Source organism: Mus caroli, unplaced genomic scaffold (assembly GCF_978045245.1).
Source record: "Mus caroli unplaced genomic scaffold, Mus_caroli_1 scaffold_3, whole genome shotgun sequence".
In the NCBI taxonomy this organism is placed as follows: Eukaryota; Metazoa; Chordata; class Mammalia; order Rodentia; family Muridae; genus Mus; species Mus caroli.
In genome coordinates, this window is record NW_028227258.1 from 146,950,622 (window position 1) to 147,094,800 (window position 144,179).

At 39.8% G+C, this 144,179-nt stretch overlaps 4 protein-coding genes, 1 long non-coding RNA gene and 1 pseudogene across 8 annotated transcripts in view; 3 read left to right on the forward strand and 3 right to left on the reverse strand.

The window, feature by feature from the left end:
- The window catches only part of Ca13 (carbonic anhydrase 13), a 20,794-nt gene extending 10,926 nt beyond the window's left edge, over positions 1–9,868 (reverse strand). Inside the window, exons 1-3 of the mRNA XM_021158314.2 lie at positions 9,765–9,868; positions 6,362–6,559; positions 858–976 (exon numbers count right to left, since the gene is read on the reverse strand). Coding sequence (XP_021013973.1) covers positions 858–976; positions 6,362–6,559; positions 9,765–9,801 — 354 coding nt within the window. The 5' untranslated portion in view covers positions 9,802–9,868. The remainder of the gene's footprint in view (positions 1–857; positions 977–6,361; positions 6,560–9,764) is intronic.
- Positions 9,869–16,907: 7,039 nt separating this feature from the next.
- LOC110291959 (peroxiredoxin-like 2A) lies at positions 16,908–20,436 on the forward strand (annotated as a pseudogene).
- Positions 20,437–36,931: 16,495 nt separating this feature from the next.
- Positions 36,932–41,917, forward strand: Rbis (ribosomal biogenesis factor). 2 transcript variants are annotated; one of them, XM_021157829.2, is made up of 4 exons: positions 36,932–36,992; positions 38,559–38,675; positions 40,920–41,036; positions 41,798–41,917. In XM_021157829.2, the coding sequence occupies exons 2-4, from the start codon at positions 38,562–38,564 to the stop codon at positions 41,858–41,860; spliced, it is 294 nt and encodes a 97-aa protein (XP_021013488.1). In that variant the 5' UTR covers positions 36,932–36,992; positions 38,559–38,561; the 3' UTR covers positions 41,861–41,917. The 2 variants fall into 2 exon arrangements, with proteins under 2 accessions (XP_021013488.1, XP_021013489.1); XM_021157830.3 differs by lacking the exon at positions 36,932–36,992 and adding an exon at positions 37,017–37,185.
- A 9-nt stretch (positions 41,918–41,926) lies between these two features.
- On the reverse strand, positions 41,927–65,001 carry E2f5 (E2F transcription factor 5). Of its 3 annotated transcripts, XM_085836021.1 has the most exons (9): positions 64,616–64,737; positions 62,471–62,541; positions 56,603–56,712; positions 55,712–55,875; positions 47,155–47,196; positions 45,487–45,551; positions 44,272–44,539; positions 43,029–43,073; positions 41,930–42,599 (listed from the first exon to the last, which is right to left on the reverse strand). In XM_085836021.1, the coding sequence occupies exons 4-9, from the start codon at positions 55,734–55,736 to the stop codon at positions 42,490–42,492; spliced, it is 555 nt and encodes a 184-aa protein (XP_085692147.1). In that variant the 5' UTR covers positions 55,737–55,875; positions 56,603–56,712; positions 62,471–62,541; positions 64,616–64,737; the 3' UTR covers positions 41,930–42,489. The 3 variants fall into 3 exon arrangements, with proteins under 3 accessions (XP_085692146.1, XP_085692145.1, XP_085692147.1); XM_085836020.1 differs by lacking the exon at positions 62,471–62,541 and having other exon boundaries at positions 41,927–42,339; positions 64,616–65,001; XM_085836019.1 differs by lacking the exon at positions 62,471–62,541 and having other exon boundaries at positions 41,929–42,599; positions 64,616–65,001.
- Positions 65,002–81,903: 16,902 nt separating this feature from the next.
- Positions 81,904–116,474, reverse strand: Lrrcc1 (leucine rich repeat and coiled-coil centrosomal protein 1). Its single transcript, XM_021158214.2, is given in 20 exon segments — positions 81,904–84,357; positions 84,359–84,475; positions 87,115–87,250; positions 87,648–87,785; positions 87,877–88,085; positions 90,876–91,039; positions 91,849–92,023; positions 92,900–93,085; positions 95,745–95,946; positions 98,680–98,819; positions 99,803–100,007; positions 101,992–102,140; positions 102,861–103,008; positions 104,581–104,777; positions 110,007–110,210; positions 110,311–110,486; positions 112,876–113,043; positions 113,718–113,783; positions 114,046–114,251; positions 116,277–116,474. Coding segments are annotated over 20 exon segments (3,105 nt in total). The 5' UTR covers positions 116,366–116,474; the 3' UTR covers positions 81,904–84,327.
- LOC115030617 (uncharacterized) lies at positions 82,326–86,252 on the forward strand. The gene is made up of 3 exons (XR_003836205.2): positions 82,326–82,414; positions 84,753–84,915; positions 85,700–86,252. It is a non-coding gene; the product is annotated as an uncharacterized LOC115030617 (long non-coding RNA).
- Positions 116,475–144,179: the final 27,705 nt, after the last annotated feature.

The window sequence follows — 144,179 nt, forward strand, 5'->3', positions numbered from 1 at the left end:
GTTTTCACTGAGATGTGGCTTTCATTTTTGGGTAAAGTTCGGCGCTACTTAATGGTATTAAAATGAGGTATATCACAGTCTGCTTTCACACAGAGGATTAGACTAAGCCGAGTACTCCTAATGAATGAAAGGGGTACCTTGTCAGCAAAGAGCAAGCATGACACTGACCATTGTTTGTGCTGCTTCTCAGTGTTGTGAATACTGCACAGAGTTGCCTTAGAAACCTGCAAATGAAATCTGGAGTTTGTGCCCTTACAGTTTATCCAAGTGCCACTGCTGTCATGTATAGAATGTGAGCTTTATTTATTTCTGATTATTTGTCTGGACCAAATACACACAAAGCTAACATAATGCAAATGTTTCTCTCCTCTCTGACCTTTCAGAAAATCCAACAGATAAAGGTTCACGTAACAAAATATGGGTTGTATAAACTCATCATAATGTTTCATAGCTGGATAAATAACGTAATGGTTTCCAGTCTCTGATTTCCATCCCACGCCCTCCAACAAGTACTTCTCATTATTTTTTGGTGTTAGTGTCATTTGACTTTATTTGATCAGGTAGAATCTTGTCATCTATCCTAGGCTGCTGGCCTGGGAGTCCTGATCCTCCTGTCTCTGCCTCCCAAATGCTGGGATCCCAGGCATCTTACAGCATGTTAAGCTCAGTCTACTCATCTTAAATATATAATACATACTAAGCTTTGGGGTTTGGTTTAAGGCTATGAAAGGCCCTGTTTGAAGCTTTCCTGCTGAGCTAATGAAGCTGTCCCTACAGTGGGATGCCTGAGTAGCTGAGGCTCTGCTGGGGCTATGGAAGGCATCCCGTATTGATTAGGCAGTGTATGCGTGGCTTACCTCTGCAGCATACCTCACTCCGTCTACCACATGCTCAGAGCCATGATCATCTGCTGACCCCCAGTGCAGATGGAACTGCCGCAACCTGTAGTTCCCAGTGAGAGGACCTCCACGCAGAACTAAATCCAACACATTTTAAAGAGTTATGAAATGAATAAATAAATCACATTATACATCCCATCAAAACCCAGAAATTCACCCTGAACCACTCAGGACATTCCTGTCCTTACAGATGTGCCATTCATTTTGCCAACAGGGACACAACTTCATATATACAAAGAGTAAAAAGGAACTAGAGACCGCCATTAAATACTTGGAAAATCACAACGCACCCTCAGATGGCAAAGAGAAAAGATTCGAATTCTACAAACTGAAAATCCACCCTGTTTAACTGGGGGCAAGCCAGAGTTTCTGAGTAAGAAATTGAAATAAAAAAAACAAAAACAAAAACAGTTCAGTGTTAGCATGGGAGAGCCAAAGAGATTGTATGGTCAGAAACAGGCTCTGCAGGGTGGTCTTAGACAAACTCTACCTTCTAAGCTGCCACTTGGACATCTAACCACAGGAGCGAGGGATGTGGCCTCCCTAAGACTGCTGTGAAAATAGAAGAAACAACAGCACTGGGCATGTGATACCCATTCCTACCATGGCATGATTGTTGCTATCACCATAAAAACTGGCACGACTTCTGTCCTTAGACTCTTTGTGAATTTATTTGTGAAGAAATTAAAGTATTTTTTTAAACTCCAAGATGTCTTTTTTACTTTGGTGAAGTATATTTCAGTGTTTTCCCTCAGCAAATATTATGTCTAAGTTTATAGTAATAAAATTATGTCACAAGTACATAAAAACACTTTAATATAAAATAGTCCTAAACTACGCATGGTAGCGCACACCTATAATCTTGGCACCCTGGCCAGTGACTTTGGGCTATCCTGTGCAAAAAAAAAAAAAAAAAAAATAAGAAAAAGAAAGGAAGGAAGGAAGGGAATGAGGGAGGAAAGAAAGGGAAAAGAATGAAGGTAAACTATTTCTGCCTAATTCCATTGTCTGCTGAAGAGGCAGGAATGGAAAGGAAACATTGTATGCTGGCTGAATATGCGTAATAGTAACTAAACTCCAGCATACCCCAGAATTGTGTAAGAAAAGGAGACACAGACTTAATAACAGATATTTAAATTACTCTTCAGAGTCTTAAATTTCAAGACGTATCCACCTTATATACGAAAGATTTCTTTATAATACATAAAGGTGGGGTAGGAGAGATGACTCAGCAGTTAAGCATGCTTGCAGCTCTTCCAGAGGACCAAGTTCAGTTCTCAGCACCCATATCAGACCCATATCAGATGGTACATACACACACACATACACACACAAATATTTTCAAAATCATGATAGCAAAGTCCGGCTATTTTCAAAGCTCTGTGAACAGTGAAAAAGAGGAGACCACCATTGAGGTCAGTCTGCAGGCTTCCTCTTGTATTACTGTGTGAAATAGACAGGGTACTGTTACTCCTTCTCCTTGTACTAGGATGCAAGTATGAAAACAGAGACTGTAATCCTGCTATCACCACCTCCTAGGGTAGTAACTGCCAGAGGAGATGCACAAATACCTGATGAATAAATGGATAAGATACTTGATTAGTCTTTAAACAGTTTCAGCACGATTCCCCTGAATGACGCCAGTAATGTGTTCATTACACAGCCGGCATTGACCCAGGATGGAATGGCGGCTAAAGGAAAGTAGTCAAGGGCTCTATTGTGCTTTTCTTCTTGCTGTTGCATAACAAAATCTGAGCTGGGCGAAAAGTCATTCCCTTGCAGATAGAAAGGAGATTAGAGAGCTTGAGTAATCAATGTGGAATTGACTTTGGGAGGAGACTCAGGCTTGTTGGCTCTGGAGAAAGAAAGTGATACAAAAATCACACATTGTTAGGGAGGCATCCAAGAATAATGGCAGTAGAGGTCACTCTTAAAGTTAGGTTAGCAGGCTTTGTCTGGCTAAGCAGCATGGATTATTTTACAGGTTACATATTCAGTCTGCACAGGTCAGTATTTCAGTGAGTTTAGAATAAGCAAATGCCTAATTGTGAAAAAGACTATTGAAGGATTCTCTCGAAAAATCAGGTCAGGAAAAAGTGAGCTTAAAAACATCTAGGTTTCTAAGGGTCTGCAATAAACAGCTAATCTGTGGATTTCTTTTTGGTTAGACGGACTGGCTCATGACTCTCCCTCTTCAGCCTCATTGTCAGGACTTGCCCATCAATGGAGTCATGTGAGAAGTCTGAGCACTTGTGAGAAAACTCCAAGAAAACAAGACAAGAGACTAGTGCCCTCAGTTTCCTCAAAAGCACAAAATTGTTCTTGAAATTTGTTTTTGTGCTTCTTGCAGATGTAGTGGATAGGAGCGAGTTTACTTTAGATTACTCGTTATTGCCAGCTGCTGTGATCCTCTCTGTGCCTGTATGGAAAAACATGCTTTTCCAAGGGAGGCTTGCACCCCACGTGTCGTGTGGCTTGCCCTTGTAATCACGTGCTTTACTCACCTGACTCTCCTCAGCGTCAGAGTAAGCATTCTATGACGCTCTGAATAAAGTTAGCTATTTCATGAGACTTTTGTCTGCCTCATTTATCCACTCCATTCTCCCAGGTCCTACTGCCTCTAGAGCGGTAAGTACCTCACAAGGGAAGGGACTGCAGATGTGCTCCACAGTAGTAGGCAACAATTCTTAATTTTAATGAAAGTGATTTTGTGTTTTCACATGACCAATTTTTACATTACTTTCCATCACAGATCAGTAAATAATTAATCATTGTGTCCATTTTATTCTTCAAAACAAGTAATGATCTCTCCAAACTCATACCTACTTTTATTTCCTTTCACTTAGAATTTCCAAAAAGTAAACTCTTTCAAATAAAACACTAAAGTAACACGTCAAGAGATGCCACCTTGCAGTGAAAATGCAGTGCCGGAAGTTCTGGGTGGAGCCATCCCAGACCACCAGGAACCAGGGTCAGGTGAAATTATGTGAGATGAGTCTAGAGTATCCCCATCTTGTCTCCCCTCAAGAGCCCCTTCTATATTTAGTGAATAGTCTTCCTAAAGGATTTTGTGCCTAGATGTCACCTTTCAATGTACTATTAACGTTCTGAAGAGTGAATGCCTCCATAATTAGCCAAGGTGCAGGTGTGCATTGGCCCAGCCATGCAAAACCCTCAAGGACCATGATGGCAATTTTGTGGTGTGTTCACTGATAAAATTCACAGTTAATTTTTGGTCAGGAATAGCTCCTTGGAGCTGGGGAGGTGGCTCAGTAAGAGCAGTGCTGTTAAAGCATGTGGGCTGGGAGTGGTGGCGCCCACCTTTAATCCAGCCAGCCTGGATTTCACAGGGTAACTGACTCAGAACAAACAAGCAACAAAAATAAAAACCATCTAGATGTGGCCTCGAGGCCAGTAGCCCCAGTGCTGTGGGCAGGGTGAGGAGAGGAGAATTTCTAGGGCTTCCAGGCTACCAGCCTGGATCCAGGTTCAGTGAGGAACTCTGTCTCGAAGGAGTTAAAGAGTGGAGGGAAGAGAAAGGGAGGGAGGGGAAGGGGCAGGAGATACAGGGAAATGAGGGCATAGGGAAAGAGGGAGGAAAAGAATGAGAGACCTAGATTACTACAGAACAAATTAAATTAGAGGTTTTTTCCCCCCAATAAAAATACTAACATTCATAAAGAAAATGTTTTTGAAGAATAATGTCAACACTTTAATATTTGATGTGAGTAGCATTAGACCTTTTATGTTTGAAATATTATAAAAGTATCCTGTAACAAATGTGAGTGCTAGCAACTTAATATTTAGAAGCTTTGGGCTGCTTTTCCAAACTATTTTGTACACTACATATACATCTACTAACAGACTCACAAAATTGAAAGCCTGAAGGAAATTAAGTTAAATACATCTAATAAGGCAGGTTTTCTCTCTGCTTCACAGAAAAAGAAACGTCATTGATTTCTCTTTATTTATTTTGCACAGGCCTAGAGAAATATTTCAGTGTGGTTATCTGACAAATGTGAAGAAGAGATCTATATACACTTACAATTTTTACTAACAACAATGCTTTTATAAAAGCAGGATCTTATGACATCAAATATAAGTTCATGAAGAAAATGATTAAATCATATAAATTCTTAATGGGGAGCCCATGACATGACTGGGGGCGGGGGGAGAGTATTGCCAGGCAGACCTAATAACCTGAGTCCCATCCCTAGAACCTACACTAAGCCCCATAAATTTACTGGCTAGATGCTTGCAAACACACAATGGACAAGAAAAGCTTTCACATATTTTCATTCAGCTACATTTTTTAAATTGGCAGCAGATAGGCTCAAAGAGTATTCCAGTATTCAAATATTTATTTTAAGTAAACAGTATTTTATTTTCCCTTTAGGTAATAGACTGAGAAAGTGAATTAAAATTTTAATTTGTGAGTCCACCTTTCCATTGTGAAAGATATGACCCATGAACAAGTTAAATTTATTTTTTATTACAACTAATGAAACATATAAATAAGGATAGATGTTTTAAATACTTCTTTTTTCAATTAAATATCTACTTTTCTTCCTTCTTAAGTGTCCATTATTATGATGATAATGTATACATTATGATAAAAGAGGGGCTGATATATTTCATTTATTAACAAGAGCCATGCATTTTAATGAAAAATATGCATGAAATATTTTGAATAGGAAAAATTTTTAGAGTAATATAGTATCAGCCTAAATATAACATAAGAGGAAAATGTAAAATAATATGGTGTGCATGTGTATATACGTGTGGCTTCAAATTTAAATCCTGAAAAAGAATGTATTGCTGCTAACATAATTATAATCTGTAGGGACAGCCTTAATTTTTAGCCTACATTTCTGTGTGTCTTGTTTTCTACACATACATATTATGACTGCACGCACAAAAAAAAAGATTTAAAAAGCAAATATCTTATCAACTTTACATTTACAATAATTAGCAATGTAGTTATGACTAAACAATTTCCAAAAACAGCACTAGAGAAATGGCTTAGCAGTTAAGATTAAGAGTATTTTGTGTTTTGTACAGCGGACCTAGGTTTGATTCCCAGTACCCACACTGGGCTTACAGCCACCATAACCTTAGACAGCCACACAGTACACATTCATACAGATAAAAGTAAACAAATCTAAAGAAACGTTAAAGTTTTCATGAAAAGACCAAAATTATTTATGAAAAACTATTAAACTTCAATATTTACATCATTAAGTAATAATAACCTAAAACCAATTTTAAAATATCACCCAGCATACTTTTTTCTACAAATTTTCTCTATTATTTCATGGTAATATTATCTTAAGTTTCAAATACATAACATTTGAATTCACATGATAAATATGGTTCAATTTTGAAATTTACAGAGTGAAAAACAGGAGAGTAAATCTAACCATCCAAAGTCTTACAACAACGAATAAACAAACAGAGCCAACCTGATTTGTCCTCCGTGTCGTCAAAGTCAACGTTGAAGGAATGGCCACTATTGCTGATGATTTTAGCTGAGGCAGGATCATACTTGATACTGAGAGGTCGGAGTGAGGAGTCGTATTTCACTTCTTTGGTTTTAATCTCAATTGGAGACTGCTGATCACCATCAGCAATAGGGAACAATTCATTCCAGTGAACAGGACCTGAAATTGAGAGGACCAAAAGGAGAGGACTAAGTAAGTTCTTCATTCAGCCAATTAAAACCGGTAACAGCAGGCTGGGGACTCGACTTCATGGATAAAGCAAGTGCAGCACGAATGTGAAGGTGAGAGCTTGGATCCTCATTATCCAGATGAATGCCAGGTGGGTGTGGCAGCTCACTTGAAGTCCAGCATTTAGGAGGAGACTCAAGGTGTTCAACGTTAGCTGGCTAGTTAGATTAAGCCTGAATCTCTGACCTCCAGGTTCAGAGAGAAACAATTAAGAAGGTGGTAGAGAACAGAGGGGGAAGACAACCAAGGTCCATCTGGCTTCCGCACACAATAAAACACCCATACCCACAACCACATCATCCACATCATGGGGAAAATTAAAAATTAGTAAAAGTACGATCCTCAGGACTCGGGTCCTGTTTTAACCATGACTAGTGTCTTGTGGTTATGGAAAGCACCGTATTTGCTTTAAATTGTTTTCAGAATTAAAATGTGCGTTATAGGTGAAAGAATATTTACATTTCATACAGTGCTTCTCAAAGTTACCCACCTACCAAACAAGAACAGAGGTACAATTCATTGTTGCAAACAAAGAAATTTCATCTCGAAACCAAGAATGTTCCTTGGCTGCTCTAGAGGCCAAGAAGTTTAAGCAGAGGAAGAGCTGTTAAGCATCGAAACGGGCAGTCATTCCACAGACGCTGCCTGCTATTTCTGCTAGTAGTTATAGCACTGACGGATAGCCTCTGATGCCCCTCAGCTCAGCTCAGCTAACCTGAGGTACCTGTTATATGCAACTCATCTACTCAACACACACACACACACACACACACAAATCTTACACAGAGACTAATTCAAACAAAATGGCTATGCCCTGTCAAAAAATATAACATTGTTGCTCACATTGGTTTCTGGAAAAAAGCCACACCATGAACAAATGACAATATACCCTGCTTCATAGGTATCCTGTGATACTATGGATCATGGCGATTTTGCATTTAAAATCCTCAGAAGACACTGTAGAATTATGAGATAATTTCTCTTGTCTTGCTGTGTGTACTCTTTCTGCTTATAATTTTGTCTTATTTAATATAGAAAATCTTTCTGTCATGACCACCACATATGAGTTATTCTATCTAATGAGCACCAGATTTCAACCATGCAGTGCAGGAGTCACAACATGCAAACAGTTTTGCAACAGGTAAGGGGCTGCTTTCTCTTCCTAAGCCCTTCCGTCATCAATCCCTAACACTTCTCAACCAGGCCTGTTCTTAGAGAAGTCAAATCTACCCAAAATAAAGCCACTTGGATGGATAGCCAATTTTATCTATTCGCTTGCAGTATTGGGCCTCTTAAATAGACCCGCCTTTGTATGCTTCCTAGCACACTGGACTTTAAATTCACTTAACCATGGTTCTTAAGTGAAAGGTACATGCCTCAGTGGCTTGAGGAATTTTTGAATATCCATAGTGTTATATGATGTTTGGTGATGTCACACGGCCTAAACCTATAAAATGATCAGAGGTTAGAGGAAGAAGAAACAAACTGCTTAGGAACAGGCACCCTGTCCAGTCCAGAGCTCCACTTCCCATTCCATTTTATCACTGCCAGGCTCAGCTTAAGTTCTTTCCAGCTGTTCAGTCACTGTACTTTCAATGACTAAACAAGAAAAAGAAAAAGAAAAAAAAATGCTTGGTCAGGACCCAGTACATCCCAACCGAATTCTTCCAACATAATCTCATAATCTAACTTCAAGGTGTGGTCCTCTGAAAACCACTGTTTCTGAGAGAGAAGAATGGTTCTACAACTCCTAGCTAGAATGTAAACTGGGGACTGGAGAGAAGGCTCAGCAGTTAAGAGCACTTGATACTCTTTCTGAGCACCTGGGTTCAATTTCCCCGCCCACATGGAGGCTAAAGCCAGCAGCAGTCCTTGGTGATCTAATGCCCTCTTCTAACTTCCACAACATACAAGTCAAAAACTCATAAACATATTTTTTTAAAAAAAGAATAAATCTTTTTTAAGATTTAAAAAATGAGCAAGATGTAAAACAACTCCTCATTATAATGCCCTTTCTAAGTTGAATTTTTAAATTTTCTGGCGAATTTTATTGTCTACCTATTAGGGTGCAATCAGTACCTAGGCTAACACAACCTTCTCCCTAACCACAGAGAGGGTACCACTACTGGCACCTAATAACTGCCAAATAACAACAATCAAAATGATTTCAGAGACAAAAATGAAATGTGTAAAGATTGTCTTTCAAACACACAAACTAGAAGGTAATGAAACGTAAGATTGCTATTTTGGCTTAAGAAATTCATCTAAACTATAAATGTCATTCATAAAAATCTAAACTTCATCTGATGTCATTTTAAAAATAACATTAATGTCATCACGACCTCAAATAAGCTGCAATAAGAAACGAGTTTTTTTCCATCCAAGGAAAGAGGATGACCACAAGTTCTGTCCAGGCTAAGCTACAGAGTAAGATTCGTCTCAAAACACAAAAAAGGGGAAAATAAAATAAAAGAAAGGAAAACTTTCCGTAAACTTTCATAAAATGTACTATAGAATATTATCCAATAATGTATATGCTAATTTAAGTTTTTGATATTATTATCCACAAACTACATTTTGAAGACTATCACTGCTTTCCCAGTTTTTCTTTGCAATTCTTTTGAGTAATTAATTGAAGCAATCAGTTCAAAAGATAAACAAGAAGAATGTCTTATCCCTAACACTCTTAGGCGATGAAGAAAAGTTGCCATGCTTATCAATAAATACATTTAACACCATATTATAATTTCTATAATCGTCTGCTAAACCTTGGTCTCTGAAAGGATGGGTATGGTAGGAAAGTAAGACTGAAGAACAAGCCCCAAGTAAACTTCAAGTCAGTATGCAAATTACAAGTTACCAAGATTGCTTCAACAGCGCCTGGAAGGCGTCCCGTGACTTAGTGATCAGCGCGCTCTCGCCGCTCAGTTGTCCTTGTTTCCTTACAAATGTGTCATCTGACTTCTGACCTCTTAAGCTTTCTCGGGACAGCGGTGAGCTTTTCCAGTGAAGGTGAAGGAATACCGCCGTCCACTCTGGAGAGAGTTGGCGGGGAGCAGGCCCTGACCCCCAACCCCGCACGGGGCTCAGAGCTCCCTCAAGCCCCCATCAGCCCCCTCTGGAAGCCCGCGCTCACCGTTGTGCTCGCCGTACCCCCAGCTCAGCCTCGCCATGGTCCTCGATGGAGAGCCTGTGGCAGGGACACTGTGGACCTGTGGCAGGACGCCCGCGCCAAGGAGCTGGGCGGGCCTGGGTGGAGGGCGGGGCCGCCCGCACCCCGAACCCGGGAACCCGAAACCCGAGGGCACGGTCGTCACCCGCAGGGGGCGCCCGAGTAGGGAAAGGGATCTGTGCTCAGCAGCCAGAAAGGTTTCCAATGGGGATTTCCTGCCTTCTGGGAAGTCCACCCCAGAAAAAGCCCTTCTGGAAATGACTCACCCAGGCAGGAGCTGCTGCTGGAGTTAGAGATCTTGTCTGGGAAATGCAGGGGACCTTGATGGAGGTGGCAGTGGTGATTACACATGCACACACATCAATGCCGATAGCGGTAATAACCACCACTTAAAATAAGAACTACTAGTTACGAAGTGCTCACCTCCCAGGGCCAGCCCTCCCTTCCCCGACAGCTCCAGCCTTTCCATCTGCGTTACTCACTTCTCTGATTCCTTTTTGCTTACGCCAGCATCTTGCAGACTTGGCCCTGCATAGAAGAAACCAAACTTACTGGATTCTTGGTTCTTAACTCTTACTGCCGTTCTGACTGTGCAAGAAGGAAGGTGTTGAGAAGAGAAGTGTGTGCGCTCCTACAGAACAGTAAAAACTGTCACCTTCGAAGATTGTTCTAGCTACCTGAGGGTTTGAGTTGTGAACAGTTTCTAGTCCTGATTCTGGACCAACTAGTGAACAGTCCTTCTTGATGGACAAGAGCCTGCCTTAAAATACGGTGAGTGATTTTTATATATGTATATATAATACCATCTCATTCTTTCCCTGTTATTGCTGCTGGAATGTGCACATTGCTGCTGCATGAAATAGGAGCCCAAGTCACTGGAGAACTGGCTGGTAATTGCTGCAAAATACATACCACTAAATAATAATCCATTTAACTGTGCATATTGATGCCACCCCCATTAAATATCCCATATTGTCTGTTCCTCAGAATAAAAAGCAACAAAACATATTTTTAACAGAGTTTAGTTTTGGCAATAATTCAGCATGACATTTTTAAGAATAAAATTTAACTCACATATAAATGTATATAAATAATGTATAAAAATACTCACTTTTATCACAGAGGAATACATGTAGTTTTGCAGGCCTATTAGATCAGCAGTTGCCCTTCAAGTCTGACCACCTGAGTTCAACTTCTGAATCCACTCAGAAGTGGATGGAGGAGAAAGTAGATTCCATGATATTGTTCTCTGACATCCAGATGTATATCCTGCCATGCAAGTACCAGCACACACACACACAATTAATAATAATAATAATAATAAATTCTTTTAAGGAATACATTAGGGCTGGAGAGATGACTCGATGGTTATGAGCACATTTGCTCTTTTGAGAACTGAGATTCATATCCTAGCATCCACATGGTGGCTCACAACGGCCCATAACAATTCCAGAGGATCTGACACCCTCTGGAACTTTGTGAGCACCAGGCACTTAAACAGAAGACATACATAGATGTAGGCAAAACATTCATACACATGAAACCAATAAGTCTAAAAAAGTTTAAAAGAACATACATACAATACTTCCTCAGTACAAATAGGACTTTTAATAGACAGCTGCATATTTTTATATAAACTACACACAACCTTTTATATACTTTTTTTTTTAAGATTTATTTATTTACTATATGTAGCTGTCTTCAGACACACCAGAAGAGGGCGTCAGATCTCATTACAGATGGTTGTGAGCCACCATGTGGTTGCTGGGATTTGAACTCTGGACCTTCGGAAGAACAGTCAGGTGCTCTTACCCACTGAGCCATCTCACCAGCCCCCCTTTTATATACTTTTAAAAAATACCTTATAAAACCTTTCCTGTTCTGTCCAGATACAATTAACTTTCATATATTTTTATTTTAAAGTAGTTTATATTCACACATCTCCCAGATAAAGTGAGTGGGCTATGTATTTTATATGCTCACATATACATTATGGGCGTGAATGCATTATGTGCCCTATATATATTTAAGATTGTCATCTCAAAAATGTAAATTTAGGTGTGAGATGGCTAATCTTGGTTGTCAACTTGACATATTTGGGATGATGTGACCTCAAATGAAGCATTGTCCCCATTAGACTGGTGATCTGACCATGTCTATGTTGGCATTTTCTTGATTGCTAACTGATGTAGGAGGGTCCAGCTCACTGTTGGCAGTACCATCTCTAGACAGCTGGGTTTGGGCTGTCAAAGAAAGTAGTCTGGGAAGAAGCCAGTAATTGCATTCCTACATAGTCTGCATCTAGCTTCTGCCTTGCCTACCTGCTTTGACTTTATTCCCTGGTGGGCAGCAACCTGTAAGCTGGAGGTTTTTTCTCTGTTTGTTTTCGGTCACAGTATTTATCACAGCAACAACAACAACAGGGAAAAAAAAAAAAAAAGAAAGGTAAATAGGGCACTAGGTTACTCAGCTAAATAAGTACCCCAGTTCTGCCTCAAACCTGTGGGCACAGACTTTAATTATTGGGGCCATAACTACTCATAATATCTGTCCTAGTTTGCTTTCAATTGCTGTAATAAGCACAACTAAAAACAACTTAGAGAGGCAAAGAGTTATTTAGATTATATATCCAGACCCATCTTGTCACTGAAGGCAACCAAGGCAAGATCTCAAGTCCAGAACCGGGAGTCAGGAACTGAAGCAGAGACCAGAGAAGAATGCCACTTACTGGCTTGTTCTCCATGGCGTGTTCAGCCTGCTTTCTTACACAACCTCCTGCCCAGGAGTAGCACTGCCCCACATAGACTGGGCCTTCCCACATCAATCACTAGTCAAGGAAGTGCTCCACTTGGCATACCCACCAATCTCGAGGAGGAATTTTCTCAATTGAGATTCTCTCTTCCTATAAGACCTAAGCTCGTGTCAAGCTGTCAAAAACTAACCAGCACAGTATCTGTGCAGTGTCAGAGATGATAAAAACTCACCCTTTCATGAAACATTTTCCCCAGTATCCTTACCTCATAACAAGGGCCCACACTTCAAACCAAACAACTTCTCTATGAAGTAATGGACATTCATTAATTCAAATTATTTTACACATCACAGTGACTTGTGTTCTAATATTAGTCTCTGATAATGAATAATAGTTGTCCAATGAATGGATAAAGGAGTAAACAAAGGTTTTTGAAGAAGTTGGAATTCAAACTCTTTTGAATTCTTCCTTAGGTAGGCTGTTCACTTTTCCAAAATTGCAGTATGTTTAATGGGGTGGGTGGGGGTCTCAAAGTACTACCCACAGGAGACTGGGTTAGATATTCCAAGGATCTCTGGATGGTAGTCAGTCATCCAGCTATGAGCAATATACATAGAGTCAAGCATCTCCTGAACAATAGGGAGTAAGTCCTGAGGCATAATAACTAAGAGGGGGAAAAGAAGAAGGCAAAAGAATGTATATAAAGTATTTGTTTGATGGAAAAAGAGAAATAAGGTAATATACATTAGCAATGTTTTGAAAAATGTGTGTGTGTGTGTGTGTGTGTGAGAGAGAGAGAGAGAGAGAGAGAGAGAGAGAGAGAGAGAGATGAACTCAGGTCTTCTGAAAGAGTAGTAAGTGCTCATAAATTCTGAGCTATTTCTTCAGTCCCCACTGTGAGGGAAGAAGCAAGGCCCACACCTCAGAACCTTTGCTGAGCAGGTGTCTGCAGAAAGACATTCCTTTCATGTGGAGATCGCAAAGAAGTATGCTGTAATATGCTGTAATAATAGTGAATCGTGCTCAAAGCCTAGAGTATGACCATACACTGCCTTTTTAGTTTACCTACTTTAAACCTGCCATTTTCTATGAATCTCACAAGCAATACAGGGAATTCGACTTACATAAAAGCTACGAACTAAAACATCTGGACAAGTGACCTAAAGTAAAAGGTCTTGATTTATAGAAATTTAATCTTTAATACCATTTTCCAGCTATAGTAGATTTATAAAACCAAAAATGATAGTATGTGTTCTGTGTATAGACTTGTATAGCTTAAAAGGAATAAAGCTCAACTTACATCAAGAATTTTATATTAGGAAATAAGACAGAAAGACAACAATGTGAAGGAAATGCAGCATACAGGTACAGTTATGATAAAAGAAAATACTTTTGGACTAGAAAATATTTTATGTAGTAAAATAGCATTTTCTTCTACAAATAAAATATTGCCCCAAACAAGAAAGAGAGGCAAGGACAAAAGCAGACGCCTAAAGTGTGTGAGTTTGTAAAAGGAATAAACGTTTGCTGGGCAGTGGTGGCGCATGCCTTTAATACCACCACTCAGGAGGCAGGCAGATTTCTGAGTTCGAGGCCAGCCTGGTCTACAGAGTGAGTTCTAGGAAAGCCACGACTACACAGAGAAACTCTGTCTCGAAAAACAAAGAAAACAAAAACATAAACAACAACAACAAAAAAGGTTTTTGTGAAGGGAAAAACTTAAAGATACCATAGATATGAATAATTATTAAAAATTTTAAGGTTAAAATTAAATACATATAAAATTAAAATCTAATTCTGTATAAAGAGCAATAAGATTTTCTTAAAATGCTAATATGTTCCTAATGACATTTATAAAAAGAAAACAACAACTACACCCACTACTTGGAAAACAAAGATTATGTATTTTACCAAGACAATTATTTAGGTTTTCTCCTAGTTTGTAAGATTATTAACTACTTAGGAGACAAAGTATTAACAAGGCCAAGATGTACTTAAAAGCCTTTGTTTTTTCTAAGCTTTAAGTATGCACTTTCAATAATTAAGATTAAAACTACTGTTTCTCCTTCAAGTCTAGTATAACTGACCTTACGTGCATTCAATTTTCATTCTTGGAGACTGAAGTCAATGAAGATAAGGAGACTAAGAGGAGGTCAATATTGTGACCCTTGATTCAAGTCTTCCAGTTCCCAGGAAATGATGGATTGCCTATAAAAGGCCTTTCAGCTCAGGCAATTCACTCCTCAGAGCAGTTGTAGAGACTAAGTTGGACTCTAGCCATTCTGCACAGAAAGATGACTGCAGAGGAAAATGTGCTTCCAGGAAAGTCATATGGTTATCAAGACACTATCCTCTCCCAGTAGAAGACATAACTGCAAGTGGAAAACTAAGGGAGCCAAGAGGCTCCTCCTAAGTCCTTAAAAGGAACCCCTAAGAAGGTGCAGCTCGACTTAATAGTAAAACCAAGAAAGGCAATTCTCGCCACCTGCTTAGTATAAATACATAGCAGGATAGCAAAATTCAGACTGGACTGATTAAAAGTGATACAAAGCAAAATAAGGTAGAATTTTAAAAGGGCTCTGGATAGTATTCTAACTGTTATGGTATCTAGTCATGGATGATCGTGTAGCATCCATTTTATTCTCTCTGTAGACCTATAAGGCTTCTTTTGCCATATTAAAACTCTTACTAAGTATTCTAAAAAGGCTTAATTTAAATGACACAGCCTAGGGAATATTACTTAAATCTGAAGAAAGAAACAAAACAAAACAAACAAACAAAAACAAACAAAATGGCACAATTTTGCAGAATTGAATACCCCTTTCACAGCAGGGGTTTTAAATAACCATACTTTGTAATATTACTAGGATGGAAAGCTGCATGTATAGTCTAGATAAATTCACTAATGTCTTATCTGCGTTAAACAATCTACAAAACTGGAGGGGAAGTTTCCCCTAATTAATTGGTTGGATAATAAAAACAAGAAGCCAATCCCTCGGTGAAAAAGAGGAGGTGGACCTTCCAGATCCTAGAGAGGAAAAGGGAACACAGGAGGAAGAAACAGCCTTTTGGCGAGGAGGGAGCAAGAAGAGGCAAGATGTAGACAGGCAACTGTTAGACCTCCTGGTGACTACCACCACCGGAAATTTTCCAACATAGAATAGTTGATGAGTTTAGGACAATAGATTCCGTGCCCAGCGGTTGTGTCATCTGTTGATTTTAAACTAAGATTGTCTGGTGGGACTGGTTAAACCTGGTTGACTCAGGTGGGCCAGAGGGAAAGAAAATAGCCCGGGCAGAATTTAGCCAGGCCTTGGATTGGGAAGATTGGGCAAAGGACTCAGCTTTAGGGGAGAGGTAGCCACAGCTGGCCTTGGGGACCAAAAGAGCAATCTTAGAGCTCTAGAAAAGCAGAGCCGGCGTTTGTGGGAGAGGCATTGGCTGGCTAGAAGAAACACATGGTCTCAGTCTCGGGCTATGCACTGGGCTAGGAACAGAGAATGACCATGTCAGCGCATAGCCACCCGTAGCGTGGATCACTTTTTAAAACTACACGTTACATAAAACCAGATTCAACCCTGTTGGGTTTAGATGGAGTGGGTGGGCTCAAAAGGACACTGAGACAGATTCCCACTGTCTAAGCAGTTTACTAGAAGAGTTAATAATGTGGACAGACAGAAGAGGAACAACAGCACAGAAGGGGCTCCAAGGAGAAGTCAGGTCCTTGCTCCAGAGAGGGGAAGTATGACAGAGTCACTGAAGAGAGTCAGAATGGATATGGCAGAGGAGGGAATATCTTTTCAGACCTTCTAAGGATGAGAGAGGTTCAGAGCAAGAGCCTACAGCCAGGCCTTTTCAATTTTCAGTTGAGATATACTAGTTCTGAGAAGTCAGCTGGGTCAGGACTGACACCATGCCTGTCAGCATCTATGAGAGTAGGTCTGAAGAGAAGCTGAATGCTAACAGTACATTCTTAAAATTCCCATCAGACACTACTATGTTTTTAGTGTCTTGTGCCTTACGTAGTCTTAGTAGTGATTCTATTAGTCTTCCAACATTGTGTGCTTAACTGCTGTTCTGATTTTATAGTCCATCTACATTCAATTTTACATACCTGGATCCCTTCACTTGTTCTCTGAGTTCTAAAAGTCATAAGAATTCAGAACAACCCAGGACCCATCTCAGAAATTATTTTAGAGACTCATCTCTTGAGGGAGGGTCGTTTAGTAGCATTAATCCTGCAATTCTCCAGGAAAAAAAAATCAACTCCATCATTTTGGGTCAAATTTAAAGCAAGCATTTATTAAATATTAAACACTGATCAAGGGAAAATTCCCTGAAAGTTCCCAAATGGAATGGTCTCAAGCCACATGTTGCAGGTGCTTATGAAGACAAGCCTATAGGCCACTGTATTTTCCCTGGAGGCTTTGTTATTTCCCAAGAACTACAATTCCCAGCATTCCAGGAAGTTACCTGGTTCCGGAGCAGGTGGGGCTTATAGGTTATTTTGGGAGGAATTACAGTACCAAATAAATTATTATCAGGCTGGGAGCTTAACTGGAACTAGAACCCTCCTTCATAATAAAGAGCTTATAAAGCTGAGGATAGGAATTGTAATTACTAATCAGAAGAATAGATCCTGAGTCTTAGCTCTGGCCCCAAGGTGGTTGGGGAACCCTCCTTTCTCTGACGATCATTATTAGATAACAACTATCCGAACCTGGCTGGAGGAGGACCTGTCTCATCCACATTATTTCCATGTAGTGGGTCATTTTCTGGTAATTTGATAGCATGACTCCTGGCTAAAGAATAAGCCTGCTTAAAATGAAGACTGGTAGAACAGTCCCTTTGATAATTGTCCACTCATTCTAGCTTGCTTTTTATTGCTGTGGTAGAACACCACAACCAAAATCAACTTAGGAAGGAAAGGGTTTATTTTGCCTTATACCTTTATAGTCCAGCATGAAGGAACATAGCTTTATAGTCCAGCAAGGACTCAAGGTCAGTACCTGGAGGCAAGAACTAAAGCAGAGATCATGGAGGAGTGCTGGTTACCACTTTGCTTTCCATGGCTAGCTCAGCTTGCTTTTGTGTACAACCGGGAACTGAACCACCACAGTGTTCTGGCCACTCCCACATCAGTCTTTAGTCAAGACAATTCCTCCACTGACTTGCCTACAGGCCAATCTAATGAAGCATTCTCTCAATTGAAGTTCTTTTTTTCCAGAAGACCATAGTTCATGCCAAGCTAGTCAAAAAACTAACATACAGCATTTACCCTTCTACAAATAATATTTTTCATACCAGGGATGAATAGTTATGAGTGACTCCAATACAAGTGTCTCTTTGGCCATTGTGATTTTCATCTCTTAAAAGTTCCCTAAATAAGGGGAAGAAGAGGTGCCTTGGTAGTTAAAAAGCACTTGCTGCTCTTTCAGAAGACTGGATTCAATTCCCAGACTCCAAATGGCTGCTAACAACTATCTGTAACTCCAGTTCCAGACAATCCAGTACGCTCTTCTGGGGGTTACACACATGCCCCTCTATGGATGCTGCATGCATGTAGTGCATAGACATACATTCAGGTAAAACATCCATACTTGTAACATAAAAACAAAGTTTTGTTTTAAAGAATCTCCTCCTTAAAGATTCATTCTTAATAAACTCTGTCTAGGGCTGGAGAGGTGGCTCAGCGGCTAAGAGCACTGACTGCCCTTCCAAAGGTCCTGAGTTTAATTCTCAGCAACCGCATGGTGACTCACAACCATCTGTAATGGGATCTGATGCCCTTTTCTGGTGTGTCTGAAGACAGCTACAGTGTACTCATCATATACACAAAATAAGTAAATAAAATCTTTAAAAAGAATAAAACATTAAAAAAATAAACTCTGCCTATCTTATACAGTATATCCTTGTGTTTCTCATTTGAGTTCTTTTAAGCAGATCACAAGAAACAAGGAACAGAGGGGAGTCTAGACCAAGACCCTGGCAACACAAGATAATCTTCAAACTATGCCTTGCTGTCTTCACCCAGTAAGTCCCATGATTTGTGCACTTGGGACTGCTTAACCTAAGAATTATCTTATCTTTGAGTTTATTTTACGGCATCTATATTGTGCAGAGTTCAATTTCTTTAATTTCCCATTTCTAAAATAGTCTAATGTTAGGGTTGCAAAATGTAAGTCTCCCAGGGGAATATTTAATTCTTCCAAAGTTGCTTGGTCCCACTGGCCCTCAATGCTGCAATGGAGAAGGCAGGCAGGAGGTACTTGAGGCTACTGAAGCAGCTCCGGGGGCCAGTGACGTCTACATAGACCCTGTCCTCGGGCTGCAGGACCCGAGTTTCTTCACCATGGGTATGTGGTCCATCCAAGAGGGAGCTGTGAGGGCCACTCCTTTGGCACTGCTCCTGGCCAACACAGACATGTTTCTGTGCCAGCCCCAGAAAGCAGCATTGGAGTACTTGGAAGACATAGCCCTGAAAACACTGGAGAAATAACCTGCCACAGACCCTCTGGGCCCCTTTGTCTGCGTGGAACGGGTCTCTAGTCGCAGGTGGGCAAAGCGTCGGATGGAATGACAGACAGATGCACACAGGAGAGGTTGTGTAGAATCTGAATGTAATTTGTCAAATTGAGCATCAAACTTTTTATACAGAAGAAAATAGGGAAGTTGGGTGACACACCAGCAAGGTACAAAGAGGTTACTGGATTCTTACACAAAACAGAGGAATACAAACACAGAAGGTCTAACAGGAACCACCTGGGATAGAATTCATTGTGAACAACTGGGATCAAAAAGAGCTCCACCTAAGATCCACTTAATCTTAGAAGCCAGGGTCAAGGGCTTCGTGCCCTTGCCATAGTTCCTATTTTAGTCTATTGTATAGTCCACCTTCCCCCTAGGCCATTGTAAATACGTGTGTATGGGTGTAAATCAGCTATCTATAGTTCTAAGTATCTACTCTGGTCCCTCCTTAGGTCTCAAACTTCCTTCTTCCTAGATGATGGTAAATTCCTGTGTAGGGCAGTGACTTAGCTTTTATTCAAAGTGATAGTGTAATACCAGAGGCAATTCTGAATGTCACTGAATAGGCAACATTCTTACTGAATTCCAAGCCCATGGTCTGCTCAAGGACTTTCTAGGACATTTGGAACACTGGTGAAGGCTTAGCTATGTCAGAATTCAATCTTAAAAGGCACTTATAATAAGATAATACTAAAAGAGAGCACGTGGATCCATACACTAGACTAATGCGGGAATAGAATATGAGTATATGGGTTAAAGAGAATGCCAGACTCCAGGAGGTGAGTATCCATGAAAGTCTCTGCCTCGTGAGTGGCTTCCAGGCCTCTCAGCCTGTCAATCTGACTCGACCGGAGTGCATGGCAGTAACCAAGGATATTTATTCAATGCAAAGGAGCTATGGGAAAAGAAAAGGGCTGTGATTATGGCTGTGCTGTCCAGGCTGCTTCCTCTATTGAGCAGAAGCAGCAGACCTGTCCTCCCTGAAGCTCAAGTCAGACGAGCTATGTGTTCCTCCCTGTGCTGTGATGAAGGTGCAGGTGAAGAGAGAAATGAAGGACTTCCAGCCTTATGCCAAAGGGGAAATATGGAGGAAAAGAAAAAAATCCTATGGTTCAGAAAGGCAGAATATGATGTTCATGGGCCTCATCTGTTTGGGTGTGTGGTACAATTCCTTCTGGGCTTGGATTGGAGGTGTCTCTGGTTTATACAAAAACCTCAGTTTTTGTATAAGATCTGGAAATCAGGGCATTCTTCTTCAGCACGGAGAAAAAGAATTTGGAGACAGAGTGGACCCACTCTGTTCTGGAAGCTGTAAAGAATATCAAGCCACAGAGTCCAGCCTCAGAGAAAAGGTGATCACATACAGCTGCTGGCTGAGGAAGAACGTGCCCTGAGCACTGTTCACCAAGTGAACTATGCTTTCACCATGGTCCCCAAGAGCCAGGACGCCACTGAACCATATTTACTAGGAATTGGCAATGCATTTTAACACTGTCTTCTGGTTAGGCCCAGTAGGGCAAATAGGTCCCAGACAGAACTGAGTAAAATCTAACAAGCCAGTGAGAGTTATTTGAGGAAAGATCTAGAAAATTCAAGTCTTAAGGTTTACTGCTATACTTTCTTTCAAAAGAATATGTCCTGAGTGCTGGTATATGAAGTAAATCATATTTTCTTGCCTAATTACAAAAAATCTGAAATCTGAGAAAAGTGGGGGAAGAAATAGCTCAGTGGTAGAACATTTCCCTAACATGCACAAGGCCCTGGGTGAGATACCCAATCACACACACACACACACCTAAGAAAACTGTGTGATTGACTTGATAATTAGAGAATATGTGCCTTTTGTTTGATGTGTTTTCTGTGAACAACTTGTTACCACATAAAACAATAGTTATGCTGTGTTCTTGGATAGTTTGGGGGAAAGCTCTAATAAAAATTAGAGCATGAGAAATAAAAATCAAAAGTCTCCCAAAGTTTAAAGGCTTGTTCAAGTGCCCTAGATGTCATGCCAAGATGGGGATTCTCATGCCAAAATTAAAAGGGCGCTTTCTTGTGAAATTTAAGTTTCAAAAGCTGGAGTCAAAAATTTCAGCTTATACCCTACATCAACAATTTATGTATTTCATCAAATCACACAAATTTCTAATAGAAACATACCCATATTCCGTTCTACAGTAAAAGTGGGTAAAATATAAATGAATAAAGATGAAGCTAAGAGTATCTTAAGTGGAAATTAATACATATAAACATCAAGTCAATGTTGAAAGGCAAAAGTAAATCATGAAAAAATAATTAGCATCAAAAAATAGATAATCGTTCCTTGAATTAAATCAGGTAAGTCAGTTTTAATCTGTTGCTATCAATTCTTTTAACTGTGACCAGAGAAGAAATAAAGGTTGCTCTGAGCATTCTCTCATCAATGCATATACTATTATCTACTTGTTTCTGCCTGCTAGGACAGGGCAAGCTGTCCTCTGGAGGAAGGGGATATTACCTTCATTCCAAGAAGCTTGCCTTCTGGATATGACCCTCCTAATCCTGAAGGCTGGCCCTAGACACCTAGCAAGGCTCCCCAGCTCACACCAATATATCTATAAATCTTGTGTAGCCTACATCATCAGCTCATACCCTATGCACAGCCATTCCCATTAGCTTATGGCATGTTCTATGCTTTTATCTTTAGGGGAGTAATCACTTTCTCAAAATAAATACATCTCTCACTTGCTAACCACCCATTTCCCATAGCTCTTCTGGGGTTAATAATATGATATTCATTTGTATTTGTTGAAGTTCTCTAAAGAAACATAGTGTGTGAGAGAAGGAGAAAAGAGAGGGGAGGGAGGAAAGACAGAATTGGAGGGAGAGAGGGGGAAATGTGGGAGAGGCTGTATCTAAGGTATTGGTTCATTGTATTACAGAGGCCTACATGTCCCAACATGTGCAGGATAAATGTGCAGGTTGCAGGCTTGATAAGGCTGACAGCCTTAAGATTTAGGCAGGAAGAATCAGCCCTTCAATTTGAATGCCAGGGTAGGAAAAGGACAATGCCCATCTTGAAAGCAACCTAGAGGAGGGAGTAACTCTTCTCAGGTTACTCTTGTTTGAACACTCATGCTTTCAACTGAGAAGTCCCAGGCACACTAAGGAGAACACCCTATTCACAACTCTACTGAATCAAACTCCAATTTTATCCCAAACACTCATACAAAGATCTCTATACCTCATGTCTCATCCAAATTGACAAATAAAATTAACCATCATACCAACTTTTGTGTTTAGGAAGTGAGAGCTGGGTCTCTGTTCTCACTGCATCTTCTTCAATGCTGCCAACAATTACTATGCACACAGTCTCCCTGGTGTTGACATTTGTTCCAGAAGCATCCAAAAGAAATAGTTTGAGTTATGAATTCAAGACATGTACATCTTTAAAGTACTAGCTACAATTGTGAAAGTAAAAAGAGAACCGAACTTATTCTAATGGTTTGTTATTTAATCCAATAGATCCAAAATATTATCACTCTAATATGAATCCATATTTTCAAACCATTGGCTGTGTCTGCCCTCAGCTCAGCTCTGACTTCCCCACATGTTAATGGCTCTGTGATAATAGAGATTTGAGAATTTTTCTTCAGAGTAAGCACTGTGCTGAGCTTTCTTCAGTAGAAGGGCATTGCATAAAAAATGAACAGCACTTCCTGGTTGCAGAATGCTGCCCTCATAGTTTCCTCTTATAACCAGAGGTTTTAGGATCAAAGTATGGATCTTCACATCCCAGCAAGACAGATGCAACTCCTCATCTTCAATATACCAATCAAAGAGACAAGTAGTAATGAAAGCAGAGAAAGGACTTTTACTAGGTGTCCAATGGCCTACACATCTGTCTTCAATATACTGGCATATGGTGTAGGTTTAGCTATCACAGAGATTATAATGCATGAGTAATTAAGTCTGAGTTACCATTAACCCATTGGCTTCACATTAAGGAAAGAAGAAAACTGCACTTCTCCTTGGAGCCATTTAAGTCCAGTTCTGAATTCTCTACCTCATGCTCTCTGTGTCTTCCATCCTTAGTCTGGTATGCCAGTTTGGATTTGTGACTACCTGAATGCTGTCTTATAAATTTGTTTGTCCCTGTGTCTGTGTGTGGATCCCTATGAATATCTGCCTTGTGTGTGAACACTGTGTGAGTGCTGTGTGGCTGTTGTATCTGAGGCTGTGACAAAGCACTTCACTCTGTATTTATTAAACAGCATGATGAGCATCACATGTGGAAGGGATACTTTACCGCAATCTTAACAGAGTTTTACAAGGGATTATGTCACTGACTCCAACTTATTCCAACTGAACCAGACAACAAACAGCATTGTTTATCAACCTATGTGGTAGATTTTAGGAAGTTAGTTTCAACTTCTATATTTGCTGTTTTCAGCAAATGACACACATGCATTATTCTGAGTCAGGGGCATGGGAGAGTACATGACTTAAGACTACAGCTATGTGTTAGCTTAGGTTGTAAAAACAGATTACCTAAGAAATCTACTTTGAGGCAAGCAAGGTTGGTTGTTACATTGTTCACTTAAAGGCAGGTTAAACAAACAGTTTGAGTACATAGCAGGCTAGTAGTCTTAAGTGATTCAAGGTGTATTATTAACTTTGAATTGAGACCCAGCAAAAGTTCATCTCTTAGAGTGTAAGAAACATTTTCAGAATATTGCATTGAGATAAAATATAGGGATAGAAAGAAGTATGCATGGCTAGACAGTCTCATCAAGTTTGGTCCTGTCCATGCCTGACACGCTTAACTTCACTATCTCCTGCAAGGTAGTCTGCTAAGTTGTCAGAACTCTGTGAAACCTCATCCTTGGAGTTACGTTTCTCCTCTAGCTGGCACCAGGTCTCATCTTTTCCCATCCTCTAGCAAGAGATTCTTGGAGGGTATCTTAGTGTTTCTATTGCTGTGAAGAGACATCATGGCCATGGCAACTCTTCTTAAGGACAAGCTTAATTGGCTTAAAGGTTCAGAGGGTCAGTCTGTTATTATCATACATTTTGAATGTTTCCTTTCTATGCTTGCTGTGCTTCATGAAATTGCTCTTTATGAGAGTAAACCAGAATATAAAGTCTATGCTGGACTTTCTGAGACTTCCTTTGTCAATGCAATTACCTGAAATATCTTTACCTAAGCCTAAGGCAGACTCTTAAGAGAAGTTCAAAAAGCAGCAATCTTCTTCACCAAAACATCTTAAGATGATGTTAAAATCACCATCAGCACCAATGTCTTCTATAATTCTATGAGGTTGGCCCATTAAGTCCCATTAAAGCATTCCATATCTTTCCAAATCTAAAGTCCCAAAAAATCCACATTCCTCCAAACAAAAACATGGTCAGGCTTATTACAGCAGTACACCAGTCCCTGGTACCAACTTCTGTTTAATTAGGGTTTCCATTGCTGTGAAAAGACACCATGGCCATGGCAACTTTTATAAAGAGTTGTCTTATAATGAGCAACCTTTAATTGGGGCTGGCTTACAGGTTCAGAGGTTGAGTCCAGGATCATCATGATGGAGAGCATGTCAGTGTCTAGGCATGCATGACACTGGAGGATCTGAGAGTTCTACAGCTTGTTCAGAAGGTGGGGACAGGACAGGACTGTCTTCTAGGCATCTGGGAGAAGGGTCGCCCAAGCCCACCCCCACAGTGACACACTTCCTCCAGTAAGGCCAAGCATACTCCAACACACACATACTCCAACAAGGCCACACTTCCTAATGTGCCACTCCCTGGACCAAGTGTATTCAAACCACCACAGGAGGAAATTCTGGGGACCATTATTTCAATAGTCTGCTCAGTCAATGGGAGAAGCTCAAGTGTCTTCTTTTGTTTGTTTGTTTGTTTGTTTTTGTTTTTGTTTTTCGAGACAGGGTTTCTCTATATAGCCCTGGCTGTCTTGGAACTCATTCTGTAGACCAGGCTGGCCTCGAACTCAGAAATCCACCTGCCTCTGTCTCCCAAGTGCTGGGATCAAGTGTCTGTCTTTAAGGAACCTGCTCTTGTGAGGACAGCTGTATGGCTCCTGCTGAGCTACTGTCAATCTGCAGTCACAGTATAACCTGTGTACCGTCTCTCAGCAGGTTCAGAGTCCTATCCCAAGCCTGGAAGCCAACTCCTTACCTCTCCCCAAACTCCATGCAATCCAGCCTCATGCCACTATCCTGACCAGGAGGTTCCTTGCCTCTTTCTACAGACTGCTCATCACCTGCCCATTTTGGCCATCCTGACAGGAAGCCTGTGCAGTCAGTGCCACATTTCATATAGCTTGTGCTTTATATCCTGCAGCACTCTTGTGAATCCTCACACCAGCCCTACCTTCCTAGTTCCTGCAGTGGCACTCTCTCATTGCTTGGCAACCATGGGCAAGCTCTTGATCAGGTGATTCTGCTACGGATTGGGCTATAATCACAGCTTCCTCAATGGTGAATCCAGCCTTACACTATAGGTTGACTTCCAAATGTGCTTCTCTTTAGAAACTCCCATAGCTGCTGAGTATTCCTTCCAACTATCCTTACATACTCACTCTAGGGTACAGAGAATAAAGTGTTACAGTGAACTACAGTGAACTGTCCCTGCACCATGTAACAGTTGCCTCCGCAGTAGTGTACAATCATACCTTTATATTCTTTTCTCATAGAATACATTTTAAATCTGGTGTTTACTTAATTGTGTATCTCAGTTCAGACCATCCACATGAGGTTACTGGTTCCTGGAAAGCACAGTTCTGAGATTTATTTTTATTTCTTGTGTGTATGTTTCACCTTCATGCAGGTACCTACAGAGGGCTGAAGAGGAAGTCATAGTCCCTGGAACTGGATTTACAGGCAGTTGGGAGCTGTCAGTGTGGCTGCTGGAAATCAAACCCAGGTCCTCGGCAAAAGCAGCACATGTCCATAGCTCCAGCACCACCAGCAGCAGCGCAGTTCTAGGTCCATTGAATCGTACTCAACCACTCCAATTTGGAGTTAAGGTATCCAAATGAAGTTGAATGTTTCCTTCACAACTCAACTTTCCTTTAGTTTTCTCTGTCTTTTTGAATGGCACTGAGGGAAAGAGCTTTGTGGAAATATATCAAAATAAGCTGAGTTGTAGGACCCACTCATTTGTTTAAAAGACTTGAGCTCCATTTATGTTCCAGGCACTGCTCAGGATAGTGAGCTAGAGGCTGCACTGGTCAGCCTCCTGCATCATTCACAAGGACCTCATCTTGGTTTCAGTTCTGTGTGAATCATCTTCCTCACTGAATGGAAGTTGGCATGTGTGACAAATGAAAGGAATAAAAGCGATTGTAGTGATATCAAGTTCCATTCATAAGAACTGTTAGCTTTCCCTGACTGTCTGGCAACACTAGGTCTTAGAGACACTAGCTGCCATGTCAGGAGGACATGGGATAGCTCTATGAAGAGGCACATTAGTAAGGATTTGGATCATCATGGGTCTAGTGGGGACCAGCTTTGCAGATGTTCATGAAGCTCCTTGGAAGCAGATGCTCTAGAGCAAGACTGTGGTCCTAGAAAATATCTAACTTAAACATTTCAAAAGACCCAGAATATTTAGTCTCCTATTATCAATATTCTATTTGCAGCATGAACCTGAGAGAATGGAAACTAAAAAATGAAGCAGACTAAAGTCTCATGCAGTAGTCGACTTTGTTCATGGATCAGACAATTTATACTCTGAGGGCATTCTGAAGGGTAAGCAAGGTCATGTTAGAAAGTTCACGAGTTCAAGTTGTATACAGGCACAAGGGCAAGCTCACATGAGTTTAGACTGTGTACAGTTAGGAAGACGACTCCTGCTTGGGAACATCATTCTGGATAACAATGGGTAAAATGATGGGTAATCTGAAACAAGCTCACTCCTGTTTACTGCATAAGGGAGGCGCACAAAAGCACCTCCCCAGAATAAATCCATGTTATGGGGGAACAGAGAGCACAAGACTGTTGTCTTTTTTACCTGGACTTTTCTCACAAGCTCTCAGACATCTCACACAGCTTCATTCATGGACTGTGTTCTGACACAGCTCTTGCCAAACTCTAGATCCAGAGATTGTAAAACATAAAATAATGATTGGTGTTTTGAGCTTCTGAAATGATGGGTGATTTGGTATGACTATGCAAAATTAGAAAATTAAAACAGTATCAAACAAAACAAGATGAATAGACCTGCTTGTATAAAATGTTCTAGCAGGAGAAATCAATACAAATCAGCCAGACATGGCAATGCATGTCTCTAACCCAACACTCAAGAAGCACAGACAGCAAAATCCCTCTAAGTATGAAGCTAGTTTGGTCTACATGGGGAGTCTCCCAGGTCATCCTGGATGATAGTGTGCTGGTGAGGTAGATTTTTACTGTTGTTTGCTTGTTTGTTTGGTCAACTTGATGCAATTAGGGTCATCTGGAAAGAGAAAATGTCTTTTGAGAAAACACTTCTGTAAAACTGGCCCGTAGGGAAGTCTGTTGAATGGTTTCTTGAGTCACAGCCTCCTGTGGGTTATGCCTGCAGGCAGTCCCCAGTGGTAAACCCAGCAAGCCAGTAAAGAACAAGTCAAAAAGCATCATTCCTTCAAGGCCTTCAGGTCTGGACCCTTTTATCCTTAGTTCCGTTCAGGATGGCCTGGAAACTTCAGCTAAAGTGAACTCTTTCATCTCTAATTTCCTTTGGTGTGGTGTGCAGAGGAGCTAAGCTTTGAGGGAGTGTTCTTGACTAAAAGGTCAAAGAACAGAAATAAATCTGGTGTGATTGATGAGCAATAAGGAAGTAGCAGGGCCAAAAGAACTCTGGAAAAGCTTGGCTTTTTTTTTCTTTTTTCCTTTCTGAATGCTTAGAGGACTCAGTAGAGTTTGGGATGAGGCATGATAGATCTGGTTAACACTTTAGCCCTAATCCTTCTGTCTATTTAATTGAACAGACCACTTAGGAAGGGATTATAGTAATCCCACAAGAGAGAGTGTGGATTAGGTTAGAGTGTTGCTCATTTTCATATTCCTTGAAATTTTTCCAGAGTCAACTATTATCAAGTCTTAGCTTTAGAGTTTACATTCTCAACTAAACTTGATTATTACAAAGCACTACATAACACTTTTCAAAAACCTTTGTTGTCCTAAAGTTTAAAATGTCAAAATGTAATTTGATGGTACACTGTCTTCTTTACTTTTGACAGTTTTCTGTTTGTAACATGTATCTGTTAAACACTGCACAATTCCTTTCATTTTAAACCATGCCTGAATTTTAATTCAGTACCATAACAATATGAAGGAATTTCATATACCTCTTGGATATTTTCCATCATCTTTGTGATATGTATTTGACTATCCTTAATCTTTACTTACTTCACACTTAAGCCCTTCTTTGTTATTGAATGAAAAAAATAAAAAGACAAATAAGAAAGGAAGGATATGACTGGTCCTTGGTTTCAGTACCAGCCGAGTGAGAAAAAGAAATAAAAAAGGAAGGACACTGTTGGCATTCCATCTAGGCTCTGCCCAACAGTTACCTGGCAACAGCCAGGTAGGTCTGACTTGCTATAAAAGGGACTGTTTGGCCCCTCCTTGCTACCTCTGCCCCTTTTCTCTCTCTGACTCTCTGATCCCCTTTGCTCACCCTAGCCCCTTTCTTTCCCACTCTCCCCTTCCCTGCTCCCCTTCCCTTTCCATGTGTTCCTGGCTGGCCTCTTTTCATATTCTCTGTCTGTCTGTCTGTCTGTCTGTCTGTCTGTCTGTCTCTGTCTGTCTCTCTGTGTGTCTCTGTCTCTGTCTCTGTCTCTGTCTCTGTCTCTCTCTTTCTCTCTCTTCCTTTAATCCCTTCTCAGTGCCCCTGTTCATGTCCCTAAATATACTCTATTCTATACTAGACATGTCTTATGGCTGGTACGACGGGGGTGGGGGGTGGGAGGTGGGGGTGGGAGGCTGTCTTATGTGCTTGCTGATGTACCCCCTCCCATGTCACCATGACATGTTCAACAAAACATCTTGGCATATCCTGGCTTTTAAAAAACACAACAGACATAAATACTTCAAGGTATGGTGGAGAAGAAAATCTATTATAGAGAAAATGGAAAGCATAGTCAGAGGCAGGGGTATCTGGAAGAGTCCAGAATGGCTATTACTTGGCCAGACTGAGCTGTGGCATGTAGGGAGAGTGGGAAGAAGAGAGGGTTAAGAGGGAGACCAGGTGCAGCAGCCAGGAGGCCCAAATAGAGTAGACCAAGAGACCGGCAAAGCCAAAATGGTTGGATTATATAGGAAAGGGCAGCTAGGGGAAGGGCAGCCTGGTCCCTGAACTGGAAAAGTTTAAACTGTCAGGTGGGATATGCCAGCCAAGAGAGTCTTGTAACAGGTAGGAACTAAGGGATACAGGGAGACCCTGGCAGCCAGGTATGCTTTGATATGTTAAATAGGCACTTTGGCCATTTGTCCCAGCTTTGAAATCTAACAGTTAGCATAGAGGATCAAGATTTCTGGGTACTTGGCTGGTATCTTGCTCTGGATATATTTTCTTGGTTAAATTAGAAAGGTTGTGACACACCTATTACTATTCCTAGGAATGGCTCCAGAAAATAAAACTTTCTTCTAGATAAGTCTTTATTAAACTAACAATAAAGTGCTTTAAAATTATGTGCATTGTTGCTGATACTTCCCTGCTTGTCATACTGCAGAGAATTTTACTTCATTTAGCAAAGGCCCTTGCTATGTGATGGAGATATACTAATCTAGATAGTAATCAATGAGTGAAGAGTGCACAAGAGTAATATAGTGTTTTAAAATAGGAAAAAAAGTTAAAAGTAAAAGACTATTATCTAGTTCCTATAGCTTCTTAGCTGTTAACCAAAGGAAGTCATTTTCCTATCATTTACGAAGTTAACCATTTTTCATTAATTCATCTTTAACTTTCAGATATTGGGAACTGAACTAGAATGCAAGGTTAAGGATCCTATATAAATTATGTAATAAATGCTCATTCATTGTCTAGAAATAAATACCTCTGTCAATGAGGGATCTAAAACTAGACTCACCATTTGCACAATCAATAATGAACCTCTTCATGCTCCAATTTCAGATTTGCAGGAGGAAAGCAAAATTCGGTGGACAGGTATCTGTATTTTCTATGCCAAAAATCAAACAAACAAACAAAAAATACAAAACAACAAAAAATAAATAAAACAACAGATCCTACAGAGAGAGATTCAGAATATATACAATTTGTGCTGGCTGTGCTTCAGTCAATGGATACAAGGGGAGCCAGGGTAACTGCACAATCATCCAAGGACTTTCTTTACCTCCTTAGAGTTCATCATTTGTGCCCTAAGCCGGTGTCTCCTAGCCTGCAACCACAGAGTAAAATCTTAAACTCTGTTCTCCTTCCTCCATTCTTCTCTCCCTCTTTCTCTCCCTCCCTCCCTTCTTCCCTCCCTTCTTTCCAAAATCCCATCTATAAAGTAGTTCTCTGTTGGGGTCCAGGAATCCCCTCACAAACCACATGAACACCGATCTCAATCAGACAGGGAGAGTTTATTCAACAAGGGCCCCAGGACCGATTAACCAGAGCAATAGTCCAGATTCAGAAACTAAATCATGATCTAGAGTTAAAATCCTAATCATAATCCTGGAGTTAAAATTTGGGGATTTTAAATCCCCAAATCCACCAACATTCGTCTCAAGTTATTCCACCAATCAGGATTTGGGGATAGGGGGGATTTCCTTAGGAACTTGTCTTTGTTGTACATTTATCCTGCTTCCATTGGTTGGGGTATTCAGCTGTGGCAGGGGATTTGCCTTGTCTAATATTCATGCTTTAACTTGTTTACCAGGGTACCATTTACCCATGTACAAGTCTCTTCCTCCCCAGTTGGATGACAATTCTCAGGGAGGTCTTGGGAACTTAAACTTTACTCAATCACTAATCAAACTGTGAGTCTTATTCTACATAGTTTCTTATATTGATGCATGTGTCTCTCTTATGTTGGGGTCCATCATAGAAGCAGCTTATAAAGGAAATTCCATAAAATCTTATAAGTGCAGGAAGTGCTGCTGTTCGGTGGTTGGTTCAGGTCCAAACTTATTGTGGGTAACTACACAAAACAGTTCTACTGACTTTTCTTGAGATTGGTTTCCAAGGGACCAGAACAGAACAAAATGTGTAACTAATCTTGGCATTAGAAAGTTTCCTAGTAACAGCAGAAACATGAGAATGTTTCTTGAAATGTCAGGCTAGCCAGACAACTGTTATATAGGCCTTAATATTCCACCTTGGACTTACTATATTCTACCTAGGCCCTGACAACTCTTAGATTAGGAAGAAAAAATGATGGCTACAGCCCAGGGCAAGTTAGAGTCTGAGCAGGGTATAGAAATCATCTACGTTGCTAACAGCATATGCAGAAGACAGAAGCCCAGGAGGCTGATGGGAGTCGAATGCAGGGGAGGAAAATAGACTAAATGCACTTATAAATGAATGATAATGGAAACCTAGCTCCTTACCAGTGAAGAACTAAATATCAGTTAGCATTAATCATAGGTTAGAAAACTCAAATGTTACAGCATCCAATTGAGGATGTAGGGATTAGCATGACTGATGCTTTGAACATTGAGTAGCAGAGACAGTTGCTTAGTTATCTTGTGTTTATAGACACGTATAATAGGTAACATGCACACAAGGCATACACTGGCCAGCTCTGTCCACTGAGACACAAAGCATCACCCTATTTTGGTTTCTACATATTCTTAACTAAAGGAAACCAGCACTCCACAGACACGTGATTGCTTTTATGGTTGACAAAGCACAGATGCTAGATGAGTCTAGAATATGTTGTTACACTAGAAAGTAAGAGATTGTCAAAGAATGCAGGTGAGGGCATGTGACAGTTAGCTGAATGCTTGCTTAAAGGCCCAAACTGAGCAGTGTGAACATTAAGATAGCTACAATAAAAAGATCTTAATCTGCTGCATAAGACAAGAACCCACAATTCTATACTGATATTTTTTTAAAAAGCAATGAATATACAAATTGGTAGAAAAGAACGCTTTTAGTTGCAACAGAATGTAGACAATAAAAGGATGGCAATAACTCAGCATTGTCTAAATCTATTTGAAGGCAGGAGGATACACCCCTCTGTGACAGTACTAGTGTATAGATTGTAGGTTAGAGCTCCTAAGGCAAGAGCAGGAGTGGCAGGAGACACAGACCTTAAACTTTCTCATAAGGTCCTTAGCAATATCTTTCTATATTTTCTCAGTTTCCAGAGAAATTTGTCTTCTTTTCTAGTGTTACATCACTCTCTAAAAAAGTGTCTTCAACACATCTGAGATCTCCTGTTTCCAGCCCAGAACATGAGCATCATTGTTAATCATCAGAGGCAAGGTGATCAAATTTGTGGAATTTTGTGTTGAAATATGCTTTTAGTTCGTTGAGATTGTCGATAGCTTTAAGTGCAAATCCCAAATAATTCAACCAATTATATATAGTGGATGAAAGTTTTAAAAGTTTTAAAGTTGGTAAAGAGCCAGGCAGAAGATATTTTAGGCTTTTTATGCTCTGTGATCCTGCTGGAACTACTCACTGGGCATTATCATTGGGCAATGAAAGAAGACAATAGCACAATGAGATTGGTAGTGTGTCATGAAACACTAGCTACCAACACATAAATTTCATAGAACACTCACTATAGTGTGTTGCTCTCACTTTCACTCTTCTCCTTCTCAAAATGCAAAATTATTTTTGGTGTATGGGCCGTATAAAAATGAACGCTGGGGTTAAAGAGATGCCTCAGTGATTGAGAACACTAACTGCTCTTCCAGAGGTTCCAAATTCAATTCTAGGAACCACATGGTAGCTCACAACCATCTGTAATGGGATCTGATGGCCTCCTCTTCTGGTGTGTCTGAAGACAACTACAGTGTATTCATATTCATAAAATAAATAAATCTTTTTTTTTTTTTGTAAAAGTGAACACTGGTTTAGACCTGGCCTTCTGCTGTAGTTTGTAGATTTTTTTTTTCTTTAAGATAATCAAATCATAGCCTTAATAGTGTTCAGGCCTGGGTTGCATGTCCATCCAGCCATTTTATGCTGTTATTAGTGTTACAAGGAAACTTCCTCATATACTGATACTACTGTTATCAAGAAACTTTCTTCTGCCCAAGTTGATTGCATATTATGTTCTATGATTTGGTGACCACTGACAGCAGAAATCATTTAGGACTGCTTTGTATAGTTATCCACAATAAGGTTGGACCTGAATCAACCCTCCAGCCGTACTTTCTACACATATGTATGAGATTTTATGGCTTTTGCCTTTATAAGCTACCCCTGGGATGGACCCCAACATAAAAGGAGGACACCAATATAAGAAGCCATTTGGCATAAAATCCTTTTTTTATACATGGGTCGAAAGTTTTAAGTTTCTGAGACCTCTGTGGGAATTGACATTGTACTTGGCAGCACAAGACATGTAGGTGAGGAACTGACATCCTGGTTGGCAAGTTAAAACATGACTACTAGCCAAGTCAAGGCATCCCACCACAGTTGATTAACCTAACAAACAGGAACAAGATAAGCATACAAAAAAGACATTTTCCTAAGGAAGTGCCCAGACTCTAAATTCTGATTGGTGGGATAACTTGGCACAGATGTTTGTGAGTTGTATGCTTTAAATTTCTGTAATGTTCTGAGCAGGGGTCACAGTCAGTTCTCAAGTCTGGTCTGCAGCCCTAATCAATAAGTTCTGGGATGAATGCTCAATCTCTGTCTGATTGAGATCAGTGTTCATGTGGTTTTGGGGGCAACTTCTGGGCCCCAACAAATAGGTTTCTAGAATTTAGAATTATTTCTTTCATAAGTGACATACTTTTGTGCATGTATTATAGTCTTTATGTATATTGCTAAGAATCATTATTCTTGTGCACCCATAATCAAGGTTATGGTGACCTCTTGAAGAGAATACATGTGTCTTACCTTCCATTTAGGTCCCTGGGTATGGTGGCTTAAATATGCTTGCCCAGGGATTGGCACTATTAGGAGGTATGGCCTTGTTGGAGTAGGTGTGGCCTTGTTGGAGGAAGTGTATCACTGTGGGGGTGGGCTTTGAAGCTCCACCCAGTTCAGAAGAGACAGTCTGCTCCTGGCTTCCTTTGGATGAAAGTGAAGAACTCTTAGCTCCTCTAAGCTGCCATGCTTCTGCCATGATGATAATGGACTGAACTCTGAACCTGTAAGATAGCCCCAATTAAATGTCCTTTATAAGATTTGCCATGGTCATGGTGTCTGTTCACAGCAATGGAAACCCTAACTAAGGCACGGGGTGTTCTGATTATTTTAGGAGACTGAAACCAGTCAGGAGAAGTAGATTAATGGGCTGATTTTAGAGTATCATCAGAACAAGGTTGGGTTTGCTCCTTAGACCACCATGACTTTGGTGATAGGGGGTTTTAATTATGTGTGGTCTCTTTTGCCTTACTCTTTATCTAGCCCTTGAATTACTTCCAAGATCGTTGCTTCAGAATGGGCCTATATGAATGAAGCATTAGTGAGTCTCAGTGGAACTAGGGGTTTTGAAAGATGTGATAGTCAGTCTTGCTGACTTGATAAGATTTAGAGTCACCATGAAAACGAACCTCTGGGCATGTCTGTGAAGGCTGTCTTAGATTAGGTTATTTGAGCATGAAGGCCCACTGTGAATATGGAAAATTCCATTCCCTGGCTTGGACTTGCAAACTACATAAAAAAGGGGAAAGGAACTAAGTGGCTGTACTTATCTCTCTCTGCATCCTGACTGTGCATGCTTCCAGCTCCGGCCTGATTGCTTCCACCATACTGGACTGCAAGACAAGTATTCCTTCCTTGAACTACATTTCTCAGGTATTTTGTTGAAGCAATGAGACAAATAACTAAAATAGATACATATAGTATATATGATTTTAGCCACCTTCAAGGCTGCTAGAAAAATTACAGGACAGCCAGGTGAGGTGGTATGTGCTTATAATCCCAGAAACTGGGGAGGCCAAGTCAGTAAGCCTGAAAGTTTGAGCCAGCCTGGGTTAACAATAAACCCTGGTAATATGATCTTTGTAAATATTTTTAAAGATTTTCAAAAGTCACCAATCATTTTTTTCCCTATACTTAATAGATCATTTGGTCACAGAATAAAATGGCATTTTGAGTTAGCATGTTCCTTATCTTTATCACCATAACATCCTATTCTGGTTTAGATTTCACTAATTCTCACAATTCTTTGTAATAATAGACTCAAAATCCCTTCAAGTACACAGGATTTAAAAAAAGTTCAAGGTATCCCTGATCTTTTATCTCTGATAGTTGAGGATTGTTCTTCCAGCTACAACTGAACCCAGGGAATCAAAAGACATTGTGAGTTTTCTGGTTACAATACTTCAGCCAGTAGTACTGCCAGACCATATTCCAAAGGTCCAGTTGTTTACCCATCATGGTGCCTTCATGTTCTCCCAGTTGCTGGATGGGATGGTCCCTTGAAATCCCAGTTTCCCAGCGTTCTGTTGAGCCCCCACTAAGCCTAAGCAGCAGCATTCTCCCTAGCTCCAGTAGGGAAGCCCAGTCTTACCAGGTCCGACAAGGACCACTTAATGTGGTAAAAGGGATTACCCAGAAAGGATGCTGAGAAAATAACCAATGTCTGAATCAGGCAATAGCAATCTACATAGGAGGCAGAGGGAAATACATTAACTTTTCTAGTTTGCCTTGTTAGCTGATAGAAGACAACACAGAAATGGATGTCTCCTTGCCTTGTAATAATTCCTCTGCTTTGTACAACTATGTTTTCCCTTGGTATACGTAGCCTTATGTCACCATTTCAAACTAAAAGCTACACGCCACAGATTTTACAACCACAATGGTATTCTTTTACATATGTTGTTTTGCCTTGTACAAACATGTCAATAACTTCACATTTAAGGAACATAATTATGCCCCTCTCATTTGCTTCAGTATTCATAACTCTAGTTTTGCAAAATAGCTTAATGTTTTTCTATAAGTTTGGTTACTTGTGGCATCACTCTTACTCTCACACACGGTAGACTTTTATTGTTTTGCCTTGCTTGGGGCAAGGGGATCTAATTCAAGGGCATCATTACATGTGATATGAGCTTCCTTCACAGGTACTTATTTTTTTTAGAACTTCACAGGCATTTTGAATACAAATTGAATATATATATCTAACTAATATATATATATATATATATATATATATATAAATTTTAAATGATTTCTTGTACATCTGCTGTGCTGTAGGAAATTTTCTTTTTGGAACAAGTAAGTAACTTGAAAAGGATGCGAACTTTTTTTCGGTGCATGGACGCCGCCCTCGGTCGTAGCGCCACCTCTCGGACACTGCAGGGCCCGCGGCTTCGACTGGTGACACCAAGCATCTGAGACCGGAAGGCCAGACTTCTCGGGCGAGAAAGTTTTTCGCCTTTCGTGGGTCGAATGACGACCACCTGGTCAAAGGCGCGGGGTCCTAGCGAGGCGATGGGTGAAACCTCACCGGTGGGAGGCCTCTTCCCAAGTACCAGCTTAGACCTATGAAAAACGTCCATGGCATGCTAGTAGGCGAAGCTCCACTGAGTCGACTCCTCCTCCCCTTCGAAGGCGGCTCCTTCCGAGTGGGCGGGGCCACGGCGGACACGCCAGGCTGCGCTGAGGCTACTGTGAAGGGCGGGGCTAAGATGCACCCGAGGGAGCTGGGGGCGTGGCACGCTCGGGGAGGCCGGTTCGGTGGGTGGGGTTACGGCTGGAAAGCTCTCACTTGATTGGCTCGTCTTCCCGGAACTTCCTGTGTCCTGAGCTTGTGGATGGCGTCACTGTGAACCCGAGCAGCCGCGTGAACTTTGGTGAGAAGTTAATGGGGTTTTTCGGAACGCTGGGGTGAAATGTTTGGGGCTCAGGCAGGGCGTGGTGGGAATGTTGGCTGCGGCGGCTCCGAGGGCTCTGTTCTGCCAACTTCTAGTCCTCTATCGATTCCTCGTGGGCGATGGAACTCCCGGGGTGCCCAGGCCCGAAACCTTGCGGCCACCCCTTAGCAGGGTATTTTAACAGTGTCTTTATCACATCACAATTTTAAAATAGCACTTTTCCAAAATCCTGGTTTTAGTTAGGCTGCAGATCTTCTCGAACCTTTCTGTGTTTCCATCTTAGTAAGCGTCGCTCGTCATTTGAGTCTGCAACACTATTCTTTGTATGCTTAACGTTGATGTTAATATTTGTGCATGTAAAGTATCTGGTTGTGTATATATACGTACCCATTCTTTACTACTTCAGACTTAGTAAATGATTAGTAAATACTAGATGAGAGGGTAGATGGGATGGAGGAGGTTAGATAACAGGTTGAATGACTTTCTAGTTACTTATTTTTACTCCTGTACGCATGCATTTTCTACTGTAATATTTTTAAGCAGAAGTACTGTTAGGGTTCAAGAGTGTGTTATGTATGTATGTTATGTATGTAAATACATATATATATGTGTGTGTGTATTTACACAATACATTCATTATATATATGTTGTATATATGGGAACATATATGCACATTGTGTATCCATATTGTTTGATTAAATAAAAAAACAAAAACATGCCAAGCACATTCACTGTATATGCATATTCCCTGTGTATGCATATTGAGGCTGTATTGGTGGAAGTTTTACCCAAGATAGAAAGTTAGAGCAAAATGGAAAGGGAAGATACGACAGATTTTAGGCCAGAGTCAGTAGTACCAAGGATGAATGGACCAAGACATATTGCCCAGTGTGTCAGGACAACCATTGATGATTTTAATTTCTGGGCAGTTTATCATTTCATACTGTATAAAAATTACCACTGGGTGCAGTTGACTTGTGCAAAAATTTGGGAAACTTTCAGTAAAGAGAAAGATAAAAACACAGTCTTTGTGGGCCAGAGTTGCAGCAGAAAAGCAGCCAAAAGCATATAGTGAAAGTGAAGATAATGAACTTCAATAAATACTTACCACAGGTGCCTGGCATGATTTTGCTTATGATCAAACAAAAGCAGAAAATGTAACAGGAATGTAGAAATGTTCATGAGAAAAGCAGTATATCATAATGACCGCTAGTCTAACTTGTATGGCTTTAAACCGTTGCATCACTTTTTAAATCTGTAAGATGGGGATAATGCTATTTACCACAAAGGGTTGGTTGTGTGTGTTGACAATACCAAGTTTAACCAAGAGGCCTTAACTAGGTGTCTCAGACCTGGTGCTAGGGATGCAGCAAGGATTGAGATATGTGTGCCTCATATCTCAAAACCTGGCAAAATGTCTAGGAAAGAAAAATGGGATTTATTTAACAACTTTTAAAATAATCAGAACTAAGATACCTTAACATTTTACATTGGTTTGTGGTTCAAAATATAAGCAGTTTAACTGAACCCCACTCTTTTTTCTAGACAATGGCCAAGAACAAATTCAAAGGGCAGAAGTCCAGGAATGTATTTCATATAGCTAGCCACAAAACTTTCAAGGCTAAAAACAAGGCAAAACCAGTTACTACTAATCTTAAGAAGGTGAGTATTTAAGTATTCTGGCATTGATTATAAGCAAAATGTAAACTAACAGTGGGATTTTGTTATTTAAACCAGAAGTTCATAGCCTTCTTACTAGACAGACTTTTAAAAAATATTAAGGTAAATACCGTTCCTTTTAAAATACAAATTTAAGAGGGGGTAAAACTAACCCCCCCACCGCAACTGCACATATATGAGGTCCTACACAATAGCCTACTAGGCTGTATGAGATTATAGAAATCACTGTTGAGACAGAACGAAGGATAGTTCTTACCAGTTCACTTGGCATATATTCAAGATTCTGCTTGCAAAGGTATACTATGTAAGCCAGCAGCTTGGTAGCTGGTAGATTGGAATTTAAAAGTCTATAAAATGAAGAATTTGGTTGAAGTACAATTTTTTATTCTTCAAAATAGGTGCCTGTGAGATGGCCTAGTGTTAAGAACATTTATTGCCTTTGGCAGAGGACCATGGCTCACAACTGATTGTAACTCCAGTTTTAGGGATCTGATATCTTTGCCTGGCCTCTGTGGCACCCTTTATGCACATGGTGGATATAAACTTATGCAGATGCACATACACAAAAAAATTGTCTTTCTACTTCAAAATACATGAGAAAAAATTTTCAAGGCAAGCCTGGTCTACAGAGTTCCAGTGCAGCCAAGGCTACACAGAGAAACCCTGTCCCCCCCAAAAAAAAATCATGATTATTTAGCTTTCTAGTATGTAACAGTTATAGTAACAGTCCACCACCACCCCACCCTGAAAATACCTGTAAAACCAAAAGGTTCAAATTTTTTGTTTCTCTCAAGAACTGGGATATAGTTTCTAAAGAACCTATATGTGGTTTCTTAACTATAGAGGAAGTAAAACTGGATGGAATGATAAGTCTAGAGGGTTGTCTTTGTAGTTTAAAGGACCTGAATGAAGATGAGTTAATTCTACAGAGCTGGGGAGTCGTGGGAACAGTATCTTTTACCAAGAACATTCATCACTGCAAACCAGGAAAGAGTGTAGTCTAAGGAAGATTACTTTGTTGAACTATGATATACTAGAACTTTTATATAAGCTGAGAGGATCAGAAAAGGGTCTAAGTAGGTAGCCTAGAGTTCATATCTTTTCATATCTTCAGAAAGTAGTTTAGATTTGATGTTCATGATAGACTAAAATTTGTGACAATGAATTTAATGAAGCCAGCCAGCAGCCAGCCAGTTGTAACTTTAGTTAGCTTAACATCTGGACTCAGGTCAACTGTGCTTACACCAGGTTACCAAGCAAATTTTTTGTCGAGGGAGAAAAGAAATGGCTATAATGAAGTGGTTGAGTCACAGTTTGGAATCCATGCTAGTGATGGAAAGTTTTTGAGTGGACCCCTATTGTGGCTAGAACAGGTGAACTATAAGCTGAAGGTGTCTTATAGGAGCAGAGGGTAGAGGTTGATTGTGAAAAAGGTCTAACAGCTCAGGATCTTCAGGTTTGTTGGACTCATTAAGCAGTGACTCCATACATATAGTGGTCAGAGTCAGTGTTTTGAATGTTTTACAAAGCAGCAAATAAATGTGGTGTTTCTGGGTGACAGTAGTCAGGGAGAAATACTGGTTATCTCATGAAGATGGTGGTACAAAGGAGCCAAAGGCTTTTAAGGAGAAACTGATAGTAATGTTTAATGCACCATTTCTTTTCCATGCTTAGATTCAAGAGGGCTACTGGAACATCCTTCTAGAGAAAGTGATCCAGAAAAGGGCTCAAGAGTTTTCTATTTGAAGGAACTAAAAGCTTTGTTCCAGGTTCCTTATCTTTAAGTGAGAGTTAAGCACCATAGCTAGAACTGGGCAAATTAAATTAATCTGTTTATATCTTTAAAATCTTAAGTGTGAAGTAAATCTACATAATTGCTATTAAAAACCTAAACTTTCTGACTAAATTTCCTAAGAGAACTGTAGTTTTAGTGTGAATTACCAGTTTTATATTATTATTATTACTATAGAATTTATATACTTTTTATACTTTATATACTTTAAAAAAAATGTGTGTCTATGCCACATGTATGAATGACATGAGCAGGTGAAGAGTATACCTCAGGTCGGAGGAGCAAACTCAGGGGGCGGCCTGCACAGCAAACACCTTTACCTGCTGAGACATCTAGGCAGTCCAGTACTTAACTTTTTATGCATAACAAGATAAAAAGATGAGAACATTTCATCTTTAATCGTTATGAGACTGTGGATGCTTTTTTTTTAACAGATAAATATTATGAATCATGAGAAAGTCAACAGAATGAACAGAGCTTTTGTAAATATACAGAAAGAACTGGCAAACTTCTCAAAAAGCCTTTCTCTTAAATCTGTGCAGAAAGAGCTGGTAAGTAGAAATTAGTTGCTTTCCTGACTGATGCATTGAAGTCTATTACTCTTTTTTAAGTGTAAATTGTCCTTGTTCTTGGTCACATGCTATAAACATAGAAAGAGGGTCACTTGAGGATGAATTAAGGCCTTGCTGGAAGCAAGGAGATATAGCCTCCATGGACCCCCAACAGCCATGCAAAAGCATATCTACTGAATGTTCCATAAAAGTTGTTTTTTGGGTATAAGTTCCTCACACCAAAGCCCCTGATCTAACCTGTTTTCTGAAGGAAAACATCACACCCCTGCAAGCTTATTCATATGCTGTTTGCAGTACCCAATAATGCAAGATGTTCCAGGTGTGAGCAATTTATCTTCAGATCAAAGTCTTGTAAAGGCTCTAAAGCTCCTTCAGAAAAATAATTCTATAATTCATAGAAAAGTTTGCCACAAAAATTTCTTCAAGGTTCCAGTCCTTCTAGAAAACATGTATTCTGATGTTTACCCTTGATATAATGAAAAACAGTTGCTTCATTCTAATGTTTGCACTAGATACAATGAATCTACTAGAATTCCACTATCATTTTTATTTAGCATTTTGTTGTATCTGGTACATTCAGCCATATTCAAACATTAAGTCTAAGTATGGACATATTGTATTTCCGAAGGTAAACAAGGAAACGAGAGGAATGAAACTGGGTAGTAGTTTGTATTCAAGGAGTTTTGGTCAGCTGCGACATAAGTGTTTTGTTTTTACCTTCCTTCCTTTTGATTCTTCAGAAGCACCATGAAAATGAACCAGCTAACGTTGATGAGGCGACACGACTAATGGCTCAGTTGTAATACAGAGATAGTGCATCACATTCCCCCAAAGATCAATAAACTCAATGTTTCATACAACTTTATTTCTTTAAATCTTGTTAATGTACAGGCATTGGCACATTTTAAAATCAAACTACATAAACAGATCTTTCCTGTACTCTAGGAAAGTGGAATGTCAGAAGTCAACAAACTGATAGGTTTAAAGTGCTAAAACAGAAGGCACTTCACCAAATCTGTTCACTTAACAGTGATATCCTTCACGTTGTATATGGCAGTGAGTGTCTGTTTGAAGGATACATAGAAACAGCTTTGCGGCAGAACGTAAGACAGATAAGTGATCTTCTGGACAGTGTTTTGTTTTGATGAACTGGAGCCTGCTGTAACTGCCCTCTCAGGAGAGGAAGCTACTCAATGAGACTGAATGTGATCACTGCAGGGGCACGCTGCTGGACAGGTAATCATTACCTCTGCTCCCCAGACGCAGCCAGAGCCCTTTCAAGCTTTGTGAAGTAAAAAATTAAATGTTAGGGAAGAACACTTCAGAATCAGTGAACTAAAAAGGTGTTACATTCATAATTTTAAATACTTAGGTTATTAAAGAGTTCTAAAATGTTATAGAGGTAGATAACAGTCCCAGGTTTCCATGGAATCTAATAATTTAGTATCTGAACATCAAACAGATCACAAACTCCTTCATTCTCATCTAAATTAAAGTTGTAGTCATCTGCGGGGGTAGGAGAAAGCCGCAAAAGAGGGAACACTGCAAAGGAAAAGTCTCACTGTTAGAGTTGGCTTCTATAGGAATTATGATTAACAGAGAATTTCTCACAGCTTAGTCCAAAACTTGCATAAGAGCCCATTAAATAGCAAACTACAGATAGTTGACTTATAATAATTATTTCATACATTTCAAAAAGCACCCTGACTAATGTTAGTCATAGTTCAGTGATTCAGGTGGGCAGCATGAAATTACATGTAGTAAAAGTACATACAAAACTATTGATTGTGACATATACTCCTGGTCCAGTGTGCGAATAGTTGTCAATAAATGTGGTAAGTATTCCTTATGGGTTCTTTCTCTTAAAATGCAAGTAAATAAAAATTCTAAAAGATTCTACACTTTAATATTGAGTCACATGACATTTAAACTCTAATAATGTATCTCCAGTAGTAAAACTTTTCAACTTACCATCGGAAGACATCAGTTCATCAATGATGTCTCCACTAATAGATCCTGTTGGAAACATAAGTGTAATAGGGGCAATTAAATTTCAATAGTGATAGTCACATTACTAGTTTGCAGACAGAATAAAGGTAAAAGTCCTAGAACGTGGAAAGAACCTACTACTTTCTTGGCACCAAACTAAAGATGGAGAGGCAAAGCTTCCCCTTTCCTCTAAAACAACTGTCACAAGTGTGATATAATTCTACTCACTCAACAACATTTCTCCTGTTCAGTCTATCTCTGTATCTTATACATCAAAACTTACTTTGCCTAAACAGTATTTCTCATATCTGCTTATTACTTCTTTTTCCTATCCCCCTTAGCACTCTATTCTAGCATTAATGTTCTCTCCACTAAGTGCAAATATCTAGTTTTCTGTCTCTGAAGCTCCTGAAAGGCTACCTTATGATTTCCAAAACTAAAGTTTCCAAATCCGCCTACTCCATGCTCATCACTGCACAACTCTAACTTCTACTTTCTCATGTACAAATCTTAACTGGTTTATTAGCATTTTCATCTGATACTCAAAATGTCTAATGTGGCCCCAAGAGCTTTCTTTATGCTGAATGATACACAGAAAATACTCAGTTCTCTAAGTTTGCTATTGTTCTTTTAAAATTTTCTGTGGAAGCCCAACTGGATTTAATCTAAAGCATATACAGTTTGTTTGCCTTATATATTCCAATTAAATTGAAATTAATTAGTACTTTCTTAAAGACTATACTTTTTCTCTTGCAGCTCTTCAGCTCTAGTGTAAAAATACTTACAAAAAGAAGCAAGATATACATAACATAGGCAACACAGCTTAAAACTGATCTGTGTCAAAGATCAGTAAAATCTTTCTAGCTTCATTATTCATTGTGAAATCTCAAAGTTGTATATATAAGCTTTTAACATTTGCAGTGATGTTTGTATTTGCTCAGACATAAAAGTTCTAAACATTGTAACTGAATATTTCTGTAATGTATATAAGTATACATACACGCATGCACATTATGTACATATATACACACACGTATATGTCTAGCAATATAGAAAGAATATGCCATAAAATCTTCCTAATATCTACTCTAGTGACAGGCATATAGACTATAGAGTAAGGTTATTTTGCCTCAGATATGACAAATTCAGGATAGTTCTCTGAGCTGTTTCATATAGTATTTCATGTATTCATGTGAAGTTTTTACACCAAAGCCTCTCTACCAACCTGAAGATATTTCTGCAGCTGGTGTCTGCTGGAAAGTCTGGCTTCTTTCGGAAACGTGCTGCTCAGGCAGGTTTTGAGCAGCCATGGTGGATTTCTGTGGAGTCACTGAAGTTGAGGCCTGGGAGGAAGGCTGTGTGAGGTCATCAGGTGGGGGGACAGGAAAAACCACTGGCTTAGATGAACTGGATTCTTTATTTATAAGTAGCACATGGATAGGTCCTGAGTGACTCTTCAGATTTATCTGGTATTTCTTTTGTCCATTCTGTCCCTGTGAAGTATTGGGTATAAACAAGTCAATATTAATAACACCTAGCTAACTTGAAAGATTCAAGTGAAGACTAGGAAAGTCATTAGGATCTAACACCTAAATTCACAGGACAAAGTCACTTGGTTACAACACATGAAAAACTCAAAAACTGACTTTAGTAAAGCAGGAATCCTAACTTGTGCCTAAATGGTAAATTTTGCTCAAATGGTAATTATCAAAGAAGTAGTTGTAGAATTCTACACAATTAACAGGTCCCATCCATTCCCCTTTCCTTCTATTTCTTTCCTCCCCCCCCCCCCGCCCCCCCACACCCTTTCATCAATATTTGGTAGCCTTTTACTACTACGTTGTCCAGGTTGGCTTCAAACCTCAGTCTCACTTGCTGGGACAATTATAACATGGGTCCACTGCCATCCACTTCACTGTCTGTGATGTTACCTGGTGGTGCTCAGTAATGTTCTATAGCTTCTCCACATGCATCAACTCCAATCTCCGAAGTAAACTACCACGACTGGTAATCTCAACATCCTGTTTGAATTTACAAACTTCACAAACCAAAACTTTTCCACCCACCAGCCAAAAGACAACTAAGTTGATTTTCTATATAGGTAAGAAAAAATTTTTTCAAAAAGGTAATTTGCTTCTTGAGGCTTTAACAAATAATAATGTAAATACCTAAATACTTCTAGATTAGGGGAGAAGAGAAGTACAGATTTCATTCAGCCATTTTTACCAAGGTATTGTAGATGTTCGAATTTAGATATCAATGTTTTTAGATATATATCTTAATAGCAATAACTCAAAAATGTTCAAATTCCAAAAGTTCTTGTTTGGCTCAAAAAACACATTTGTCTCTCTTAAGACAGTAGCACAGTAGCTCTTTTTTTTTCCTTCACTTGTATAACAGCTATGCTACATACCATTTCTATAACAGCTGTGCTACATACCATTTCTGGAATAGGTACTTCCAGCTGTGTACCAGAAGGTGCCTGAATGGCCAACAGTGTATCACCTGGCAAAATAAATAAATACTTAACAACTGTAGGAATGCTGTAGATCAAAGCAATGTTGTAAGAATGGGAGATCTGAAACCAGAAGTGTAGGTTTAGTCCCAGGATACCAGGTTAGGTGGTGCATGCTTTTAATCTCAACACTTGGGAGGTGAGGGCAAGAGAACTAAGAATCCCAGGATAACCTTTGCAAAACAGTGAGTTCTAGGCCACCACGGGCTACTTGAGAATTTATCTTAACAAAACAACAACAAAAAAAACCCACCAAATACAGGCTCGTCTCATTTGGTAGAGTGCCAGCCTACTAAAAGAGCCTTGGGTTGGGTTCTATCCTCAACACCAGGTAAGTCATGGGTCATAGTCATGGCACATGCCTGTAATTCCAGTGCAAAGGAGAAGAGGCAGGATGGACCAGAAGGTCATCCTTGGCTACAGAAAGAGTTTGAGGCCAACCTGAGACCCTGTCTTAAAAAAACAATCAGAAACCTAGGCCCGATGATGTCAGAGTCAATAAAATGAAGGCCATAACACCACCCTGCTGCACCCTGCACATAAAATGAAGACACGTCAGCTCATAGACTCACATTCTCAGAATTAGCTATTCTCACTAAATTTCCTGATCCTTATTTTGTTTTACTTGGTGTTCTGTATATTCGGAGACTATACAACCTTTTAGTCTCATATAAATACTATCTCTTAAAGCAGTTAAACCATTTAAATAAAAGGACACTAAAGACTAGGTATGATAGAGTATAACAGGTTATCCTCAAACCTATTTTGAAGCCATATACTACAGAGCTTATGCAATTTCAGATTAATAAAGCTTTCCTCAAACTTCATTAAGATGCATAAAAACTGTGCTGGTAAAATAGGACAAGGGCATTTGTCTTACCAATAGTCTTTTCATTGAAATTCAGTTTGTATATGAAATGATAACTTGGCCAGTTGATCACTCTGCCTGGGCATCACACATGCTATCTTTTGAAATATGCATAATATAAACAGGCATAGAGTTTTATTTCACAATTTTGGATGTAGTATCCTTCACTTTAGTGAATATATCATCACACTGTCGCTTCAAGCAGTAAACACGGGACACAGAAGAGGGAGCAGGATTAAGAACAAGATTATAAAACAGATTCAGATCACTTTGCTCACCAGGTTTCACTTGTGATTACTACTTACTGTAGAGTTCCATGACAATCCTTATGTTTCACATTCCCTATATCCAGCCTAAGCTTCAAAAGCCTGTTAAGTCCTGCTGATTTAAGTTCCTTGTCCCTTGGTTGCCCTGCCCTCCCACACATGAAATAAAATCTGTGAAAGAGGTTACTGCCATAAATAGAGAAACAGAAGCAATCTAGCAACACACTGCTGTAGAGTAAGGCAAAAAATATTCCCGATTCCTGAAAATACCAACAGGCTGAGTGTACGGGGAATTGTGAGAATCTACAGGTTGTTCAAAAAATATAGTAGGTGGTAGTGGCCCATGCCTTTAATTCTAGGAAGCAAATCTTTGACCTAGAGGCCAGCCTTGTCTACACAGAAAAACTTTGTCTCCAAAAAACAAAAATAAATAAGAATAAAAAGATATACAGTACTTACCATGAAAGCAATTGCAGATATCTTCATGAGTTACATAAGAAAATGTACTGTCATAAGAGTTAAGGAACAACATTTATATCAAGGACTATACATTTTACTATACCTAAATGCCAAATTGAAATCCAGTGAATCAAGTCACACAAACTGCAACATGGTCACACAAACAAAATACAACTTTTTAAGTAGTGATTCTGGTTCATGATTTCTGAGGACTTCTGGAGTATGATGGGGATACACATACACACACACGTATGGTGTGTGTACACAGAATGGATGGGAAAGAGCATCAACACTGGCAGAGAGCAGGCTCAATTATTCTGGGTAACCCATCTTTTATTAGAATTAAATGGCTACAAAAAGAGGCTCCTAACTCCTAGAGACAAAATTGTCACAGGTTCACATGGGAAATAGAATGGTATGATTAGAAGTCAGGAGAAAGCATTAGTCCAGAGCTGTTGTTAGTTAGGGTCTTCATATTAAAAATCAAGGTGGAGAAAGAAAACCATTTCAGAAGTGGTTACTTTAAATAATCTTGACCAACTCTTTACTGTATTGGCTCCCAGGTTGCCTGGGATGAGGAAGGCATAGGATTATTGCATCTTGGATGTGTGGTCAGATGGAGGTTCATATAGTTTAGGACTGAATAATCTACTAGTATGATTCTCCTGGATGAGCCCTTGCCGTTTCTAAGATTTGGCTAAATCATAGTGACTTGGGTATGGTCAAAAATCTTGTATCATTACAAACCAGAGCAACAAATTCTAGATCACGTCAATGGTTTCTGAATTTTGGGTTCCACAGAACACAGCTTGAAAATCCCCACTGGTCTAACATGAGTATGGAGCTCTTGCCCCCACACAAATAAGACAACAGAAGGAATGCTTTGTATGCCTTACTCAAATATTTCTGTGAGGTGAATAAAGGTAAACTACAAAATTTCCAAAAAATTACAGGGGATGGTGGAACATGCCTTTAATCCAGCATTTGGGAGGCAGAGGCAAGAGTTCAAGTCCAGCCTTGTCAACACAGTAACTTCCAGGATAGCCAGGGCAACACAGAGAAGCTCTGTCTCGAAAACCCAACAAAACAAAAAGTACAGGTAAACAAGCACACAAAAGACATCTGCAAGGTCTTTAAGGAAAGATGGCGATGTGTAAAGAACACATTGACCACATCACAATAACCGTTCTTGGGATAACATTAGGCAGCATTCCTTTAAACTCAGAGTAATTTTTCAAAACTGAAAACTGCTCAGTCCTTACTGCCTCAGAACTAAACATAATTATTTAAGGAACTTTACAATAACAATATTCACAGAGCTCTCTCTGTCCTAAGCCACAATACTGCATTCTGTCTGTTGGTACACTGAAAGTATGTATCTTTCTCGCCTCATTACAACACAAATATGTTAATACATACAACTTAAAATGATAGTATGTTAAAAATACTAGTCTATGAGGCTTCTCAGGAGATCTGCTGCACTCAGACTTAGGTAAGGACCATTCCTAAGTCCCAGAGCTACCACTGGGAGCACAGTGGACTCAGGACCCATCACACCCCAAAACCTCTGTCTGCTAAATTCTACTCCCCTTCTGGCTGATCCTTTCTGCTGGGACAGACTGTTAGCTAGTCTGCTCCCCTGTAGACTCCACAGACTGAAGCACCCTGGGAGATCTGCTGCACACAGGGATACAAACCACAGCCCATAGGCCCCACTGGAGAATAGCTCCACAGCTCCTCTCAAGACCCAACAGTTTGAAAGCCTCACAGGAGATCTGCTAGAGCCAGGGCTGCAGGCCTACCAGGAGACCTGAAGCAACCTAGGGACAAAAGAGGCAGACTCCAGAGAGTCACCCAGAAGAGCAAACACCAGGGATAATCAGATGGTGAGAGGCAAGTGCAAGACCATAAGCAAGGGAAGCCAATATATGTGGGCATCATCAGAACCCAGTTCTCCCACCACAGCAAGCCCTGAATACACCAACACATCTGAAAATCAGGAAGCTGACCTAATATCCTATCTCATGAAGATAATAAAGTCCTTTAAGGAAGATAAATAATTCTTAAGGAAGACACAGCTAAATAGGTAGAAGCCCTTAATGAGGAAACAAATCCCTTAAAGAAATGAAGGGACTGAGGTAAAAGAATAAAACTCCAATTTCTTCTTTCTCCATTCTAAGTTAACTTAGAGGCATGGCTCCCTCCCTTGAGGTCTGAGAAAAAAAAAAAAAAATCACAAAATGTCCCTAGCAGTTTCAAAATAGACACAGCAGCTGCTGCTAGCTGGTAACAACAGAGTGGGCTAAGAAAACATAAGTCTTCCCAGGTCAAGGTGCTCCTTTTGGATGTATGCTTCCTCCTTGTGGTTTAACCAGGTGCTGTAAACCAATTAGCTTAAAGACCAACATTTCTTTATCCTCTCATGTAATGCCAAGGGTTGGAAACCCCTGCTTGCATTTTTTTTTCCTTTATAAACCGCCCTCACCTAGACCTGGGGGTTCACTCTCCTTCCTGTTCCATCAGGAGGGTTGTTGGCCCAAGCTAGAGCTTGAATAAACACCCTCACATGTTTACACTGGCGTTGAGATTCCTGGTGGTCTCTCTGGGGTTTTTACAAACTGGGCACAACAGAAATACAGGAAAACACAAATAGGTGAAAGAATTGAATAAATCGGACCAAGACCTAAAAGTGGAAGTAGAAACAATAAAACACAAATGGAGTCAAAGCTGGAAATGGAAAACCTAGGAAAGAGGTCAGGAATCACAAATGTAAGTATTACCAACAGAATACAAGAGATAAAGGAGAGAATTTCAAGTATAGAAGATATGGTAGAAGAGATCGACACAACTGGCAAAGAAAATTCAAAACATAAAAAACTCCTAACCCACAGCATCCAGGAAATTCAGGACACAATGAAAAGCCCATACATAAGAATAACTGGAATACAGGAGAATGATGATTTCAGCTCAAAGGACCTGAGACTGTCTTCAACAAAACCATAGAAGAAAACTTCCCCAACCTAAAGAAAGATAATGCCATAAAAGTACAAGAATCCTATAGAACACCAAATAAATGGGACCAGAAAAGAAAATCCTCTAGTCACATAATAAAACACTAAATGCACAGAACAAAGAAAGAATATTAAGAGTTGCAAGGGTAAAGGGCCAAGTAACATACAAAGTTAGACTTATCAGAATACACCAGACTTCTCAACACAGACACTGAAAGCCAGAAAAGCCTGGTCAGAGGTCATGCAGACTCTAAGAGAACATAAATGTCAGCCCAAGCTACTATACCCAGCAAAACTCGCAATCAACATAGATGGAAAAACCAAAATATTTGAAGACAAAATCAAATTCAAACAGTATCTATCTACCAATCCAGCCCTAGAGGGGGTCTACTAGGAAAACTCCAACACCAAAGAAAAGACATTAATCATCTCACAACAAAGCCAAAAGGATAGAACCACATGCACATGCCACCTAAAAAACAAACATAGCAGGAATTAACAGTCATCTGTTTAATCTCTCTCAATATTAATGGACAACTCACCTATAAAAAGACATAAGCTAACAGATATGCAAACAGGATCCAGCACTTGCTGCATACAAGGAACACACTTCAGTAACAAAGAAACATACCTCAGTAACAAAGAAACACAGTATCTCAGAGTAAAAGGCTGGAAAATGTTCTTCCAAGTAAATTATTCGAAGAAACAAGCTGGAGTTGCCATTCTAATATCCAATAAATTAGACTTTCAGCCAAACGTTATCAAAAAAGACAAGGAAGGACACTTTATACTAGTCAAAGGAAGTATCTACCAAGATGAGCTCTCAATTCTGAACATCTATCCCCCAAATGCAAGGGCATTCACATTCATAAAAGAAACTTTACTAAAGCTCAAAGCACCCATTGCACCTCACAATAATAGTGGGAGACGTCAACCCCCCACTCTCACTAATGGACAGGTCATTAAAAGAGAAACATACAGTGGAACTAATAGAGGTTATGAACCAAATGGATTTAACATATATCTATAGAACATTTTATCTTAAAAGAATATACCTTCTTCTCAGCACCCCATGTAACTTTCTCCAAAATTGACCATATAATTCGTCACAAAACAACCCTCAACCAATATAAAAAGATTGAAATAATCCCATGCATCCTATTAGATCATCATGGCCTAAGGCTGGTCTTCAGTAACAGCAAAAACAGCAGAAAGACTACATACAAGTAGAAACTGAACAATTCTCTACTCAATGATAACTTGACCAGGAAAGAAATAAAGGAATTAAAGACTTCCTGGAATTCAATGAAAATCTTGACATAACATACCCAAACTTATGGGATATACAATGAAAGCAGTGCTAAGAGAAAAATTTATAGCACTAAGTGCCTTGGTAAAGAAACTGGAGAGATCTTACACTAGCAAATTACCAGCAAACCTTAGAGCTGTAGAACAAAAAGAAGCAAACACTCCCAAGAGGAGGAGACCTCAGGAAATAGTCAAACTCAGGAAGGAAATCAACCAAATAGAAAAAAAGAGAACAAAGATCAACAAAACCAGATGCTAGTTCTTTGAATCAACAAAATAGATAACCCGCTAGCCAAACTAACTAAAGGGCCCAGAGGCAGTATCCAAATTAACAAAATCAGAAATGAAATGGGAGACATAACACCAGAAATGGAGGAAATTAAAAAACAACCACATCAGATCCTACACAAAAACCTGTACTCAGCAATACTGGAAAATCTAGATAAACTGGGTGGTTTTCAAGATAGATACTGCATACCAAAGTTAAATCAAGAGCAAGTAAACTATCTAAACAGGCCCATACCACACAAGGAAATAGAAGAAGTCATTAAAAACCTCCCAACCAAAAGAAGCTCAGGGTCAGAGGGATTTAGTACAGAATTCTACCAGACTTTTGGTGAAGACCTAATACTAATATTCCTCAAACTATCCACAAAATAGAAACAGAAGGAACACTATGTAATTCATTCTATGAAGCCACAATTACTCTGATACCTAAACCACACAAGGATGCAACCAAAAAGGAGAGCTTCAGACCAATTTCACTTATGAATATTGATGTAAAAGTACTCAATAAAATTCTTGCAAACTGAATCCAAGAACACATCAAAACCATTATTCGCCACAATCAAGTAGGCTTCATCCCAGGGATATAAGGTTGGTTCAACATATGAAAATCTATTAATGTAATCCACTATATAAACAAACTGAAATTTAAAAAAAAAAAATCGCATGATCATCGCCTTAGATGTAGAAAAAACATTTGACAAAATGTAACACCCCATTATGTTAAAAGTATTGGAGAGATCAGGAATTCAAGGCCCATACTTAAATATAATAAAAGCAATTTACTGCAAACCAACAGCCAATATCAAATTAAATGGAGAGATACATGAAACAATCACACTAAAATTGGGGACAAGACAAGGATGCCCGCTCTCCCCGTATCTATTCAATATAGTACTCAAAGTGCTAGCTAGGACAATAAGATAGCAAAAACAGATCCAGGGGATAGAAATTGGCAAAGAAGAAATAAAGGTATCACTACTTGTAGATGATATGATAGTATATATAAGCAACCCCAAAACCTCTACCAGAGACCTTCCCCAGCTGATAAAAACCTTCAGCAAAGTGGCCAGATATTAACTTAACTCAAATAAATCAGTAGCCTTCCTTTATAAACAAATGATAAACAGGCTGAGAAAGAAATTAGGGAAACAATTCCCTTCACAATAGCTACAAATAATATAAAATATCTTGGGGTAACTCTAACAAACAAGTTAAAGATCTGTATAACAATAACTTCAAGTCTCTCAAGAAAGAAATCGAAGAAGATTTCAGAAAATGAAGATATTTCCCACGCCCATGAATTGGTAGAATTAACATAGTAAAACTGGCTACTGTACCAAAGGCAATCTACAGATTCAATGCAATCCTCATCAAAATCTCAATATAATCTTCAAAGACATGGGAAAAGCTATTCTCAAATTCATCTGGAAAGGCAAAAAAACACAGAATAACATCGAAAACAATTCTTAACAATAAAACAACTGTTGGGGGAAATCACCATCCCTGATATCAAGCTATACTACAAGGCAATAGTGATAAAAGCTGCATGGTATTGGTACAGAGACTGACAAGTTGATCAATGGAATAGAATTGAAGACCCAGAAATAAAAACCACATACTTATGGGGACACTTTGACAAAGAAGCAAAAATATACAATAGTAAAAAGAAAGCATCTTCAACAAATGGTGCTGGTGTAGAAAAATGAAAATAGATCCATATTTGTCAGCTTGTACAAAGCTCAAGTCAAGTTGATCAAGGACCTCAACATAAAACCAGATACACTGAATCTAATAGAAGAGAAAATCTAATAGAAGAGAAAGAGCCTGAGAACCATTGGCTTGGTAGGTGGGTGGGGGTTGGGGGGAGGAATTTCCTAAACAGAACTCCAATGACCCATGCTCTAAGATCAAGAATTGATAAATGGGACCTCATCAAACTGGAAAGCTTTTGTAAGCCAAAGGAAATAGTCAATAGGATAAATTGGCAACCTACAGATTGGGGAATAATATTCACTAACCCTACATATCCTAATATCCGAAATATACAAAGAACTCAAGAAGCTAACGAAGAAACAAAACAACCCAATCAAAAAATGGGGTATAGAACTAAACAGAGAATTCACAACAGAGGAGTCTCAAATGGCTGAGAAGCACCTAAAGAAATGTTTAAAGTCCTTAGTGATCAGAGAAATGCAAAACAAAAAGACTCTGAGAGTCCACCTTATACCAATCATAATGTCTTAAGATCAAAACCTCAGGTGACACTACATGTTGGCAAAGATGTAGAGAAAGAGGAATATTCTTCCATTGCTGGTGGGATTGCAAACTGGTACAACCACCCTGGAAATCAGAAACCTCAGAAAATTGGAAATAGATCTATCTGAAAACTCAGCCATATATCACTCTTGGGAATATACCCAAAAGATGCCCTACTAGGCCACAGGGGCATGTGTTCCACTATGTTCACAGTGGCTTTGTTTGTGATAGCCAGAGCTGAAAACAGCCCAGATGTCCTGCAAAGGAAGACTAGATACAGAAAATGTGGTTCATTTACACAATAGTAATTCAGCTTTTAAGAACAAGGACATCCTGAGTTTTGCATGCAAATGGATGGAACTAGAAAATATCATCCTGAGTGAGGAAACTCATACCTAGAAGGACATGAATGGTATGTACTCACTAGTAAATGGATATGACACCCCCCCCAAAGTACAGAATACCCAAGATACAGTCCTCAAAACTCAAAAAGGTCAACAAGATGAAGGACCCAAGTGAGGATGCCTCAGTCCCACTCGGGAGGGAGAGGAAAGCAATCACAGGGAGGAGAGGGGGAAGCACCTGGGTGGGAAAGGATATGGGGGAGGAGTTGGGGTATTGGGTGGGGGAAAAGGACTGAAACTCTGAGGGCCAGTGGAAAGAATAAAACAGACAACCTTGGGAGGTATGAGGTGGGGGAACCTTCCAGAGACCTGGGAGGTAAGAGACTTTGAGGACTCAAAAGGAAAGGAAGGACCTTAGGTGAAACAGTTGGGAAAGGGAACTTGTAGAGGCCACCTCCAGCAGAAAGACAGGGCATCAAGTGAGGGATAGGTTTGCCATCATTCCACAGTCAAAATCTGACCTATAACTATTCCTGTCTGAAAGAACTGCAGGAACAAAAATGGAGAAGAGCCTGAGGAAAAGGCGGTCCAGTGACAGGCCCAAGGTGGGATTCAGCTCAAGGGGAGGCTCCAAGGCCTGATACTATTACTGGACCTATCATGACTGCCCTCTGAAAGACCAAACAAGCAGCTCAAAGAGTCAGATGCAGATATTTACACTCAACCAATGGACAGAAGCTGCTGTTCTGTGGTTGAACTAGGGAAAAGCTGGAAGAAGCAGAGTAGGAGGGCAACCCTGTAGGAGGTCCAGCAGTCTCAATTAACCTGGATCCCAGAGATTTCTCAGACACTGGACCACCAACCAGGCAGCATACACCAGCTGATATGAGGCCCCCAACACATATACAGCAGAGGACTGCCGGGTCTGGGTTCAGTCAGAGAAGATGCACCTAACCCTCACAAGACAGGAGGTCCCAGGGAGTTTAGAGGTCTGGTGGGGTGGGGGGTTGAGGAGTGGGGACTGGGGACATTCTCGTGGAAACAGGTGGTTGGGCGGAGGTATGGGGTGGAGAACAGTCAGAAGGCGGACCAGGAGATAGATAAAATTTGCAGTGTGAAAAAAAAAGATTAAATAGAAAAAACAAAAATTCAATCTAATCTTAAAAAAAATAAAATTTTAAACCTCTTCTCATTGTAAAATAAAAAAATACTAGTCTAACTTATTAGAAAATTATAAAATGCTATATTCATTTGTAAAACTTAACTCCATAAGCAGATAACTCACTTGAGACTAAAGAAGCACTGTATATATAATTATGCGTCTTATATATATAACTTACTCAGAAGGATATCTGTTATTAATGGAGTCTTCCATCACATTTTTGATGCTTTGCTGTAGCCACAACTTCTGCTGGTCAAGTTCTCTTTCCTTCAATTCGAGATCTTCAATTTCAGCTTTAAGACACCTTAATCTATCTATAACTTCTTTAGTATTACAGCCAGCACCTACACCCCTTAAAAGCATGAGAAGAAATACTCACAGGATAAGACTCCTATTTAATATCATTTTACTTTTATAGTAATAAAACTGACCTATAGGTTAATCAAAATGAGTTTACACTCTTCTGAAAATCAAACATTATAAACCTTACAAAATTTAAACACCAAAGCTCTAAACACACTTGCTAGAAATTTTACTGACAGGGGTCTAGAGAAATAGCTCAGCAGTTAAGAGCACTACTGACTGCTTTTCCAGAGGACACAGTTCTATTCCCAGCAACTGCATGCCAACTTACAACTGCCTGTCAGAAAATCTGGTGCCCTCACACAACATACATGCAGGCAAAATACCAATGCCCATAATAATAAATACATCATTTCAGCTCTAATAGTTAAATTTAAAACTCTCCTAGTGTACAATAAGGCGCTGGTAAAGTTAATTCTAACTTCTGGTATTTGGGCAGAATTCTAACAAAGGAAAAGGCGAAGGCCAAAGGAAGTACTTTTAAAAACAGAAAGTATTTATCATAAGCAAGCAACCGCATCATGGCTAATCCATCAAGCAGTGGAGAGGGCAAGGAGACATCCAGCCCACAGTGGGCAGAGAGGCAGGGCCAAGGTCTGTCCCCTGGAAGCCAGGCCTCGTGTAAGTACAGGACTAAAACTGAGCATTTGGGAGAAAGAAAACTTTAAAGTTTGATTTCTATCAGGTATAGTGTTTGAGTAAAGTTTGTGACTTACTTCCACTGGATACTGTTCTTTGATTTTTTTTCAATTAGATCAATTCCCTCTAGGACATTGGTGATATCATAAATTCTTCGCTTTTGCCTCACAGCCAAGGTATCTGCAGCCTGTTTAAGACAAAGAAAACAAAGAAAGCATAGTAGTCAATATGTCTGTACATTACAGTCAAAGAGAATGTTGACTGTCAAGGTCACAACATGGGTCTAATCCCAAATCTGACCCACTCAGTGTCTTCAGAACAGTAGCTAGATACATTTGAAGTACTTCCCAGACTTTGCCAATACCAGAGAAATTACTCCACTTAAACATTAGCAGATGTTGGAGAGAAGAAAAAAAAATTAAGGTCATAACAAAAGGCCATCAAAAATAAGAGAACATAGTAGAATTCCTTGTCAATTTATGTACTAAGCTGAAGAAGAACTACTAATTTTCAGTCTTTGTCACTTTCTACTTCTTTATTCAGAAGAATCTCATCAAAAGGCAGCCTTATTCTTACATATCTGGGCCTTTTGGCAATTAAAGAATAGGGAGATCCAGAATTATATATACAAATTATGAACTTATTTAATAATTTGTATTTTACAAGCGCATAACAAAGCATGGATAATTATTCCATCCCAGCAGTATTAAATTAGTAAGAAATAAAAATCTGTAACATAGTGGTGATTCTAGCAATGTTTTCAAAAAACTTGGTAGTTTTTTCCCTAAGAAGTCTAGAGAATGTTAGAGTAACAAAATATTGACGTGATAGAAGTCAGGAACTTAACCTTAGAGACTGTAACATCCAAAAGGAGATCACTGGACAAAAGAGCCTATGTCATGGAGGAGAGGCCAAAACTATAAGGGAGGCACAAGCTAGACATCAACTGGATTGCCTTCAGGTGACAGACATCTAAGGAACAGGTGGAATCCACAAGATCCACCTAACATGGTTACAAAGTGTGTGAAAAATGAAAGCACCCTGACAGATACAATGCGTCATGCTTACAGGAACAGTGGAACCAAAGGAAGGGAGTGTAAGGATGAACTTGCCATGCATGGTAGTGAGGCAGTCTCAGAGAGCACCGATTCCCCTGATCAGAACTATTCTGTCAGGGGGAGTGGGATCTCGTGGAGAAACTTTAAGAACAGAAGGAAAGATACAAAGTCAAAGTCTTTCAAGTGTCTTGCTGCAACAAGGAACAGAGATGGAAGGCCATAGCTACAGGAGTTGTCTGGTCTCCAAGAAGTTTTTTTTTTTTTTTTCTCTTTTAAAGACAGGTGCTATTTCAACTTGTATGCTGACATGGCTAATTTGACAAAGAAAGAGGTAATAACACAGAAGGGAACAAGGACAGTAATTAAGGAGATTGTTATGAAGCAGAGGGAAGGCATATTAGTAACTGCCCGGCACTGGGCTAAGTGCAAATACAGACTCATTAGTAGACAAAATAGAGCAGATATTTCCTTCCCACTATGTCTGATTTTCTCATCAGCTTTGGGGTAAAGGGACCGGATGAGAGGAGAAAGTGAAATACTGACGTAAAATAGTGGGCAGTGCACAAGGAGTACTAGGCAGTGCCCTCAAAGTGAGTGTCCTGCATTTAAAAGGAACTTTAACCTATTAGTTGTTTTTTCTGATGCTGTGATAAAACACCATGACCAAAGCAATTTAAGAGAGTTTATTTTGGCTGGGCGTGGTGGCGCATGCCTTTAATCCCAGCACTCAGGAGGCAGAGGTGGGCGGATTTCTGAATTCGAGGCCAGCCTGGTCTACAAAGTGAGCTCCAGGACAGCCAGGGCTACACAGAGAAACCCTGTTTCGAAAAAACAAAAAAAAGAAAAAAGAGAGAGAGAGTGAGAGTGTGTGTGTTTATTTTTCCTTATGGCTCCAAAAGATAAAAAGAGTCCATCATGGCAGGGAGGCATGGCAGCAGGCAGCAAGGAAGGCACACTAGCCAGAGCAGAAAGCCGAGGGTTCACATCTTCAAACACAAGCTTCAAGTAAAGCGCACAAACAGCTGTGGCAGAGGCCTTTTCCTTTCATACTGCTGGCAGTACTGTTCTTCTTCCAGCAAGGCTGCCCCCCTTAGCTTCCCAAACAGTGCCACCAAGTGGGGCCCAAGTGTTCAGATAGTTAAGCCTACAGGGCTCATTCTCACTCAGATGACTGCATGTGACATCACTGCATTTCTCTCCAGCCCTCAAACTGCTCAGGTGTACCAAGCAGGTGGGCAGGGATCGGAATCATCACCCGCATCCCAACTTTCTATACTGTGGCTAGCAAACAGGACATCAGGTTTATCTTAAAAGATTACATTTTCTATAGTGGGACTTGATAGCCAAAAAAGGGAACTATAAAGAAAGGCACAAAAGTTGCATCTATCACACAACTCAGTTTATAGTAAAAATAAACAAACCCTAAGACAATCCTTTGGAAGAAAACTATCTCCCCTTTAAATATTAGTTGTTTTTAAAGACTGTCTCACAAATGGGAGGCAAATAATGTCTACAGACAGAATAGTATTCAAACTTGGAAAGCTGTTACCAGGTAGGCAGGCGAAATAAACAATGCACTAGGACCAATATGGCAGGACCTAAGTGCCACAATATTCCATTTAAAGGGGTGTCACGTAAAAAACAAGTTCAAATATCGTCCTGTACTTCAAATTCTCTACCTACAAAGCAAGTTCTTTATTCACAATAGGTAACAAATGTGCATTCGATGCATGATTAAGATTTAGAAATTTACATTAAGATCATAACCAGAATTCAAAATCTAAGCATTCTAACAGCAATGCTGTATAAAAATCAAAGAAATTTCACAAAAAAGAATGAGGAGGGCTGAAGTAATGGTTCGGCAGTTAAGAGTGCTCGCTGTTCTCCTGGAGGACCTAAGTTCAATTTCTAGCAGCCATGTGGGACAGCTCACAATGCAAAGGCGCTGACTTCCACAAGCAGACACTAGCACAAACAGACAAAAAAGTAAGAAAAAAATAATGTTGGAAAATGCCACTCCTGAGTTCACCTTCAGTAACTGAGTGACAGTAGCATGTTATCAGTCACCAAAATGCAACACATTTCCACTGTTGCTGTGAGGTGGAGATTTTCCCTATGAACTTATGCTATACCCTCTATTAAAATGCCAGTGCCTTCTTTTCCTGCTCTTTCCCCTCTATCCTCGCTCGCTCACAGGCAGCCTCTGTAAGCGCCACGTCCCCAACAGACCCCTCACGTGAGATCTGCTGCACAGTGTGATCGCTGCAGCACACCTTGGCTCTGACTTGCCAAGGTACTTGTGGTGGTAAATCATAACACTGTCTAAGGTAAAGCTCACAATGACTCTGCAAAGTAGATGTTCTCATTTTACACAAAAACCCAAAGGCTAAAGAATAACCACAATGGCCGGGCGTGGTGGCGCACGCCTTTAATCCCAGCACTTGGGAGGCAGAGGCAGGCAGATTTCTGAGTTTGAGGCCAGCCTGGTCTACAAAGTGAGTTCCAGGACAGCCAGGGCTACACAGAGAAACCCTGTCTCGAAAAAACCAACCCTCCACCCCCCAAAAAAACCCAATAAACAAAAAAAGACTTTAATCTTTATTCATGAAACAAACTTATTACACAAGTTTTATGTAATTTAAAATGCACAATTCAGTTATAACCTTGTACTGAATAGGGAATTCAAGTACAACTTGTCTACAGGTTCCATAAAGAGGAGATTAAAAAAATGGCATAAAAGCAGAAATTTTAATTTATATTTTTTGCTTATTGAAAAAAGCATATATACTTAAGTTTATGCCTATGCTGACAATATCTCATAAAATAGTGTTTAAAACATTAAACAATGGGCGCTTAAGAAATAGGTTAGGCATTAAGGGAAGCACTTGTTGCTCTTTCAGAAGATGTGGGTTTGATTCCTAGCATCCACAAGGGTGATAATAAGCATGGGTAACTCCAGCTCCAGGGAACCCAACCACCTGTTTTGATTTTCATGCATTTTCACTGCAGGTGGTATGCAGAGACACATGAGGCAAAACAACAGTACAAATAAACACATTTCTAAAAGGAAAAAAAGAAAGTGAATATATCTTTAAAAAGAAAGAATGTTCCAAAGAGTAGTGTCAGTACTTGCCAAACATGTTCCCCCCCCCCCTCTCTCTCTCTCTCACACACACACACACACACACACACACACACACACACCACACAGAGAAGGGCAAGGAGAGAAGGTCATTTACACTGGAGATGTTACAATGTTATAAGCTGGTGAAGAAACAGGAGTACTTAGGGTGAGGGCAAGAGAAAATTCCTGGGAGAGGCCACTTTGTTTCTAATGGGCCTGTAGGGGCCATAAAACAACAAGGAAATGAAATACGGAAGAACTGCTGACACTAAGGGCCCAAGAAGCAGCATCATTTACTGTCAGTGTGTTTCAATCTGTAGCAATGCTGTACTGCAGAGAAACTGCACCTGAACACACCGCACCGCCTGTGTTGACTACTCTGCCTGCTACTGTACTTTATGTATTCTGATATATAAAAGCTTTACATTTTTCTGAGAAAATTCATTTCTATTTTTCTTATACAGGTCACCAACAAATAATCAAAAGAGAACAAAAGACATTTCATAGTGTTTAATTAGGAAAATCAGTAAGCCTCTGAAATCTCTAGAGAATGTTCGCCTAGAAACAAAATTGTATAGTTTGAAAATCCTTTTATATAATTATTATTTTGGCTGGTATATAAAGAAAAGTTTCACTGTGATATCTGTCATTATATTTAATCTCTTCTCATTTGACACCCCTTATCTGACACTGTTCTTCCCTCAGCTTCCATCTTTTCCCCTCTTGTTGAAGTCTCACATGATCTATGTGTGAAATCCTCTGCTATGTGTATTTTAATTTGCTGCCATAGGGACACCAATCAGATGTAATAAGGGCACATCCTGATACTGTCTTTTAACTCAGACTTCTTTTTAAGGACCTTCCTTCAAATGCAGTTCCACTTTAATGAGTGGGGGTTGGGAGAGCACCAAGAAATGAGCACAATTCAGCCTGTAACCCATTAATCAATTTTCATTCGATACGGCCTTATCTTCTGGCAGACACACTCCTGCTTTGTCTCTAAGAAGCTGAGTACTCTTAAATACTTCAAGTAAGAATTATACAGTAAGGAACGAAGAGGTGGATCAGCAGGTTGAGTACTGGCTGCTCTTCCAGAGGACCTAGATTCAATTCCCAGTGTACATACACATGGTGGCTCTCAACCACCTGTAACTCCAATCCAGGGCATCTGATGCCATCTTATGGCCTCTGCAGCCTCCACAAACAAATGAAGTGCACACATACTCATACTCGAAACGCTTACAAAAGAATCGTACAGCATTTGTCTATTTTCAGTATAACATGCACAAGGGTCATTTCTGCTGTACATGTCAGAATTTTCTTTCTAAAAAAACAGAACAGTCACTCACTGAACCTCATTTGATTACCCACTGAACGATATCTGAGTTGCCCAACTTCTGACTATTTGAATAACACTGACATGACCACAGATTACACAAATACCTATTCTGGAGCCCACTTTCAATCCACAGGAGTGAGGGCTGGCCTGAGAATCCTAAGGAAACAATGCAGGCTTGCTGAGCTCCTGACATCCTTCCTCATGCCAATTACCTCCAAAACCTTGTTACCGTCTAATTATGTCTGTTCTAAGTGCTGATCATTTAGGTCATTTGTTATGTATGTGACTAGTTCTGAGAGAGAATACTTAGGTGTCATTCAGGTAATCTGTAACTTAAATAATAATAACACAACATACACAATCCACACTGTCCTTGCAAATTTCAAGGTGGCATTAAAATGGCCAATGAAACATAGAAACTCACCTGTAAAGTGAACAGAACAGGAATTTTCAGAGCAACAGACACTCACACTCCTTAACAGTTCAGTGATTAAGCTACAGGAAAATAAAAACTAGTTTAATCTGTTTCTACAGAATCTGCCATCAGTGCTCTCCTTTTCAGACAGATGCCCATCACCTAACATGTCAGTTTACTCTAAGGGTGTAAAATGATGCATTTCTTCTTTACACAAAAGGGATCCACTGCAAACAGATATATAAAAGTTTATTTTCAAGAACTTACTAGTTCTTAAAGGCAATACAGCATAGAAAGTAACAGTCCAGTTTCAAATGTCCAATCTCACTTAGCAGACCTAACCCAGAGCTTACCTAAGTTTAGTGTATCGGGCACACATTTGGATGGGAATATTAGGCTTATCAGCTAGTCTTGAATATTTAATGGCCACTCAGGGTATTTAATGAAAAAAATTAATATATTTCTATATTTATGATTTTCACAAAAATGAAGGATTCTATTATAAAAAATAAAGTGCACGTTTTAAAACTTCCACTTAGAAATTTATTGTAAATCTTTTAACATGTATTATTAGAATATCTTAATATTTCACAATGATGTACTATAAGAAGCATCACGAGGGATAAATACTTCAGTGTAAGCCATTTTTATACATATGGTTTTATATGTATTTATATACATAAAAAGTATGCATAAGTAAAATGTTTTTCTACCTAGCCAAAAGAAAGGTATACAGTAAGTCATTACTTATTATTTTAAGTAATTATTTATTACTACAGAATTCTTTGAATCTTTAGGATAGATCCAGATAACAGAAAGACTTTTGAATATCAGACTTCTGCTATTTAATGCCAGAACCTGCTGCCATACATGTTAAGTAAGTCAAACAACTAAATCTAGAAATCATTTTCCGAGGTTTGAGCATGTTTCAGGACAAACCATCAAATCCCACGTTTACCCGGAAAGCCCCGAAACTCTCTGAATTTTTTAATGTAGTCATCCACTACAGCTGAATTTAACTTTAAACAGCAGATTTCAATGGGTGTTTTGTAGCATCAGGTGTTTCTCTGCTGACCTCATTAATGCCAGTGAAACTGGAAACCGTACCATTTGAATTCAATACAATTTGAGTACTGTAGATGCCCATTAGAGGAGGGAAAGAAGAGGTGGGGGTAGGGTGGGGGGAATAAAAGTGGGAAAAGGTCCCAGGAGTAACATTTCCAAATATGAACCGACACTAACTGGCATCTATACCCAGGAAAAGGGGGGAATCCAAGTGCCAACAAGCCAGCGCCTCCCACTGGGCCACGACAGGACACTCAGCAGAGTTCTGGAAGGCAGGCTTCTCCCATTAAGACTCCTATTTCCTATGCCTTGGCCACCCATGGTCTTGAGGATGGTAATAGCTTCAAGCCAGGAGCTGTGAGGAGTCATAAGAGGCTATTCGCTGTGACTGTAAACTAGCAATTTTGTTTATTTTTAAAGTATTGGCTCTTTCTGAACCTCCATGTACTAGCTGAATTTTAATTCCCACGATCCCATACTGTTCCCCTCTCCCTGCGCTGTGGAATCTTTCCAAGTCTTGCCAGGAACGGTTAAATCACTATGACTGAACAGCTTTAAATGGACGTTGTTGTTTGAAAAAATCCGAACCATAGCAAAGAACGAAGCAAACATCCTTATAAAACCAGATAAAGCTTACTAAGTAATTTCACCACTTAGTCTGAACGGCACAAAATGACCCCTCTCTGTGTGACCGCAAATCTCAGGTCTAGAAAGTTGAAAGATTCTAAAGTAAGCCAACAAATCCAATCTTACTTCCCAATTCTTAATCCCCGATGAAGAATTTCCCCTTCTAAAAACTACTACTTTAGCGGAGGTGTGGAAAGTTTTCTCTTTCATTCCGAAGAACTGGCATAAAAGTTCTTCAAAACAGGAATGAAGTTCTGCAGAGCGGTCCTTAAGTGAGTCCAGAGCAGAGCGCGAATTCCTGGGCGCTCGCTCCGGGTGCTCCTTTGTGGCCAGGGCCGCGCGGTGGCCGGTCGGTGGGGCCCGCGCATCCATCCCGGCCCCTCCGGGTCCGGAGTCTCGGCGCAGTGTGGGTGGTGGACCCAGCACCCTCGGGCGGGCCTCGCCCTCCCCATCCCCGCTCACCGCTTTGAGATCCAGGACGCCGTCCTGCGCCTCCTGCAGCAACGACACGAATTTGGTGGTAAGCAAGCCCAGGCTCTTCTCGTGCCGGCTGCTGCCCCCCGCGAGCGCCGCGGACGGCTGCGAGGATGGCGCCCCATGCGGCGGCGGCGGAGCCTGGGCCTGCGGCGTGGGCTGAGCAGAGCTCGTGGGCTCCGCCGCCGCCATCACCGCCGCGGCCCTGCTGTCCTCTGGCGAGGAGCCGCTCCGCCACCGGCAGAGGAGGTGCGCGGACTCCGCTCCCCGCCCACGGCGCGCCCCGCGTCCACCAGTGCCCGGAGCTGCGCGGCTCGCGCACGGCACCACAGAGCGCGCGGATTCACACGAGCGGCCAGCGCCGCGAGGGTGGGCCCGAGTTTAAATGGCAGGAAGTGACGCCGCGCGGCGTTGCCTAGTAACGCACTCTCCGCGGAGGGGCGGGGCAGTCGGGTTCCCTCAGGCGAGCAGCCCTAAGGTCGAGCTTGCTTTCGGTCCGCCTTGAGAGCGCTCATCCCTGGTGTCTCTTCTGCACCCAAATCAGTTGCAAGCATTGTAAGGCTCATCTTCGCATAAATAGGAGACCGCCGCGTCCCGGAAGGTTTTGGGACTCTGACCTTCAGTCCTTCCCAAAGCCTTTTGTGCAAACAGAAGGACCTAAGCCTTGACGGTGAAGGCAGTAGACCCCCAGCTCTTTCCTTACCTGCCTTTAATGTTCTTTACAAAATTATACTCTTTTGCTCCCCAATAATTCTATTATTGAGACAATCGCAGCATCTTGTGATTTAGTGATATCGTAAACTATGGCTCGATAGTAAGATCACAGATATGAGAGGAGGAAATGTGCTCCCACATTTTTTACTTGCAAACTTGAGACTCAGGATTAAAATCTTCAACACCTTGGGTGGGTAAGATGGGTGGAGGTAGTGTGGGGAGCACCCTCTCAGAGACAAAGGGAAGGGGGTATGGGATGAAGAACTTTTGGAGGGGCTACCTGGAAGGGGGGAGCAACATTTGGAATGTAAATAAATAAAAGTTTACAAAAAAAAAAAAAACCCAAAACCTTAAACAACTTGGTATTCGCACCTGTTGAATATCCTTCACACTTAACAAGTAGTAGGTAACTAAAAACTTCATTTGGCAGGAATTAATGAAGACATATCCTTCATGCAAGAATGCCCAAATTAACAGTAGAAGAAGAAGAAGAAAAAAAAAAAAAAGCGAGGAGAAACTGACAGCATTAACTAGTAAATCCTGAAAACAACTTTAAACCAAAAATGTTCCAGGCGTCTGGAGCAAAACTTCTGCAGGGGAAGCATTTTCCTTCAGAGCTGCAACACTTAAAATCCCCATCTGCCCCCAGTCCACCTGCAAATTCTATTCCACTGACCCTTTCCCGAGAGATACTCTTTTTAGCCCGTCTTGTTACTTAGTGTCTCTGGGTCTGGGGATTGTAGCGTGATGCTTACAGCTAAGATCCACTTATAAGTGAGTGTGCACCACGTTTATCTTTCTGAGTTTGGATTACTTCACTCAGGATGAGGTTTGTGAGCTCCATCAATTTACCAGCATATTTCATGATGTCATTTTTTAAAACAACCGAGAAATGCTACATTGGGATAATGTACCACTTATTTCATCTTTAAATCCATTGTTCGGTTGAGGGAAATGTAGGTTGTTTCCCGTTTCCGGCTATTATGAATAAAGCTGCTGTGAACATTGGTGAACAAATGTCCTTGTAATAATATGTAGCATCCTTTGGGTATATGCCCAAGAGTGGTATAGCTGGGTCTTGAGGTAGATTGAGTCCCCATCTTTTGAGAAACCACTATATTGATTTCCAAAGAGCCTGTACTAGTTTGCCCTCCCAAGCAGCAATAGAGGTGTGTTTTCATTGTTCCACACCCCACTCCCCAGCAGAATTTGTCACTTGTGTTTTTGATCTTAGCCATTTGACAGTTGTAAGATGGAATTTCAAAGTCGTTCTAATTTGTATTTCTCCTGATGGCTAAGGATGTTGACCATTTCCTTAAGTGTTTCTTGGCCATTTGAAATCCTTTTGTTGAGAATTCTCTGTTTGGATCTTTACACCATTTTAATAGGATTATTTAATTTGTTGATGTCTGATTTCTGGAGTCCTTTATGTATTTTGGATATTAGCCCTCTGCCAGATGTGGAGTTGGTGAAGATCTTTTCCCATCCTGTAGGCTGCTGGGTTGTTTGTTTGTTTGTTTTCTCCTATTAATGGCGTCCTTTGCCTTATAGAAACTTTTCGGTTTCATGAGGTCCCATTTATCATTGTTGATTTTAGTGCATGTGCTACTAGTGTCCTATTCCGCAAGTTGTCTTCTATGCCTATGCTTTCAAGGCTATTCCTCATTTTCTCTTTTATTAGATTCAGTGTGTCTGGTTTCATGTTGAGGTCTTTGATCCACTTGGACTTGATTTTGTTCAGGGTAATAGATAAGAATCTGTTTTTATTCTTCTACATGTAGTCATCCAGGTAGACCAGCACCATTTGTTGAAAATGCTTTCTTTTTTCCATTTATATTTCTGGCTTCTTTGTCAAAAATCAGATTACATAGGTGTATGGATTTACTTCTCAGTCTTCAATTCCATTAATCAATGTGTCTATTTTTATGCCTAGACCATACAATTTTTATTATTATTGTTCTGTAATACTGCTTGAAACGGTGATAGTGATACCTCTAGATGGTCTTTTATTGTAGAGGATTGGTTTAGCTATCCTGGGTTTTTTTTTCCCCCATATGAAGTTGAACATTGTTCTTTCAAGGTCTGAACAGAACTCTATTGGAATTTTAATCTTAGTGCACATTTTCATTATGTTCACTCTACTGATTCAGGAACATGGTAGATCTTTCCATCTTCTGAAATCTTTAACTTCCGTCATTAAATACTTGAAGTTTTTATCATTTTGGTCTTACTCTTGTTTGGTTAGAGTTACCCAACATATTTTTTAATATTTGTGGCTATTGTGAAGTATATTGTTTCCTTGATTTCTGTCTCAATCTCTTTTGTCATTTGTATATAAGAAGGCTATTGATTGTTTTTTTTAATATTTTTATTACATATTTTCCTCAATTACATTTCCAATGCTATCCCAAAAGTCCCCCATAGCGCCCCCCACTTCCCTACCCACCCATTCCCATTCTTTTGGCCCTGGCATTCCCCTATATTGGGGCATATAAAGTTTGCAAGTCCAATGGGCCTCTCTTTCCATTGATGGCCGACTAGGCCATCTTTCGATACATATGCAGCTAGAGACAAGAGCTCCGGGGTTCTGGTTAGTACATCATGTTGTTCCAACAATAGGGTTGCAGATCCCTTTAGCTCCTTGGGTACTTTCTCTAGCTTCTCCATTGGGAGCCCTGTGATACATCCAATAGCTGACTGTGAACATCCACTCCTGTGTTTGCTAGGCCCCGGCATAGTCTCACAAGAGACAGCTATATTTGGGTCCTTTCAGCAAAATCTTGCTAGTGTATGCAATGGTGTCAGCGTTTAGAAGCTGATTATGGGATGGATCCCTGGATACGGCAGTCTCTAAATGGTCCATCCTTTCATCACAGCTACGAACTTTGTCTCTGTAACTCCTTCCCTGGGTGTTTTGTTCCCAATTCTAAGAAGGTGCACAGTTTCCACACTTTGGTCTTCATTCTTCTTGAGTTTCATGCGTTTAGCAAATTGTATCTTATATCTTGGGTATCCTAAGTTTTGGGCTAATATCCACTTATCAGTGAATACATATTGTGTGAGTTCTTTTGTGATTGTGTTACTTCACTCAAGATGATGCCCTCCAGGTCCATCCATTTGGCTAGGAATTTCATAAATTCATTCTTTTTAATAGCTGAGTAGTACTCCATTGTGTAAATGTACCATAATTTCTGTATCCATTCCTCTGTTGAGGGACATCTGGGTTCTTTCCAGCTTCTGGCTATTATAAATAGGGCTGCTATGAACATAGTGGAGCATGTGTCCTTTTTACCGGTTGGGACATCTTCTGGATATATGCCCAGGAGAGGTATTGCTGGATCCTCCGGTAGTACTATGTCCAATTTTCTGAGGAACCGCCAGACTGATTTCCAGAGTGGTTGTACAAGCTTGCAGTCCCACCAACAATGGAGGAGTGTTCCTCTTTCTCCACATCCACGCCAGCATCTGCTGTCACCTGAATTTTTGATCTTAGCCATTCTGACTGGTGTGAGGTGGAATCTCAGGGTTGTTTTGATTTGCATTTCCCTGATGATAAGGATGTTGGTCATTTTTTCAGGTGCTTCTCTGCCATTCGGTATTCCTCAGGTGAGAATTCTTTGTTCAGTTCTGAGCCCCATTTTTTAATGGGGTTATTTGACTTTCTGGAGTCCACCTTCTTGAGTTCTTTATATATATTGGATATTAGTCCCTTATCTGATTTAGGATAGGTGAAGATCCTTGACCAAACTGTTGCTGGTTTTTTTGTCTTATTGATGGTGTCTTTAGCCTTGCAGAAGCTTTGTAGTTTCATGAGGTCCCACTTGTCAATTCTCGATCTTACAGCACAAGCCATTACTGTTCTATTCAGGAATTTTTCCCCTGTGCCCATATCTTCAAGGCTTTTCCCCACTTTCTCCTCTATAAGTTTCAGTGTCTCTGGTTTTATGTGAAGTTCCTTGATCCACTTAGACTTGACCTTAGTACAAGGAGATAGGAATGGATCGATTCGCATTCTTCTACATGTTAACAACCAGTTGTGCCAGCACCATTTGTTGAAAATGCTGTCTTTCTTCCACTGGATGTTTTTAGCTCCCTTGTCGAAGATCAAGTGACCGTAGGTGTGTGGGTCTTCAATTCTATTCTATTGGTCTATTTGTCTGTCACTATACCAGTACCATGCAGTTTTTATCACAATTGCTCTGTAGTAGAGCTTTAGGTCTGGCATGGTGATTCCACCAGAGGTTCTTTTATCCTTGAGAAGAGTTTTTGCTATCCTAGGTTTTTTGTTATTCCAGATGAATTTGCAGATTGCACTTTCTAGTTCTTTGAAGAATTGATTTGGAATTTTGATGGGGATTGCATTGAATCTGTAGATTGCTTTTGGCAAGATAGCCATTTTTACAATGTTGATCCTGCCAATCCATGAGCATGGGAGATCTTTCCATCTTCTGAGATCTTCTATAATTTCTTTCTTCAGAGACTTGAAGTTTTTCTTATACAGATCTTTCACTTCCTTAGTTAGAGTCACGCCAAGATATTTTATATTATTTGTGACTATTGAGAAGGGTGTTGTTTCCCTAATTTCTTTCTCAGCCTCTTTATTCTTTGTGTAGAGAAAGGCTATTGATTTGTTTGAGTTAATTTTATATCCAGCTACTTCACCGAAGCTGTTTATCAGGCTTAGGAGTTCTCTGGTGGAATTTTTAGGGTCACTTATATATACTATCATATCATCTGCAAAGAGTGATATTTTGACTTCATCTTTTCCAATTTGTATCCCTTTGATCTCCTTTTGTTGTCGAATTGCTCTGGCTAGGACTTCAAGTACAATGTTGAATAGGTATGGAGAAAGTGGACAGCCTTGTCTAGTCCCTGATTTTAGAGGGATTGCTTCAAGCTTCTCACCATTTACTTTGATGTTGGCTACTGGTTTGCTGTAGATTGCTTTTATCATGTTTAGGTATGGGCCTTGAATTCCTGATCTTTCCAAGACTTTTATCATGAATGGGTGTTGGATCTTGTCAAATGCTTTTTACCCATCTAACGAGATGACCATGTGGTTTTTGTCTTTGAGTTTGTTTATATACTGGATTACGTTGATGGATTTCCGTATATTGAACCATCCCTGCATCCCTGGGATGAAACCTACTTGGTCAGGATGGATGATTGTTTTGATGTGTTCTTGGATTTCGTTAGCAAGAACTTTATTGAGGATTTTTGCATCAATATTCATAAGGGATATTGGTCTGAAGTTTTCTATCTTTGTTGGGTCTTTTTGTGGTTTAGGTATCAGAGTAATTGTGGCTTCATAGAATGAGTTGGGTAGAGTACCTTCTGTTTCTATTTTGTGGAATAGTTTGTGAAGAACTGGGATTAGATCTTCTTTGAAGGTCTGATAGAACTCTGAACTAAACCCATCTGGTCCTGGGCTTTTTTTAGTTGGGAGACTATTAATGACTGCTTCTATTTCTTTGGGGGATATAGGGCTGTTTAGATCATTAACCTGATCTTGATTCAACTTTGGTACCTGGTATCTGTCTAGGAACTTCTCCATTTCATCCAGGTTCTCCAGTTTTGTTGAGTATAGCCTTTGGTAGAAGGATCTGATGGTGTTTTGGATGTCTTCAGGATCTGTTATTATGTCTCCTTTTTCATTTCTGATTTTGTTAATTAGGATGCTTTCCCTGTGCCCTCTAGTGAGTCTGGCTAAGGGTTTATCTATCTTGTTGATTTTCTCAAAGAACCAGCTCCTTGATTGGTTGATTCTTTGAATAGTTCTTCTTGTTTCCACTTGGTTGATTTCACCCCTGAGTTTGATTATTTCCTTCCGTCTACTCCTCTTGGGTGAATTTGCTTCCTTTTGTTCTAGTGCTTTTAGGAATGTTGTCAAGCTGCTAATGTGTGCTCTCTCTAGTTTCCTTGTGGAGGCAATCAGAGCTATGAGTTTTCCTCTTAGAAATGCGTCCCATAAGTTTGGGTATGTTGTGGCTTCATTTTCATTGAACTCTAAAACGTCCTTAATTTCTTTCTTTATTCCTTCCTTGACCAAGGTATCATTGAGAAGAGTGTTGTTCAGTTTCCACGTGAAGGTTGGCTTTCTATTATTTATTTTGTTATTGAAGATCAGCCTTAGTCCATGGTGATCTGATAGGATGCATGGGACAATTTCAATATTTTTTTATCTGTTGAGGCCTGTTTTGTGACCAATTATGTGGTCAATTTTGGAGAAGGTACCATGAGGTGCTGAAAAGAAGGTATATCCTTTTGTTTTAGGATAGAATGTTCTGTAGATATCTGCCAGATCCATTTGATTCATAATTTCTGTTAGTTTCACTGTGTCCCTGTTTAGTTTCTGTTTCCATGATCTGTCCATTGGTGAAAGTGGTTTGTTGAAGTCTCCCACTATTATTGTATGAGGTGCAATGTGTCCTTTGAGATTTACTAAAGTTTCTTTAATGAATGTGGCTGCCTTTGTATTTGGAGCATAGATATTCAGGATTGATAGTTCCTCTTGGAGGATATTACCTTTGATGAGTATGAAGTGTCCCTCCCTGTCTTTTTTAATGACTTTGGGTTGGAAGTCAATCTTATCAGATATTAGAATGGCTACTCCAGCTTGTTTCTTTATACCATTTGCTTGGAAAATTGTTTTCCAGCCTTTCATTCTGAGGTAGTGTCTATCTTTTTCTCTGAGATTAGTTTCCTGTAAGCAGGAAAATGTTGGGTCTTGTTTGTGTAGCCAGTTTGTTAGTCTATGTCTTTTTATCGGGGAGTTGAGTCCATTGATATTAAGAGATATTAAGGAAAAGTAATTGTTGTTTCCTGTTATTTTTGTTGTTAAAGTTGGCATTCTGTTCTTGTGGCTGTCTTCTTTTAGGTTTGTTGAGGGATTACCTTCTTGTTGTTTCTAGGGCGTGGTTGTATTGGTTTTTTTCCGTTATTATCCTTTGACGGGCTGGATTCGTGGAGAGATAATGTGTGAATTTGGTTTTGTCGTGGAATACTTTGGTTTCTCCATCTATGTTAATTGAGAGTTTGGCTGGGTATAGTAGCCTGGGCTGGAGTTTGTGTTCTTTTAGTGTCTGTATAACATCCGTCCAGGATCTTCTGGCTTTCATAGTCTCTGGTGAAAAATCTGGTGTAATTCTGATAGGCTTGCCTTTATATGTTACTTGGCCTTTTTCTCTTACTGCTTTTAGTATTCTGTCTTTATTTAGAGCATTTGTTGTTCTGATTATTATGTGTCGGGAGGTATTTCTTTTCTGGTCTAGCCTATTTGGAGTTCTGTAGGCTTCTTGTATGTTCATGGGCGTCTCTTTCTTTAGATTTGGGAAGTTTTCTTCTATAATTTTGTTGAAGATGTTTGCTGGTCCTTTGAGTTGAAAATCTTCATTTTCATCCACTCCTATTATCTTTTGGTTTGGTCTTCTCATTGTGTCCTGTATTTCTTGGATGTTTTGAGTTAGGATCTTTTTGCATTTTACATTTTCCTTGATTGTTGTGCCGATGTTCTCTATGGAATCTTCTGCACCTGAGATTCTCTCTTCCATCTCTTGTATTCTGTTGCTGATGCTCGTATCTATGGTTCCAGATTTCTTTCCTAGGGTTTCTATCTCTAGTGTTGCCTCATTTTGGGTTTTCTTTATTGTGTCTACTTCCCTTTTTAGGTCTAATATGGTTTTGTTCATTTCCATCATCTGTTTGGATGTGTTTTCCTGTTTTTCTGTAAGGACTTCTACCTGTTTGATTATGTTATCCTGTTTTTCTTTAAGGATTTGTAACTCTTTAGCAGTGTTCTCCTGCAATTCTTTAAGGGATTTTTGTGCTTCCTCTTTATTGTCTTCTACCTGTTTACCAGTGTTCCTTTGTATTTCTTTAAGTGTGTTATTAAAGTCCTTCTTGAAGTCCTCTACCATCATCAGGAGATATGCTTTTAGATCCGTGTCTAGCTTTTCCGGTGTGTTGGGGTCCCTGGACTGGGCGAAGTGGGAGTGCTGGGTTCTGATGATGGTGAGTGGTCTTGGTTTCTGTTAGTAAGATTATTATGTTTACCTTTCGCCATCTGGTAATCTCTGGGGTTAGTTGTTGTCGTTGTCACTGTTTAAAGATTGGATCAGAAGCTGTGTTCCACTCACCAGCAGTCTCAAAATCCTGTGGCGGGTGTTGTGGGTAGCTGGCGAGTGTCAGCCGACCCTGCACCCTAGCTACCCCGGTGCTTTTCTGACCGGAAGAGGCTTGTGGCCCTATGTAGGCCAGATTTCTCCCTCTCCAACCAAAGCAGTCTCAGGTCCCGCGTGATTGGACTGGAGCAGAAGCTGTGTTCCACTCACCAGCAGTCTCAAAATCCTGTGGCGGGGGTCGTGGGTAGCTGGCGGGTGTCAGCCGACCCTGCGCTCTAGCTGCCCCGGTGCTGATCCGGCTGGATGAGGCCTGTGGCCCTACTCAGGCCGGTTTCTGCTTCCCTAACTAATGCAGTCTCAGGTCCCGCGTGCAATTGGATTGGAGCAGAAGCTGTGTTCCACTCACCAGAAGTCTTAAGATCCTGTGGCCGGTGTTGTGGGTAGCTGGCGAGTGTCAGCTGACCCTGCGCCCTAGCTACCCCGGTGCTTTTCTGACCGGAAGAGCGTTTTTTTTTTTTTTTTTTTTTTTTTTTTTAAAGTTAGTTTTGTATCCAGCCACTTTGCTGACGGTGTTTATCAGCTGAAGGAATTGTCGGATAAAATGTTTGGGGTCTCTTATGTATAACGTATTATCATATGCGAATAGCAACACTTTCCAATTTGAATCCCCTTGATTGCATTTAGTTTTCTTATTGCTCTATCTAGAACTTCAATTACAATATTGAATACATATAGAGAGTAGGCAGCCTTGTCTTGTCCCTCATAGTAGTGGAATTGCTTTGAGTTTCTCTCCATTTGATTTCATGCTATCTATAGACTTGCTGTAAATTGCCTTTGTTATGTTTGGGTGTGACCTTTATATCCCTGACCTCCCCAAGGCTTTTATCATGAAGGGGTGTTGAATTTGTCAAATTTTTTTCAGTGTCTAATGAGATGATCATATGTTTTTCTTTCAGTTGGTTTATATGGTGAATTGATTACACTGACTTATTTTCATGTGTTGAATGTTTCCTGTGTGTCTGGGATGAATCCAATTTGATCATGATGAATGATCTTTTTGATGTGTTCTTGGATTTTTTTTTTTTTAAGACAGCATTTTTTTGGTATAACAGAGCCCTGTCTACCCTGGACTCACTTTGTAGAACAGGATAGTACTTTCAGAGATCTGCCTGCCTCTGCCAAAGGCATGTACTACCATGATTGGATTGTTTTTTGTTGTTGTTGTTTGTTTTGTTTTTTATTTAAAATTTATTTTATGTGTATGTGTACACTGTAGCTATCTTCAGTCACACCAGAAGAGGGCATCGGACTCTAATCCATATGGTTGTGAGCCACCATGTGGCTGCTGGGAATTGAACTCAGGACCTCTGGAAGAGCTGTCAGTGCCAGCCCTGGATTTTTGTTTTGTTTTTTGTTTTGTTTTGTTTTTCTTTTTTTTTTTTTTTTTTTTTTTTTTTTGAGTATTTTTACATCAGTCTTCATGAGGAAATGGCTGTATAATTCCCTTTGTTAAGTCTTTGTATGGATTAGGTGTCAGGGTGACTATGACCTCATAAAATTAATTTGGCAATGATTCTTTGTGGGAAGCCAATAAATGCCAGTACAAGATGGCGCTGGTTTCAATAAGTCGACTCCCATGAATATGGGTAAACAACCAATGTGCGCATGTGCAGTAGATTTTTTTGCCAAGTCACTGCTTGGCCTGAGGCATGTAAATGAGGTACTGAAAGCATAACCAATCCGGCGTAGACACGCCTATCCTAGGCCTTTATAAGCAGCACTGGTTTTTGGGCTCAGGGTCTTTTGCTTTTGCTATCAAGCTCTCCCAATAAATGTGTGCAGAAAAATCCTGTTGTGGTGTCCTTCTTGCTGGCGAGTCAGGCGTCTATATTTCTTCTGTTTTTATTTTGTGGGATAACTTCAGGAGTATTGGTGTTAGCTTTTCTTTGAAACTCTGATAGAATTCTGGGCGAAAATGTTCTGGCCCCGTGCCTTTATTGGTTGAGAGCTTTTAAAGTCTGCTTCTATTTCCTTGGAAGTTATAAGTCTATTTGATCTTGATTTAAGTTATCTGATCTTGATTTAACTTTGGTAAGTGATATCCATTGAGAAAACTGTCCATTTCTTCGAGATTTTTCCAATTTTGTGGAATACAGGTTTTTGAAGTAGGACCTAATGATTTTTTGGATTACCTTGGTGTCTGGTGTTATGTCCCCCTTTTTGTTTCTGATTTTAATTTGGGTATTCTTTCTTTGCCTTTAGTTAGGATAAGGGTTTGTCTTTGTTGATGATTTTCTTAAAGAACCAATTCTTTGTTTCATTGATTGTTCATAATGTTCTCTTTGTTTCTATTTTATTGATTTCAGCCCTGTTTTTATTATTTCCTGCCTTCTACTCCTCTTAGGTGTTTCTTTTTGTTCAAGAGCTTTCAGGTGTGCTGTTGTTAGTATAAGATATCTGCAGTTTCTTTATGAAGGCAAGTAGTACTATGAACTTTTCTCTTAGCACAGCTTTCATTATGTCTACGAACTTGGGTAGTCGTGAATTCATTTTCATTGAATTCTAGCAAGCTAGTGGTCATTCAGTATAGAGTTCACTTTCCATGAGTTTGTAGGCTTTCTGTTATTTCTGTCCTTGCTGAAATCCACCTTTAATCTGGTTTGATTAAACCTTTTGCAGAAGGTTATTTCAATTTTCTTTTATCTGTTGACACTTGCTTTGTGACCAAGTAACTGTTCAATGTTGGAGAACATTCCATGAGGTGTTGAAAAGGTATATTATTTTGCTTGGATTCTGCACATATCTGTTAAGACCATTTGGTTAATAACATAATAGCTCTATTATTTCTCTGTTTAGTTTATGCCTGCATTACCTATCCATTGGTGAGGGTGGGAATTGAGGTCCCCTACTATCAATGAGTGAGGGTTGATGTGTGACTTAAGCTTTAGTAATGTTTCTTTTACAAATGTGAGTGCTCTTGCATTTGGGACAGAGATGTTGAGAAATGAAATGGCATCTTGGTGGATGTCTCCTTTGCTGAGTATTAAGTGTCATTCTGTATTTCTTTTGATTAACTTTGGTTTGAAGTCTATTTTGATAGATATTAGAACAGCTACACCAGCAAATTCCTTGGGGCCATTTTTCTTGGAAAAATTTTTTCTACCCTTTTACTCTAAGGTAATGTCTATCTTTCTTGTAGATGTATGTTTCTTGTATGCAGGATGGATTTTGTTTTTGCATCCATTCTGTTATTCTGTGTCTTTTTATTGGGGAATTGAGTCCATTGTTATTGAAAAATGTCCAGGACCAAAGATTGTTAATTCCTGCTATTTCATTGAAGTGATTGTTGGTGGTTTTGTGTGTATATGTGTTTGTATGTGTTTTGTTTCTTGAGATTTTAATTAAGGAACATTCTGCTATATATACTAGGTCAGAAATTGACGTGAAATAAAATTATTACTATTTCTAAGACATTTTTGTGTGTCTTATTTAGCTCATGTTACCATACTACATCAGAAACTGGTTATTTAAACTGAAAATATTCTCACAGTTTTGGTTAGGAACCTTTGGCTGGCAGGTAGATTTTTACACTTTGTCTTTGAGTGGCTAGTGAATAGCTTTGAATATGCCACCATGAAAACTTCACTCTCATGATGACAGCTTGTGGTAATGATCTCATAAAGCATCTCCAACTATCATAAGGGAGGAGAGGGCTGGAGGTTGGGGGGTGCATTAGAGTTTCAAAACATTAGTTTTGAGGAAGCATCCATACAATTTTAATTTTTTCTACATTTTTTCCTACAATTTTCTGAGTAATTTTGTAAACACATTTTAATGTAATAGTATAGATATTTTAAAAAGAGAAATATGACTATCAACTCTAAAATTTTGATTGGTAATTGTGGTTTTTAGAATAGAATATTCATTTGTTTAAATTTTCTGGGTCTCAACTATAAATGTATTAACAAATTAGCAAACATTTCAATTAGGCATCAAAATCTTTTTGTTTTGTTGCCAGATATTCAAAGTAAAATTACACTATTGTTTTCCTAATTTCAGAGAGAAAACTGTTATAAATGTAGACTTTTGCCTTTATTCTTTTATTTGTTGTAAAAACATTTCATAGATGTAAAATTTGTACACAATACAATTCAGTCTTTGTGGGTTGTAATATATAGAGCTGTGCAACTGTCATCAGCATAACCAAACACAGAACAATAAATGTCGGTGCTTTAGTCCAAGCTCTCAGAAGCACATCCGCAACTGAGATGAGAACATGACCTGGAGGGTGGTGTTTTTCAGTCTCAGTCGTCACGTGCATAGTCACCCTGTGAATAATGAACAGTAAAGTGAAAAATAATGATGTTTCTTTTTCCCCAAACATTGCTGAAAATGAGATTGATGGTGAAAAATCTAATATTGCTGGACCTTTTTGAAATTTCTGCTCATAATGCCATATTTAAAAACCAGAATACAAAAAGACCTTTAAGATGCTACTACTGGTTACCATTGCCTACTGTTCACTTAACAGATATGCTTCCAGTTTCAGGCTGACTCTCATTTCCATCTTTTTTTTTTTTTTTTTTTTCTGGCTATAAAGGAGACAGTTCTCAAAAAAGAATGAACTTGCTACATACTTATGTGTTCTTTTTTGGAGAAAGGCCTCACAGATCTTTACCTCAAGTCAGTGTTCAAACTAGTTGGCAAGCTTCAAGTCAGATGTTTGTGCACTTGCTAGTACAATGGAACTAACCTGTATTTCATTGACCTGTAGAATACATTCCAGCAATCTTTTAATAAATTTAGGTTAATCACTATAGATTTGTTTGGACAAATACTGTGATTTGTTGTAATAGTACTTAGTAATTTTTCGTACATTTTAGAAAAGGACTATGTAATCCAGGACTGGGTTGAGGAATGAGTTGCAAGTATTTTGTAATAAAGAATAATTTGTTAGTTCACAGCTATGTTATAGTATGTGACATTTGTGGAACATCACATACACCATTTGCATATACACAGGATAAATTAAAAATGTGTATTGTGTTATAATATAGTAAATAGTTAAGAAAATAAGTTTTTATTTGATGATGGCAGTACTCTTTCTTTCCTTCTTTCTTTTTTCTTTCTTCTTTCTTTCTTTCTTTCTTTCTTTCTTTCTTTCTTTCTTTCTTTCTTTCTTTCTTTCTCTCTTTCTCTCTTTCTTCTTCTTCTTCTTCTTCTTCTTCTTCTTCTTCTTCTTCTTCTTCTTCTTCTTCTTCTTCTTCTTCTTCTTCTTCTCCTCCTCTCCCTCCTCCTCCTCCTCTCCCTCCACCTCCTCCTCCTCCACTCCTCCTCTTCCTCCTTGCCACTCTCCCATCTGCAGGGGAAGATGTACTAAGGATTGAACCCAGAGCCCCGTGAACGCTAAATAAGTGCCCTAATACTGAGTCATGTCTTCAAGCATACCTGAGTGAGTTTCAATAAATCATCTTATTCAATGATTATAGATGATATCAACGTTCAAAGGTTAGATCTCCCTTGAGCTAATGGTCCATCAAAAGCTTCTATATAATAACTCTTTGTTGCCACACTTCTAAATTCAAGAGTGGCTATTTTTCCTTCAAATGCTTGCAGCATACAAACACTTACCTTCTGCATTTTCTAGGTTAAAAGATGTTTCCTTTCTTTTTTTAACCTTCTCTCTCTCTCTCTCTCTCTCTCTCTCTCTCTCTCTCTCTCTCTCTCTTTACTAGATATTTTCTTTATTTACATTTCAAATGTTATCCCCTTTCCTAGTTTCCCCTCCAAAAACCCTCTATCCCTTCTCCCCTCCCTCTGCTCACCAACCCACACACTCCCACTTCCTGGCCCTGGCATTCCCCTACACTGGGGCATAGAGCCTTCACAGGACCAAGGGCCTCTCCTCCCATTGATGACCAAGAAGGCCATCCTCTGCTGCATATGCAGCTAGAGTCATGAGTCCCATCATGTGTTTTCTTTGATTGGCGGTTTAGTCCCTGGCCGCTCTGAAAAAGATGTTTCAAGGATAGTTAATCCTCTTATGATTAAATGCTCCTGCTCATAGCACTCATCACAGATGATGCAAAGGCCTTTGAAAGTCTATATCCAATAATTACAAACAGGAGGTACAGACTGTATTTACACATGGAATGTGTAGTGGAATGATTTTTAGTCTTATACTCTTCTGTTTTGCCTTTTCAAAGCTACTTACAAAAAGAGCATACATAGTATGTAACTAATTTTTCCCCCTCTGGAAGAGTGGAACTGAGAATGTTTTCCATTTTGACATTTTTTTTTTTTCAAAGTAGCACTCATAGCAATGGTTTTCATCAAGATATCCTCACATGTAGATATCACTATTCTGTTTTCATTTATTATCCTCTTCACTGGTTCTCCTTGTGGCCTCCCCTTCTACAGCTGTTTCTTCCCTTTAGTCCTTCTGCTTTCCTATTATATGGATTCCATTACTCTATTTCCTGCCCCCTTAAGGTCTCTTCTTCATTACCCCCGACTTGATTATGACTTACAAATGTACATGCATGCACATACATGCACGTATGCACCATTTTAAATTTAAGTTCTGCATTTGAGAAGAAATGTATTTTTCTTTGAATCTGCTTATTTTGCTTAGCATTGATTCTAATTCCATACAGATGTGATTTTTCTTTCTTTACATCTGCATAAAATTCCACTGTGTTTATGTACATTTTCTTTATCCCTTCATCTATCAATTTCACAGTTGTAGTGACTAATACTGATAATCACCTGTACAGTATGCTCAATTAGAGTCCTCTGGGTATATATCTAGGAGTGTACAGCTGCATTCTATGGCAGGTATACCTCCATGCTTGATTCCCAAAGTGCTTGGCATGAAGTGACACTTCCAATTACTGATAAAGACTCCTCAACATTTTCCTCTTCTCCACATCCTTACCAGCAGTTTTTCTTTTCCTTTCTCATTCTTTCTCTTCCGTCCGCGTTTTTCCTCCATATATATATATCTATCTATCTATATATATATATATATATTTTTTTTTAATTTTTAGACAAGGTTTCTCTGTGTAGCCCTGGCTGTTGCATTGTAGATCAGGCTGACCTCAAGATCAGAGGTGTGGACCACCACTGCCCAGCCACCATTTATTTTATTGAGGTCAGCATTCTGACTGGGGTGGTATGGACTAGCAAAGCAGTTTTAATTTGTATTTCCTTGATGGTGAAGGATGTTGGACACATTTTCAGGTACATATTGACAATTTAACCTATTTTTTGGTTAAATGACTTGAATTTTTTGGTGCTAAACTTTCATTGTTCTTCATGTACCTTTCAATTTAATCCCCTGCTTAATATTTAGTTGACAAAGCTTCTGTTTTCCCATTTGGTAAGGTATCTTCTCACTCCCTCAGTTATTTCTTTGGCTGTACAGAAACTTAATTTCATGCAATTCTTATTTTTAATAAATCTTAAGTTATTACTTGTGCTATTAGAGTCTCTCAGAAAATGCTTGCATGTATTCATACTTTGAGATGCATTAGCTATGTTTTCTTCTGCAAGTTTCAATGGTGCAGATCTTACATTCAGGTCTTGATCCATTTTTGCCCTGATTTTGTGGAAGGTAGTTGATATTGCCCTTCTTTCATCTACATTTGTAAGCCAAATTTCCCCACTATCATTTGTAAAAGGGGCTGATGCTTCTCTAATGTTCATTTTTGAGAGCTTTATCAAATGTTAGGTGACTCTAGCTCTGTGGATTTACTTCTGAGTCCTCTGGCCTATTCCGTAGGTTCTACATGTTTATGTCAACGTTATGAGGTTTTGTTACTGGGCTTTATTGTGTAGGTGGAGATAAAGTATTGTTCATTTTACATTGTTTCTGAAAAGGACTGCTTTAACTATTCAGAGGCTTTTGTGATTCCATGTGAATTTTACGGCTGTTTCTAGTTCTGTAAAGAATGTCAATGGGATTTTGATGGGGGTGGTATTAAATCTATATACTGCTTTTGATAGTATAGTCATTTTCATAGTATTAGTTCCTCCAATCCTTTAAATCTTTTGATCTTCTTGTGTCTTCAATTCTTTCTTTCGTATCTTAATTTTAATGGTTTAGGTAATTTCATTCCTGGATCACCTTTTTTCTTTTATTCTTTGTCTCCCTTCCTTCCTTTTTCTCTTTCTTTCTCTGTTGTGGTACTGAAGGCTTTAAAATTGTGTTATATTTGTGTGTTCACACATGTGTGAGATCAGAGGACAATTTGTGGGAGTTAATTTTCTTCCACCATGTGAACCCAGGGGTCAAACTCAGGTACTCAAGTTAGCAGCAAGTGTCTTTACTACTAGCTGAACCATCTCACCAATGAGAATTTTAATCTTCACCTTCACTATCCTAGTACTTATTTGATAAATGAAGACTTAAATCATATTCATACATAGAAATGATGCATATTGAAACATAAGAAATGTAAGTTTATTAGAAGAAAACAAATTCAACAAAAATATAATGGAGGGGTTGGAGAGATGGAGATAAGAGCACTCACTGGCTGCTCTTCTAGAGTTCCTAGGTTTAGTTTCTACCACCCACATGGCAGCTCACAACTATTTGCAATCCTGAGTCTAGGGCATGTAGTATCATTTTCTGGTCTCTATGGGTACCAGCCACACGTGGTATACAGACATATATGCAGGTTAAACATTCATATACAGAAAATAAGATAATAATAAGATATAAAAAAATATAGTGGAAACTTCTACTTAAACTCCAGCAGCCCAAAAGTCTATTCTTGTGGATAAAATGGAAAACCAGATTGTGGTCCCTTACTGAAGCTGATGCCATTGAAACCTATCTCTTGTCCCTAACAGTATGGAAAGCAGAAGAAAACTTCCAGCAGGTGGAACAAGAGATAATTAGGACTACCCTATGAGTCCCACTCTTCCACATCTGCTTCTAACATAAATGGTAAGCCACAGGAGTTAGCCATAGCTATCAGTCTGGCAACTCAACCATTACCAGTTTTGGCAACTTTACTTTTACCCTACTACATGTACATTTCTCTATTATTTGTCACAGGAATGTTTAAATGGCTTGTAGTAATACTAACCTACAGATATGTGTCAATAGCCACAGAAGTTATACATAAAACGACTAGAGTTGGGAGCAGTGCTCTGTATTTCCAGACACCTTGACAAAGATGTGAAGAGTTTATCTGTTATCCTTGAAAACATTCAGGATCCTGCCCCATGCACAAATGTATTGGGATTCCATTGGATAACAGTAGATTATCTTTTCTAGTTATTACTCAAAGTACCCAACTAGCCCTCTGAATCTAGTATCACAGCTCAGGAGAAGTTCAGCGGTCTTGGGGAGGGGATCCTGATTTTGGGAATTTGGTTAGTTGTATGAATAACTTCCAAATTGGGATGTAAGTACATATTAGAACCCAAGTTCATGTCATAGTAAGTAAGTTCTAAGGTCATTAAGCTGAGGTGCTTTTAAGTCAAGAATTTATATCTGAAGGTAAGTTGCTGGATAGGGAATTCTTGAAGAATCCCCCAGATTCAGAAAACTGAATGATTCATAAAACTGGTATTTCAGTGAATGTATGGATTATCTGATTCCTCCTGCCTCTGCTAAAAACAAAACCACAAAACAACAAAAAAACTACACACACACACACACACACACACACCAATCCAATCACAATCATACCACAACCTATCCTCCTATTGTGAACTTCAGCATTCTATTTCTCCATCTCACAGATAGGGGAGCCCAGTGCTCCTCTGTCAATGTGGTAATAATTAAGCAAGCATTCATGGAATGTTTGCCTCTATAGAGAACACCAAAAAGTCCACAGCCTTCCTGAAACATCCTCTGTATACAACATCTGTGTTCACAAATCTGTGCTAACTCAATTCCATGCTTACCATCAGACAGAAAACTTATGGATGCATGAACCTGGAAGTGTCAGGCAGGCACTGACCAGTTCAGGTAGGAATTAGACTGCCAGCTACCACTTGACTGAAGCATGCAGCTCAGATATAACACCACCATAAGACCTTCTCTTCAGGGATATTTAAATGTTATTTGGGTTCTATTTACTTTTTAAAATTTAGCTTATTAATGATATTAGTTTTGAATGTGTTATATTTTCTTCCTCTCAGATATACAGGACAAGGTAAGGACATACATTTACCAACGTAAGTGGTGATGACATTGAATTAGCAATATGAGACTAGACAGGAAGTGAAATGAGTGTTTCCAGTTGCAGAGTCAGAAGTCTCCTCACGCAATGAGTGACACTGTGAATGACAGTGGGACTGCTGTGCTCTTCTAGATCAGACAATATTTATAAAACTACAAATTTCACCTTTAATGAACAAATGCACCAGAAAAGATGAAACTGAGTCATGTGGAGATAGCTAAAGCTTTCTGAATGAGAACACATTTTTGATTATCCTATAGACTTACAATATTTTTTCTCTACATCTTAAAGACACTTTAAAAGAAGGGAGTCACATCAACTAATGGATAACCTGTAAATACAACTAGTTCTACATTAGCACAAGCTCAACAATGATTATTTTTGTATCTTTCCTTTGGTCAAATTGTAACATTCTGCAAGTAAGTGTGTAATTATCAACAAGGTATAGCACAGAGACAAGAAAAGTGCTTTATGTCTAGTTATTATGATAGCTCCATCTAATAAACATAATTAATGCTTTATTATAAAAACACCACATATACAATATTTCATCAAGTCTCTTAAAATCTATTCATAATGAAATGTGTAGAAAGAGACATTTCACAGTCACAGCAGTCACTACTGTTGCAGTGTTTAATCATTTTGACAATAGGTCTGTTGGTCCGTTTCAACTAAACTTGTTCCCTCCAACATCACATTTCTTTCTGTATCTCACTTATAGCACAAGCAAGTTGCTTAATTTTTTCTTCCATCATTTTTTTGTTCTTGCATGTTTCATCCAGAAGTCCTCGCATTTCGTCTTCAACTTGTTGAACCTAAACCAATGTATACATTTTACATTTTAATTTTCTAAAAATATTTTTAAGTGCATTTTGAAAAGTCAACGATGTATTTTATGTACTCTATACGTTGTGATTCATTAAATGATGTTAGTAAGATGCAAGTTTTTTTCCAATGATAAAATGGAAAGCTATATAAAGTACTTTCATGTGTATTACCTATTTAGTCCTCATAAGATTCTCCTGCAAAGGATAAAATAATGTATTTTAACTGCATTTTGAGTTTTGAAAATGTGAAATTCCTATTTTACAGAGAACAGAAACCTTGTTTTCGGATTCCATCATCCCATTGTCCTGAGCAGTCATCAATGCTGAGTTTAACCTAAACCCCCCAGCCTTAAAGACTTGGAACTCACAGAACTTCTTCCCAAAGCAGTCTTTTCAATGTGGTCCCTCCAGCATCTCTGCAAGTTCTGGTGGGTTGTCTCTTTGAGACATAATTTTACCTTTCATTCTTAGCCCAGATTCCCCCAAGATCTGTCTACTGCATACTACAGACCTTTGCTTGAAGCTTTCTTCTATTTAGCTCAACATGTGTGACAGATACAGCTACCGTGACTTTTCTGCTCTACATTCTGCTTTTTCTTTTTCTGCTACTACATTCCCTTAACATAGATCTAAAAATTTCTTTTTTTTTCTTAGAAAATGAGTTTTCCTAATTTACTTATTTTTATTTTTTTTAAGATTTTATTATTTTATGTGTAAGAGTGTTTTGCCGACATATATGCATGTTTTCCAAAAGCATGCTTAGGACCCGTGAAAGTCAGAAAAGGGCATTGGATCTCTTGGGACTAGAGTTAAAGATGGCTATGATCTGCCATGTGGATGCTGGTGATAGAACTTAGGTCCTCTTCACGAGTGACTAGTGCTCTTAAAGGCTGAGCTAACTCTCCAGCCCCAACTTCTCCTACTTTAAATTGTTACCTAGGTGTGATGCCTCAAGATCTGTATACTTCCTATGCCTGATTATTATTTTTAAGCTCTAGTTCTATTTTTCTAACATTTTTTAAAAATTTAAAGTGATTTTATTGTTTTAGTATACAAGGCAAATTTATGCCATCAGAGCAGAGGATGAGGAAGACTCATATTTGCAGTGGGATGAAAGACCCACTTAAGCTTATAATAAGGAACCAATCGGTGAATCCAGCTCTATCAGAATCAGGTAGAATTTAGCATCCATGTCCTTTCTGTTCATCTCAGAGGCTTGGGAACAGCAATGCTTTCGATCTTCAGGACAATCAGGAGCAAGGCCTTTGGACTTAAGAATTCTCAAGAACTTATTACATCATGAAACAGACTTGTGCGGCACCAGGGAGTTTCTCAGGACCATCCTGAAAAGAAAGGCTTGTAACTTCTAATATAACACAAATGTGAACGTGTGATAAAGCTCAGGTAGGAAGACTCTACTAAGTTTCCTATCTCTCAAAAACAACATAAGAAATTATTTCTTTAACTCTTTACCAAATCATGTTGGTAGGAGGTCCAACATTATACTCAGTACTTTCAGTCAAAAGCCCAATTCATGTTTTATTTGGTATTGCCCACAGTACCTTTGTATCATGTTAAATAAAATACCTGAAATCATCACTGACAGCAAGTGAAATAACATGGTCATTATGCTCCTAACAATGGATTAAATAAGACTGTTCTCTTTCCTTGAAGAGTCCTAAGGGTAATTCTACCTTAAGCATATTCTGACAATGACTCTTTCCCTGTATCTAAACTTTCTTATGTGTCAGTATTGTCTGTATGCACGTTTGTGAATGTGTGTGGAGTTCAAAATATAGCACTGGATCCTTCAGATCTAGTTATAGGCATTTACAGAGTGCAGCGACCTGGCTTGTCACATGGGTGCTAGGATCTAAACTCTGGGCCTCATAAAGAGCTCAGTGCTCATAACAGCTGAGCCATCTTTTCAGTCCCGTCTCCCCCCTTTTTTGGAGCCGTCTTTCTGTTTAGCCCAGTCTCCTCCTGGGAACTGAGGTTACGGAATACTCATGCACTATTTGCTCTCTGTTCTTCAATGCTTTTTGGTTGCTTATTTCTGAATCTTACACACCTTAGTTCTTTTTGTTTGCTTTTTCATTACCACTTGAAAATTGATGAAAAGTTCTTAAGTATTTTTGAATCTAGTGGATCTCAAAAAAGTGATCATATCAGAATATTTGAGTGATTGTTAAAACACCTTGCTGGGACCCATTATCTTCATGAGGTTAAAGCCCATGATGTTTGCCTCAGAAGCATCAGAAACTCATCCAGCTGACCAACCTGATTGCTTAAACCCTAATGTGAGAACAGGGAAGTGGCCACCGGGAACTTTCTAAGGCAGTGGTAGATGGCACTTCCATTTTCCCTTTGCCTGTGACCAAAGGATGTGCACGGGAAACTGCTAAGATGATAGAGTGGTGACAGCAGAGATTTAACTTACTACTCAGTTCCCTGGAGTTATTACCTGTTAATGACGGACATTTTGCCTAGATTCATAACTTTGGCAACATGTTCTTTAAAGGTTATGTCATCAAAATGTTCAGCCTTTTCTCTTTTAGTTTCCAAAAATCTAATTTGTTTAGCAATAATAATTTAACATTATTAAAATAAATCTTAGCTTACTGTACCTTTAAATTTGCACAGTCAATATATTTCTGCTTCTCATTTGCTAGCTGCATTATTTCAGCTTGGTGCGCTTCCACAATCTCATCCACTTGTCTTCTAAAGGCATCATCCATGTTCTGAAGCTTTTCCATTGCATCCCTTTAAAAAGACAAAGAGGAGAAAATAACTCCTCTGCATATGGTCCCACAGAGATGAAGAGGGCTTCCTAGTACGAAGCTGTCTGCAGGCTCTGTTACTAATACCACTCTGCATTTTGAAATCAAAACTTATCAACTAAAGTCCATTACCTATCTCTCACGGGAACTCAATGTTTCAGGTACTAGTCTAAGACAAGAAACACACTTATATTCATATCTAACTATCAGGGGAGAACTCGTAACTTCTTTATTTTAGAGGTATAGTGGAAATGACTTTCTTAATGAATTATGCCCTCCATATCTTTGGCATCTTCTTCTTTCCTTACATATATTTCACGCATTCCAGTGTAGTATATGTGTTTAAAGGGATTCCACAGTCTCCATAACTTAATGCTTACTTTTGTAGCTCAAGACTTTTGTCTCTCTCTGCTTTCAGTTTCCTTTCCTTGTCTTCAAATTTTTCTTTTACTTCTTTTACTTGCATTTCAAGATGAGAGAGTAGTTCTCCTTTATCATGCCATTTCTTATTTAGTGTGCTAAAAAGACAAGAAATAACTTTATAATTAAGTGAGGAACATGAAATCCTTCATGTAAACCTTTTTCTCACTGGCAAGTACTGTATAATACCTGTAAGCTTTTCGGATTTCTTCAAGTTCTAATTCCTTTGCTTTCAACTGTTGCTTTAATTTTTCCTTTCTCTCATTGTGTCTCTCTAGTTTCTCAACTATAGAATCTAGTTGTGAAGACTTTTCATTAAGTTGCTCTTGAGAACATTTTTCTATGAGAGCGATCTGTTCTTGTAGCAATTTGATTTGCCCATCTTTTTCTTGTAAACTCTTAAAAAAAACACAGTACTTTATTTTAGACATTGCATATAGGTATGAGTTAAGATCTAAAAGGAAATGGGATCATAGGATAAAAGGTGAGGAAAACACAACATCTGTCCCAACACAGGGAGTAACTGGGACCAGTGGGACCCAGGCATGCAGGAAGGGTCTGTCAGACCAGTGGCATGAGTTCCTTACAGTCTGTCTGGGCTGGTGCCCTGACCAGATCTTGGATGTAAACTCTGCAGCGAGTCCTACAACACACAGAGGAAGCTCCACTCCGAGGCACTCTAACATGCCCAGGATCACAGGATCACAGGATCACAGGAGCTTGATCACACCAGGATTTCAGGGTCCCAGAGGCAGCTTGACTCTCAGGAGCTCAGATACACCCAGGATCTCAGGATCACAGGATCACAGAATCACAGAGACAGCTTGACTCTGAGGAGTTCTGACACAACCAGGATCAAAGGAAGGGCAGGCTCCAGTCAGACATAGCCAGGGCAGGTAGCACTAGAGATAACCAGATGGCGGGAGGCAATCTTAAGAACATAAGCAACAGAAACCAAGGTTACTTGGCATCATCAGAACCCAATTCTCCCACCATAGCAAGTCCTGGATACACCATCACACCTGAAAAGCAGTATTCGGATCTAAAATCATTTCTCATGATGATGACAGAGAACTTTAAGAAGGAAAAAAAAAAAAAAAACTCCCTTAAAGAAATACAGGAGAACACAAGGTAAAAGGGTAGAAGCCCTTAAAGAGGAAACAAAAATCCCTTATAGGAAAACACAATCAAACAGGTGAACGAAATGAACAAAACCTTTCAGGATCTAAAAATGGAACTAGAAACAATAAAGAAATCACAAAGGAAAACTACCCTGGAGTTAGAAAACCTATGAAAGAGATCAGGAGTCATAGATGCCTGCATCACCAACAGAATACAAGAGATAGAAGAATCTCAGGGCAGAAGATACCATAGAAAACAGTGACACAACAGTAAAAGAAAATGCAAAATGCAAAAGGCTCCTAACCCAAAACATCCAGGAAATCCAGGACACAATGAGAAGACCAAACTGAAGGATAATAAGTACAGAAGAGAGCAAAGATTCCCAACTCAAAGGGACAGTAAATATCTTCAACAAAATTATAAAAGAAAACTTCCCTAGCCTCAAGAAAGAGATGCCCATGAATATACAATAAGCCTACAGAACTCCAAATAGACTGGACCAGAAAAGAAAACTCCTTCTATCACAGAATAATCAAAACACCAAATGCACTAAACAAAGAAAAGAATTTTGAAAGCAGTAAGGGAAAAAGGTCAAGCCACATATAAAGGCAGGCCTATCAGAATTACACCAGACTTCTGATCAGAGACTATGAAAGCTCTAAAAGATCCTGAGCAGATGTTATACAGACCCTCAGAAACATAAATGCCAGACCAGGCTACTATACACAGCAAAACTCTCAATTACTATAGATGGAGAAACCAACGTATTCCATGACAAAACCAAATTCACACAATATGTTTCCATAAATCCAGCCCTACAAAGGATAATAGATGGAAAACACCAACACAAGGAGGGAAACTATACCCTAGAAAAAGCAAGAAAGTAGTCTTTCAACAAATCCAAAAGATAGCCACACAAACATAATTCCATCTCTAACAACAAAAATAACAGGAAGTAGCAATCACTTTTCCTTAATATCTCTTAATATGAAAAGTGAGTGAGAGTGAATGTTCTGCTTGATATTTATAATTATTGTATCAATTTTGAAGAAGAGGACCTTGTAAGTTACTCTTTTTCTGAGATGAATGCTTTTCAAAATCATCATAGACAATGAACCAGAATCTTATCCTCACCTAATGTCTGTACCACCCTCCAAGCAGAAGCATTGTTCACTAAAACAGTTGATGAATGGCTTCATGGATAGACCATCTTAATACACACACCATTTCTTAAATGAATGTAACCTGTTCCCTGTGGGCTGAGAATGACGACAATCACTCAAGTCAAATAGCTTTAACCATAGCAGGAAATACATATCCAAATATTCATGCCTTTAATTCATTCCTTGGCACGGCAGAACTGTCATAGCTTAGCTACTATGGAGGTAAAAATCCTTTGGTAATGTGAGGGACATCGAAGTACAGCCTCATTACAATGAACTCCAATGTCCAAAACTTGTTCTTATTTTGGGTTTGTACCATAGTAGGAGCCAAGATTTTAAGCTTTACTAAAAATAAAACAAACAAACAAAAATACTTTATCTATTTATGTTCATTTAATAACATGTCCATCATTTTTATGATTGGTATAAAATATATTGTGTTGAATACAATAAAAAAAAAGAGATGAAAAAATGAATGACACAAGAAGAAAAATAAAAAAAGGAAATGGACCATAAAAATATTAAATTTTCTGGTGCTTTCTAATCTTTGACTTATGACTCATATTTTGTTATTTCCCAGGCAATAATAAGGCAGTCTTGGTGCCACATGCCTTTAGTCCCAGCACTCAAGGCAGTAGCAAGGAGATCTCCTTGAGTTTGAGGCTCCGTTGGTTCCTAGCCCAGCAGGGAATACACAGACCTGTCTCTAAAAACTGTAACAAACAAAAAAGTCAAAGTAAAATTCAGCATCAGATACTGCTTTTAAGAGCAAGGCTGAGAAACTACAAAAGGAAACATGATATTCTTTTTGTCTTTAAAATCTACAACAGTCGAGGATCACAAAGATAATTATTTTCCAAACCTGCTACCAGCTCTTATCCCAAAGGAACATGTTAGACTTACGTCTTTTAGTTTCCGGATGGTTTCATTTTGGTCTTCAATGATCTTGCACTTTATTCTCAATGCATCACAGTCACTTTCATGGCTTTTTCTCAGAGATTCATTTTCTCTGCATAAACTTTCAATCTGGGCTTCTAATTTCCCACGACTCTGGGATAGTGTCGAGCCTAAGAAATAATCACTAGTTAGAAACTTAATACACTTTGTGGATTTTTGTACTTATAAAATGCCACTTAATAAAGTGAAAAACAAACAAACCAAAAAAAAAACTGACCAAAAGTCTAAAGTATACAATAATGCAAATCAACAGAAGGAAAGTCTCTTAATCATCTGAGCTATTAAAAACTCTATTTAGGTAAAATGAAGCAAACAGAGTCACAGTAGAAATTACTATAAAATAAATAAGCAATGCTTTATTTTGACCACTAACTAATTACTCGTAATTTTTAAGCTGTTAATGTCAAAACATATTATTTATTATTTTTTGCTATATAGCAGGTGGAAAGAAGACTAATGGTTTACATGAAATCTACAGTGATTTTCATTCATGTACAATTTTATGTCTACCCATGCAAAATATGGAAAATGTTACGAATATGAATACTCATTTTAGATGCATTTAGTATTAATATAAACAACAGAATTACCACAGTATCCCATGAAAATATTCAACTTTAATATTTTTATGTTATCAGTGAAAAAGCTACTCTTGAGTGATGTCTCTCAGCCTCCAGAGCAGCAGCAACTATAGGCATGTAGCTCCATGTCTGGCCACTTAAACACCTTAATTACTGAAAGCCTTACTTCCCGAGACTCTTGCTCCTGTCTGGCTGGTAAATGCCTACTTATCCTGTTAGACAACACAATCCTTTTAACTTAGCCCTGGGAGCCAGGGAAACATCCTTTTTTTCCCCATACCCAAATATACTGCTTTGTAATAATGGCTATTTTCCATTGAAAAACTTGAGACTCTTACTCTGACATGCCAGTTCTTGTCCCCATACTTTTCTCTCGGTCCGTAAGCCATAAATCAGTGACTCTTTGGCCGCCAACTCAGAAATAAGCTGGGTCTTTTCATGTTTGAGAAGTTCTATTTGAATGCTCTTCTGCTTGTCGTCTTCAATCAAAATTTCAAGAGTGTTGATTTGATTCTGTATACCCCAAACACAAAACACCAATTATTTCACTGAATTATAAACATTAAAATTATATATGCTATAAATTACTAAAATAGTTCCTTTGGTATCTTATGAAAAAGATGTCCTTTAAGCAATTAAAAAGTAAAGATTGCCAAATTTTACACCAAAAGTTTTAAGATATACACTATAAAACAAAATGCTAACATTTAAAAGGCCTACTTTTTAACATTGAGTTTTATTCCATATTTGTAAGAGAAAAACTGAATCTGTAATTGTCAAAATTTTTCGTGAAATTTTTAAATCAACAATCTATAATTTATTTTCCAGGAGTTGAGTTCTTAGGTGAAATAGCACAAATAGTAAGAGATATTTTAAAATCTATTGTCGTTAAGTGTGTCTGAAAATACCATTACCACCATCCAATTAATACTAGTAATCTGAGTAGTGTTTCTCAAAGCTTTTCAGGATCACTTTCCAGCCTCTGTCTTAATATTGTACAACTGGTGACAACTATATAGTTATTTACTAAGTCATTTATTCACATATTTTTATTTTTGAGACAGGGTCTCACTGTGTAGACCTGGTCTGTCTGGAACTTGAAATGAATGTAGACTTCAATGGATTCGAACCCACGGCGATCCATCTTCCTGCCTCTGCCTCCCTAGAGCTGGGGCTGTAGGGGTGTACCACCACACCTAGCACTCTTAAAATATTTTGATGAAAGCAGTATCATCTATGAAGTTGTGAATCTCATTAGGTATACTTTCATTACGAACACCAACTGTATAAATAATACAGTCTCAGAGTTACTCCTGAGTCCTTCCTAAAAGTCACTGCTCACACGTGAGATGATGTAAGCCCCAAGGAAAGCACACTGCAGATTCCTGCCTGTAAATTGGCTGCTGCTTCGTGCTTCAATTTGCAGACTTCGGAGAGCTTAGTCTTCTGTTCCTTCACCATACATGTCAGATCTTTAATTAAAGAAGAAGACTCATTTTCTTTACGTTGAGCCCAAATAAGAGCATGTTTACTCTTCGCTAATTCAGTTGCAACATCTTCAAAGCCATCCTGAACCTGTATTTCAAAATCAGATTATAAACAGAAGCTTTCCAAATAGAAAATATTTGCTTTTAGAAATAGTTTACAGTTTTCATTTTAAAACTTTTAAGTTTTAGTAAAACAAAACTCAAGAGACCTGGGGGTTTGCTACTCATTTGCTCAGTTACTCAGGGACTTAACTACTGAATGTAAGAACCACGATTCATTTGTATGACACATAATCACTGAGCAATGATCAGCGGATGAAACAGACTAATCTGTCTGCTGGTAGGCAGGGACTAGCAATATAGCAATACAAACAAACTAAGCCCTATGAAACTATATAGAAAGCCCATGCCTTTACTGAGAAAAGCTTAGAGGGATATACAGTATTTTTTTTTCAATTTTTTAAAAGATTTATTTATTATATGTAAATACACTGTAGCTGTCTTCAGACACCCCAGAAGAGGATATCAGATCTCATGGTTGTGAGCCATCATGTGGTTGCTGGGATTTGAACTCAGAAGAGTAGCTGGAACGCTTAACTGCTGAGTCATCTCTCCAGCCCCTCAATTTTTTATTAGATATTTTCTTCATTTACAATTCAAATGTTATCCCAAAAGTCCCTTATACCCTCCCCCAACCCTGCTCTCCAAACCACCCAGTCCCGCTTCCCGGCCCTGGTATTCCCCTGTATTGGGGCATATAATCTTGGATGCACAGTATTTTAAGGGGAATGTTTAACTTTAGCTAACATTATTATCAAAGGTTTTTCAGGGAATAAAAGGCTGTAAGGCTGTAGGGAAGGTGTTCCAGGAAGGAAGGTGCTTCAAGTCCCAGTACAAGGTGTGGTGACATCAGAGTCGCATGAGTGGGGAGATGACAGAGCATGAAATCAGATAGAATACAAAGAGTTTGGATTATCATTCTGAGCAGAGGTGTCTGAGGAGTGGTGTAACTGCTAATTTACACATTCTAACACAAAGGTGGTAAGAAAGAAGACTATTTTAAAAATATAATTATTATAAGGAGCTCTTGAGGTTATGGAATCTCAGTAAAAGAGGAGTCAATGAGAATCAGAAAAAGAGGAACATTAGTTTTTTCACACAAGCACTCAGAAGCCTGGGAATAGCATTAATTAGAGATGGAAAGACTTGAAGTAAATGTGGAAGAATTTCAGTTCAAGAGAAATGCTAACTAGTAAAAGGTGAAAGATTTATACCCACCTATTAAAAATAATGACATCCTGAAATTTGCAGGAAAACTGATGAACCAGAAAAGATCATCGTGAGTGAGGTAACCCAGAACCAGAAAGACAAATGTGGTATGTAATCACTTATAAGTAGATACTAGCCATAAAGTATAGGATAACCACATTATAATCCACAGACCCAAAAGCGTTAAGTAACAAGGAAGGCCCAAGAAGGACACTTGAATCTCACTAAGAAGGGGAAAAAGAACAAGACATGGAACTGGGTAGTGGTGGACAGAGGGAGAGAATTGGGAGAGACAACTTGAACTGGTGGTGGATCTCTAGGACAAGCTAGAAACCTAGACCAATGGAAACTCTCAGGAATCTATGAGGGTGACCCTAGCTAAGACTTCTAGCAGTGGGGATACAAAACCTGAAACAGCCAACTCCAGTAACCAGTAAAGACTTCCAATGGAGGGACTGGAACACCAGCCCAGCCACAAAACCTTAGACCGACAATTTGTCCTGCTTACAAAATGTTCAGGGGTAAAGATAGTATAGAAATTAAGGGGATGGCTGTCCAAAGACTGACTCAGCTTGAGACCCAAGCCATGAGAGGTGGCCTACCCCTGACACTGTAAATGATACTCTGCTATACTTGCAGACAGGAGCCATCTGAGAGGCTTCACCCAGCCGCTGATAGAAACAGATGCAGACACACAGCCAAACATTAGGTGGAACTTGGGAAATCCTATGGAAGATGGAGAGGAAGGATTGCAGAAGCCAGAGAGGGCAAGGACACCACAAGAAAACTCACATACTCAACTAACCTGGGCCCAATGGGGCTCAGAGACTGAAGCACCAAACAGATAGCATGCATGGGATATACCTGGGTCTTCAGCACATATATAACAGTTCTGCAGCTTGGTCTTCATTCTAACTCCTAACATCAGGAGCCGGGGCTTTATCTGATGCTGCTGCCTATCTTTGGGTCCCTTTCCTTAATTGAGCTGCTTTGTCTAGCCACAATAGAAGATGCACTTAGTCCTACTCCAACTTGATTTGCCAAGGTGGGCTGATATTATGGGAAGCCTCTCCATATCTGAGGAGAAAGAAAGGATGAGGGGAGGGGGATGGGAGAGGAAGGAATGAAAGGAGAGGGAGGGGAAACTGTGATTGAGATGTACAGTAAGTTAATATTAATAAAGAAATACTAATTAGACAGTGGGACACCTTTGGCCTGGGAGCAGATGGGGGATTGTCAGCTCTGCTAGTCCCTGCTGTACAAATACAGGTTTCCCATTCCTCTCCTGATTCTCACTTTAAATCCCCACTTATTACCATAATTAGTTTTCCCAACAGCAATAAAAATTAGCTATTGTCATATGAGGAGATAAAAACTCTAAGAATTCATTGTTTTAAACATCATATAGTCATCTCATTTTGGGTGGGATTCCAAAATGTGGTCCTTTTATCAGTAGAGAGCTAGATATCAATTCTTACATCTTTAAATCTTCTAGCTTCAACAGTTAAAGCAATACGGAACTCATTTTCTAAGTCCAAATACTGCTGGTTTAATATATCAATTTTTTCTTGGTATTCTTTTACTTCTTGCTCATGTTTTCGTTCTTCTTTGCATAATCGTTTAGTTAATGCATCCTGGAACTCAGCATCAGTGAAAAACTGCCGAGTTTCAATTTCTTGCCTGAAATGAAAACCAAAGCAATGTGGTTCACATTAATAAATACTCAGTGGTCTTAAATGATGCTGGTCTAACTGGCAGTTGATATGTAGAAAAATGAAAATACATCCACATTTGTCACCTTGCACAAAGCGCAAGTCCAAGTGGACCAAGGACCTCAACATAAAATCAGATACACTGAATCTAATAGAAGAGAAAATGGGAAAGAGCCTTGAACTCATTGGTATAGGGGTTGGGAGAATTTCCTAAACAGAACTACAATGGGTCAGGCTCTAAGATCAAGAATTGATAAATGAGACCTCATGAAACTGGAAAGCAAAGAACATAGCCAATAGGACAAATCGGCAACCTAAGATTGGGAAAAAAAGTCTTCACTAACCACATATCGGAAAGAGAGCTAATATCCAAAATATATAAAGAGCTCAAGAAGCTAGCGTCCAAAAAAACCCAAACAACCCAATCAAAAATGCAGTATAGAACTAAACAGAGAATTCACAACAGAGGAATCTCAAATGATCGAGAAGTACCTAAAAAAAAGTCCTTAGTGATCAGGGAAATGCAAATCAAAAGGACCTGAGATTCCACCTTACACCAATCAGAATGGATAAGATCAAAACCTCAGGTGACAACATATGTTGCTGAGGATGTAGAGAAAGAGGAACACTCCTCCATTGCTGGTGGGATTGCAAGCTGGTACAATCACTCTGAAAATCAATTTGGAGGGCCCTCAGAAAATTGGAAATAGATCCTGCTATACCCATTCTTGGGCATATACCCAAAAGATGTCCCGCCATACCACAGGGGCATGTGTTCTACTATGTTCACATTGCCCTTATCTGTGATATCCAGAAGCTGGAAACAACCCAGATGTCTCACAAAGGAAGAATGGATACAGAAAGTGAGGATCATTTACACAATGGAATACTGTTCAGCTATTAAGAACAAGGGCATCATGACTTTTGCAGGCAAATGGATGGAACTGGAAAATATCCTGAGTGAGGTAACTCAGACCCAGAAGGACATGCATGGTATGTACTCACTAATAAGTGGATATTAGCCCAAAGTGCAGAATACCCAGGATACAATCCACAGAACTCAAGAAAGTTAACAAGCTAAAAGGCCCAAGTGAGAATGCTTCAGTCCCACTTGGGAGGGAGACGAAAGCAATCACAGGAGGCAGAGGGAAAGCAAGAGGGAACTAGGTGGGAGAGGGAGGGAAAGGGGGAACATGCTCAGGTATTGCGGGGGAGGGCAGGAGAGAAGTCCTGAAGGCCAGCAGAATAAATGGACATATGCAACCTCAGGAGTGGGAGGTAGGAGGTGGGAGGATCCTCTAGAATGTACCAAAGACCTGGGAGGTGAGAACCTCTCAGAACTCAAACCTTGGATGAAATACCCATCAGTGGGGAGAGGGAACTTGTAGAGTCCACCTCCAGTAGAAAGACAGGGCATCAAATGAAGTACTATCCCATAGTCAAAAGCACTTCTTCCTGTCTAAAAGAACTGCAGGAACAAAAATAGAGAAGAGACTGAGGGAAAGGATGCCCAGTGACCAGTCCAACTTGGGATCCATCTCATGGGGAGGCTCCAAGGCCCGACACTATTACTGATGCTATGATGTGCTTACAGACAGGAGCCTAGCCTGGCTGTCCTTGAGATACCCAACAGGCAGCTAACTGAGACAGAGGCAGACACTTACACCCAACCAATGGACTTTAGTCAGGGACCGCAGTGGTTGAATTAGAGAAAGGCTGGAAGAAGCTGAGGAGGGTGACCCCATGGGAAAATCAGCAGCCTCAATTAATCGGGAACCCCTGAGATCTCTGACACTAAGCCACCAACCAGGCAGCATACAGTAGCTGGTACAAGGCCCCAACAGCAGAGGACTGCCTGGTCTGGCCTGAGAGAAGATGAGCCTGACCCTAGAGAGAGGCCTTAGGGAGTTGGGTGGCCTGGTGGGGGTCAGGTGGGGACGTCCTCTTGGAGACAGGCTGAGAGGAGGAAGGGGATGAGGAACTGTGTGTGTGTGTGTGGGAGGGGTTGGACTGGGAAAGGGATGATGACTGTATTGTAAAACACCCAAAGTCATAAACAAACAAACAAACAAACAAATAAACAAACAAACAAAACCCCTCGATGGTCTTTAAGGAGCTACTGACATTTTGCATTACCCAAGGTTAATGAAAAACAAGTTTCTTTTTCTAAATCACAGAAATGCTGCTTAGGTAGACGGAAAAAGTTTATGGTCTACTGTTGTAGCAGAATAAATTCTGATTAATTTTACAAAGAGTTACTTGGAAGTCAGTTAGCATGGCTTCCTTCCTCTCTCTATGATGAGCCATTTTTGGTCAAAACCAAGGTGCATTATTACAAGCCCCTTTCACACGACACTAAAGTCACATGTTTGTCTTGTTAGCTTCTAGCTATTTCTATAGGACTGAATCTAATACAGATGCAATCTTTCTCTCATTATACTGATTGATGGATTGCCTATAGGTGTGTCACGCATTGGAGGCACAGGGCAACATGTGGGAGTTGGCTTTCTTCCTATCATGTAGATCCCAGGAACCACACCCTGTGAGCGTGGGGGCTAAACCATTGTGCCTGCCCTCCATGGGTTAATTCTGCCAGATTTCACCAGTGGTCAATCACTGGGTGAGGAAGATCAAGGAAAGAGCCAGAAACTCCCTTTTATACTTTTAAATGGTAGTAGTGTCTTGATACATGTTCACTCACCTATGTTCCTGCTCTTTCAATGCCAGAAGTTCATGAAGTTGTTGCACTTGCTGCTTTTCTTGGTGAAGAGAAGTTCGAAGTAAGTTTATTTCTCGATCAGCAGCTGAGGCTTTGAGCTCCACCTCTTGGATCAGTCTTATCTGAGTGAAGTACACATGATCAGAGCTTATACAACCATGTCCCTGCTTCTAGGTCTTATCTTTAGCCAGGTCCTAGCTTCATCTTAGTGAAGTATACATCATCACAGCTCTTACACAGCCATTCCCTTGCTTCTAGTTTCTATTTGGTTGCTCTGTTTAAAGACCAAGGGCAGTTTCATTAGTTTAGAAGAAAGCCACAGGGCAGGTAAGATGGAGATCGTTCAGCCGTCTGAAGGAGAAAGATGGAGAACAGGAAGAGAAAAAGTTAAAGGAGTTATTTATGTCTTAGAGTTAGGCCTGGGGGTCAGGCAGGAGGCCAGCCATCCACGAGGCCAGCCAGCCACATGGTGAATGAGAGGTAGCTTTGGGGAGTGCTGAAGCTGACAGTGTTAGGGATGCATGCCCAGACTCAGGCCAGTATCTGGAAGAAGAAGGGGAAACAAAAACAGGAAAGAAAATGGCAAAATCCTTACAAAGACTGGTCTACCTCAGAGCTTCAAGGCCACCCAGTAATGGTCCATGCTTCTATTTTAATACCAGCTCCTCTAAATGTTCATTAAATCGCATGGCCTAACAACTAAGCTGTTTTCAAACTTTACTGAATTAAGAATGGCATTGCCAATGTAGTAGCATCAATTGTACTGGCATGAATTACTGTTGATTTGAATACATTTTTTGACAGGAATTCCATGTCAATAGCATGAAACTGCGAGTCTTTTAAGTACTCCACAGATCTGCAAGCTGTCTCTCAAAAAACATGAACCTATCTCCCTGTAATATTTCTACCAACTCTTACAATTCTTTCTACAAGTGTTGGTAGAATAAAGATGTAATCCGAAGGCTGCATGATTGCGATATCAAAAACAACAGTGACTTAATTTCTGCATACAGCCTGACATCTTTTGAGCTTATGATGCTATGTAATTAGTTTTAGGGGAAGCCATCAATCCGTTCTTCCGCATCACAAATCCACTCAGGGATACCTGTGCCGCCTGCTGCTGTGCTTTCTGCTTCTCCATTTTTTCCAATGCCCTTTCCAGGGTTCTCAGGTGTCTGATGTGATCTTCCTGTTGATCTCGTGCTTTCATTAATTCAATAGTTAGTTTTTTAACTTCATTTTGAAGTCTATGAACTATAATTTCAAGTTGAGCCTTGCAATGTCTCTCCTTAAAAATAGCATCCTTTAGTCTGGAACATAAATTATATAACAATAATAATAACAATGTTACATGTTTAAAAATAATGAAAATTATAATCAACGTTAAGGCTTAAAACAGTGATCTATATCTGAAGTATTGTCAAACTCTAATTATACTTAAAAAAAAAAAAAGGCTACAAAGCAGTATATGCCTTTGTCCCAACCCTGAAAATAACATTTTCCTGTAAGGGAAAAACATTCATTATAAACTAAAGAAATTTACATAAACTTTCATTATTTCACAGCAACAGTTTACTCCTAGTGTGTTTCAGTTTTGAGCTAGATGTGAATTTTTAAAATGCATTCAGTATAAATAAGTGATAGTCACCACCCTCAAAGAGCTCAAAGTCAGGCAGAGAAAACTGGCTTGGAATCTCTGAATCATCTACGAGAGGTAAGTGCTAGATAAGTGCCTGGTCAATTTTGACTTCCTTCTATCTTCCTCAGACCAAAGTACTGATCCCAATTTTGTATGTGCTAGAATATTTTGCTTGCAATTGAAAACTTAACTTACGTAAACAAATAGGGAATGTTTACTGGTACACATAACCACACTTAGATAGACTGGCTGGTACTCTTCTGAGACACAGCTGAAACCAAGCACTGAATCCCATTAGGATTCTATACCACAGTTACGTCTCAGGAACTGGCTTCAGCTTTTCCTAGTGTGTCTTTATATTTGTAATGTGACAAGCAGTTAAAGGCTAGCCACAAACACACTTGGGTTCATATTCTTTTAAACTTTTTATTATTTGGATTTCTATATGTGTGTGGACGCCTGTGCATGCATGAAGGCCAGAGAACAATTTTCACACACAGATCTCTCCTTTCATTGTGGGTTCTAGAATTGAATTCAGGTTGTAAGGCTTGTGTGGCCTTACCACCCCACTAAGCCATCCTACAAGCCCTGGGTTTACATTCTAACAGTCACAATAGGAATGATCTTTGCTTAACTCAACTTAGAAGAGCCATAAGAGGCTGGGATTAGTTCATTTTAGTTTATATGTGTACCTCGTGAACCAGTCGTTGTGATGTGTTATTATATTATTAGCTTGGGTTATCAGTTCATACCTTCTCCAAATACTTGAAGCAGCTAAATGGTTGATATAACTCTGATTTGTGGAAGAATCTCATGAATTAATACTGAGCTAAAGTAGTTCAATCTTTACCAACTATAATTTTTAGGATATATGTACACACTCACATATACACAGACATATATGTATTTATGTATGTATCCATCAACTGCTCTATGATGGTAATTTCCTCAATTCTATTAATACCATTGGGCAAATAGGAGACTGAGTAGATAAGAAAAATTAAGAAAAGAAAAGTTAAGGAACTTGGCCTATGTAGTACCAAAGCTAACACAGGAAATGAATATGTTAAAAGAGACTAGGATTCATACCTTAAAGAGACATTTGCCAGTGCCAGCCCTTTTTACAGATATGGCACTCTACAAAGCATGTTACCACCACCAAAGCACTAAATCTTCAAATCAATGAAATTCACATATATGCATTTTCCTAACTATCACTATTTTAAACCAAGGCATACCTATTCCAAACCCAGTAATCTTCATGCTCTGAGAGACATCTTTAGGCTCAAATCTTTCCTTATGTTTTCTTAACTTATTCTCTCATATATTATATCCAGAGTCCTGTTTATCCTTCCTGTCCACCCAGTACTCCCCCCTCCCCCATCCACTCCTCTGAAAAGCGCAGGCCTCCCAGGGATATATCAACCAAACACAGCATATCAAGTTCCAGAAAGACTAGGCATCTCCCTCATACCAAGGCTGGACAAGGCAACCCAGGAGGAGGAAACATGTCCCACAGCTCAGATTCAGACAGGCACCCTGGTTGTCAGTGTAGTGATCCCCCTATGAGCCTAAGTTAGTTGATTCTGTGGGGGTTCTTGTGGTGTCCTTTCCGCCCATCTTCTTCAGGATTTAGAGTCACAGTGTTGCCTTACCTATCTGTGGTAATGAGAGCCTGGCTGTGAACATCTTTTTTCTCATCTGCTTGCTTATGTAGCTCATCGATATAATCCATAAGTTTCTTTTCCGTTTGCTCAGCTTTCCACCGCATCTCTCTCTCTTGGTCTAACTGTTCCACGAGGGACTAAGAGAAACCAGCAATGGTTCATGAACTTGGAAAAAGTCAGCAAACTTCTCACTGCCCCAGCTGTTTCATTTATTTTACAGTAACTTATTGTTAAAAAGTCACAATGAGAATTACAGTAATGGGCACAAAGCACACAGAAGTGAGTAGATATTGCTGGGCACATAATCATTTCAAATGAATGTTAGTTGGTACCGTCATGACAATTATAGAGGGCAATCCTATTATTAGATCATATTTTTTGCAGTAAATAGTAGAATATAATAACCAGTACTCTAGCATGTAAAATGTGGGCAAGCTAACTAATATACTCAGTGAGTCTTGAATATTTAAAATAATTTCAGCATCTCTGAATCCTTTTCCAAAATTGGGTTTCATGACAACTAACAAGACCGTATAAAGAATATTTCTTTGAGAAAACGCGTAGATTTATTTTGTTATTTGAAGAGGTTCAGTATCCCCCTCAAAGTAGGAACTATCAGTTTGGGAAACAGGAACTGTAATTTCCCTAATGTAACATCATTGCAACTGATGTAGTAAATGTAAAAGCAGTAACAGTACACAAAATCTGCAAACTGGGAAGGGTAAAATTAGCTAATTTTCATCACTCTGATAAAACTACAAACAACATTTATTGCTCATAAAAAAAAATGGTTAACTTTCTAGGACTTTGTACTTAAATCTAAGATTTTTAACTCTTCTTAATTTTCTAAACCATACCCGGTAAGTGGTGTTGTCCGAGAGGCTTTTGTCTACTTTAATTATGCCAGTCTTCTGCTCATCTAAGTCTGTTAAGTTATTACAGTTTACTAAAGATGATCTTACATATAAATCTCTAAGGTAAGGCTGTCTCATTTTACGATTACAACTGCAAAGAATAAAAGGCAGAAAAGAATCAAAAATACAGTTTATGTTTTTCAATACAAAAACCTATAGCCACATATCTAGTATTTAAAAAAAATATTAATGAAGGGGCTGGAGAGATGGCTCAGCAGTAAAACCTACTGCCTACTCTTCCAACGAAACTGGGTTCAATTCCGAGCACTCACACGGCAACTCATAACCATCTGTAACCCAGTCCCAGGGGATCGGATGCCCTCTTCTGTCATTAGCAGGCACCTGGATATGGTGCAGACATATATGCAGGTAAAACACCTATACCAATACAATAAATAATTGTTTTAATAAAAAATGTATTAAGTAATAGTTAACTTAGAAAGCTAATTCATGAAGTTTATAAGGGATGTGATTTGCTGATTCACTATTTAGAGCCTCAAGAGTTTTAAAAAAAGATAATCATTCTATATGTGTAGTGTTTAACACATTCACGATGAAATACACTCTGATCATATAATAGAAAAACTTGAAAATAATGCTTTAATTACCCAATGGCACTTAAAAGTTTAAAATTGATACAATATACCAGAACAAATAGAGTCTATCAGTAGTCAGAATAAAAAGAAATTCTTGGGCATATACTAACCAAAAAGGAATGAATGATTTTTTTTAATACATGAAATTTTATACATGGATCACTAGAAGAATTGAAATAACCAATGAGTACATTTAAATAAGAATTATGCAGGCAGAAAGTGGACTGTACTTACTCTGAAGTACATTCTTTTCTTAAGAGCTATCATGGTTGATACCCCAGCTATGAAAATATAGACATTAAATTTCTACATCTGCATGTCAAAAATAGTCATTTTGTCGCCTCTGATCCTGGCTTAGTTGTACTGTTTAACTAGGCCTTGGCCTCCCAGCAAATCTGCCTACAGACAGAGTAGAGATTAGTCAAGGAAACTCAAGTGTATCAGCTTCATTTCCCCCTCATGGCAAGTCGTACAGTGGCCTTTTGTCTGGTACTATACATTAATTTCTCAAAGAGAAAACACTTTTATGAGTATACAGTTCTCAAGTGTCTGTAGGGATTGGGTACTGAACCATCAGCAAACACCAAAATCTCTAAATTCTCACTTTATTATGTAAAATGGCATAGCATTTTTATATATAATACATTTGAGTATATATTAAACTATCTGGACAAACTTTAATATCCAAAACCATATCTGGCATAATACCTTATAAAGCTAATTTATTATACTCTATTATTTAAGAAATAATGGCAAGAAAAAGTTTGCGAATGTTCAATCAGAAGTAATAATTTTAAACCTAGTAAATAGTTTGTATTAGTAAAGATATAATTCTTTGATTTTATTTGATCAGGGGTTGGTTGAATCCATGGATGCAGATATGGAGGATATGAGGGGCCAATTGCTGACCAAATCTGAGCTCCCAGGCTAAAAAGGGAAAAAAAAAACAAAAACAAAAAACAACTTTGATGTCAGTAAACTGAGAAGTTTGTCATGAAACATCAAGGAGCAAGGCAGTTACTACTAACTGTGTGCCTCATTTGGACTACCAAGACCAAAGCAAGTACCTTACAAAACCACCACTGGTTTTATTGTGGTGCTTAATGGTTTGAATACTTCTGGAATAATATGGGATTTTTGTTCTTCTAGGAACTTTTCTGCTGCACTCTCTTCTGTTTCCATAGTCACTTTCAGAAGTTATATCTGTGTCTCTTTTTGGTCTGAGGTCTTTCTCAGGAACATTATCTAGTAAGGAATTATTAGTCTACAATATAAGAAAAAGAAAGAAATCCTGTTAAAAGTTCTGCTCAGTATAACTAATAAAATTTAATGCCTCCTTAAATATTAAGATACTTTATAAGATTAACGGTTTATAAATTATATATCTTTGAAACTGAAAACAAGAAACCCAACTCTGACACAGGAGGACGGGGGGGGGGGGGGAGAGCTTTTAGTAACTCAATTCTGGGAAAATGAAAAAGAAAACAAAAACAGTAAAAGATAAAACTATTTAAAGACCTCAGAAGTGGTGCATATTAACATCGAATAAAATCAACTTTCAACCAAAAATTACCAAAAAAGTTAAGGAAGGACACTTCATACTCATCAAAGGAAAAAAATCTACCAAGAAAAATTCAGAACATCTATGCTCCAAACACAAGGGTACTTACATTCATAAAAGAAACTTTACTAAAGCTCAAAGCACACATTGCACCTCACACAATAATAGTGGGAGACTTCAACACCCTTCTCTCATCAATGGACAGATCATGGAAATAGAAACTAAACAGAGACACAGTGAAACTAACAGAAGTTATGAACCAAATGCTTTTAACAGATATCTAGACAACATTTCATCCTAAAACAAAGAATATACCTTCTTCTCAATACCTCATGGTACCGTCTCCAAAACTGACCATACAATCAACCACAAAACAGGCCTCAACAAATAAAAGAAGACTGAAATAATATCATGAATCCTATCAGGTCACCAAAAACTAAGTCTTGTATTCAATAACAACAAAAACAACAGAAAGCCCACATAAACATGGAAACTGAACAATGTTCTACTCAACAATAATTTGGTCAAGGAAGAAATAAAGAAATTAAAGACTTTTTCGAATTTAATAAAAATGAAGGCACAACATACCCAAACTTATGAGACACAATGAAAGCAGCGCCAAGAGGAATACTCATAGCTCTGAGTGCCTCAAAAAAGAACCTAGAGAGTACACACACTAACAGCTTGACAGCACATCTGAAAGCTCTAGAACAAAAGGAAGCAAATACACCCAAGAGGAGTAGACAGCAGAAAATAAGCAAACCTAGGGCTGAAATCAACCAAGTAGAAACAAAAAGAACTATACAGAGAATCAGTAAAACCAGGAACTGGTTCTTTGAGAAAATCAACAAGATAAATAATCCCTTAGCCAGACTAACAGGAGGGCACAGAGACTGAACCCAAATTAACAAAATCAGAAATGAAGAGGGAGACATAACAAGAGAAACCGAGAATATCCAAAAAAAATCATTAGATCCTACTACAAAAGCCTATCTTCAACAAAACCGGAAAATCTGTAGGAAATGGACAATTTTCTAGATAGATACTAGGTACCAAAGTTAAATCAGGATCAGATAAGTGATCTAAACAGTCCCATAACACCTAATGAAATAGAAGCAGTCATTAAAAGTCTCCCAACCAAAAAAATTCCCAGGACCAGATGAGTTTAGTGCAGAGTTCTATCAGACCGTCAAAGAAGACCTAACACGAACACTCTTCAAACTATAAGGTACACTACCCAATTTGTCCTACGAAGCCACAGTTACACTGATACCAAAACTAACGAAGAAAGAGAACCTCAGACCAATTTCCCTTATGAATATCAATGCACAAATAATAAAATTCTCAAAATGGAATCCAAGAATACATCAAAACAATCATTCACCATGATCAAGTAGTCTTCATCCCATCCCAGGGATGCAGGGATGGATCAATATACAGACATCTATCAACATAATCCATGACATAAACAAACTCAAAGGGGGGGGCGGAGGACATGATCATCTCAGTAGATGCTGAGAAAGCATTTGACAAAATTCAATACCCATTCATGGTAAAACTCTTGGAAAGATCAGAGGAATTCAAGGGCCATGCCTAAACATTGTAAAAGCAACATAAAGCAAACCAGTAGCCAACATCAAACTAAATGGAAACTTGAAGCAATCCCACTAAAATCAGGGACTAGACAAGGCTGCCCACTCTCTCCCTACCTATTCAATATAGTACTTGAAGTCCTAGCCATTGCAATTAGATAACAAAAGGAGGTCAAAGGAATACAAATTGAAAAGGAAGAAGTCAAAATATCACTATTTGAAGATATGATAGTATACTTAAGTGACCCCAACAATTCCATCAGACAACTGCTAAACCTGACAAACATCTTCAGCAAAGTGCGTGGATACAAAATAACTCAAGCAAATCTGTAGCATTCCTCTATTCAAAGGATAAACAGGCTGAGAAAGAAATTAGGGAAATGACACCCTTCTCAACAGACACAAATAAGATAAAATACCTTGGTGTGACTCTAAGAAAACAAGAGAAAGATCTGTATGACAAGAACTTCAAGTCCCTGAAGAAAGAAATTGAAGATCTCAGAAGATGGAAAGATCTCCCATGCTCATGGATTGGCAGGATTAATACAGTAAAAGTGACCATCGTGGTAAAAGCAATCTACAGATTCAATGCAATCCCCATCAAAATTTCAACTCAATTCTTCATAGACTTAGATAAATTTTCAAATTCATTTGGGATAACAAACAATCCAGGATAGTTAAAATTATTCTCAACAATAAAAGAACTTCTGGAGCAATGACCATCCCTGACCTCAAGCTATGTTACAGCGCAACAGTGATAAAAACTGCATGGTACAGTGATAGACAGGTAGATCAATGGAACCGAAATGAAAGGCCCAGAATTGAACCCACACACGGATGGTCACTTGATCTTTGACAATGGAGCTAAAATCATCTAGTGGTAAAAAGACAGCATTTTCAACAAATAGTGCTGGAACAACTAGAGGTCAGTATGTAGAAGAATGCAAATGGATCCATTCTTGTCTCCTTGTACAAAGCTCAAGTCCAAGTGGTCCAAGCACCTCCACCCAAAACCAGATACATTGAAACTAAGAGAAGAGAAAGTGAGGAAGAGCCTGGAACACATAGGCACAGGGGAAAATTTTCTGAAAAGAACACCAATGGCTTATGCTCTAAGATCAACAATCAACAAATGTGACCTCATAAAATTACAAAGCTTCTGTAAGGCAAAGAACACTGTCAAGAGGATAAAATGCCAACCAACAGATTGGGAAAAGATTTTTACCAATCCTACATCCAATATATACAAAGAACTCAAGAAGGTAGACTCCAGAGAACCAAATAACCCCAAATGGAGTACAGAGCTAAACAGAGAATTCTCAACTGAGGAATATTGAAGAGCTGTGAAGCACCTAAAGAAATGTTCAACATCCTTAGTCATCAAGGAAATGCAAATCAAAAAAACCCTGAGATTCCACCTCACACTAGTCAGAATGGCTAAGATCAAAAACTCAGTTGACCACAGATGTTGGTGAGGATGTGGAAAAAGAAGAACACGCCTCCATTGTTGGTGGGATTGCAAGCTGGGACAATCACTCTGGAAATCACTCTGGGGGTTCCTTAGAAAATTGGACATAGTATGACCTGAGGACTTAGCTATACCACTCCTGGGCATATACCCAAAAGATGCTCCAACATATAACAAGGATACATGCTCCACTATGTTCATAGAAGCCTTATTTATAATAGCTAGAAGCTGGAAACAACCCAGATATCCTTCAACAGAGGAATGGATACAGAAAATGTGGTACATTTACACAATGGAGTACCACTCAGATACTTAAATCAATGAATTTATGAAATTCTTAGGCAAATTGATGAAATTAGAAAATATCTCTACTGAGGTCACAAAAAGTCACAAAAGAACACACATGGTATGCACTCACTGATAAGTGGATATTAGCTCAAAAGCTAGGAATACCCAAGATATAATTCACAGACCACATGAAACTCAAGAAGTGTGGATGTTTCAGCCCTTAGAAGGAGGAACCAATACTCAAGGGAGGAAATATGGAGACAAAGTGTGGAGCAGAGATTGAAGGAAAGGCTATCTAGAGACTGCCCCACCTGGGCTTCTATCCCATATATAGACACCAAACCCAGACACTACTGCTGGTGCCAAGAAGTGCTTGCTGACAGGAGTCTGATATATCTGTCTCCTGAATGGCTCTGCCAGAGCCTGACAAATACAGAGGTGGATGCTCACAGCCAACCATTGGACTGAGCACAGGGTCCCTAATGGAGGAGTTAGAGAAAGGACTGAAGGAGCTGAACGGGTTTACAACCCATAGGAGGAACAATAATATCAGCCAACCAGACCTCCTAGAGCTCTCAGGGAATGAACCACCAACCAAAGTGTATACATGGAGGGACCCATGGCTCCTGCTGCATATGTAGCAGAGGATGACCTTGTTGGACATCAATGGTAGTGGAGGCTCTTGGTCCTGGGAAGGCTCAATAACCCAGTTTAGGTGAATGGCAGGCTGGGGTAGCAGGAGTGGGTGTATGTGGGAGCACCCTCATAGAAGCAGGAAGAGGGAGGATGGGATAGGGGGTTTCCGGAGGGGAAACCAGAAAGGGGATAACATTTGAATTGTAAATAAATAAAATGTCCAACAAAGAAACAAACAAAGAATCAAAAAAAAAAATCCTAACAGCATCTAAGAGTCCTCATATTTAACAATTCAGCTTTCAAGATATACTCCAAGTGTTCACTAGGAAGGTTTATTATGAAAAAGACAAATCAGAGTCAAGTATGGTGGTATATGACTGTAATCTCAGAATTCCAGAAGCAGAGGCAAGACGTCAAGATCATCTGTGTTACACAGTAAGGCCTCTTCTTAAAAAATTAAACAACTAAGGAAGAAAAAACTGGAATCCTCATGAATTGTCATTAGAGACATAGAATGTTGCGGCAACTCTGAAAATTCTAGCAGTTCCCCAAACTTAAGCTAGGGATAAGCAACTACACATGTAGGTATACAGCCAAGAGAATTCAAAACCACATCCAATTAAAAACCTGAATAGTAGTAGTATTATAGAAGTACCATTCAGTTTCCAGAGTAAAACTAGTCAAATGTCTACGAACTGATATCACATACACAAAATAAGAAAATACTATTGGCAATTCAGGTACTGACACTCATGAAGGAAGGCAACAAAGAAAATGAGTGAAAAACACCTCCCATTGTTTTCTGCCACTGTTACTGTATATAATTCTACTTCTGTAAAGAAAAAAATACAGATACAATCAATCTGATGTTTCTGGTTGGTCAACTTATGTACAATTTCTACTTTATACTTTAACTATTTTTTCTTCAATAAAATAAAGATAAATTACTTCATTGAGAAGCTGTAGGATTTGGTCATCTAATTTCTGAAGTTTCACTTCATTCTGAAAGTTGTTTTCATGATTATTTTTTTCTGGTTCAGAAGATGGACACACAGATAAAAGTGAGGCTAACACATTGTCTTCTGGTGTACTTTTAAATTCCTTCAAAGAAGGCAACACATCCATTGGTGGTGCTGACATATCATCATTAACCTACGACACAGAAACAAACCAAAGGTCTTTAAAGTTCTTGTTCTGACACATTAACTCTTGACACCTATCATTTCTCTTAGAAAAACCATCAATACTTTACCTCATCTTCACTTATATTCAGTGGGGAATCAGAAGAAACTAAATTATCCAAAAGACCTTCTAAGCACTGTAGATGGGATGAGTTTATTTCTTCCAAACTTACTGGCTCTCCAAATATATTCTTGCAATCTAAGATTCTCAGTTGTGGTAAAGTCTGGAGAATGATTGCTCGGTACCCTGGGAAACAAAGAATTCAAAATCAAAGCATAAATACTTTAAGAGATTATGTCTAAAACCAACCAAGCTACTAGGTATATTGCCTGAACAGGAATAGCATAAATACTTTAAGAGATTATGTCTAAAACCAACCAAGCTACTAGGTATATTGCCTGAACAGGAATAAACATTATGAACTCAACTCCTTCAACATGCAGTCGGTAAATACAGAAGAGGCAGCGCAGTCCTGCCTCATCCCAAGCACCATCCCTGACAGTCAGATCACTGAACCGTATGGTGTGAAAGATCACCTCAACATGATCAACACATTCTACGCCGAGAAAGAAGATAAACAGGGCTTTTGCTTAGTTTCATATGACCATCATAAGATGAATCAAAATTGTAATTAGAGTGGTAGAATTCCTCGTGGCGAGCCATTAAGGAAGAAGCACCTCACTCTTCTTCTTGATTGCACTTCACTAATATCAGGATCATGTACTGAAAAAAAAATCGTCACTTTCCTTAACAATTAAACGAGAAATCTGTCAAATTAACATTGCATTTGTATGCAACCAATGACCCAGATTCTCTGAAAGAGCAAGCAGTCAGTGCTCTTAACGATCACACCATCTCTTTAACCTCTCAATCAATTCCTTCCTTTTTTTAGTGTGTGTAGATCACGGGGCAACTTGTGGGAGTCATTTCTCTTCTTCCCGGGAACTAAACTAAGGTCATCAGACTTGGTGGCAAGCTACACCATCTCACTAACACTCAAGCAACTTCATTACTAAATATTTCTCAAAAGGATCAATTAAGTGGCTGGGAAGATCCCAAAAGACAGAGTGCAATCTAGAAAATTAGGGCTAGAACTTTAAGATTTATTTTACGCATTTGGGTGTTGCTTCTATATGTATGTGCCACATGTATGCTTGGTGACTATAAAGTAAAAAGGGGACATTAGATCACCTGCAGTTATGTATAGTTATGAGCCACCATATGACTGCTGGAAAGTTAACCTGTAAGTTTAAACTTTCAAAAGACACATTTATTAATAATACAATGAATTCACATGGCATAAAACTCAAAAGCTACAAAATAGAGCTTCACCAATACATTCCTGCTTTTAAGTTCTGTTATCGGGAGTTCCTGTGCAATCTCCTAGCTGTCATATATATTAATATATAGGTATGCTATATTTAAATATATATGTAATATAAAGGGTGGTGTTAAATAATACTTGCTTTTGTTTCTCTTAGTAGCTGGGGGTAAAGGACCATTAGTGGATATAAATACTTTCTTTTTTCATGGTGACATAATATTACAATAAATATAACTGTGATGGTTTGAATAAAAACAAAATCCCTATGAACCACTATAGGTTCATAGGGATTGGCATTATTAAGAGGTGTGGTCTTCTTGGGGTCGATATGGTTTTGGTGGAAGAAGTGCATCACTAGGAGCTGGGTTTTGAGGTTTCATTTGCTTAAGCTCTACCCTGTGTGGCTCACATTCTCTCCCTGCTGCCTATGGACCCAGAGGTAGAATTCTCAGCTACTTCTCCAGCACCATGTCTGCCTGCATGTCACCATTCTTTCTGCCTGAGTATAACAGACTAAACCTCTGAACTGTAAGCCAGTCCCAATTAAAGGTATTCCCTTTATCCTCGGCTGTATTAAGAGAAAGGAAAGTAAGGAAATGTTGCCATGGTCATGGTGTCTCTTCACAGCAGTAAAGCCCCAACTAAGACAAAACCATAGTCAGAAAAATTTGAAATATTCACCATCAAATATACAAATTATCTAAATAACACCACCAAACTATTTACCCTGCTGGGGATGCAGCTCACTTAGTAGAGTGTTTGCCTTGGTGCATATTATCTAGGTTCAATTCCCATGGTGCCTTGGGTTCAATTCACAGGACCACTTAACCGGGCAGAGGTTCATGGCTATGATTCCAGCACTCAAGAGAGGAGGGAGGTTCATGCTTATCCTGTACTACACATTAAATCGAAGCCAGCCTAGGCTGTAAGAGATACTGTCTCAGGGAAAAAGGGAAGGAAGCAAGAAGGGAGGGAAGGAGGGAAGGAAGAAAGGAAGGGAGGGAGGGAGGGAGGGAGGAAGGAAGCAAGCAAGGAAGGAAGGAATTAAGTGGGAGGGAATCCTACATACTTTACAAATAGAAGCAATTCAGTTTCTGTCCAATAAATTCTTTATAATTATGTCTTCTTAAACACACACACACAGTTTCTGTCCAATAAATTCTTTATAATCATGTTTTCTTAAACACACACAGACATATGTATATAATATATATGGAACTCTTTAAGAGTAAAATGAAGGGGTCATAACTTCAGGAAATAAATGCTTTCACATTTATGTATTAGAAATGTATTTAGTTAACCATTTCATACCTGGTATAAGGCAGATAGGATTACCTTCTCCATCTTTCTCTAAAATAAGATTGGTTAGGAAGTGCAATCCTACTGTACACTGAAGTAAGTGATGGATGCTATCTATATAATTACTATGGAGGTCAATATATCTAAGTTTATACTTTAGTCCATGAAGGGGCATCAACCCTGCAACAGGAAAAAAAAAAATGTTTTAAGGCAAAGAAAGAGCATATGAGGATAATTAGTGAAATTCTGTTACTTCTAACAAGTAATTCTAAGTAAATCAGTTCTATCACTTAATAAAAAACAGATAATAATTTCAAAATCTTCTTACACATGTAGAACATATGAAAAACCAATTTTACTTTTAAGATACAAGTCCCTGGAATCATTCATATCAATACTGTGTAATGTAGTAGTCACTAGTTGCTTTTATATTTAAATTAATATTTAATTAAATATCCAGTACCACTGTCAAATTTCAAGTCAGCAGTCACATCTGGCTACTGGTAGCCACATGTGAGAGGGCACCAAAGTTTCCATCACATCTGCCATTCTACGGGAGCTGCCCCTTTCTATGTGAGCAGAGTGCGTAATCTTTGAAGATTAAGCAGGACCCCCCTAAAGTAAGTTTTCCTCACTGTAACTTTTTTTTTTTTTGCTAGTGACCACACTCGTCTTCATTTCTGTGTTTTACTCAGGTATTATTTTGGCAGCAACAAAAGTTTTAATAGAAGTACATCACTTAGATAAAACACTTGGTCAAAACATCATTATTCTTTGCAGTTTTCCAACAGTGGGCTAAGTCTTCATAGCCTGCAAAGTTTCAGCATTATAGAAATATAAACAAGTCGACTTACCACTAAGATCATTTATGTGATTATAAGACAAATTCAGTTTCGTCAGATTAACCAGTGCTTCAAGTCCTAAAAAGTGGGGAAAAGTAACATAGCCTTTATAAGGTTTAAAGAAACAAACAGCCTTGTTTCACACTGAGAGTGAAATCAACTGCCAGTTTTGGAGTTATTTAACTATTTGAACAGAGAGTTTTATGGAAAAAAATTACATAGGTAGTTTTAGCGTCAATTTTCAAAAGTTTATGATTCTATTAATTCGATTCATTGAAAGAAAATACATAATTTTATATTCATTTTTTTCTAACAAAATAACACGTAATTGTTTACAAACCTTCCACTCTTGTGATCAAATTGCAGGACAAGTTTAAAGTGCATAGCTTTGTCAGTGTGTTCAGGCCTTCAATTTGACTTATTTGATTAGAAGACAGATCTAAATGTCGTAGGTTCCAAATGTGGTCAATGGATGAGATCTTGGAGATGTTATTACAATGCAAATTGATGGCATGAATGGATGAATCTAAAGATAACTCTGATATACTATAAAAGAAAATGTTGTAAAAACATATTTAAAAGGCATAACCAACCAGTTGCAATTAAGTACAATGACTATAATGAATATTTGCTCTACTTACTTTAGAAAAAACAATCTATCCTAGGCCCCCTTTCTTTCCTACCCAACTTGTGACCTTTTTGGTTGGATTGTTTTCATAATCAAGACCAACGTGTGCTGCCCAAACATTCTTGGATGTGCAGCCTTCTAGGTTTATCAAGTGAATATACTTAGAGAAAACCCACCTTCTTCTGGTAACTGAAAATGAGAAAGTTCAAGCTTTAAAACTATTTTCTTAATTTTCAAACTCTTAAGCAGTTGGTGTATGGTTATGACAATTAAAGAGACCAAGAGTGACCTGGAATGAATCCAGATCTTATGCATGAGTTTATAACTTTATTTTCTTTACTCTCGATGATAGCTAATTAGTCCAGAATGTAGTTTCCAAAAAACAAACAAACAAACAAACAAAACACCAAAAACCTTATGTTTCTTGCTGGTGGAAAAGCTGAGGTCCTCTCTAACTGCAAGCTGGAATGCATTTCCTCTAAACTGAAATCATCTCTTTACTCCCACTACTACCACTTATAAGTTGAGCATGCCGAGTAGAATGGTATTTCCATGGAACTACAGTGCACTGCTCAGAGATGCTAAAAGTAGTTCGGAATAGCACACACAATGTCAAGGGCATCTGTGGTAGATTTTTGTGCTAGCTAGTATAAAGTTGCAGGAAACCTACTTATTGGCAGCAAGGAAACAGTTGCAAACCTCAAAACACCAATTTCTAAAGGTGTCTGAAGTATTTGCTGATTATCTGGCAATTACAGAATTATTTAGGGACAAATTTTGTGCTATTAACTTGCATCTATCATTTACATAATTATTTAGGGACAGATTTTGTGCTATTATTATATGCTCTTAATAGCAATCTGTTTTCTGACCTATCAGAAATCAATACTGTTGAATTTACTTGCTCACTAGTTACACTGTCAAGTTATATAATATATCTAAAATATAAATTCCCAGAGTCATTGCTTACTAGAAGAAAAAAAAAACGACCCTGCATAATTGCTGTGGTGATTAGTAATAACACATATAACATTCACATAGTCATCATCCTCAAAGCGATAACCATTATTAAATATAAATGTAAGCATTCTTTTGAAAAACCTCTTCGTTGGCAACCCTTAGATCAGGCCTGAGACTAAATTGTTTTCATTATATTATAAATACCACGGTTCTGATGGAGTAGAGCAGGCACCTCAACATAGAGAATATTGTAACAGAAATGCCTGGATCTCAGAAATAGCTAGCTGGCCAGTGAAAATCAAGAGAGGGTCTAGGTTGAACTGGTAAGGCTCACAGAGTATGGAAAATCCAGGGGCCTGAAAAACCACTGAACAGTCTGGGTAACATAAAACAGGGTCAGTAAGAGTTATATTTGGTACTTTCAACAACTATATGGATATGTTTCTGATTGTGTCTTATGCAAAAGAACTTAAAAACGGGTGAGAACTGAGGCAAGAGATGTAAGCGGGGGAATAGGGAGGGCTTGCCTTGCTGCTTGCCCCATGCAGGCCCTAGGGCCACTTCTCAGGCTCCTGGAAGGAGACCAGGAAGAGCAACAGCTAGGGGGAGCGAAAGTGGGGCAGAGGAGAGGGGAAGGAGGAAGCCTGGGTTCCGCAGGTCGGTAGGAAAGAACCGCAGGTTGCGCTGGGTTGGGGAGAGAAAGGAACCCCAGGATCTGTGGAGAGGATACGGAAGAACCCTGAGCTCAGCAGAGTGAGCTGGAGAGATTCAGGGCTTGGCAGGGAGGAAGCCAGGGCAGTGCTGGGAGGAGTAAGAGGAGCCCCGGGCCGTGCAGGGGGAACAGAGAGAAATCCCGGGCTATGCTCGGGGGACAGAGAGGAGCCCCAGACTGTGCTGGGAGGATGGGGAGGAACCCGCTTCCTGCACAAACCCGGCTCTCCGAAGCCAGCCAACCCGAGGTCCAACCGGGTGGCGGCAGCTACCTGTGCAGGCCTTTGTCCATGAAACACACATCCCCGCAGCTGCTGTCGCCATCCTCCCGTTCGATTTCGCTACACACCGCCGCCTCCATGGTACCCGCGACGGGGAGTGGGTGTTAACCGGCGCCCAGCGCTGGGTCCCAGCTTGCTCACGCCTCCAAAAGCGGGAGCGGGGAGTGAGCAAGGGGCGGGGCGAGGACTCTAACCGCCTGCCGCACTTTGCCGCCCTGCGCGGCCGCAAAGCAGGACAAAGGCGCCGCTCAAAGAGGGCTTGACTTTTACGGCATCTGCCTTTAAAGTAAAACCTTTCCATCTGTTGGTTTGGAATGAGTGGGCTACTGAACATTATTTAGAGCCTACTGCCATATGGAGGCGTTTTTCTCAATAGTTTGCTTTTATACTTCGTGACGTGATCTTGCAGACATAGTAATGTTCCCCGTTTTTGGTCACTGAACTCCTGTTAAGTCGTTAAGTATTTGTGCAATGCCTTTATGTATGCTGGTGTCCCTGTAATTAGAAAAAAAATGTTCAGCTTTTTAAAGAATTCGCCCAAGAGACACTCTTCAATGCCTCTGCAAAAGCAAACACTCCAAAGATACTTCACTGGGCTGTTTCAAGGTAGAGTTGGTGATACAATGGTTTTCCATTGTGGTTTAAAATTTTTTTTTTGGTAGGTGACGACAGTCATGACCTAAGTTGACCCCCTTTCCCTCCCAACTGATAGACTGATCTCCTTTCAGGTACCTTATTTCCACAGTTCTTCAGAAAATCTCACAAAATGGTAGGGGATGTTCAGACTATGTTGAAAAAGTTATTCTAACGATGCCAAAGAGTTTGTACACCTTTGTTAGTGCACACGTGTGGGAAAATATCCTGATGTTTTAGTTTTTTATACAGTGGGGACAACCTATCTACAGCCTTAAGGATGTGTAGCCACACAAAGGCATTGCAAAGATAAGGAGACAGCCACCAAAATACAGTTTTCCTGGCTACCACATAAATAACTTGTTGGGGACAGCATACCATGACAGGGACTGCCTGCAGTAGGCCAGGATGGAGACATCTGAGTAGCCCACTGCAGCTCTTTGTAGAAAACAGTCATTCCCACTTCTAATCTTAGCCCTGAATAACAGCTGTATAGATTTCATTTTTGGGTGCCTGTCTTTCAGTTGGCCTTGGTGGGCATAATTATTCTATTATATCTGACTTTCTTATTTCTTTCTCCCTTCTGCTCTGGTGAATTCTGTGAAACTAGACGTTCCTTGATTCTTAAACAGTTAAAAATTGAGGCATAGGGACACAGCACAGCACAGTCCTAATGGCCCAGATGCCTGCTGTGTGTTCTCGTCTTGAAAACAATATAATAACTGAACAATGATAGTTCCAGATTAATGCTTGACTTGCAAAGAAAGTTTGAAGAAATTATTAGAAAATGAATTAGAGCCAACATTGGTATCCCAAGAAAGGAATAGTTTTTTTTTTTGAAATTATGAAATAAATTTTGCACAACATTTAAGAGTGGTTTCTGAATAAGAAAGTAAAGATACATAAAATTATATATTCGTAAACCTAAGTCAAAACACTGGGACTCTTAGGAAAGCCATTGTGTGCAATGTGCAAAAGCAGAAAGCTAGCAGAACTATTGAGTTAAGGGTAAACTTGATTCTTTCTGGCCACTGCCTGGCAGCTTTGCCCATGTCATTTATCATTAGAGCATCACAAGAAAATGCAAGTAGCTGGCCTCATAGCTCTGAGCTCTGAAGTATAATAATTCAAAGGTTAAAGGTTAAATAATGATAAGTTTGCAATTATTGTTATTTTGGCTACAGGCCTGGGAATAGAGAAAGCTTGAAACTTTGGGGAACAATTGTAATTCTTGATTCTTTGTGGGTGTGGTTATTCTTTTGAATTTGATTTGACAATGATTATACAAGGTCTTTTTTTTCTATCTGCTTTTGGAGTATCAATAAAAGACTAGGGCAAGGGAAAGGCAAGAGAGCCATGAGCAGAACATGTGAATAGTGAGTGAGGAAAGAATGTGAAATGTGTGTGAAAATGTGTGTGTGTGTGTGTGAAAGAAGAGTGCATGTGATGTGTGTGTGTGATGTATGTGGGGAGTGTGTGTGTGTGTGCGTGAAAGGGGAATGAGTGAGGAGAGAATGTGAGATGTGTGTGAAAATGTGTGTGTGTGTGTGAAAGAAGAGTGCATGTGATGTGTGTGTGAGATGTGTGTGGAGTGTGTGTGTGTGTGTGTGTGAGTGAAAGGGGAACGCACAGAGGTATGTAGGAGTGTGAGAGTTTGAGAAAAGAAAAGCACACAGGAGAAAAAAGCAGAGTGTGCAAGAGAATGCAGGGTGTGTGCAGCCTCAAGCTTCAAGTGGGCAAGAGAGAAAGAGAGCAGAGAGGAGAGAGGGAGAGAGGGAGAGAGAGGGAGGGGAGAGAGAGGGAGGGGAGGGGGAGGGGAGGGAAGGGGAGGAGAGGAGAGGAGAGGAGAGAGGAGAGGAGAGGAGAGGAGAGGAGAGGAGAGGAGAGGAGAGGAGAGGAGAGGAGAGGAGAGGAGAGGAGAGGAGAGGAGAGGAGAGGAGAGGAGAGGAGAGGAGAGAAGAGGAGAGGATTGTGCATTCCAGATATCCCTGCTTCCAATTGAGAACACCGATCTTGTGCTGAGGCTGGACCCTGATAATAACTCATTTTGAGACTGCTCAAGTTCCTGTGATAGATCTAATAACATTATTCCTTAAAATATTTTGTTATTTTCAAAGGAGAAGTTTTGAGGCTATGGAGATGGCAAAAAGGTTAACAAGTTTTACTGTGGAAGCAATTCAATCAGAAATAAAAACCCAGAACACATAAAAATTAAGTCCTGTTTAGGCATGGCTTGTAACTGCAGCACTATCAGAGACAGGAGAGTCTCTGCGACATGATGGCTGCTAACCTAGCTCCAGGGAGAGACACTTTCTCAAGGACACAGCTCAAACAGCGGTAGAGTGGGACACCCAAAGTTCTCCTCTGATCTCAGGATCATACTTGTGAACATATCTATACACAGCTATGAATATACCACACACATGCACCAAGCTCACATTTGGATAAACACATATAAGTACATACAGAGAAAAAAATTTAAAAAATTAAGGTTTTATATTAGCAGCCGAGGTAAAGTTCTGCAGTAGGTTGGCAAGCTCTGACAAGCAGGAAAGAGCACTTACTTAGGCTGTTTGTAAGACTTTTCTTCACTTGGCTCCACTTACATAACTGAAAGTGCCAGTGGTACATTTGAAACTGCAATGACCGATTCTGGCCAAGGAAGCAGGTAGGCCAACTCCAGATCTTCACCTCTAGTCCCTTTCTTCCAAATCCAACTTCCCAGTCTCATTCCCAACTCTGTATCCCATTCCTCACAGCTCCAGAGGAACACACAGATCTTCCCTCCAATCTTACTTCCTCCTCCTCACAAGTTTATGTGAGTCATTAGCTCCAGCAGGCATTCCCTGGGACCCACAGGACTCCCACAGCTAAGCAGGGAGCCTAATTGCAGTTCTTCACTGTTCCAACCCCCTGAGTCTCACCCAAAAGTCAGATTGTGGCCTCCTCCTTCTCTCTGTTCCTGTCTCCAGTGGATCACTTAGACTGTCCCCTCCAAACTTTCTCCTTACTCATGCTATTCCAGGCCAAGTTCCACAGGAATGCCTACTAAAATCAGAAAGTGACCTCACTGATCTTGGAGACTTCAATACCCGATTTTAACCAATAGACAAGTCATCAGACAGAAGCTAAACAGAGAAATGCAGCAATGAACAGACGTTATCAACCAAATGGACCTAACATATTTACAGAACATTTCACCCAGACATAAAAGAATATACGTTCTTCTCTGTGGTTCATAGAGCTTTCTTTATAATTGATCACATATTTGTAAACAAGGCAAGATTTAATAGATAGAAGAACTAACTCCCTGCATCATGACTGACACCACTGATTTCAGCAACAACAGAGAACTTAAGATGCCATGGAAACTGAACAATGCTCTACTGAATGAAAACGAGTCAAGACAGAATGTAAACACTTGATAGAACTGAGTGAAAGTAAATACAAAACACACTGAAAACTTGGGATACAGTGAAAGTGGTTCTGAGAGGCAAGTTCATTGTGCTAAGTTCCCACTTAAAATAATTGGAAATACCTCATATTAAAAATTTAAGTGCACACCTGAAAGTTCTAAAACAGAAAGGAGAAAGCATAACTTTCCTCCTTCCCCAAAGGAGTAGACCACTAGAAATATACTGAAATTAGTAAAATAGAAACAAACAAGTAGAGCCAGTCAATGAAACAAAGAATTGATTCATTGGTGAAGTCAATAACACTGACAGCGCCTATTGAAAATAACTAGAAAGTGGAGAGAGATGACAACATTAAAAAAAAAAAAAAAAAAAAAGAAAGAAAAGGGGTTGTAACATCAGACACCAAGAAAATCTGGAGAACCATAAGGACATACTTTAATAACTTTTACTCAACCAAGTTGGAAAATCTAAAAGAAAAGGATAATTTTCTTGATATGTATCACTTACTACAGTTAAATAAAGATGATATGAGTAACTTAAACAGACATATAAACCCTCCTGAAATAGAAACAGTCACTGAAAGTCTCCAAACCAAAATGCCCAGGGCCAGATGGTTTTAGTACAGAATTTTACCAGACCTTCCTTCTTTCCTCCCTCCCTCCCTCCCTCCCTCCCTCCCTCCCTCCCTCCCTCCCTTCCTTCCTTCCTTCCTTCCTTCCTTCCTTCCTTCCTTCCTTCCTTCCTTCCTTCCTTCCTTCTTCCCTCCCTCCCTCTCTCCCTCCCTCCCTTCCTCTCCCTCTCTCTCTCTCTCTCTTTCTTTCTTTTTTTTTAAAAAAAGATTTATTCATTTATTTTATGTGAGTATACTGGTGTTCTCTTCAAACACACCAGAAGGGGCATCAGATTTCATTACAAATGGCTGTGATCCACCATTTGGTTGCTAGGAATTGAACTCAGGATCTCTGGAAGAGCAGTCAGTGCTCTTAACCTCTAAGCCCTCTTTCCAGCCCTCTACTAGACTTTTAAAGAAGGATTAAATGCTGGTACTCCTATAACTATTCCACAAAATGAAAACAGAAGGTACATTGCCAAATTTATTTTATGAGACCATACTTACCCTGATACCCAAGGCATGTAAAAATTGAAGGAAAAAACAATACAGCTAAATTTCTTTGGTGAACGTACATGCAAAAACACTTAATAAAATACTTGCAAATCAAATCCAAGAACACATCTAAAAGATCATCACATAGGCTTCATGCCAGAGATGCAGGGATGGTTCAACCTATTTAAATCAGTAAATGTAATCCACCATGTAAACAAACTGAAAGAAAAAGAAAAGCAAAACCTACAGGGTCATCTCATTAGATGCAAAAAAAAAAGGCCTTTGACAAAATGTAATACACCTTCATGATGAAAGACTCCAGGACTCCCAAGGGGAGACACTCACTTAAGCCTCGGGACAGCCGCGCACCCAAGAAGACACTGAGACTAAACTTAAGATGTAGAGAGTAAGATTTAATAAAGCAACAACAAGAAAGCACATAAAAAGCACATAAACCAGAGGCCCTGGGGTCGGAACTCATACACCCAGCATGGTGCAGAGGAGATTCGACAACCGGCCCAAACTTTTCACAAGCTTTTATAGGAAGAAGGCAAGGGGGGAGCAGGGCAGGGAAAATACAGGTTTTACGTCACTAAGAGATTCAGCCAAGGGTTTTTTCCAAAGTGCTTTTCGCAACGCGTCCCACACTTTGGCCATGTACTTGATTCATTGGAACTGAGGTTTTTACTCACACCCTTATCTCAAAAATGTCCCTGGCACAGTCCTTAGTTGGGAGGGGTTGGACTCCGGTGTGAGAGTTCAGAATGTACTCTGGGGTGAGAGTTCTGGTGGTCAGTAATTTTCCTCTTTCAATGATAAAAGTCCTAGAGATATTAGGCATACAAGTGTCGTGAGGAGGAGCGGATAACTAAAATTTAGTTTCCTAGTTGTTTCTTGATTGGTTCAATAAAGACGACAGAAGCTCATCACTAGGTAAAGGCTAAGGCAGGGCTTCTGGGTCCCAGGAGGAAGAGAGGGGGATGTGCAGAGGATTGGGAGTTTGGGTAGGAAGGACCAACAAGTAGGTCTCAGGGAACAATAGTTTGTTGCCTTCTTAGCTGCTTGCAGAGGCTAAGGAGAATGGGCAGGGTATTCTTTGCCCAGCAGTTGTGTTATCTGGCTGGCTTTAAAATATTAAGGCTGTCTGGTGTTTTCTATCCGTGGTGACTCAGGTGGGCAGGAGAAAGGGTGGTAGTTGGCTGCTGGCAGAGCTAACTGGGGAGGTTAGCATGTGAATAGCAGCTCCCAGTGAAGGGCAGTTGTTGGCAGCTTAGCAAAGCCAGCTGGAGGAACTGGAAGCACTCTGGGGGGTTGGGGTGGGGGAACACCAGCTGGCAACATGGCGAAGAGCTCCCAAGAAAGAGTAAGTGTGTTTTTAAAATTACACACAACATACAATGAACAATCTTAAACATAATAAAGACAGTTTACAGTCAGCCTATAGCCAACATCAGCTTAGAGAGAAACTCAACACAATTTGGTAGACACCATGCAGGAGGAGCTGCAGTGGGCAAGTGGGCTTCCTGGAGATGGTCCACCATTTTGCATGGCTACAATGGGTGAATCCCAGAGAGGCACAGCCTCAGGGAGTTTGTTCCAGGATGGCTTCTTGCAGCTGTATTCCTCATATATCTGGCATAGTGTGATTGGGCATTGGGAGCCCTTCACAGCCTATAGCTTGGTGTAATAACTTTCTGGCTGATAGCCTACTTTATTGGCCAATTTTCTTGCAGATCAACATGAAAATGAACTTCCATAAAATAATATTGTTTAGATGAATTAATGAGTTTACAGAATTCTTGATTTGAGTTAAATAGCTTTAGGAAATTAGAGTAATTGATAGAAAGCTTAAGGGAATGGTTAAAGTTGTTTTGCTAGAAATTTATGATAAAGTTAGAATCAAGAATAGAATGTATTGCTTCTGTCTTAGTTAGGGTTTTACTGCTGTGAACAGACACCATGACCAAGGCAAGTCTTATAAAAAACAACATTTAATTGGGGCTGGCTTACAGGTTCAGAGGTTCAGTCCATTATCATCAAGGTGGTAGCATGGCAGTATCCAGGCAGGCATGGCACAGAAGGAGCTGAGAGTTCTATGTCTTCATCCAAAGGCTGCTAGTGGAAGACTGACTTCCAGGCAACTAGGGTGAGGATCTTATACCCACACCCACAGTGACACACCCATTCCAACTAGGTCACACCTATTCCAACAAGGCCACACCTTCAGATGGTGCCACTCCCTGATCCAAGGATATACAAACCATCACACCCTCCTCATAGAATAGTAAGTAAAGGTTCCCAATGGAAGAGTTAGAGAAAGGACTGAAGAAACTGAAGGGGGTTGCATCCTCTGTATATACTGAAAAACACCACAAATATGAGAGTGAAAAGGAATAAGGAACTTTTACTCAATCTTTTAAAAGAATCTCATAGGAGAGAAAGGGTGATAAGTGGATATTAGTCCAAAAACTTAGGATACCCAAGATACAATTCACAAAACACAAGAAAATCAAGAAGAAGGAAGACTAAAGTGTGGATCCTTCGATCCTTCTTAGAAGGGGGAACAAAATAACTATGGAAGGTGTTACAGAGAAAAAATGTGAAGCAGAGACTGAAGTGAAAACAATTCTTAACAATAAAAGAATGCCTGGGGGGAATCGCCATCCTTGGCCTCAAGCTTTACTACAGAGCAATAGTGATAAAAAACTGCATGGTTTTGGTACAGACACAGATACGTTGATCAATGGAATAGAATTGAAGAACCAGAAATAAAACTACACACTTATGGGCACTTGATCTTTGGAAAAGATGCCAAAAATATACAATGGAAAAAGAAAGCATCTGCAATAAATGGTGCTGGTCTGATTGGCTGTCTCTATGTAGAAAAATAAAAGTAGACTTAGATTTGTCACCTTGTACAAAGCTCAAGTCCAAGTGGATAAAGGACCTCAGCATAAAACTTGATACACTGAATCTAATAAGAGAGAAAGTGGGAAAGAGCTTTGAACTCATTGGCACAGGGGGAAATTTCATAAACAGAACTCCAATGACTCATGCTATAAGATCAAGAGTTGATAAATGGGACTTCATGAAACTGGAAAGTTTCTGTAAGGCAAAGGACATAGTCAATAAGATAAATTGGCAAATTACAGATTGGAAAATAATCTTCACTAACCCCACATCCCATAATATCCAAAATTATGGGCTAATATCCAAAATATATAAAGAAGCTCAAGAAGCTAATCACTAAAAAACCAAACAACACAATCAAAAAATGGGTTATAGAACTAAACAGAGGCTTCACAACTAAGGAATCTCGAATGGCTGAGAAGCACCTAAAGAAATGTCCTTAGGGATCAGAGAAATGCAAATCAAGACAACCATGACATTCCACCTTACACCATACAGAGTGACTAAGATCAAAACCACAGTTTACAGCAGATGTTGGGGAGGATGTGGAGAAAAAGGAACACTCCTTCATGGCTGGTGGGATTGGAAACTGGTATAACCACTTTGGAAATCAATTTAGAGGTTCCTCAGAAAATTGGAAATAGGTCTACCTGAAGACCCAGCAATACCACTCTTGGGAATATACCCAAAAAGATGTCTCACCAGGCCACAGGGGTACATGTTACACTACATTCATAGCAGCCTTATTTGTGATAGTCAGAAGCTGGGAACAACCTAGATGTCCCTAGACAGAAGAATGGATACAGAAAATGTGGTTCATTTATACAATGGAATACTACTCAGCTATTAAGATCAAGGATATTCTGAGTTTTTCAGGCAAATGGGTGGAACTAGAAAAATATCATCCTGAGTGAGGTAACTCAGACTTAAAAGAGGATGTTGGCCAAAAAAAAAAAAAAAAAAAAAAAATCCAATATACAATCCACTGAAATGTCCAAGTGAGGACACCTCAGTCCTACTTGAGAGAGAGAAGAAAGCAATCATAAGTGGGAAGGGAGGGACAGACCTGGTAGGGAAAGTGGATGGGGGGCAGGGAGAGAGGGGGTAGAACCCGATTGGGTGAGGGAAAAGGACAGAAGCCCTGAGGGCCAGCAGGAAGAATGGAAACAGGCAACCTTATGAGAGAGGAGGTTGCAGGGACCCTCCAGAATGTACCAGAGACCTGGGAGGTAAGAGACTCTCAGGAATCAAAGGGAGGAACCTTAGATGAAATGCCTGACAGTAGGGAGAGGGAACTTGTAGAGTCCACCTCCAGCAGGAGGACAGGGAATCAAATAAGGGAGATAGGGGCCATCCCAGAGTCACAACTCTGACCTATAATTGTTCCTGTCTGAAAGAATTACAGGGATAGAAATGGAGAGGATCCTGAGTAAAAGAAGGTCCAGCAACAGGCCCAAAATGGGATTCAGCTAAACGGGAAGTCCCAAGGCCTGACACTATTACTGAGGCAATGGAGAGCTCACAAAAGGGACCTAGCATGACCACACTCCAGAAGACCCAACAATAAGCTGAAAGAGTCAGATGCAGATATTTGCACCCAACCAGTGGACAGAAGCAGCTCACCCCTGTTGTTGAATTAGGAAAGGCTGAAAGCTGATGGGAATGGAAATCCTGTAGAAGGACCAGCAGTCTCAATTAATCTGGACCCTGAGATCTCTCCAACACTGGACCACCTACCAGGCAGCATACACCAGCTGATATGAGGCTCCCAACACACACACAGTAGAGGACTGCCGGGTCTGTGTTTATTCAGAGATGATGCACCTAACCCTCAAGAGACTGTAGGTCCTAGGGAGTTTACAAGTCAGTTGAGAATGGGGTTTGGGACTTCCACGTGGAGACAGGGGTGGTGTGGGGAAGGAGGTATGGAGAATAAAGTGTGGAGTGTAAAAATTAATTAATTAATTAATTAAAATTATGAAAAGTTGTGAGGAGCCGCCCTCACATTCGCCATTACAAGATGGCGCTGACATCCTGTGTTCTAAGTAGTAAACAAATAATCTGTGCATGTGCCAGGGTAGTTTTCCACTCCATGTGCTCTGCCTTCCCCTTGACGACAACTCGGCCGATGGGTTGCAGCCAATCAGGGAGTGACACATCCGAGGCGGAGGACAATTCTCCATAAAAGGGACAGGGTTTTGCCTTTCTCTCTCTGCCTCCTGAAGAAATAAGCAATAAAGCCTTTGCCGCAGAAGATTCCGGTTGTCCTGAGCGTGTTCTTGCTGGCGGGGACAAAAGCTCGGGATAAGTGGCGCCGAGAAACCCGGGAACTACCATCACACTGGCGCAAGGAAGATCCCTCGTTCTCGGGGCGGAACCAGAACTTCGGACACGTTACAGCTTTACGAGGTGTGTCTGGCCTTGAACTTTCTCCAGTGTTAGAAGCCTTTTTGTTCCTTTTCACATGTCAACAAATGGTTAAGGCAGGGCAGAGAATTCTGGACAAAATTCAAGACAGTCTATCAGAAGTAAAGCTGGGAGAGAGAGTAGGAGCAAAGAGGAAACATGGTGCACCAAATAAGTATACAGGCCTTTCCACGGGTCTTGAACTGGATGAAAAGTTAATGTCAGGGAAGAATACCTGGGGAGAGATTGGAAGGAAAGAGGAGAAAAAACAAAAGAAAAAAGATCAATCAGCGGAGGTTTCTAGGAGAAGGAGCCTATACCCATCACTAGATGAGTTTAAGGAGCCAGCTCTTAGTAGCTCTGAATCAGATGAAGAACTTAGTCTCTCTGAGGAAACAGACTTGGAGGAGGAAGCAGCTCGTTATGAGAGAGAAAAGTACCAGCCAGATAAAATGTGAGCTAATCAGTCAAGAAAAAAGCCAAAAGCGGCTGGCGAAGGCCAGCTTGCTGCTCGGCCTCCAGGCAGTTGGCTTCAAGGTCATAGTGCACCTCCGCCCTATGCGGAGCCCCCGCCCTGCGTAATTCGTCAGCCCTGTGCAGAGAGGCAATGGACAGAGAGGCAATGCGCAGACTCGTTCATTCCAAGAGAGGAACAAAGGAAAATGCAACAGGCATTTCCGGTCTTTGAATGAGTCGAGGGTGGGCGTGTTCACACTCCGGTAGAGTATATACAGATTAAAGAGCTTGCCGAGTCGGTCTGTAAATATGGAGCCAGTGCTAATTTTACCTTGGTGCAGTTAGACAGGCTTGCCAGCATGGCACTAACTCCTGCCGACTGGCAAATGATTGCAAAAGCCGCTGTCCCCAGTATGGGCAAATATATGGAATGGAGAGCTCTATGGCAAGAGGCTGCACAAACGCAGGCTGAGCAAACGCTGCTGCTTTGACTTCAGAGCAGAGAGATTGGACTTTTGACCTGTTAACGGGTCAGGGAGCTTATACCGCTGATCAAACAAACTATCACTGGGGAGCTTATGCCCAAATTTCCTCCACAGCTATTAAGGCATGGAAGGCACTCTCCCGAACAGGCGAAGCCACTGGACAACTAACAAAGATCATCCAGGGACCCCAGGAGTCCTTCTCAGAGTTTGTGGCCAGAATGACAGAGGCAGCAGAGCATATTTTTGGAGATTTGGAGCAAACCGCACCTCTGGTAGAACAGCTCATTTATGAGCAAGCCACACAGGAGTGCCGAGCGGCCATAGCCCCAAGAAAGAACAAAGGCTTACAAGACTGGCTCAGGGTTTGTCAGGAGCTCGGGGGACCTCTCACCAATGCAGGCTTAGCGGCCGCCATCCTCCAATCCCAAAAACGCTCCATAGGCAGAAATGATCAGATTCATGTTTTAACTGCGGGAAGCCTGGGCATCTTAAGAAAGATTGCAGAGCTCCAGACAAAAGGGGGGGGGGACCCTCACTCTTTGCTCTAGGTGTGGCAAGGGCTATAATAGAGCCGACCAGTGTTGCTCTGTGAGGGATATAAAGGGCAGACTCCTTCCCCCGCCTGATAACCAATCAGCTGATGTGTCAAAAAATGGGCCATCGGGCCCTTGGTCCCAGGGCCTTCAAACATATGGGAACCGGTTTGTCAGGACCCAGGAAGCAGTCAGAGAGGCGACCCAGGAAGATCCACAAGGGTGGACCTGCGTGCCACCTCCGACTTCCTACTAATGCCTCAAATGAGTATTCAGCCGGTGCCCGTGGAGCCTATGCCGTCCTTGTCCCCTGGAACCATGGGCCTTATTCTCGGCCAGGGTTCACTCACCTTGCAGGGCTTAGTAGTCCACCCTGGAGTTATGGATTGTCAACATTTCCCTGAAATACAGGTCCTGTGCTCAAGCCCTAAGGGCGTTTTTTCTATTAGCAAAGGAGATAGGATAGTTCAGCTGCTGCTCCTCCCTGATAATATCAGGGAGAAATCTGCAGGACCTGAGATAAAGAAAATGGGCTCCTCCAGGAATGATTCTGCCTATTTGGTTGTATCTTTGAATGATAGACCTAAGCTCCGCCTTAAGATCATCCTTGATACCGGAGCAGATAAAAGTATAATCTCTACACATTGGTGGCCCAAAGCATGGCCCACCACAGAGTCATCTCATTCGATACAGGGCCTAGGATATCAATCATGTCCCACTATAAGCTCCGTTGCCTTGACATGGGAATCCTCCGAGGGGCAGCAAGGGAAATTCATACCTTATGTGCTCCCACTCCAGGTTAACCTCTGGGGAAGGGATATTATGCAGCATTTGGGCCTTATTTTGTCCAATGAGAATGCCCCATCGAGAGGGTATTCAGCTAAAGCAAAAAATATCATGGCAAAGATGGGCTATAAATTTTCATAACAATTTTCATGTGACGGCTGAAACATTAAGCCGTCGTTTCTCCTTGACCAGAAAAGAAGCCCGTGACATTGTTACTCAATGTCAAAGCTGTTGTGAGTTCTTGCCAGTTCCTCATGTGGGAATTAACCCACGCGGTATTTGACCTCTACAGGTCTGGCAAATGGATGTTACACATGTTTCTCCCTTTGGAAAACTTCAATATCTCCATGTGTCCATTGACACATGCGCTGGCATCATGTTTGCCTCTCCTTTAACCGGAGAAAAGGCCTCACATGTGATTCAACATTGCCTTGAGGCATGGAGTGCTTGGGGGAAACCCAAACTCCTTAAGACTGATAATGGACCAGCTTATACATCTCAAAAATTCCAGCAGTTCTGCCGTCAGATGGACGTGATCCACCTGACTGGACTTCCATACAACCCTCAAGGACAGGGTATTGTTGAGTGTGCGCATCACACCCTCAAATCCTATCTAATAAAACAGAAAGGGGGAGTCGAAGAGGCTCTACCCCGAGTACCAAGAGTGTGTGTCTATGGCACTCTTTACACTCGATGCTCATGGCCATACTGCGGCTGAACGTCATTGTTCAGAGCCAGATAGGCCCAAAGAGATGGTTAAATGGAAAGATGTTTTAAGTAACAAATGGAAAGGACCGGATCCTATTTTAATAAGATCCAGGGGAGCTGTTTGTGTTTTTCCACAGAATGAAGACAACCCATTTTGGATACCAGAAAGACTCACCCGAAAAATCCAGACTGACCAAGGGAATACTGATGTCCCTCGTCTTGGTGATGTCCAGGGCGACAATAACAAAGGGAGAGCAGTGTTGGGGGATAATGTCGATATTTCCACTCCCAATGCCGGTGATGTATAATGCTCAAGTATTCCCCCGCTTTTTTTTACCACTAACAAGGAACTGGGTTTGGCCTATCTACCAATAGACACTCATATTGCACAAGTGACGGAGGAGAACAGAACCATATTTCCGGAGAGTAGTCTTTGTTTTAGGGTAACCAATGATAGTTCCTTGGAACACCCATGCCTTCTGTTACTTAATTACTCCTATGCTGGATTGGAGACGACTGTTAAGACCGATGATGGGTATAAGGCCAATGCCACAGTCTTATACGGCTGGTGGCCTCATGTCCACTCAACAGATGATGATCATTCCAATCCTCCTAGGCAATGTCAATTGGCCCCCTTCAGTACAGGTATCCCAGCTGAAGGCACCCTTTTCCCTTGGACTGGCTGTCAAGCCCGGAGATCAGGTTGGGCTAAAAGAGGGATTTTTTTTTCATTCTCCCACCTTGAGGGTTATGGAAACTTTACCACTATGTACCCATGGAGATATGATATCAATCCCTTTGATTTATGGCTGCTTTGCGGTCATAATGGTAGTTGTACTGACCTATGCTTTATGTTGGGGTGCTAGTCAATTTCACACAGGGGTGGCGGCTCGAATGCCCCGCTTTGTGCCGGTACCTGTTGATATGCCGGGAACCTTGGCCTTGTTCAGACAAAAAAGGGATTTTGGGATATCGGCCATTATTGTTAGCATTGTCGCTACAGTGGCCGTTTCCGCCTCCTTTACGGCCTCGGCCTTGGCTCTGTCTGGACAGGTCCAGACAATTGACACCATTAACACATTGTCAGTCTCGGTGACCACAGCCATGGATAAACAGGCCTCAGCTAATGTCAAGATACAGGGAGGTCTCATGCTGGTTAATCAACGCATAGATCTTGTCCAGGAACAACTAGATGTATTATGGCAAATAGCTCAGCTGGGGTGTGAACAAAAGTTTCCGGGATTATGCGTTACTTCCATTCAGTATGAGAAATTTACTAGGGCAGCTAATTTGTCAAAAAGTCTTTCTCAATATATGTTACAGAATTGGATGGCTGAATTTGAACAGACCCTTCGGGAATTGAGAATTGCCATCATTCAGGTCAACTCCACGCGCTTGGACCTGTCCCTGACCAAAGGATTACCCAATTGGATCTCCTCAGCATTTTCCTTCTTTAAAGAATGGGTGGGGGTGGGATTATTTGGAGCTGTTCTTTGTTGTTGATTAGTGTTGCTTCTCTGGTTGGTCTGTAAGCTTAAGGCCCAAACTAGGAGAGACAAGGTGGTTATTGCCCAGGCGCTTGCAGCACTAGAACATGGTGCTTCCCCTGATATATGGTTATCTATGCTTAAGCAATAGGTCGCTGGCCACTCAGCTCTTGCACCCCACGAGGCTAGTCTCATTGCACGGGATAGAGTGAGTGTGCTTCAGCAGCCCGAGAGAGTTGCACTGCTAAGCACTGCAGTAGAAGGGCTCTGCAGCATATATGAGCCTATTCTAGGGAGACATGTCATCTTTCAAGAAGGTTGAGTGTCCAAGCGTCCTTCCCCCAGGAAAAACGACACGGGACCAGACCAGGACCTCTCCGGGTGATGAGCCTGGGAGGAGGTTTTGTGTACGGCTCCTTTACCTGCACACTGGGGATTTGACCTCTATCTCCACTCTCATTAGAATGGGTGGCCTATTGCTCTTAAATAAAAGAAAAGGGGGAGATGTGAGGAGCCGCCCTCACATTTGCCATTACAAGATGGTGCTGACATCCTGTGTTCTAAGTAGTAAACAAATAATCTGCGCATGTGCCGGGGTAGTTTTCCACTCCATGTGCTCTGCCTTCCCCTTGACGACAACTCAGCCGATGGGTTGCAGTCAATCAGGGAGCGACACGTCCGAGGCGGAGGACAATTCTCCATAAAAGGGACGGGGTTTTGCCTTTTTTCCTCTGCCTCCTGAAGAAGTAAGCAATAAAGCTTTTACCGCAGAAGATTCCGGTTGTCCTGAGCGTGTTCTTGCTGGTGGGGACAAAAGCTCGGGATAAAAAGGCAAGAATTTGTATTAATTGTGTTTCACAGAAATAAACATTCATTCTTTTGTAGTTCTAGTAATAAGAATTGAATTGTTTGGTTCATTTAAAATTAGTATTTCTTTAATAAATCCCATAAAGTCTGAGGGACAGACAAATGGATGATAGATAGATAGACAGACAGATACATAGACAGATACCATATAACAGAAGAATTATAGGGAAGAAACGAAAAGAAATTCATCAAAAGGCCAAAGCCTTAGGACCTTTCCTCTCTTTAGGCTTTGGTATAAAAAGATTAAGCAAATCCTTTCAGTTTAATGTTCTGCAATAGCCTACCCCTCTTACATGGCACTGACTTCCAGGGAAAGACATAGAACTAGTGCTCACTACATTTCTCTAATATATGTTTTTCCACTTACAAAATCAGTTGTTTTCAGAACTCAAATAAATGTCCTAGAGGAGAATTTTGAGGTATAGTAGAGCAAGCCTCCAATCAAAATATCCCTTATGGAATTTCGCCAAGGGGAACAACGAACTTCTTCACTGTAGATAAAGGGTTTTCTCTCTGGGAGAACAAAGAACTTTTACCCTTAAAAACTCCTAAGCCTACTGCCCTGGGAGTAGTGGGAAACAGAAACTGGAAATATTTTACTTTGAGGCTTGTAGTCTCTAGTGCATTTCACCAAGCCTGACTTGAACAAAACTTATTTTCTTCACAAATTACTGTCTCTCAGTATGGTTTAGTAAGAATAGTAGGATACCCTTCCCTTCACCTGGGCCTGGTAACTTCTTAATTTTATTTGTTACTATTTTATTTAGAAGTTGATGTCACTTCTTGAATGCGTATGAGTGACATCAATCTGTAGTTGCAAAGTGGATTCTGCCAATTTGCTGTCTTCTGATATTCTATTAGTGTGCATATTCTGTTGCTTTATCCATACATATAATCATGGCTGTAAAATGGATTATTTTTAATATATGGGTATTCATTATAAAAGATATGTTATATTATTTGAGTCTATTGGGAGGTGTGTATTTTCATGATTTCTCTCTTTGGGGGTTTGTCTTTTGTATGTAGGAGAGCTACAGTTTTGTTTTGTTTTTTTTTTTTTAATAATTTCTGTGAGTTAATTTTGTATCCAGCTACTTTGTTGAAAGTGTTCATCAGATGTCAGGGTTCTCTGGTGGGAATTTCATGATTACTTTTATATACTATCATATAACCTGGAAACAATGATATGTTGACTCTCCACATTCTGTCTTCTGCATTTGTGTACCCTTGGTCTTCTTGTGTTTTCTTATTGTTCTAGCTAAAACTTTAAATACTATATTGAATAGTTATTGAGAGAGTGAACATCCTTGTCTTGCTCTTGATTTAAGTGGAATTGCTTTGTGTTTCTCTCCATGTAATTTGATGTTGACCATTGGCTAGTTGTCGATCGCCTTTATGATGTTTAGGTATGCCCTTTTATCCCTGATCTCCTCAGGACTTATCATGTGGGAATGTTGAACTTAGTCACACTTTTTCTGCATCTACAGAGATACTCATGTGCTTTTTCCTTTGTGTTTCTTTATGTAGTAGATTACATTTATTGGTTTTTATACATAGGACATGAAGTTGATCATGATGGATGATATTTAATGTGTTCTTTTTTTCAGTTTGCAAGTATTTTTTTCATTTTTTATTAAATATTTTCTTCATTTACATTTCAAATGCTCTTTAAAAGTGCTACTCAGTCATTAGTATTTTATCTCTTGATAAATCTGTTTCATACTATACCTTGTTTTAAAACTGGTTGTTTTCTTGATAATGCTTTGTGCATGTGTGTGTGCGTGTGTGTATGTGTGTGTTGTTTTGTTTTGATCTCTTTTTTTTACATTCTTTTAAATTAGGTATTTTCTTCATTTACATTTCCAATGCTATCCCAAAAGTCCCTCATACCCTCCTCTCCCCCCCCCCCCACTCCAACTTCTTGGCCCTGGCATTCACTGAGGCATATAGTTTGCAAGACCAATGGGCCTCTCTTTCCAATGATGGCTGACTAGGCCATCTTCTGATACATATGCAGCTAGAGACACGAGCTCTGGGGGCTACTGGTTAGTTCATATTGTTGTTCACCTATAGGGTTGCAGACCCCTTTAGGTCCTTGGGTACTTTCTCTAGCTCCTCCATTGGGGGCCCTGTGATCCATTGAATACCTGACTGTGAGCATCCACTTCTGTGTTTGCTAGGCCCCGGCATAGCCTCACAAGAGACAGCTATATCTGGGTCCTTTCAACAAAATCTTGCTATGCAATGGTGTCAGCATTTGGAGGCTGATTATGGGATAGATCTCCACGTATGGCAGTCCCTAGATTATCCATCCTTACGTCTCAGCTCCAAACTTTGTCTCTGTAACTCCTTCCATGGGTGTTTTGTTCCCAATTCTAAGAAGGGGCAAAGTGTCCACATTTTGGTCTTTTTACTTCTTGAGTTTCACGTGTATTGCAAATTGTATCTTGTATCTTGGGTATCCTAAGTTTCTGGGCTAATACCCACTTATCAGTGAGTAAATATTGTGTGAGTTCTTTTGTGATTGGGTTACCTCACTCAGGATGATGCCCTCCAGGTCTATCCATTTGCCTAGGAATTTCATAAATTCATTCTTTTTAATTGCTGAGTAGTACTCCATTGTTGCATCCAACTCGACCAGCAAGGAAAACGCAACCACCAGTTCTTCTTAAAGCAGTTTACTCAGGCATCTTCTCTCTTCAAATCCCCCAGCCTCTCTGGTTACAAGTGTTTTTTTTCCACTCCAGCCACAACCACTCCCCCACCAATCACCACAGGTCACATCACCTCACCAGGCAGGCTTGCTCAGCCAATCAGGGATTAAGGTTGAGCCATCCACCAAATATGGATGGGCTTGTTTACTGCCTGGCATAGATTTCCGTCTGGCTGCCTAGGGAGTCCAGAATGGCTTCTCACAATTCTCCCTTTTATATTCTTTTGAAGCAAGCTCCGTGGGTTAAGATAGAGGTCTGATCCCAGTGTGCAGAAATAGGGGCCATGTACAGGATTGACTCTTAGGCTCACAGGTTTTTACCCAGAGCAACCCTGACCTGCTCCCGTGCCATTTTTCCTGGAGTAAGGACAGTAGGACACTCAACCCTCATGCAATTAGACATACCTCCCAGAGATTGTCAAACAGCTTCCAGACTAACCTCTGTGCAGTGCTTAGCCTTACAACCCTATGGAGTGATGGCTTCATTTTCATTCTTCATGGCAGCAAGCCAAATCTGAGGTGACTGCCCTGCTTCCACTGTGGCAAAAGCTTGCACCACCATGACGGCAGTGCGGACCTGGGCATTCCGAAACCGACACATACACCATACACAACATGCATGCCAAAACAAGGGCCACAGCGAGGGCACCTATCCCAGCCCATTCTTTCCTGATGCCAAGCCAGGATCCACTCAGGTAGAATTCACAGTGACAATCGCAGAGCGAAGCTCATTCATCTTGCCATCAAAATTTGCAGTCCAATTTAAACACCGACAGTATTCCCCATCTGGGTTCCGCACCCATCAGGGGCAGACACATGCTCATCACCAGCAAGATCAGCTTCTTCATTTTGACAGCGTTGCACTAGCCGCTCCGGAACCCACACTGGCTCTGTGCAATTCTGTGGAAACATGCAAACAGACCCTCTTGCCCAGGCCAACATGGGATCCGGACCATTCCATGATCCTGTAAGCACATACTTCCATTTAGCATACCCCAGTTTACTGGGGCTGGTATTAGCATGTCGTTCAGCAGCAGAGTGACCTTCCTTATCCAATTGCAAAAAATTTAAGGTAAAAAGAGCTAATGAGATTCTTATCTTTGGGGTATGGCCATAGCCTATCCCCCCCTTTTGTTTTATTAATAATTCTTTTAAGGTTCTATATGCTCGTTCAATGATTCCTTGGCCTTGAGGATTATATGGCAGGCCGTGTTTAACTTGTATTTCCATCTGTTGATAAAAAGACACCAGGGTTTTGGCAGTATATGCAGGGCCATTATCTGTTTTAAGTTGTTGGGGTTTACCCCAAGCTGCCCAGGCCTCCAAACAATGCTGTATAACATGGGAGGCCTTTTCCCGTGCCATGGGAGATGCATAAACTATTCCTGAACACGTGTTATTGGATACATGAATGTATTTCAATTTGCCAAATTCTGAGAAATGTGTCACATCCATCTGCCACACCTGTAGAGGGAGCAATCCTCTAGGATTCACTCCATAAGAAGGTGGATGTTGAAACTTAAGGCAACGTCCACAGGTAGTGACTACATCCCGAGCTTGTGCTCTAGAGATTCCAAATTTTCTCTGCAGAGTTTTAGCATTAACATGAAATTTAGAATGAAATTGTGAGGCTAACTCCATAGGGGATGCTAAAAATATAACTCCATACGAGTACAATTATCCACAATATCATTTCCCCTACTTAAGGGTCCTGGAAGCCCACTATGGGCACGGAAATGTCCCTCAGTTGCAGAGGAGTCCCTGTACCAACTCGGCCCTAACACTGAGCATCTCCCTCACAATATCCATCCCAAACCCCCTTAATAACAGGAGAGGCCTAGGGAACACTCCCTACTTGCTATGCACTCCGGTCGAGTCAGCTGGACAAGCCGAAAGGCTTAAAAGTCACTCATGAGGCAAAAGAGTTTCAAGGAAGCTCTCCTCCTGGAGTCTAGTGTTCTCTACCCATACATTATTTTTTCATTCTTGAGTTCCATTCTCGCGTTAGTCTAGTGTATGGATCTACGTGCTCTCTTTCAGTATTTTCTTATTATAAGTGCTTTTTAAAATTGAATTCTGACATGGCTAAAACCTTCCACCAGTGTTCCAACAGTCCTAGAACGTCCTTGACCAAGATCAAGGGCTTGGAATTCAGTAAGATTGTAAAAGCTAAGTCACTCCCTTACACAGGAAGTTACCATCACTAAGGAAGAAGGAAGTTTCAGACCAAAGGAGAAACCAGAATAGATACTTAGAACTATAGCAGAGTTACACCCATACACACATATTTACAATGGCCTAAAGGGAAGGTGGTCTATACAAGAGACTAAAATAGGAACTATGGCAAGGGCGGGAAGCCCTTGACCCTGGCTTTTAAGATTAGTGAATCTTAGGTGGAGCCCTTGTTGATCCCAGCTGTTATCAATGAATTCTATCCCAGGTGGTTCCTGTTAGGTTAGACCTTTTGTGTTTGCATTCCTCTGTTTTATGTAAGATTCTGGCTACCTCAATTGTACCTTGTGAATATGTCACTCAACTTCTTTATTGTCCTCTGCATAAAAAGTCTGATGCTTGATTTGAAAATTACACTCAGATTCCACACGATCTCTCCTGTGTGCGTCTGTTTGTCATTCATCCACGCTTCTCCCACCCGCTTTGAGAGACCCGTTCCACGCACACACAGGGACCCAGAGGGTCTGCGGCACCTACTCTCTTGAATACCATCAATAAAGTTCGCTACACAACCCCCACCAAAAAAGAAAATCAAATGTGATCTTGGTAAATTTTACTTTGATGAGTATGTAGTATTCTATATTTCTTTTGATAAGTTTTGTTTGAAGTCTATTTTGTTAAACATTAAAATGGCTACACCAGCTGATTTCTTAGGTGCATTTGCTTGCCATATTTTTTCCAACTGTTTACTTTGATTTAACGATTATCTTTGCTGTTGTGGTATCATTCTTAGGTGCAACAAAAGCAAGTGTTGTGTTTTTCCATTCCTTTCTGTTTGTCGCTATCTTTTTTTTTTTTTTTTTGGTAATTGACACCATTGATATTGTGAGAAATCATTGACCATTGATTAATGTTTCTTGGGGTTTTTTTGCTTCTATTGTTTGTGATGATTTGTGTACATGTATAACAGGATTTCTCAGACCCACTAGTGATATAAATAATGACACAGATTCTTTTTCATATTTTAAAGCTTAGGCCATTTGCTGGGTAGTTTCCCAACTACTGTAAACTTAACTTGAATAATCCTGGCATTACATCCTACCATGTGGTCAGCACTCTTTTCTGCTCTGCTATGTTCCATCTACTCACCTTTGCATCTCTTGCCAATCTCCCAAGTCTGTGTCTTCTCCCAGAGACTCTTTCTCTGCCTGAAAGTTCTGACCTCCATATTCTGCCTAGCAATTATTGGCCAGCATGTTTTTATTTATTTTTATTTTTATTTTATTTTATTTTTTCTGTGCTAGGTGGCTCTGTCTATTTTTTATTAGATTTTTAAAAATTTACATTTCAAATGCTATCCTGAAAGTACCCTATACCCTACCCCTACCCACCTGCTCCCCTACCCACCCACTCCCACTTCTTGGCCCTGGTGTTCCCTTGTATTGGGGCATATAAAGTTTGCAAGACCAAGGGGCCTCTCTTCCCAATGATGACTGACTAGGCCATCTTCTGCTACATATGCAGCTAGAGACACAAGCTCTGGGGGTACTGGTTAGTTCATATTGTTGTTCCACCTCTAGGGTTGCAGACCCCTTCAGATCCTTGGGTATTTTCTCTAGCTCCTCCATTGGGGGCCCTGTGTCCCATCCTATAGATGACTGTGAGCATCCTCTTCTATATTTGCCAGGCACTGGCATAGCCTCACAGGAGACAGCTATATCAGGGTCCTTTCAGCAAAATCTTGCTGGCATATGCAATAGTGTCTGAGTTTGGTGGCTGATTATGGGATGGAACATGTTTTTATTAAAGCCAACCATCAAGTAAGGAAGGATGAATGTTTACAAAGTATGATTCCAGTGATGGACCATAGGAATCACAATATCAGGATCCAGCCAGTACTCATCTCTCTGCTCTTTTGGCAATCACCAATTGAATATACATAGACAGTCTTCATTCAGTGTACAAAAGGTTACCCATCCCCACAAAACATATGTGAATGTTTTTCCATTTCTTTGATTTTGATGGTTTGTATTATTTATTTATTTATTATGTTTTTATGATTGTAATTAACCTCCTTACATTGGGGTTTTTCTTTTAGTACTGTTTGTAGGTTTAAATTTGCAGATAACTATTGTTTAAATTTGTTTTTTATAATGGTGTCCTAGGGCTTTATTGCCATGAACAGACACTTTGAGCAAGGGAGCTCTTATAAGAACAACATTAATTGGGGCTGTCTTACAGGTTCAGAAGTTCAGTCCATTATCATCACTGCGGGAGCATGGCAGCATCCAGGAAGTCATGGTACAGGATAAGCTGAGAGTTTTACATCTGTGTAGGAAAACTGCTAGGAGAATATTGACTTCCAGGCAGCTAGGTTGAGGATCTTAAAGCCTACGCCCACAGTGACACACCTATTCCAACAAGGCCACACCTTCAAGTAGTGCTCTTCCCTGAGCCAAGCATATTCAAACCACAACACATGGAATACCTTACTTTCTCCCTCTCTGGCAGTTGAGGGTTTTGCTGGGTCTCAGATCCTGGGCTAACATGTGCTCTCTCTTAGAGTATCCAATACATATGGTCAGGATATTCTGGCATTTAGCCTGTTCATTGAGGAGCTTTAGGTTACGTGGTCTTTTTCCCTTGCAAAGATTAATATTCTTTCCTTGTTCTATATGTTTAGTGTTTTGATTCTTATGTGCCTAGGAGACTTTATTATCTATTACAATCTCGTTGCCATTCTGTATACCTCTTGTACCTTTTAGAGCATCTCTGTCTTTAAGTTAGAAAAAAATTTCTGTGATTTTGTTGACAATATTTTCTCGGCCTGTATACTATTTTTAATCTCATTCATCTATTCCCAATATTTTTAGATCTGGTCTTTTCATGACCCAGACTTCCTGAATGATTTGTGTCTCAAAATAATTTTAAGCCAGTATTTGTCTGACTGGATTATTTCATATATATAAAGGAAATCTCTTGAGCCTATATGGCTTCTGACTTTCAAAAGATGGAATCTGGATTTTTAAATTTTCATATTATTTTATACATATAAGTTTTGTTGGCATGTATATTTATTTAACATGTGCAAATATTAGTGACTGTTGTCTTTTTTTTTTGATTTTTAATATTTTTATTACATATTTTCCACAATTACATTTCCAATGCTATCCCAAAAGTCCCCCATAGCGCCCCCCACTTCCCTACCCACCCATTCCCATTCTTTTGGCCCTGGCATTCCCCTATATTGGGGCATATAAAGTTTGCAAGTCCAATGGGCCTCTCTTTCCATTGATGGCCGACTAGGCCATCTTTCGATACATATGCAGCTAGAGACAAAAGCTCCGGGGTTCTGGTTAGTACATCATGTTGTTCCAACAATAGGGTTGCAGATCCCTTTAGCTCCTTGGGTACTTTCTCTAGCTTCTCCATTGGGAGCCCTGTGATACATCCAATAGCTGACTGTGAACATCCACTCCTGTGTTTGCTAGGCCCCGGCATCGTCTCACAAGAGACAGCTATATTTGGGTCCTTTCAGCAAAATCTTGCTAGTGTATGCAATGGTGTCAGCGTTTAGAAGCTGATTATGGGATGGATCCCTGGATACGGCAGTCTCTAAATGGTCCATCCTTTCATCACAGCTATGAACTTTGTCTCTGTAACTCCTTCCCTGGGTGTTTTGTTCCCAATTCTAAGAAGGTGCACAGTGTCCACACTTTGGTCTTCATTTTCTTGAGTTTCATGCGTTTAGAAAATTGTATCTTATATCTTGGGTATCCTAAGTTTTGGGCTAACATCCACTTATCAGTGAATACATATTGTGTGAGTTCTTTTGTGATTGTGTTACTTCACTCAAGATGATGCCCTCCAGGTCCATCCATTTGGCTAGGAATTTCATAAATTCATTCTTTTTAATAGCTGAGTAGTACTCCATTGTGTAAATGTACCATAATTTCTGTATCCATTCCTCTGTTGAGGGACATCTGGGTTCTTTCCAGCTTCTGGCTATTATAAATAGGGCTGCTATGAACATAGTGGAGCATGTGTCCTTTTTACCGGTTGGGACATCTTCTGGATATATGCCCAGGAGAGGTATTGCTGGATCCTCCGGTAGTACTATGTCCAATTTTCTGAGGAACCGCCAGATTGATTTCCAGAGTGGTTGTACAAGCTTGCAATCCCACCAACAATGGAGGAGTGTTCCTCTTTCTCCACATCCTCGCCAGCATCTGCTGTCACCTGAATTTTTGATCTTAGCCATTCTGACTGGTGTGAGGTGGAATCTCAGGGTTGTTTTGATTTGCATTTCCCTGATGATTAAGGATGTTGAACATTTTTTCAGGTGTTTCTCTGCCATTCGGTATTCCTCAGGTGAGAATTCTTTGTTCAGTTCTGAGCCCCATTTTTTAATGGGGTTATTTGACTTTCTGGAGTCCACCTTCTTGAGTTCTTTATATATATCGGATATTAGTCCCTTATCTGATTTAGGATAGGTGAAGATCCTTTCCCAATCTGTTGGTGGTTTTTTTGTCTTATTGATGGTGTCTTTAGACTTGCAGAAGCTTTGTAGTTTCATGAGGTCCCACTTGTCAATTCTCGATCTTACAGCACAAGCCATTACTGTTCTATTCAGGAATTTTTCCCCTGTGCCCATATCTTCAAGGCTTTTCCCCACTTTCTCCTCTATAAGTTTCAGTGTCTCTGGTTTTATGTGAAGTTCCTTGATCCACTTAGACTTGACCTTAGTACAAGGAGATAGGAATGGATCGATTCGCATTCTTCTACATGTTAACAACCAGTTGTGCCAGCACCATTTGTTGAAAATGCTGTCTTTCTTCCACTGGATGTTTTTAGCTCCCTTGTCGAAGATCAAGTGACCATAGGTGTGTGGGTTCATTTCTGGGTCTTCAATTCTATTCCATTGGTCTATTTGTCTGTCACTATACCAGTACCATGCAGTTTTTATCACAATTGCTCTGTAGTAGAGCTTTAGGTCCGGCATGGTGATTCCACCAGAGGTTCTTTTATCCTTGAGAAGAGTTTTTGCTATCCTAGGTTTTTTGTTATTCCAGGTGAATTTGCAGATTGCACTTTCTAATTCGTTGAAGAATTGATTTGGAATTTTGATGGGGATTGCATTGAATCTGTAGATTGCTTTTGGCGAGATAGCCATTTTTACAATGTTGATCCTGCCAATCCATGAGCATGGGAGATCTTTCCATCTTCTGAGATCTTCTAGAATTTCTTTCTTCAGAGACTTGAAGTTTTTATTATACAGATCTTTCACTTCCTTAGTTAGAGTCACGCCAAGATATTTTATATTATTTGTGACTATTGAGAAGGGTGTTGTTTCCCTAATTTCTTTCTCAGCCTCTTTATTCTTTGTGTAGAGAAAGGCTATTGATTTGTTTGAGTTAATTTTATATCCAGCTACTTCACCGAAGCTGTTTATCAGGCTTAGGAGTTCTCTGGTGGAATTTTTAGGGTCACTTATATATACTATCATATCATCTGCAAAGAGTGATATTTTGACTTCATCTTTTCCAATTTGTATCCCTTTGATCTCCTTTTGTTGTCGAATTGCTCTGGCTAGGACTTCAAGTACAATGTTGAATAGGTATGGAGAAAGTGGACAGCCTTGTCTAGTCCCTGATTTTAGAGGGATTGCTTCAAGCTTCTCACCATTTACTTTGATGTTGGCTACTGGTTTGCTGTAGATTGCTTTTATCATGTTTAGGTATGGGCCTTGAATTCCTGATCTTTCCAAGACTTTTATCATGAATGGGTGTTGGATCTTGTCAAATGCTTTTTCCGCATCTAACGAGATGACCATGTGGTTTTTGTCTTTGAGTTTGTTTATATACTGGATTACGTTGATGGATTTCCGTATATTGAACCATCCCTGCATCCCTGGGATGAAACCTACTTGGTCAGGATGGATGATTGTTTTGATGTGTTCTTGGATTCGGTTAGCAAGAACTTCATTGAGGATTTTTGCATCAATATTCATAAGGGATATTGGTCTGAAGTTTTCTATCTTTGTTGGGTCTTTTTGTGGTTTAGGTATCAGAGTAATTGTGGCTTCATAGAATGAGTTGGGTAGAGTACCTTCTGTTTCTATTTTGTGGAATAGTTTGTGAAGAACTGGGATTAGATCTTCTTTGAAGGTCTGATAGAACTCTGCACTAAACCCATCTGGTCCTGGGCTTTTTTTAGTTGGGAGACTATTAATGAGTGCTTCTATTTCTTTGGGGGATATAGGGCTGTTTAGGTCATTAACCTGATCTTGATTCAACTTTGGTACCTGGTATCTGTCTAGGAACTTCTCCATTTCATCCAGGTTCTCCAGTTTTGTTGAGTATAGCCTTTGGTAGAAGGATCTGATGGTGTTTTGGATGTCTTCAGGATCTGTTGTTATGTCTCCTTTTTCATTTCTGATTTTGTTAATTAGGATGCTTTCCCTGTGCCCTCTAGTGCGTCTGGCTAAGGGTTCATCTATCTTGTTGATTTTCTCAAAGAACCAGCTCCTTGATTGGTTGATTCTTTGAATAGTTTTTCTTGTTTCCACTTGGTTGATTTCACCCCTGAGTTTGATTATTTCCTGCCGTCTACTCCTCTTGGGTGAATTTGCTTCCTTTTGTTCTAGTGCTTTTAGGTGTGTTGTCAAGCTGCTAATGTGTGCTCTCTCTAGTTTCCTTTTGGAGGCACTCAGAGCTATGAGTTTTCCTCTTAGAAATGCTTTCATTGCGTCCCATAAGTTTGGGTATGTTGTGGCTTCATTTTCATTGAACTCTAAAAAGTCCTTAATTTCTTTCTTTATTCCTTCCTTGACCAAGGTATCATTGAGAAGAGTGTTGTTCAGTTTCCACGTGAAGGTTGGCTTTCTATTATTTATTTTGTTATTGAAGATCAGCCTTAGTCCATGGTGATCTGATAGGATGCATGGGACAATTTCAATATTTTTATATCTGTTGAGGCCTGTTTTGTGACCAATTATGTGGTCAATTTTGGAGAAGGTACCATGAGGTGCTGAGAAGAAGGTATATCCTTTTGTTTTAGGATAGAATGTTCTGTAGATATCTGCCAGATCCATTTGATTCATAATTTCTCTTAGTTTCTCTGTGTCCCTGTTTAGTTTCTGTTTCCATGATCTGTCCATTGGTGAAAGTGGTGTGTTGAAGTCTCCCACTATTATTGTATGAGGTGCAATGTGTGCT

Coding starts and splice junctions, on each gene's coding strand:
- Rbis (XM_021157830.3), top strand. CDS start 37,063: ATGTTGGCTGCGGCGGCTCCGAGGGCTCTGTTCTGCCAACTTCTAGTC. Junction 37,186..38,558: donor TGCGGCCACCCCTTAGCAGG/GTATTTTAACAG, acceptor TCTTTTTTCTAG/ACAATGGCCAAGAACAAATT. Junction 41,037..41,797: donor AATCTGTGCAGAAAGAGCTG/GTAAGTAGAAAT, acceptor TTGATTCTTCAG/AAGCACCATGAAAATGAACC.
- E2f5 (XM_085836019.1), bottom strand. CDS start 64,819: ATGGCGGCGGCGGAGCCCACGAGCTCTGCTCAGCCCACGCCGCAGGCC. Junction 56,713..64,615: donor GCGTCCTGGATCTCAAAGCG/GTGAGCGGGGAT, acceptor TGTCTTAAACAG/GCTGCAGATACCTTGGCTGT. Junction 43,074..44,271: donor AGCTGCAGAAATATCTTCAG/GTTGGTAGAGAG, acceptor TGTTTCCAACAG/GATCTATTAGTGGAGACATC.